Source organism: Oncorhynchus nerka, linkage group LG23 (assembly GCF_034236695.1).
Source record: "Oncorhynchus nerka isolate Pitt River linkage group LG23, Oner_Uvic_2.0, whole genome shotgun sequence".
Taxonomy (NCBI): Eukaryota; Metazoa; Chordata; class Actinopteri; order Salmoniformes; family Salmonidae; genus Oncorhynchus; species Oncorhynchus nerka.
In genome coordinates, this window is record NC_088418.1 from 23812248 (window position 1) to 23956426 (window position 144179).

At 42.4% G+C, this 144179-nt stretch overlaps 5 protein-coding genes and 2 pseudogenes across 13 annotated transcripts; 4 read left to right on the plus strand and 3 right to left on the minus strand.

Annotated features, from left to right (window-relative positions):
* Positions 1-14717: 14717 nt before the first annotated feature.
* Positions 14718-29873, plus strand: LOC115106528 (general transcription factor II-I repeat domain-containing protein 2B-like; annotated as a pseudogene).
* Positions 28567-31165, minus strand: LOC115106527 (gap junction delta-3 protein-like). The gene has a single exon (XM_029629355.2). The coding sequence runs from the start codon at positions 31163-31165 to the stop codon at positions 30263-30265; it is 903 nt and encodes a 300-aa protein (XP_029485215.1). The 3' UTR covers positions 28567-30262.
* A 7728-nt stretch (positions 31166-38893) lies between these two features.
* On the minus strand, positions 38894-63210 carry top2a (DNA topoisomerase II alpha). Its single transcript, XM_029629356.2, has 35 exons — positions 63018-63210; positions 62224-62370; positions 61902-61992; positions 61699-61762; positions 60292-60437; positions 60069-60166; positions 59722-59934; positions 59342-59515; positions 58924-59025; positions 58313-58450; positions 58045-58183; positions 57682-57839; positions 57098-57223; positions 56696-56806; positions 56255-56360; positions 55989-56098; positions 54723-54815; positions 54445-54559; positions 52753-52874; positions 52381-52529; positions 51866-52097; positions 51419-51553; positions 50926-51126; positions 50487-50682; positions 50113-50210; positions 49809-49946; positions 48775-48858; positions 47938-48117; positions 47615-47744; positions 44795-44953; positions 42472-42637; positions 42241-42296; positions 41998-42126; positions 39673-39902; positions 38894-39456 (listed from the first exon to the last, which is right to left on the minus strand). The coding sequence occupies exons 1-35, from the start codon at positions 63033-63035 to the stop codon at positions 39325-39327; spliced, it is 4686 nt and encodes a 1561-aa protein (XP_029485216.1). The 5' UTR covers positions 63036-63210; the 3' UTR covers positions 38894-39324.
* Positions 63211-64217: 1007 nt separating this feature from the next.
* lrrc3ca (leucine rich repeat containing 3Ca) lies at positions 64218-83210 on the plus strand. 3 transcript variants are annotated; one of them, XM_029629360.2, is made up of 2 exons: positions 64218-64330; positions 81857-83210. In XM_029629360.2, exon 2 carries the CDS (start codon positions 81940-81942, stop codon positions 82732-82734), a length of 795 nt encoding a protein of 264 aa, XP_029485220.1. In that variant the 5' UTR covers positions 64218-64330; positions 81857-81939; the 3' UTR covers positions 82735-83210. The 3 variants fall into 3 exon arrangements, with proteins under 3 accessions (XP_029485220.1, XP_029485219.1, XP_029485218.1); XM_029629359.1 differs by lacking the exon at positions 64218-64330 and adding an exon at positions 64577-64630; XM_029629358.2 differs by lacking the exon at positions 64218-64330 and adding an exon at positions 70652-70934.
* Positions 83211-100762: 17552 nt separating this feature from the next.
* On the plus strand, positions 100763-105088 carry csf3a (colony stimulating factor 3 (granulocyte) a). The gene is made up of 5 exons (XM_065007971.1): positions 100763-100837; positions 101366-101550; positions 101968-102078; positions 102310-102450; positions 102574-105088. The coding sequence occupies exons 1-5, from the start codon at positions 100822-100824 to the stop codon at positions 102766-102768; spliced, it is 648 nt and encodes a 215-aa protein (XP_064864043.1). The 5' UTR covers positions 100763-100821; the 3' UTR covers positions 102769-105088.
* Positions 100940-138001, minus strand: med24 (mediator complex subunit 24). Of its 7 annotated transcripts, XM_065007967.1 has the most exons (16): positions 133814-138001; positions 131487-131651; positions 130400-130511; positions 130108-130291; positions 129351-129861; positions 128680-128847; positions 128372-128443; positions 128000-128227; positions 126085-126229; positions 125739-125776; positions 125450-125573; positions 124982-125115; positions 113552-113724; positions 110404-110484; positions 110024-110172; positions 100940-101466 (listed from the first exon to the last, which is right to left on the minus strand). In XM_065007967.1, exons 1-5 carry the CDS (start codon positions 134004-134006, stop codon positions 129826-129828), a joined length of 690 nt encoding a protein of 229 aa, XP_064864039.1. In that variant the 5' UTR covers positions 134007-138001; the 3' UTR covers positions 100940-101466; positions 110024-110172; positions 110404-110484; positions 113552-113724; positions 124982-125115; positions 125450-125573; positions 125739-125776; positions 126085-126229; positions 128000-128227; positions 128372-128443; positions 128680-128847; positions 129351-129825. The 7 variants fall into 7 exon arrangements, with proteins under 7 accessions (XP_064864039.1, XP_064864038.1, XP_064864037.1 ...); XM_065007966.1 differs by lacking the exons at positions 100940-101466; positions 110024-110172; positions 110404-110484; positions 113552-113724 and adding an exon at positions 119955-120232 and having other exon boundaries at positions 120396-125115; XM_065007965.1 differs by lacking the exons at positions 100940-101466; positions 110024-110172; positions 110404-110484; positions 113552-113724 and having other exon boundaries at positions 119955-125115; positions 129351-129436; positions 129750-129861; positions 133814-138000.
* On the plus strand, positions 118015-122428 carry LOC135563992 (cyclin-dependent kinase 5 activator 1-like; annotated as a pseudogene).
* Positions 138002-144179: the final 6178 nt, after the last annotated feature.

A 144179-nucleotide genomic window follows, 5' to 3' on the forward strand; every position in this document is an offset into this window, starting at 1 on the left:
ACAAGCCTCTCTCATCTTTTTAAGTGGGAGAACTTACACAATTGGTGGCTGACTAAATACTTTTTTGCCCCACTGTATACTGGAAGTATTCAGAGCCCTTAACTTTTTCCGTTACAGCCTTATTCTAAAATTGATTCAATCGGGTTTTTTTCTCATCAATCTACACACAATACCACACAACGACAAAGCAAAAGCAGGCTGTAACATAACACAATGTTGAACAATTAGAGGGGTCTGAATACTTTCCAAATGCACAGTATATAAATATATATATTCAGACTCAGGCAGTGTGGGGTATTATATATATACCGTTTATAAATACTGCAACAAAAAAATGACCACACTGCCTGAGGCTCTGTTTCTCCTCCATTTCAACAACAAAATAAATATAGCAACAAAGGTGATGGGGAAAACAGTGGCACTGCTTCCCATGATGTGGATTTGATCTTTGACCCCTTTCCTGCAGTGGAATGACCAAAGCCTAATTAATAAACATTATTTCAAAAATCCTGCCGCTGTGATGTATATAAAGTGTAATATTGGGACGCAAGCTCAATAGGTAATACATTTCAACTCTATATCTGATATGGTATGGCGGCAGGTAGCCTCGTGGTTAGAGTGTAGGACTAGTAACCGAAAGGATGCGAGATTGAATCCCCGAGCCGACAAGGAAAAATCTGTCACTCTGTCCCTGAACAAGGCAGTTAACCCACTGTTCCTAGGCAGTCATTGAAAATAAGAATTTGTTCTTAAAACTGACTTGCCTAGTTAAATAAATGTACAGGTCTCTTGTTTTTTGTAAGCCTATAACCATGTGTGTGAGGTGTATACTTTTGTTTCCAAGTAGATTTGTTTACGACTACCAAGAAACGCTCTGTGTGACCCTGATTTAGCCCACTCCAGTGAAAAATTTAAAGTGCACCATCCTTAAAGTATATTGTATAACCTAGCACAGTATGCACAGTAAAGTACACATGCACACAAACTCACGCGCACACATGCACACACACCCTATCTCCTGGTGCAAAGGGGCAGGTTAGCGATGAGGGGTTCAGTTAGTGGCTTTTACATTTCCAATGAATGAATGACTTACAACTGTGGACGACTGCAGCTGTTTCTGATTTGAGGGAACAAAGAAGCGGGGGGGCAGCGATCTGAGCGATTGTTGCTCTGGACTGGGCTTCACTTGGTTAATGGGCCAAAATCTCTCAGGAATTACACAGATGTAGCTGAGTGTGTGTGTGTGTGATTGTGTATATATATAGGGGGCTGGGGAGCAACAGGATATGTCTATGTCTACAGGCATATAATCCAGCTGTAGAGAGAGAAAGCGAGGAGGGTAGAGGAGTTACTGCTTGCCAGAACTGAATGATAGTAGAGGTCAGCTCATTTGGGGATGAGAGGAGGAGAGGATGAGGGGAGTGCAGTGTTTCAGATTCCACAGATTTAATCCAGGGAGAGAGGGAGAAGATTAACTCCCAATGACATGCTTAGACGAACCCTCACTTATAAGGGGCTTTAAAGAACCACACAGTCACTAAGTGGAAGATCTGAAGTTGTACCCTATTACCTATATAGTGCACTACTTTTGACAAGGGCCCATAGTAGGCTCTGGGCAAAAGTAGTGTGTTCTGTAAATCAAATCAAATGTTATTGGTCACATGCACATGGTTAGCAGATGTTAATGCGGGTGTAGGGAAATGCTTGTGCTTCTAGTTGCGACAGTGCAGTGATATCTAACAAGTAATCTAACAAATTCCCCAACAACTACCTAATACACACAAATCTAAAGGGGTGAATGAGAATATGTACATACAGTGGGGAGAACAAGTATTTGATACACTGCCGATTATGCAGGTTTTCTTACTTACAAAGCATGTAGAGGTCTGTAATTTTTATCATAGGTACACTTCAACTGAGACGGAATCTAAAACAAAAATCCAGAAAATCACATTGTATGATTTTTAAGTAATTCATTTGCATTTTATTGCATGACATAAGTATTTGATACATCAGAAAAGCAGAACTTAATATTTGGTACAGAAACCTTTGTTTGCAATTACAGAGATCATACATTTCCTGTAGTTATTGACCAGGTTTGCACACACTGCAGCAGGGAGGCCCACTCCTCCATACAGACCTTCTCCAGATCCTTCAGGTTTCGGGGCTGTCGCTGGGCAATATGGACTTTCAGGTCTACAATTTTATCCCCGATGTCCTTAAACAGCTCTCTGGTCTTGGCCATTGTGGAGAGGTTGGAGTCTGTTTGATTGAGTGTGTGGACAGGTGTCTTTTATACAGGTAACGAGTTCAAACAGGTGCAGTTAATACAGGTAATGAGTGGAGAACAGGAGGGATTCTTAAAGAAAAACTAACAGGTCTGTGAGAGCCGGAATTCTTACTGGTTGGTAGGTGATCAAATACTTATGTCATGCAATAAAATGCAAATTAAATTACTTAAAAATGATACAATGTGATTTTCTGGATTTTTGTTTTAGATTCCGCCTCTCACAGTTGAAGTGTACCTCTGATAAAAATTACAGACCTCTACATGCTTTGTAAGTAGGAAAACCTGCAAAATTGGCAGTGTATCAAATACTTGTTCTCCCCACTGTATAAGTATATGGATGAGCGATGGCCGAGCGGCATAGGCAAGGTGCAATAGATGGTATACAATACAGTATTTTCATGTGATATGAGTAATGTAAGATATGTGAACATGATTAAAGTGGAATCATTTAAAGTGGCATTGTTTAAAGTGACTAGTGTTCTATTTATTAAAGTGGTCAGTGATTGGGTCTCAACGTAGGCAGCAGCCTCTCTGAGTTAGTGAATGCTGTTTAGCAGTCTGATGGCCTTGAAGATAGAAGCTGTTTTTCAGTCTCTCGGTCCCTCACCTTCTCCCTGTAGGCTGTCTCGTCATTGTTGGTAATCAAGCCCACCACTGGTGTGTTGTCTGTAAACTTGATCATTGAGTTGGAGGCGTGCATGGCCACGCAGTCATGGGTGAACAGGGAGTACAGGAGAAGGCTGAGCACACACCCTTGTGGGGCCCCAGCGTTGAGGATCAGCAAAGTGGAGATGTTGTTTCCTACCTTCACCACCTGTGGCGGCCTGTCTGAAAGTCCAGGACCCAATTGCACAGGACTGGGATGAGACCCAGGGCCTCCAGCTTGATGATGAGCTTGGAGGGTATGGAATAGGGTGCAAGAGCCCTGGTGAAAATCCCCACTATTTCAACGGATACACATCAAGGTAACCTTATTTGAAAGACCAGTGGACGTTCAAGAAGCAAAACACCTCCACTCCCCTCTAAGCAACATTTTGTTTCCTGCTGCTATTGGACACAGCCTAGCCGTCCCCCAGAGGCTCCTGCTGCAGCACTGCAGCCTTGTAAAACATAGCAGGTCAGAATCACATGATCAGGGTCTGGGACTTGGACACTGAAGCCGGGGCTGGGGTGGAACTGTGGTTTAGTATGGAGCAGATGAAGACTTGGGTGTCAGTGTACAGTAGAGCACAATATAGTACAGTACAGTTCAGTGCAGAGTAGTTATGTTGGGGTTACCTCTCTACAACTAACGAGGAATAAATATAGAAGAATGAATTAGTGAAAGAAAGCAAAGATGTAAAAGAGTTTGTCTGTCCATTCCCCCATACTGTACCTGTATCTCTCTCTCTCTCTCTCTCTCTCTCTCTCTCTCTCTCTCTCTCTCAAACAAAGACATTTCAAATGTCATATTATGTGCAAATAGTTAATAGTTAAATAAATAGTTAAATAAATAAACATAAATATGGGTTGTATTTACAATAGTCTCTCTTTTTCATACACACACACTCTTTCTCTATCACTCTTCTCAGATTGTTAAACCAAATCTATCTCACTCTCCCTCACTCCCCCTCTCACTCTCTATCTCTGTCTCCCCTCACCCTCAGATTGCTCGGTCCACTCTCTCTATCCTCTCTGGTTTTCGCTAAGCGTTCCAAGCAGTTCCCAGGAGGATGTCTTGGGCTTTCTAGGAGGCCTGTCAGACTAATAGATTTCATTTTTTCTACCCATCTGTGTGCAGCGCCCAAATGCCTCTCCATTTCTATGACTTTGAGTTTGAGTAGAGGGGCTGATGTTGCAGGAGGGGTAAAAGGGTCTATTGGACTCTGTCCTACTGTTATACAGAGAGAAATATTCTGTATTCATTTATCAAACCATGTGAGTGAATGAAATAATAATAATAATACAATGCCATTTAGCAGACGCTTTTATCCAAAGAGACTTAAATCATATTGGCTTAGGCCAATGCGTGTTCACGTGTATCCAGAAGTATGTGCTGTTGTTGAGTGCAGTACGGGTAAGGATTTCTGTACTGTATAATACAGTACATTCGGAAAGTATTCACACCCCTTGACTTTTTCCACATTTGGTTACATTACAGCCTTATTCTAAAGTTGATTAAATAAAGACAAATCCTCAACAATTTACACACAATGGCCCAGAATGACAAAGAAAAAACAGTTTTTTAGAAATTGTATCAAATGTATTGAAAATGAAAAAACAGAAATACCTTATTTACAAGTATATATATAAGTATTCAGACCCTTTGCTATGAGACTCAAAATTGAGCTCAGGTGTATCCTGTTTCCATGGATCATCCTTGAGATGTTTAGTACAACTTGATTGGAGTCCATCTGCGGTAAATTCAATTGATTAGACATGATTTGGAAAGGCACACACCTGTCTATATAACCTTTGGAAAGGCACACACCTGTCTATATAAGGTCCCACAGTTGACAGTGCATGTCAGAGCAAAAAGCAAGTCATGAGGTCAAAGGAATTGTCAGAAGAGCTCCGAGACAGGATTGTGTCGAGGCACAAATCTGGGGAAGGGTAACAAAACATTTCTGCAGCATTGAAGGTCCCCAAGAACACAGTGACCTCCATCATTCTTAAATGGAAGACGTTTGGAACCACCAAGACTCTTCCTAGTGTCTGGCTGCCCAGCCAAATTGAGCAAATAGAGGAGAAGGACCTTGATCAGGGAGGTGACAAAAAACCTGATGGTCACACTGACAGAGCTCTAGAGTTCCTCTGTGGAGATGGGAGAAACTTCCAGAAGGACAACCATCTCTGCAGCATTTCACCAATCAGGCCTTTATGGTTGATTAGTCAGATGGAAGCCACTCCTCAGTAAAAGACACATGACAGCTCTCTTAGAGTTAGCCAAAAAGCACCTTAAAACTCTCAGACCATGAGAAACAAGATTCTTTGGTCTGATGAAACCTAGATTGAACTCTTTGGCCTGAATGCCAAGCGTCACGTCTGGAGGAAACCTGGCACCATCCCTATGGTGAAGCATGGTAGGCGGCAGCATCATCCTGTGGGGAAGTCTTTCAGCAACAGGGACTGGGAGATTTGTCAGGATCGAGGCAAAGTACAGAGAGATCCCTGATGAAAACCTGCTCCAGAGTGCTCAGGACCTCAGACTGGGGTGAAGGTTTATCTTCCAACAGGACAATGACCCTAAGCACTCAGCCAAGAGAATGCAGGAGTGGCTACAGGACAAGTCTCTGAATGTCCTTGTGTGGCCCATTTAGAGCCCGGACTTCAACCTGATCAAACATCTCTGGAGAGCCCTGAAAATAGCTGTGCAGCAACGCTCCCCATCCAACCTGACAGAGCTTGAGAGGATCTGCAGAGAAGAATGGGAAACTCCCCAAATACAGGTGTGCCAAGCTTGTAGCGTCATATCTAAGAATACTTTTGAGGATTTACATGTAGTGGTGCTTGTGTGCAAAGTTGTTTCCGCAGGTCGTAAAAAAGCTACGTAATTATTGTCATGACAAGAGCTGAATTAAATGTAAAAGTCTTTGAAAATAAAACCGCTTGCGGTACTCTCACTGCTATGTTGACATTTCACAGATATTTTTACAGATTTTCTGAGGAATCTTTGAAAAATAAGAAGAATTTTGCATCAATATGAAAACTGTATAGTAAAATATGAAAATACTACACGTCATGTCTCAAAATCGATATATATCTTACCTCTATTGTTTTATGTCCTCCGGATGCGAGAAGAACGATGACGAGTTCAACGGGAGCCTGGCAGTTTTCCTTTCTGCTATTTTCCAGATTTTTTACCACTTTTTTTTGTCTGGCCTGCATTGATCTAGTCCCACTAAACTTGGTCGTCCTACAAGGGGAAAAACGGCAATAACCTTCGAACGCATTATGATAGAGACATGAGGTTTGGAACACTGGTTTTCTTAGGTAAGTATCTACAGGATTAACACATTTTCCCCATTGGTCATAATATGCATTTTCGATTGGACATCCTACCATATACAGTATAGAGCAATATATGGCTCTGTGACTGTGTAGGCCTATCTATGTGATTTTGTGCTTTTCTGCACACTGTCTGTACTGTCATATGGGTTACTCTAGCTGTAAGCTTGGCTGCCTGTGTAGGGACTATTCTACTGAGAAACTGCCAAAGACCTGATAGGGACTACCTACCTCCCCCACTACACCTCTTCCTCTTCCTCCTCGCCCCCAATGTCACATCACATCTCCCGGAACCCTGAGAAAAGGACAAGGGCAAGGGCGCACCACATGGCTCAGTGCGGCTCGCTAACCGGCAGGCAGGCACACAGACACTAAAGGTTACCTGCCTAGAGAGCGGGGCTAGAGGACAGACAGGTCACACACAGACGTGGAAACTTGAGCACAAACGTTCTGAAATTCAGAAATGCACTCCCTTGCTTGTCACATGCTTGCGTCGGCATATTACATGAACTCTCTGATCCTCATCCTCACACAGTGCATTGCAGACATACACACGCCCGGTCGCACGCACGGTCGCACACACGTACACCAAAAAAGTTTCTGAAAGGGCTCAATTGCGTCCAAGGAGTTGTTGGGTTTGACCTAAGAACAGGTAAGCCAATATCGCCACCTGCTGGTAGATGTCATGTCCAGAACTGGTCTCTAACATCATGTGAATAGTTAAAGAATAACGGTGTAGCGGTTTTCAGGAAGGAATTCAACAAATGTATTTGCAGTTTCATTTCACAAGTGATGTTTATTACCAAGGCTACATGTCAAATTATACACCCTATTGCCTCAATAGTTAAATAAAGGTTCATTACATTTTTTATACAACAAAAATAGTCCAGGGCTCTGGTCAAAAGCAGCACACTTTCTGGAGACTAACTTTCTGGAGTTAGTCATTTAGCAGACACTCTTATCCAGAGCGACTTCAAATTAGCACATTCATCTTAAGATAGCTAGGTGAGACAACCACACATCACATTCTGCAGGGCTGTTCCAATTCTTCCTGATTTACCCCAATTGGCCCACAGCTTACAAATAGTATTTTATACGTCCACTTAGGCGATCAAGTCATTACATTGGTTAATGGACAGCAGAGGGGCTCCTGGGAGGCTCAGGCTCTTTCTCAATTGATCTGTCTAAGGTTCCTCGCATGCTCTTTCCTCCTCGTCTGACTCTCAAAACACATGGGTGAAGAAGGTCCGAGGGGAGGGAGCTTGGATCTTCTCCTCCAATACGGTTGAGAAGGAGACAAGGAGACAGAATTGAGGAAAAGAAAAAAAGCATGAATTAAGGAATATGCCCACTGGACTGGAGAAGAATGCAGTCGAAAGCATGGACCTCTGTCCAAGGATTAAGGTCAAAGAGTAGTATTACATGCATACACAGCATTCTGTCAAACCCAATATGTTTGTTTGAAGAGGGGATAACAGCAAAGGGATATCGAAACACAAGTTAATACCATACATATGACAAGCACACGGGGAGACGGACAATGCAATATATGAGCAGCACAAATGAAAAATACCCCGTTCCAACATGAGCAGTAGCCCCCGTACAATAACAATGGCAGAGAACAGAACATCATATCAGTTTCCTGCATCCCACGAAGAGCTTTCGAAACCGTAATCTAGAGAAATGGAGGGCTTCAGAGGCACTGTCTTAAAGTTCAGTGATCCACACCATGTCTGCATGCAGCCCTCTCCTTTCCCAGAGGACAGAGAGAAAAACAGCACGGAGGGAGGGAGAGAGGGAATAAAGGACAGACACAGTACAGAGAAAGGGAGGAGAGAGACGAGGAAACAGAAAAATAACTGTTTAGAAGGGCCGAGCTCAAGGGAGAAAACAGAGCCTTCGTCTTTATATAGAAGCTTTTAAGCGAAGGTCAAGGGAGCAATGCTTCTACTTCTACGTGTGCTTCAGGGGACTTTCCATCTTATAACCCCACTGAACGATAGAATACACTTCTTATTTGGGAAGAATCAACCCACTGGGCACAGACGTCAATTCAACGTCTATTCCACGTTTTTTTAAATGTTGTATACAGTATATACAGTACGAGTCAAAAGTTGACACACCTACTCATTCTACATTATAGAATAATAGTGAAGACATCAAAACTATGAAATAACACATGGAAGAATGTAGTAACCAAAAATGTGTTAAACAAATAAACAAATATTTTATATTTGAGATTCTTCCAAGTAGCCATCCTTTGCCTTGATGACAGTTTTGCACACTATTGGCATTCTCTCAACCAGATTCATGAGTTGGTCACCTGGTATACAATAAGTTAATTTGTGGTATTTCTTTCCTTCTTAATGCATTTGAGCCAATCAGTTGTTGTTACAAGGTAGGGTTGATATACAGAACATAGCCCTATTTGGTAAAAGATCAAGTCCATATTATGGCAAGAACATCTCAAATAAGCAAAGAGAAACGACAGTCCATCATTACTTAAAGACATGAAGATCAGTCAATTCGGAAAATGTCAAGAACTTAGAAAGTTTCAAGTGCAGTCACAAAATCCATCAAGCGCTATGATGAAACTGGCTCTCATGAGGACCGCCAGGGGAAAGAAAGACCCAGAGTTCCCTATACTGCAGAGGATAAGTTCAATAGAGTTACCAGCCTCAGAAATCTGCAATTAATTGCACCTCAGATTGCAGCCCAAATAAATGCTTCACAAGTAACTGTTATTAACATGAGGGGAGACAGAGAGCTGGTTTCAAGCGCAGGGCGCTTGCAAAGGACCACAGGAGGAGGCAGGTAGCTGGGTCCAGGGGCAGGCAGAAGGTCATACACAGGGGGTCCAAAAGGGCAACAGCACAGGCAGGGAAAGGCTAGTAGCGTAATCCAGAAGATCAGGCAATAGGTAGATAACAGGAAATCCGATAGGCTAAAGTACTGGCAGGGAATCGGCAAAAGGCGTCATTTGTGAGGCAGGCAAAAACTATCAATCACGGGAAACCTAGTGCTCTGAAAGCCATGTGTCACAAAACAAACAATACTTCACAGTGATGGGGTGCAAAGAACTGAACTAAATAGTGTGGGATCTGGAGAGTGAGCTGTGTTCAGGGGATCTACGTGTTTGAGGGTGTGAGTTGGAAGCAGACGTTACAGTAACAGACACATCTCAACATCAACTGTTCAGTAGAGACTGCGTGAATCAGGCCTTCGTGGTCGAATTGCTGCAAAGATACCACTACTAAAGGACACCAATAATAAGAAGAGACTTGCTTGGGCCAAGAAACAAGAGCAATGGACATTAGACCGGTGGAAATCTATCCTTTGGTCTAATGAGTCCAAATTTTAGATTTTTGGTTTCAACCCATGTGTCTTCGTGAGACGCAGAGTAGGGGAACGGATGATCTCTGCATGTGTGGTTCCTACTGTGAAGCATGGAGGAGGAGGTGTGATGGTGCTTTTCTGGTGACACTGTCTGTGATTTATTTAGAATTCAAGGCACACTTAACCAGCATGGCTACCACAGCATTCTGCAGTGATATGCCATCCCATCTGGTTTGTGTTAAGTGGGACAATCATTGGTTTTTCAACAGGACAATGACCCAAAACACACCTCCAGGCTGTGTAGGGGCTATTTGACCAAAAAGGAGAGTGGATGGAGTGCTGCATCAGATGACCTGGCCTCCGCAATCACCCGACCTCAACTCAATTGAGATGGTTTGAGATGAGCTGAACCGCAGAGTGAAGGAAAAGCAGCACTCCAGGTGACTACCTCATGAAGCTGGTTGACAGAATGCTAAGAGTGTGCAAAGCTGTTATCAAGGCAAAGGGTGGCTACTTTGAGGAATCTCCAATGTAAAATATATTTTGATTTGTTTAACACTTTTTTTTGAGTTATTACATGATTCCATGTGTGCTATTTGATGGTTTTGATGTCTTCACTATTATTCTACAATGTAGAAAATAGTAAAAATAAAGAAAAACCCTTGAATGAGTAGGTGTGTCCAAACTTTTGACTGGCACTGTATGTTTTTGTTATTGTTTTTCTATCCCACGTTGGTTTCCGGCGTAATTGAACTGAAATGACGTGGAAAAAACATTGATTCAACCAGTGTGTGACCAGTGGGAAAGATTGTGTCATGCTGATGCGCTGTATATTCTACAGTAGTGAAATGTCAAATTCTGACAACCACTAAGGTCAAATAACATGTTATATGATTGTCAAACTGATGAGGAGGCCATTTCTTAAAGGGCACCGTCCGAAAAGTAAATTGTATAACCTACACCAGTATGCACAGAGGCAGAGTACTTCATATCGAAGTTTTCATCCTTTAATCTGAATGTCAAGAGAGCAATGCTTCTACAGTATTTCTATTTCTGCTTCGGGGGATCTGCCTTTTTATTCCCCACTCAGCTTTAAAATACACTGCTTATTAGGTAAGAATCAAGAACTGATAAGAATTATGTATGGCTACCAGTGGAGGCTGGTGAGGGGAGGACGGCTCATAATAATAGATGGAATGGCGTTAATAAAATGGTATCAAATATACGGAAAACCAGGTGTTTGATGGGTTTTTGATACCATTCCATTGATTCCATTCCAGCCATTACTATGAGCCCGTCCTCCCCATTTAAAGTGCCACCAGCCACCAATGATGGCCGCTCAACTTTTATGATCTATTCGACAGCACTGATCAAACACGCGTAGGGTTAAAGGTCAGAAGTCAAATCATTGACAGCCGCAAAGGTCAAATGACATGCTATATGATCGTCACCTTGGTCTGTTGTGAAGCAACCAAGCAGAGGAGGAAGAAATAAGAAAATAACAAGAATGCCTTGAGGGACGGGTACGGAGGTGAGCTGACTGACATCAATGGCTGGAATGGATTGAACGGAATGGTATCAAACTCATGGCTACCATTAGTTTGATGTGTTTGATCCAATACCAACTACCACAGACCACATGACATTAACATTTCCTGGATCTACACCTAATGGTGTGAAGTTGGTTGAACAGGCGATAGGGGGATGGAGGGATAGGAAGGTGGAGGTTAGGTCCTCCTGTCTCCAAGCAGAAGACAAGAGCATCAGAGGTGAGGAGCCAATGGGAAGTGGGTGTAGCGCGGGGAGAGGAGATGATGTGTGGGCGGTGGAGCTGGTATTTCTGCCCTGTCACATCGCGTTAGTGTGCTGCCGAGCACGACTGCTGAGCACACTGCTCTGGACAGGCTCTGCACACTGCACGCCGCACTAACACACACAGATATGTGCGCTCAAGGACGACACACATACACACACACACACACACACAGGGCTACAAATGAATATACAAGGACATATACATACGTATGAGTGCACAAGGTCGCAAAAGCACACACACACATGCACACACACACACATGGACACAGACATGCCTAGGTCCACATATGAGCGCACCAGGACACACGCACAAACACACTCACTATCAAATATCTGCGTAAAAAATCATTAACAGATAGGAGGGTTTCCATCAAACTGTCTTGTTGAGGATGAAAAGCTTTTTTTTGTGCGAAAAACACTTTTTTCGCATATGTTTCCATGTACCAAATAAAAAACTGAAGTTCAATGCATTTCCATCACATTTTCAACTTTACTGATGGTTTGGTGACAAAAACTGTTGTGATAAAAAGCTAACTTGGCCCATCTTGTCTTGGTGCATGCTCTCTAGACAACAGTTCGCTGACAAAGTGAAGAGGGTAGAATAAGAGCAAGATCATTTATATTTCATAATTGGCAGGCAAACACGATCATCATGTTCCCAGCATACAAATAACACCCTCAATATTAATTGGATATTTGCATCATGCTCATCACCATTCACTTAACCATGTGAAGTTCTGCATAAATTATTCCATCTGCCAAATAAACTCTTTATGCTTTTCCACATCCCACGTCGTGGTGGGAGGATAACACAACATATCATCGTGTGACTCCAACTTTACTTCGGTTATTATATCATTGTTTCCATCACAATTGTCTCGAAGTCTACAGTTAAAGTCGGAAGTTTACATAAACTTAGGTTGGAGTCATTAAAACGAGTTTTTCAACCACTCCACAAATTTCTGGTTAACAAACTATAGTTTTGGCAAGTCGGTTAGGACATCTACTTTGTGCATGACACAAGTAATTTGTCCATCAATTGTTTACAGACAGATTATTTCACTTATAATTCACTGTATCACAATTCCAGTGGGTCAGAAGTTTACATACACTAAGTTGACTGTGCTTTTAATCAGCTTGGAAAATTTCAGAAAATTATGTCATGGCTTTAGAAGCTAATAGTACGCAAGTATAAACACCATAGGACCATGCAGCAGTCATACCGCTCAGGAAGGAGACGCGTTCTGTCTCCTAGAGATGAACGTACTTTGGAGCGAAAAGTGCAAATCAATCCCAGAACAACAGCAAAGGACCTTTTGAAGATGCTGGAGGAAACACGTACAAAACTATCGATATCCACAGTAAGACAAGTCCTATATCGACATAACCTGAAAGGCCGCTCAGCAGGGAAGAAGCCACTGCTCCAAAACCGCCATAAAAAAGCCAGACTACAGTTTGCAACTGCACATGGGGACAAAGATCATACTTTTTGTAGAAATGTCCTCTGGTCTGATGAAACAAAAATAAAACTGCTTGGCCATAATCACCATCATTATGTTTGGAGGAAAAGGGGGAGGCTTGCAAGCCAAAGAACACCATCCCAACTGTGAAGCATGGGGGTGGCAGCATCATGTTGTGGGGGTGCTTTGCTGCAGGAGGGACTGGTGCACTTCACAAAATAGGTGGCATCATGAGGTAGGAAAATTATGTGGATATATTGAAGCAACATCTCAAGACATCAGTCAGGAAGTTAAAGCTTGGTCGCAAATGGGTCTTCCAAATGGACATTGACCCCAAGAATATATACAAAGTTGTGGCAAAATGGCTTAAGGACAACAAAGTCAAGGTATTAGAGTGGTCATCACTAAGCCCTGACCTCAAACCTATAGAACATTTATGGGCAGAACTGAAAAAACGTGTGCGAGCAAGGAGGCCTACAAACCTGACTCAGTTACACTAGCTCTGTCAAGAGGAATGGGCCAAAATTCATCCAACTTATTGTGGGAAGCTTGTGGAAGGCTACCCGAAACGTTTGACCCAAGTTAAACAATTTAAAGGCAATGCTATCAAATACTAATTGAGTGTATGTAAACCTCTGACCCACTGGAAATGTGATGAAAGAAATAAAAGCTGAAATAAATAATTCTCTCTACTATTATTCTGACATTTCACATTCTTAAAATAAAGTGACAGGGAATTTTTACTAGGACTAAATGTCATAAATTGTGAAAAACTGAGTTTAAATGTATTTGGCTAAGGTGTATGTAAACTTCCGACCTCAACTGTATTTCCCTAACAAAATCATATCCACCCATTTGCCATTTCCATCAGGCTTGTCTCTATTTTTCTTATGCGTTAGGTAATACTTTCCAAAAAATGGTTGGATTTAAACGTGATTTGAGAGAGAGAGAGAGAGAGAGAGAGAGAGAGAGAGAGAGAGTGTGGTACCACTTTTACACAGTAGCAGTCCTGAGGTTCTGATAAAAGAGGAAGGGAGAGAAGGAGAAAGGGAGGGAGAGGATACAGCAGAGTGACCCCTGTTCTCTAGCAACTCCATAGACTGAGGAGTACTGTCCAGTGAGCTGAACCGGACAGCGGCACCCGGGCTCTGTGGCTGGAGTCAGAGGCCAGAGGGGCTACCACAGTAGAATTAAAGGGGCTTTGGCTGTTCTAGCCATTGTATTTCTATGATAGGCACTAAGCTAGGTGTTACATGGGTTATAGTCATTAGACCAGGCCTAGGCAAAGACCGGCCCGGGGTCCGTATGCGGCCTTCGACCTGATTCAATACGGCCCGCGGAATCATGCTCAGATCACATAAAGAATTTGTGATAGTAAAGTTTTGAAAAACGTATTTGTTTTTTCAAATTAAAAGCCCAATGAATACTCACCTTTGTGTAATGATGTAACTCCCACCGCTTGTGGGACATTTATTTTGAAGACACGTATAAATAGTAACTGCGCAAGGACAAGCTGACACACGCCACAAATAGTAGCTAGCTAGAAATTGCGCAAAAAAATATTTTTCTAAGAAAAGGGAAGTAGAAAATGAATGTAGGGTGTTCCAGCAAGAGTGGACATCGAAATATTTCTTTATTGAGATATAAGGAAAAACTGTTTGCTTATTGTGCAAAGATAGCAACGATGTCTTGAAAGACAAAGCATGCAGAGAAATATAGGAATAATTGACTCTGCAGCAATACTTTGACCCGAGAAGAAAGAGCTGTTAGGAAATGTTTCTCTGCCAAGACGAACAGTGACACGGCGTGTTGAGGACTTCGCAGAGAATATGGAACAACAGTTGAAAGACAAGGTAAAGGATTTCACCTATTTCTTCTTGGCCCTGGATGAGAGCAGTGATGCAAGTGACATGGCGCAGTTATTGATATTCTTACGAAGCATAACCCCTGACTTTGAAATGACAGAGGGGCTTGCTTCAGTGCAGTCAATGAAGAGCACAGGGAAACATTTATTGGAGGTTAATAAGTGTGCGGCAAAGCTGGGACTGAGTTTTGAAAAGTTATCCAGTGTGACCACTGATGGGTGCCCAAACTTCACAGGAAAAAACATTAGCCTTTTGAAAAGGATACAAGACCAAGTAGCTGAGCTGAACCCAGACCAGAAAATTGCATTAATTGCATGAATAATTGCATTATTCATCAAGAGGTGCTCTGTAAATGTGTTCTGAAAATGAGCCATTTTGTGGATACAGTCACTAAAGTAATTAACTTCATAAGAGCAAAATCTTTAAACCACATGCAGTTTGTCTCACTGTTGGAAGAGACAGAGTCGGGTCATGCAGATCTCCCCTACCACACAAACGTGAGATGACTGAGTTTGGGGAAGGTGCTTAAAAGTGTGTGGGACCTGAAGTCTGATATTGCTGAGTTTTTGCAAATGGATGGAAAATATGTGGATTTCCCTCAACTGCAATATAAAGAATGGTTGGCTGATTTTGCCTTCACTGTGGACATCATGGCCCTCATGAATGAACTGAATTCCAAACTACAAGGGAAGGGCCTTTTTGCACATCAGATGTACAGCCTTGTCAAAGCCGTCAAGGGAAAATTACTCCTCCTGACCCGGCAAGTAGAAGCAGACAATCTCACCCACCTTCCAACACTACTAGTCTGTTCCCTATCAGATGACAACAATCTCACCCACCTTCCGACATTACTAGTCTGTTCCCTATCAGATGACAACAATCTCACCCACCTTCCGACATTACTAGTCTGTTCCCTATCAGATGACAACAATCTCACCCACCTTCTGACATTACTAGTCTGTTCCCTATCAGATGACAACAATCTCACCCACCTTCCGACATTACTAGTCTGTTCCTATCAGATGACAACAATCTCACCCACCTTCCGACATTACTAGTCTGTTCCCTATCAGATGACAACAATCTCACCCACCTTCCGACATTACTAGTCTGTTCCCTATCAGATGACAACAATCTCACCCACCTTCCGACATTACTAGTCTGTTCCCTATCAGATGACAACAATCTCACCCACCTTCCGACATTACTAGTCTGTTCCCTATCAGATGACAACAATCTCACCCACCTTCCGACATTACTAGTCTGTTCCCTATCAGATGACAACAATCTCACCCACCTTCCGACACTACTAGTCTGTTCCCTATCAGATGACAACAATCTCACCCACCTTCCGACACTACTAGTCTGTTCCCTATCAGATGACAACAATCTCACCCACCTTCCGACACTACTAGTCTGTTCCCTATCAGATGACCAGCGGGAGAAGTATACATCGCTGCTGTGTGCTTTGAACGGTGAGTTTTCTCATCGTTTTGAGGATTTCAAAGTGTTGTAAAATGACATGCTGTTGGTTTCTTCTCCTTTCACCTTTAATGTGGATAACTCTCCCACTGACCTGCAACTTGAGCTTATCGACCTTCAGTCTGATGCAGTGATTGGAGAACTATTCAAAACCATGCCACTAATGTGGTTCTATGCATCTCTCGATGAACAACAATTTCCAAAGATGAGGAGTCATGTTCAGAAGACGTTTGTACTGTTTGGGTCAACCTATGTATGTGAACTGACATTTTCAGTGATGAAATATAACAAGTCAAGGCACAGATCACCTCTTACTGGCTCTCACCTCTCAGCAATCCTGCGAATAGCGACGTCAGAAACTATACCTGACTTCACTGCTCTAGTCAATACCCATCAGAGACTTCACACCGGTTGGGTGGTTTAAATGTAATGTTGAGCTCTCTCTCTTGTGTTTTTGTGCATACCCATACCCGTTAACAAGAGTTCTGTCCGTGTACTTTTCCCTCCGTGTAGTTCATTGCATGTTTAATAATGAAAATACCTACCAAATGAGAACATGGATGTGGTTTATTTCTGTGCATGTTAAAAAAGTTAAATAAGTAGCATATCTGGATGTGACAGTAGATAGACAGTAGATATATCTGTCAACACAAGCATACACATGATGTATAATCCTGTAATATGATTCTGGCCCGCGATGGCAAAAATCTATTATAATATGGCCCTCCATGGAAAATAATTGCCCAGGCCTGCATTAGACCATTATATCTACCCTACACACACTATTTGGTACACTCACATGCATGTTAATAACCTCTACTGGATCAGTGGGACCCCCGGGGACGGTTTAGCTAACACAGGCTAATGCGATTAGCATGAGGTTGTAAGTAACAAGACAATTTCCCAGAACATAGACACATCTTATATTGGCAGAAAGCTTAAATTCTTGTTAATCTAACTGCACTGTCAAATTTACAGTAGCTATTACAGTGAAATAACTCCATGCTATTGTTTGAGGAGAGTGCACAGTTATGAACTTGAAAAGTTATTAATAAACCAATTAGGCACATTTGGGCAGTCTTGCTACCAAATTTTGAACCGAGATGCAATGGTTCATTGGATCAGTCTAAACTTTGCACATACGATGCTGCCATCTAGTGGCCAATATCTAAATTGCACATAGATTCCTAAGTCATATATTATCTTTTACCAGATCTAATGTTATATTCTCATACATTACATTCACATTTCCACAAACTTCAAAGTGTTTCCTTTCAAATGGTATCAAGTATATGCATATCCTTGCTTCAGGTCCTGAGCTACAGGCAGTTAGATTTGGGTATGTCATTTTAGACATCCTTAAGAGGTTCTTGTACAGTTACTGAAGTCACATTAAATGTTGTCTTTACTATGGATGAAGTGATATATGACATGCTATTTATCAAATCAATTCTCTGTAATTAATATTAGCTGATTAAACTAATCATGTAAATGTAATTAACTAGGAAGTTGGGGCACCACGGAAGAATGTTTATAGATTCCTTTTATAGCGCTGTTGTCTTCCGAATAAACTCTTAAAGACCTGGTAATCTTTTATATCAATAGCAATCACTTATTAATCGTCACCTTATTCAGTCTCATCTGAACGTCATAGAATTCTTGGTTATCCTCATGAACCCTGGCTAACAAGTTGAATCAGCAATACAAAATTTGGTTTATTTATTTACTAAATATTTAAATAATCACACAGAATTACATATACACAGGATGGATCATACGTTGATTACTAATTATGTCATAAAAGAAAACGTCCCTAGCGGAAGAAACCGATATGACGGCTGGTTAGACAAAGAAAGGTGGTTGGGTTTGAATTCAAATGTGGGAAGACTGACAAACAAAAGGATTGGGTCTCTATTTGATCTTATGAAGCTATGCTATCGGAAATAACGAATCTTATGCATTCTAAATAACCGCCCATTCGGAAAAGGAAAATGCAAGAAATATATTTACACTGAGCTGCGCTTCGACAGATTGGTCGAAGATGGAAGGCTGGGTCGCCCAGCAGAGAACTCCCTTGTCCTTTGAAGAATATTTCTGGGCGGATACGTTGTAGTCTGTCATCTTGTGATAGATCGGATACAGTGTCGTACCATCGTTGTGTGGTAGAACGGATACGTTGTAGTACTCTGTCGTTCTGAAGAGATTGTCCGTCCTTTCCAAGGCCATGTACGTTTACAGCTGCTGCTGCTAACTCAACGTCTAGGATGTATCACTTCTTTAGTGAATAGTGAGTTCAAAATCCGTAACAAGTTGCCATACTATAAGCTCATGTTATATTCTGGCTGGTATAGTCGAAATTCATCCTTCCAGCGTGGCGATCGTCACCTCCACGTTGAAATTCGCCCTTCTAAACGTATGGACATCAGTCCTCATGTCATCGGGAACACAATGTTAATTTCGTTAGGTTGTAGTCGTTCAACCATTCGCAACCAGAGCTCACACTGAGGTTGGCTTAGTTCGCCGTGAATTGAGTCATGGGGGCTCTTATAGAAATGTAGAAAAGGGGTTGGTTCATCATTTCCAACCAATGCCTATTCACGTGGGCGTGGCCACTGAGTATATTTTACTTATGAAAACAATTCTCATTTTAAAAACTAAAATCACATTTAATCTTTTCACAAATAGTTTCATATTTCAACATTTAAATTGCACAACAATTCCATGTGAATCTGATAACTTGAATGTATAGACTTCCAAGATATAGTTTGTCATCCTATCATCAGTAATAATGTCTCAGACGACAACTGATATGACAACTGGTTGGATTACATAAAGATTGTTCTTTTCCCCAACCTTTTGATGTTACCATACTCTCTCTATGTTAACAAGAGTCCTTCCAAGAGTCCATTCTGTAGAGTAGAGAGAGAAAAGGGGGAAATGTATTTATGGGGGTCATAACCCTCACCAACAGGGCAACTTCATGACCATGTGGAATAGTCAACCATGCACATCACTGAATAGTACATATTCACATCCTGCGTCTTTGTAGGCTAATATCAGTTCTGGGCAGAATATACAGGAAGAGGTGCCAAGATATCAGCTGGCTGGTTGTCAACCACGTGGAGCTGTCAGTGTACAGCAACAGTCCTGAACCCCAGCGTAGAGGGAGGCAGAGGGGGCTACAGGTGTTGACTGGGGGATCCCTAAGACGTCTGGCAAGGGAAGAAAATACCCTGGGAGAGGGGTAAATATGCTACCTCTCTTTCCTCTCCTCTCTCCTAATCTACAGAGACAATCACTCAAACAGCCAACCTAAATTCAACTTCAGACAGAAACACGTATAGGAGCCTCCAAGGATTCACAGAGAGAGAGAGAGAGAGAGAGTTGGAGGGAGAAAGGGGAGAGAGAGATGAGAGAGGGGGGAATAGTAGAGAGTGAAAAGAGAGGGGGAGGGAGAGGATGAGAGAGAGAGAGGGGGTGAGAGGGGAGAAAGAGATGGGCATGTAGGGGGAGGGAGAGGATGAGAGAGAGAGGGAGAAGATGAGAGGAGAGAAAGAGATGGGCGAGAGAGGGGGAATAGTAGAGAGTGAGAAGAGAGGGGGAGGGAGAGGGGAGAAAGAGATGGGCATGTGGGGGGAGGGAGAGGATGAGAGAGAGAGAGCGAGAGAGAGGAGGAGAGGGGGAGAAAGAGATGGGCAAGAGGGGAGGGAGAGGGGGGATGAGAGAGAGAGGGGGGGAGGGGTGAGAGAGGGGGGTAGGGAGAGGATGAGAGAGGGTGAGAGAGAGAGGGGTAGGGGAGAGGATGAGAGAGAGAGGGGTAGGGAGAGGATGAGAGAGAGAGAGAGTTGGAGGGAGAAAGGGGAGAGAGAGATGAGAGAGGGGGAATAGTAGAGAGTGAAAAGAGAGGGGGAGGGAGAGGATGAGAGAGAGAGAGGGGGTGAGAGGGAGAAAGAGATGGGCATGTAGGGGGAGGGAGAGGATGAGAGAGAGGGAGAAGATGAGAGGGGAGAAAGAGATGGGCGAGAGAGGGGGAAAGAGATGGGCATGTGGGGGGAGGGAGAGGATGAGAGAGAGAGAGCGAGAGAGAGGAGGAGAGGGGAGAAAGAGATGGGCAAGAGGGGAGGGAGAGGGGGATGAGAGAGAGAGGGGGGTAGGGAGAGGGTGAGAGAGAGGGGGTAGGGAGAGGATGAGAGAGGGGTGAGAGAGAGAGGGGTAGGGAGAGGATGAGAGAGAGAGGGGTAGGGAGAGGATGAGAGAGAGAGAGGGGGGAGGGAGAGGATGAGAGAGAGAGAGAGGGGGAGGGGAGAGAGAGAGGGGTAGGGAGAGGATGAGAGAGACAGCCAGCCAGTCGAGAGAGTGTTGAAAACTTTGGGCCGATAATCCTCTTTTTCTCTCTCTTTTCCTCTCTTCCAGTGAGGGAGCGGTTATGTAAAAGACATCTATAATTCTGTTCTATGAAACATCAAAGCCTTGCACCACCTCCTCACAATCTGAATATACTGTATGCTGTGTCCAGGGAAAAGATAGAGGGAGCTGAGAGGGTGGAGGTTTGAGCTAGAAATACTTCATGGGGAGATTTAGAAAGTTGGGAGATTTAAACTGTTTTACAACAATAATCATTTGAGGAATAATCACAAGGAACTGACAATGTAGGCCAACATGTTGGAATCGACAGGATCAAGGCATAATATTGATATATCCATGCACAGGATATTATGCATTATATAATTATAAGGGATTAATATAAGGATTAACATAAGGGTTTAGCATTTTTTTCTGTGGGTTACAAAAACGTACCTTGGGTAGAATGATTATTCGCTTAAGTATGTCACAACCACAAATTCCATTCCCTGTGTCTATGTAGCAAATCAAATCAAACTTTATGTAAAGTGCATTTTAAATCACAACTCACTTTACACTAAAACAATAAAATGAAAAAAGTAAAAGGGAGCAGTAAAAAGTATGAATAAAAAAACATAAACCAGGGCATCCCGAGTGGCGCAGCGGTCTAAGGGTCTGCATCGCAGTGCTAGAGGCGTCACTATCCCGGCCCTGACCGGGAGACCTATGAGGCGGCGCACAATTGTCCGTGTTAGTGGAGGGTTTGGCTGGCCCATCCCACTCTAGCGACTTGTGTGGCGGGCCGGTAGCATGCTGACACGGTCGCCAGTTGTACGGTGTTGTCTCCGAAGAAATTGGTGCTTCTGGGTTAAGCGGGAAGTTTGTCGAGAAGCAGTGTGGCTTCGCATGGCTCTTGACCTTCGCCTCTTCTGAGTCCGTATGGGAGTTGCGGCGATGGGACAAGACTGTAACTACTCGTTGAATGTCGTGAAATTGACGAGGTAAAAAGTAACAGAACAAAAAAAATGACATAAAACAGAGGATGCCGAAAACAACACTGATTAAAGGATATAAAGGTGAGGTTTTAAAAGTGATTTAAAAACTTCAATGGTGTCTGCCTCTCTTACCTGACAGGGCAATAACCTGACAGGGCAATAACTGTTCCATAACCGAAGAGCTTTGATAGAGAATGCTCCACCCCCTGCTTTGGTTCTGCATTTAAGTACAGTAAGTGGACCAGCTCCTTGGGAGCAGAGCTCCCTCACTGGGGTTGTGTGGAACGAACATGTCTGTCAGATATAACCAGGCAAGGCAAAGCAGAGGTTTTAAATATTAAGAGGAAGATGATAAAATCAGACCAATACCATACAGGCAGATGAAACTGGAGTGGTGTGCTTTCTAGTGTTGGTTAAAATGCGAGCTGCAGTGTTTTGTATAAGTTGTAGGCTTTTAATAGTGCAGTATGTGCAGCTCGAGAGGAGGGCATTGCAGTAGTCCAATCAAGATTAAATAAACGCATGGAACAATTTTTCGGCATCTGGCTGAGTGATGAAGTGAAAAAACTGGAAATGTTTAGGATATGCCTTTTATGTGGTTGTCAAAAGTTAGGCCGGGGTCAAAGGTAACACCAAGGTTTTTAACGTCCATGTTTGGTGTAATGAGACAACCATTAATGTTGAGAGTGAGCGCTGAAACTTTGTTTGTGAGTTTCTTGTGGCCAAGTAGTATCATCAGTTTAAAACCATCCAGTTACTACCATCTGTTATGCACGGCAGGCTGACTGTAAAGTATCGTCTGGTTTAAAATACAATTGGGTGTCATCAGCATAGCAGTGAAAGTGTATGTTGTGCTAGTGGATGACATTTTCTAAGGGGTAGCATGTATAAGGAAAATAAAAGGGGTCCAAGCACAGAACCTTGAGGAACGTCAAATAAATTATTGCCTAGCTGTCACGTTCTGACCTTTATTTCCTTTGTTTTGTCATTATTTAGTATGGTCAGGGCGTGAGTTGGGTGGGCAGTCTGTTTGTTTTGGCCTAGTATGGTTCTCAATCAGAGGCAGGTGTCATTAGTTGTCTCTGATTGAGAATCATACTTAGGTAGCCTGGGTTTCACTGTGTGTTTGTGGGTGATTGTTCCTGTCTCTGTGTTTTGCACCAGATAGGGCTGGTTTGGGTTTTCACGGTTCTTGTTTTTGTTAGTTTGTTCATGTGAAGTGATTTATTAAAACATGAATCAAAATAACCACGTTGCGCTTTGGTCCGCCTCTCCGTCAATGGAAGAAATCCCTTACACTAGCTGAACAAATTGTTAGCGCTCAGAGAGGTAGGATTTGAACCAGTTAAGAATCTGTCCTCGTAGTCCAACCAAGTCTTCCAACCTCCTAATAAGAATAGCAGTAGGTCATTCACTACCTTGACAAGCGCAGTCTCAGTGCTGTGAAATTGTCTAGAAGATGCTGTTTGAATTTTTTTTATTATGTAAGCTGCTGGATTATGGTCTTCTCTAGTATCTGATGCAGAAAAAGCTTTTGAAAAAGCTTCTACAATGATCCTAATGTATCTTTGGTCTGTTTTGAAACATATGAGTGTCGCCCAGCTTCCCCATTATCCCATGTGTATTTATGCCTGTGTTCTCTGTTTGTCTGTTGCCAGTTCAATTTGTTTTTGTGAAACCTACCAGCGTTTGTTCCCCTACTCTTGTCTGTCTTGCTCCTGTTTTCTAGTCCTTCCCGGTTTTGACCCTTCTGCCTGCCCTGACCCTGAGCCTGCCTGCCGTTCTTTACCTTGCCCCACCTCACTAGATTATACACCCCTGCCTGCCCTGACCCTGAGCCTGCCTGCCGTTCTTTACCTTGCCCCACCTCACTAGATTATACACCCCTGCCTGACCTGACCCTGAGACTGCCTTTCCGTTCTGGACCTTTTGCACCCTCTCTGGATTACTGACCTCTGCCTGCCTTTGACCTGTCGTTTGCCTGCCCCTGTACAAGAAATAAACTTTTGTTTCTTTGACACCGTCTGCATCTGGGTCATACCTTAAACCTGATAATGGGTTTGATTAAATATGATTAAAATATTATATGCCAATCCCTCAAGTAGAAGGCAAGGTGACCCCATCTCACCTCTGCTATTTTTATTGTCGATGGAGACCCTGGTCCAGGCAATTCGATAATCAAAAGAATTTACACCAATATATCTCAGTTCTTCAGATCACATTTACATTTGAGTCATTTCACTCTCATCCAGAGTGACTTACAGTAGAGAGTGCATACATTTTCATACTTTTTTCACACTGGTCCCCCAATGGGAATCGAATCCACAACCCTGGCGATGCAAGTGCTATGCTATACTGAACTGCACAGGACCACACGTCATCTCATTATTCACTGACAATATCTTACTTTATCTAGACAATGTATCTCATCTCTCCCAAACGCTTTGAAGATCATAGACAAATTCAGCTCTGTCTCAAGTTAGAAAACAAATCTAACCAAATCTGACCTACTGCCCCCCCAAGAACCTGACAGAGGACCCCACCTCTACTTATGGAATCCCAATCATTTCTCATTTTAAATATTTAAGAATAGATATATTTCCTTCTTTAGATAAAACCATTGCCAAAAACGTTTAAAATGTTTTTTTTTATTATCTCGGTTGAATTTCATGAGCCTTTCATAAAATCCACAGGTCATTTTCAAACTGTATATGGAGAGGTAAGATATCCCAGATGAAATGAACACATTTACAAAGAGGGATAGACTCTGGAGTGCTATCTGTTCCAAACTTCAAATTGTATTTCCAAGTACTAGCATTTCACCCAAATATAAATTGGTTGAGACATGACTCTTCCACTCCCTGGCTGAGAATAGAGATAACTATGATGGCTCCCATTGCACTGGAAGAAGTGGTGTTCATTGATCTACATATCTCTTAAACAATGTAAACCACGCTTTGGCCCTATTATTGCTCAAGCTATTTCTATTTGGCGCAAAATTGGTAAACTATGCAATCGGGGAACTAAATGGCATAGCCAGACTCCAATATTAAACAATAATGTCTTGCGATCATCGGGAAGACAGCCTTTCACATCACCCCAATGGTCCAAATGCGGTATCCGTAATCCATACCCTTGGCAATATCATGGATAGTAATGGCTTGAGGGCATTGCAAGATCTTAAATAAGCATTTATATTACCATGTGACTTTTTTTTCTCTTAATGATGATAGCCTCTTGAATATCTTCATTCAATCAGAGAAGATAACTGCTGGGAAAAAATTTGGGCTCTAAGATGGCAACCACCTCACTCTCTCCCATTTAACCAGTGGATACAGTTACTATTAGAAGATATAACATTACAATTATCGACAGCAAGAATTAATTTTATAACTATACCATTGGAGGCTAGTGGGAGGAGCTATAGGAGGATGAGTTCATTGTAATGGCTGAAATGGCATGAAAGGAGCGGAATCAAACGTGGTCTCCATATGTTTGATACCGTTCCATTCCAACCATTACAATGAGCCCGTCCTCCTATAGCTCCTCACACCAGCCTCCACTGATATATACATTGCCTTCAGAAAGTATTCATACCGTTTGACTTATTGCCACCTATAGGCCAATCAGTGCCATTCTTTTTGACTAAGTTACTCATGGCCTGTAGTTTCTGTGTGCCGAACTAGAAAAAAAGTTACCAGTCTATGCTTGAGCTATTTTATGCAAAGGATATAAATCCTAAAATAACAATAGGTTTCACAGCTTTTTTGTGAATACCTAATTAAACAATTGTATGAAACAACATTTTTGGATGCTATTCAGTCACACTGGTAACCAACTATGATATTGTTGCTTGGTGTGCTAGAACACTAGTTAAGAGCAGTTTTGTATAAAAATCTATGACAATCAAAACCTCTTAAGGAACGGCCCCTTTTTTAAAAATGTTGCCTAAAATGACATACCCAAATCTAACTGCCTGTAGCTCAGGCCCTGAAGCAAGGACCTGGTACCATTTTTGAAAGGAAACACTTGGAATTGTGTGGAAATGTGAAAAGAATGTAGGAGAATATCACACTTTAGATCTGGTAAAAGATAATACAACACAAAAAACAACCGTTTAAAAAAAAAGGCCCAGGTGCAATTTAGATATTGGCCACTAGATGACAGCAGTGTATGTGCAAAATTTTAGTCTGATCCAATGAAACATTGCATTTCTGTTCCAAATGTTGTATCAAGACTGCCCAAATGTGCCTAATTTGTTTATTAATAACTTTCATGTTCAAAACTGTGCACTCTCCTCAAACAATAACATGGTATTGTTTCACTGTAATTGCTACTGTAAATTGGACAGTGCAGTTAGATTAACAAGAATTTAAAGTATATATATATTTTTTAAACATATAAGCAGCCAGTGCTTACCTTGCCCATGTTTATTCTGGTGTTGTACATGTTTGCTAACTGTACTAATGGTTGCTGCTCCTGAACTGACTTGCTACCTGGTTAACCTTTTATTTTATACCTGACCAAACCTAAAGAATCCCTAGCCTCATTGTTCAAACCCCTGACCCAGCAACATGCCACAGAAGCCTACTGAAGCGACTGAGGTGACGTCCACATTTCCAGGGACTGGACCAGTCAGTTTTTAGAAAAGGCTGTTTCTGAATTGGCTGTTTCTCAAATTAAGTAACATGAAGCCTTTTTGAGAGTTTACAACAGCTAGTAACAGCCTTGACATTGGAAGTTCTCCATACATTGTGCAAAACTTTCTTAAGATTTGAAAGCCTATTTGAAAGATGCCTTTTATTAAATATTGATAATACATGGCTCAATGTTATATTGTAAGCTCATTTGATTTAAGACAAAAAACTAGAAGTCACACATATTGCCTTAAGAGTGAAAGTCTGGGGTTAACTTGTTTGGTTAAACTTAATCTTCATTTGCTCCACGTGTCATACTACTATGGCTGACCCTGTAACACAACACATTTCACTGCACCTGTCCTTTGTGTGACAATAAAACATTTATTTAATACATAATCAAAAGTGAGTTGTTACTTAACCTTTGCTTTTCATAATCATGATACTGGAGAAATTTAAGACATTTAAGAAATGTTATTTTATCTTTTGTTAATATTTCAAATACATCAACAATCCATTTAGTTAATTCCTCACAATTTTTTTTAGTTGGTAACACTTATTTTAAAGAACTCTTAATTAATAAAGGGGTTTCAAAAGTAAAGTAGTTACTATAAGTGGTTTACAACTGCAAAAGAAAGAGATTTAGCAGTACCTTATTGTAAAATGTGAACAGGAATTCATATTAGTATCTGTGTACAAATTATGGTAGCACTTTATTTACTCAACTATTTTTTTTAAAAATGTGTACAAATTAATAAAAAGTAAAAAGCTGAAATGTCTTGAGTCAATAGGTAGTAAGTTCAAGAATAAAAATGTGTTAAACAAGTCACATAATAAGTTGCATGGACTCTGTGTGCAATAATAGTGTTTAGCATGATTTTTAATGACTACCCCATCTCTGTACCCCACTCATGCAATGTTCTGTAAGGTCCCTCAGTCGAACAGTGAGTTTCAAACACAAATTCAACCACAAAGACCAGGGAGGTTTACCAATGCCCTGCAAAGATACAAAATATTGGTAGATGGGTAAAAATACAATTAAAATCAGACATTAAATATCCCTTTGAGTATGGTGAAGTTATTAATTACTCATTGGATGGTGTATCAATACACCCAGTCACTATAAAGAAAATAGGTGTCCTTCCTAACTCAGTTGCCGGAGAGGAAGGAAACCACTTAGGGATTTCACTATGAGGCCAAACAGAGTTTAATGGCTGTGATAGGAGAAAATGGAGGATGGATCAACAACATTGTAGTTACTTCACAGAACTAAACTAATTGACAGAGTGAAAATAAGGAAGCCTGTAAAGAATAACAAATATTCAAAAAAATTCATCCTGGTTTCAACAAGGCACTAAAGTAATACTGCAAAAAATATTTGTGTCCTGAATACAAAGTGTTATGTTTGAGGCAAATCCAATACAACACATTACTGAGTACCACTCTCCATATATGTCTTTTTTGTCTCAGTCTGCTTTCCATCGGACAGAGCAGGACAATAACCTAAAACACAAGGCCAAATCTGCACTGGAGTTGCTTACCAAGAAGACAGTGAATGTTCCTGAGTGGCCGAGTTACAGTTTTGACTTATCCCGAAAGACTGTAATTGCTGCCAAAGGTGCTTCTAGAAAGTATTGACTCAGGGGTATGAATACTTATGAAAATTATATATTTCTGTAGTTCATTTTCAATAAATTAGTAAAAATGTCTAAAAACATGTTTTCACTTTATCTTTATGGGGTATTGTGGTTAGATGGGTGAGAAAATAAATATATTTAATCCATTTGAATTCAGGCTGCAACACAACAAAATGTGCAATAAATCAAGGGGTATGAATATTTTTTGAAGGTCTCAAAACCCAGGCAGTTTGTGTCATGTTCAGTGTAACTGCCGTTGAGTATAATTCTGATATATCATGGCTGCGTTAGACAGACAGCCCAATTCTGATCTTTGTTTCACTAATTGGTATTTTGACCAATCAGATAAGCTCTGAAAAATATCTGGTGCAAAAAGATCTGATGTGGTTGGTCAAAAGACCAATTAGCGGAAAAAAATACAAGACTTGGGATGCCTGTCTAAACGCAGCCTATGAGAAACAAGGCCAGGCACACATAGTTATGACTCTGCTGACCCCCATTGTTCTCTGATACACACTGCAGTTAAAAGACACAAGCTGAGTCCACAGATACCACTTACTGGTCGGGTCTAGCTTCTCCACCCGATGAGAAAGGGAAATGAAAGGTGTTACCATCTTGCATTCAAGTAGATTGTTATTACAACTATGTAAAAGGTACATCTATGTTATTTTGAGAGTCCTACAAACTGTATATTTTTAAAATAAGACAAAGGTTCACAAGACTGATTCTAAAACATTTATTTCCATGTCACAAAAACGGCTTTGCATACCCCTGTGCATATTCGTGTGCACATGTTTCACTGCCAGTGAAAAGAAGATATTACTCAGTCTCACAACACCGATGGTATCAGACAGTGTGCAACATTCTTCATTCACTCTTAACGGGAAAACCTTGCATAGTACTATGTAGCAGGCTCTTTCCACCGGGTGCAAAGGTTCAGTCGAGCAGAGATTAAATTATGAAAATGACGTAATCATGGATCTCATGTAGGTCATATTTTGCACACTAGATTCATACACATCACACATACCAAGTTACAGTATATTCAATTCAAGTTATTTGATCTGTATTGCACTTCATTTTAACTCACTCTTGGTCTGCATCAAATGGATCAAGATGAATAAGACATTTGCTGTAAACGCCAACAGCAAAATACTTTGGTATAATCCAGCACATTTGAATGTCATTGGAAAATATCACTGTCCACACACAAGAACCCTGAAATACATTGGCTGGATGTAGGAAGGCCTTATTGGAAACCATGGAGCCACAGTTATGACTGTGCCTATACTGTATGCACTTCAGAGATTCTTTGTGTACATGCTCCAAATATCAGTCCCCCCCTGTTGTTCATGCATCCTCCTGAGTCTTGACCAATCAGTCTCGTTATGACTTGTTTACAGGTCTCGTCTCCAAGCAGTTCCTGTATGGAGTATTGACACAAATCTTTTCCGGCCACAATTTACATTAGAGAAAATAGTATTTCCTTTATGTTCATTTTAGGGAAATAACTTGTCTAAATACCAACAAAGAATAAACAAAAAAAGTACTCCAAATGCATGAAATTGCAAACCTGTTACATGTAACCTCATAACATTACATTACACATGACTTTCCTTTGTTTAAAGTAAGTAAGTAGCCTGGTCCAAGCCAGAATGGCCCATTGGGCAGGAGCCTATCTCCTGTATATGTAGCGTGAGCGTGATGCAATTTGATGTACACCCCGTGGACAGTAACTAGCCTTTCACGGTGCCTTCATTTGTGTAAATCCAATGAAAATACGTTTAAGTGTGGGCCAATTTCCTTTCCCCTCATTTCCCGTAATCGAAAAGGGAAAAAGTTGTTGTACCAACAATACCAACAATGCATTAACTAGCTGTCGTCATTGGCTTCAGCACTACCCTGGACAAGCTGCTGGAGAAGGCCTTCTTCATCCGCCTGTTCAGACGCAAAGAGGTGACCCTCCTGCAGCTCGCCAATGAGAAGTCGCTGCAGCAGAAGGGTATCACCGTCAAACAGAAGAGGTGAGTGAGGGCTAGAGACACAGCATGAGCTCTTTCGGTTGTAATTGAAATTGGAGAGATAATTTACTTCTAGAGAAATGATTGGGGATCCTAATAAATCAAATCAAAATGTACTCAAATCCACTGTCTAATTGAATATATGATTTTTTTTCAAATGAATCTAAATTACACCGTAACTGTCTTCAGTGTTTCCCCTAGGATTTGTTTCAGCAGTGGTGGCAAGGGTAGCGGGGGTGGATTTCTACTAGCGTTAGCGCAACGACAGGCTAGCCGTTTCAATAGACTTCCAGTCACTGAGTCAACGACTATCCATTTAAAAGTGTGTCTGGCATATATTAAAACCAAAAATTACATCATCATTTTTTGCAGCAGTGGCAACAATTTCCGCACCTGCTAAATGAATATAGGAGAAACACTGGTCTTGGTGCTCTGGTTGTTTCCCTGATATCCGACGCTCTTGTGTCCAATGCTAGACACCTTCCTGCTGGCGCTGCCCCTCACCGCCCCTTCCTTCATTCTGACGCTACTACTCCCACCCTCGGACATGGTCCTTCCCCTCCTTTTCTGCTCCTCCTCCTCCTCCATCTCCACCTCCTCCTGCTGCAGGTTCCGGAGCTTCTGACAGTCGCATACCCGCTCCTCTGGCTGCTCCCCGGTGGGACGGAACCACTTCAATGAAGCGTAGACGAGCTCTACGAAACTGGACAAGGCAGATACCACTCCCACGGCGAAGTAGAAACAGAGGAAGACTGTCTTCTCCATGGGGCGTGACACGAAGCAGTCCACCGTGTAGGGGCATGGGAAGCGGCTGCATGGGAACTGGGCCTCAACCTGGAAACCGTACAGCCACCACTGACCTACCAGAAATCCCACTTCTGTCACCAAACGGAAGGCCACGTTTATAACATAGAGCTGTCGGAGATGGCGCTCTTCTCTGGCGGCGTTGCTAACCAGCTGGCTGAACCTTGGCTGGCCTAACTGCATGGTCCTCTTGTTGTGGTGGTGCATGGCGTACATGAGGAAGATGAGGGACGGAGTGGAGATGAGGACTATGTGGAACACCCAAAAGCGGTACTGGGAGATGGGGAAGGCATCATCGTAACACACCTGCTTGCAGCCCGGCTGCAGTGTGTTACAGGCAAACTCCCCCTGCTCGTCTTCGAACAAGTCGCCGGCGACAGTGCCCAGGATGAGGATGCGGAAGACCAGCATGAGCAGCAGCCAGAAGCGGCCCAGCATAGGGGAGTGGACCTGGAGGGCATCGAAGAGGCCGCTGAGGAAGCTCCACTCACCCATGATGCGAGGACTTGGTCTGGGCTATTCCTCCTGGCTCTCTGGGGGTCTCTGGAGGTCTAGTGGAACTTGTATTCAGTCCATTTTCAGAAATGGTTATTCCTCATGAGTTACTGGCATGCAGGGTTGTCAAGTCAAAATGCCAAGTCTGCTCACAAGCCCTTCCTTAAGAAGTACTAAAATGGATGATAAAAATCTGAACAGGGTGATTTACAGATCAAAGGCTAATTCCATGGACGTGTGTCCTTCACATGACCTGAAACAAGACAGATCAAATATTTGATTGTGTAACATGCAGAAAAAAAATTAGAAAGATAGCTATTCCAATATATTCCCTCATCCACATTACATTTAATTAATTAACACAAGAAAATACCTGTATTAGATGAGAAGTTGCTTCAACTCCTTTTAAGCTTCCTTAGGAAATGAACCAATTCAGTGAAAACCGCTGCTCCTTCAATGACATTGAAGGACAGAGGTTTTGATTAGTTAAGAGGCACATAGGCAAAACAATATAGGTATATTATTGAATGTACTTAATATTACATACAAAACGACCCACACAAATAATTAACTTGCTCACATAGAGGTTAAACATACTGAGAGAACATACCAAACTTTTCAACCATATACATGGTAGATCGTCATAATAAGCCGTTTCCTGTACAAGCCTGGTAGAAGTACTCTTTAGCCTCTGGGCATACACACTCTGGGTGCCTAGTTTGTGGGCAGGTGCCTTCTTTGATTTGGTACTTCAGCCTGAGGCAGCCTTGAATCAATGGGTAGCAGTCAATGAGTCATCAAAATATTGTCAGTCAACAAAAAAAAACAAAGATCTGTAGAAAAACCTTTAAACATTAGGCATTATATCATCCATCTATTAAAGGTGCAAAGACAAAAAAAATGGAGCCAACCTGTGTTGGTTCCCTCAGTGTGCTTCTCCTAGCAAGCCGACTATTACCACAGTCTAACTCCACGTTAGACAGTGATAATGGTTGGCTTTTAGTAGTCGGCTTGCTGGGGCGTCAACGGGGAAGGAAATTCCTGTCACGTCCTATCTGGGATATCAAAGTACACAAACGTAATTACTGTTTACTCAAGAGTGCATACTCTTGATTGATGACGGCTTTTCCTAATGGCAGGAAGAGTCAGCACTTCCCAATCGGCCTGAGCAGTTCACAAGGGAGAACACAGGAACACCCCAGCATCAATACACTACCCACTGGGTAAAAACAGGTTGAATCCATGTTGTTACCATGTAATTTCAAACAAAAAAATATAATGTGATGAAGTTGATGGAAAATTGATTGGATTTGAAAAAATGTCACCAACATAAGGGAATTTCATATTTTCCCCCCAACTTTGAATCTAAATCCAATGACATGGTGAAATGTTTTGTTGAATTCACATTAGTTGACAACTCAATCAAATGTAAATCAAAACTAGACGTTGAACTGAAGTCTGCGCCCAGTGGGCACTGGTAGACCTACTGATAGAACAGCTGTGAGTGCTTTTGTATTGGGATTGGCTGGGCCGGCCAGTCCCTGACTTTGTTTTAATTTTCAAATAGCCTACACCCCTTTCCTGCAGTCAAATGAACAATTCATCCTCTAGTGGCCTCATGGGTGGAATGTTTGTCATCTTTTTCATAATTAATAAACATTATTTTTAAACCTGCTTAAAATCTGGTGTTTCTATGTCAAACGAACGGTTTTGTTATATTTCAGTTTTCTGTGATCTATATGAAATGTAATATTGGGATGCAAACTCAAAATTGAATACATTTAAACTCTATATCTGACATGGTACAGGTGTCTTCAGTTTTCAAGCCCATAACCATGTATGTGAAGTGAATACTTTGTTTTAAAGTAAATTTGACTACCAAGAAACACTGTGTGACCCTAATTTAGCCCACTGCAGAAAAAGGCTAGATTGAGTCATCCTTTGAACTTTAAATGTAGGCTACATGAGGTCAATACGTTTTTATGTCAGTATCGGATTAAACTGTGGGCTGAGGTAAATTGTTTAATTGCTACTTGCCCTGTTACAGTTTAGATGATTTAGTTACTTACATTAACCATGTTTGGAATCATAGCCTTCCATGTCGATGTGCAGGTTGGCATTTATTGCAATGCAGCTCTGCAGTGGTCACTAGCTGGCCTTGCCACATTCATAACATCTTATTTCAAACCCTAACTACACTGCTAACCTTATGCCTAACCTTAAATTATGACCGAAAAGCACATTTTTGGTTTCACCATAAAGAAAATTTTGACTATGCAAGCCGCAAAGTCAAAATTGCCTTTATGGTAAAAATGTCATGAGCTAGCTACTAGTTTAAAGCAATTAATAATCTAATTGTGACAAATAATTAATGCATGGACTACATTTATGAGAATATTTTGTTTACCTTATCAAGCTTGACGATACTCATTTATCAATCAAAAAAAGTGTTATGAGAGAGTGCACCACAAACATCTTTCCAGGGTGTTAGTGCATCCTCCTCCCAACACCACTGATAGGGAAAGGTTATCAATTTGCAAAAGTCAAGTCAGCTCATATTGTTGCTACCTTAGCTGTTATGCTAGCTGATGTGCTACTGAAGAGTGACACTAGCATATTGGTATTCAAAGACGGGAACATTGTTTGGGCAAATAATTAGTTAGGTAGCTAGCTTTCACATTAATTGTGCAAAAAATTCTAGCTAAGCGCTAGCCAGCTGAGGACTTCATCATTAAGAGACAGACTAATAGCTAGCTGAGCGCTAAGCCAGTCAGTGGCGCTGACAGATTGAAACTGGTATCAACAAAATGTTTTTCACTATATATCATAAAACATTGCATTGCTAACAAGGCATCAATTAGCTTACACAATTTTAGCGTTTATTAGGAAGTTTACTTGATAAGTTAGACACTCAACTGAGAACTTTGGTAGGTAGCTAGCGAGATAGCTTGGTTCCCATTTTCCAATAGATTTTTCTAAACCACCTAATTGGTTGTCACTTTCTAATTCCCTGGTTGGTCATCAGCGGTTAATGATCTTGGAACTGTTCACCAGAAGAAACGGCTTCTGGTAAACTGTTTGCCACTAGTGGCAAAAAATGTTATTGTCGCCAAAGGTTTGCAGCAGATTCACAACGAGTGGCAAACATGTCGCCAAAGGGTTGTGTTAGTAATTAGATATGTAGAAGGGTGAGCCGGTCAAGGATCGATTCAGACAAAGTGGTAAATTGTATGACAAGCGACAGTTTATTCAGAGTGAAGATATCTGGTACAGCGTAATTACGGCTCTTCCGTTAGCTCGAATAGAACAGCAGGCAAGAGACCGTTAACATTCAGTACACCCCTAATATACAGAAAAGAAAGTAGGTTGATTCTAGAAGATCGGATCTTTGGATTGGTTCAGGCTGGGTGTAGTCTGTAGTCTTCCGCCATTGGCTCAGTTGTCTGTCCGTCATCGTAGAATCCTCTTCGGGCACACAATGTTCGACTAGAGAGGAGATTATGTGTGTGCGCTAGTTTGGCAGTAAGTGTGTAATGCGGGAGCTATCCTGTAGGGGACCCCACAGGCTTTACTGTGAGTTGTAGCCGTGTATTAGCAGTAGGCTGGTCACCTGCATAAGAAATAGCATTCCTTTACAGTTGCAGCAGATTCACAACTAGTGGCAAACATTTCCAAACTTCTAGCAACATTTTGTGGCACACTATTTATCTTGCAGAAAATTTGCAGGAAGTTTGCCCGCAACAAATTCATTTTTGTATGGGCATAGCTGGATTCCTATCGAGCAGGCAGTGTGATTTTTTTGTGGACGTCAACAACTTTTTTTTGTCAGAGACAAAAAGCAGATCAATCGAACCCAGTAAAAGTTGCCGCCTGAATTTATCAAAAATGACTTTGATATTATGGGTTAGAGTGAGGTTGCAGTAGCCTAATGGTGTGTGTGTGTGTGTTAGTGCAGTGTTTGTATGTCAGGTCTGTAAACACATCTTGCTTTAACAATTTAAAATTTCCTTAACAGCACTGCAGGCTTTTGCAGCCTCACTCTACCCCTGATATCAAAGTAATTTTTGAAAGTGAAAAAAAACCCGACTTGGTATAATTATGATTATGGAAGATTGAATAAGTGTGCTTTAAACTGTTTGCTTTGAATGATTTGTAGCTATCGTCTCTATCTGTGCATGAGAGTTCATTCGATTCAGTTTCTCTACCAGAAAACACGCGATACCGTAAAGTGTTGTGTCTTCGAGCACGAGAATCCAGGCGCAAACTCAAGTGCAGATGGCTTGACTGCGTTTTGCGAGTGTCGGCTCACTTGACCGCAATAGAAAACTGGGCCGGTTTGACAGCACATCTCCCCTTGTCGACACGCTGTTTGAATGAGCAAAAAAACAAACATATTTGGACTATCAGTAACCACGTTTCCATGCGAGTAAAGTCATTACCTTCACAGGGTGTTGAACGTGCACGTTTCATGCTCCTTTCCAATAAATGTCGTGGGATTATTCAGGTGGCATTATGATCGATGCTCGTTTGACAAATAGGCCTACAAATATTCTCGCTCTTATCCATAATAATCAAATTATGTAGACTAGCTGTTGGCTAAAGCGCATGTAACAAGACCAGAGTAATGTCACATTTGCTGTTTAACGCAACAGTGTTAGTGACAAAACTGCCGGTAGAGTTGAACATGTAATGGAAAAAACATTAAACATTAGATCTTTATTAGGTACATTAAAATGTAGGTGAGCAGTTTTATTGTATGTGCACTACTTCATCACACACTGATTTTTATTCGCAACAATTCAGTTTGGTGGAAACACCACTGGCGGGAAAATGCCCATATTTTCTTTATGTGCCTTTTAACCTAAACAAAACTATAAACGCAACCATTTAAATTGTTTTACTGATTAACAGTTAATATCAGGAAATCAGTCAATTGAAATAAATTCATTAGGCCCTATCTGGATTTCACATGACTGGGCAGGGACGTGGGCCTGGGAGGACATATTTGGGAACCAGGCCCAGCCAATCAAAATGAGTTTTTTCCCAAGAAGGGGCTTTATTACAGACAGGAATACTAATCAGTTTCTTCAGCTGTGACTGGTCTCAAATGATCCTGCAAGTAAAGAAGCCGGATTTGGAGGTCCTGGGCAGGTGTGGTTACACTTGGTCTGCGGTTTTGGGGCCGGTTGGAGGTACTGCCAAAATCACTGCAGACGGTTCATGGTAGAGAAATGAACATTAAATTATCTGGCAACAGCTTTGGTGGATATTCCTGCAGTCAGCATGCCAATTGCAATTGTAGCATTGTGTTGTGACAAAAAAAGAGCATATTTGACTGCCCCCAACACAAGGTGCACCTGTGTAATGATCATGCTGTTTAATCAGCATGCCCCCAACACAAGGTGCACCTGTGTAATGATCATGCTGTTTAATCAGCTTCTTGATATGCCACATCTGACAGGTGGATGGATTATTTTGGCAAAGAAGAAATGCTCACTAACAGGGATGTAAACAAATTTGTGAGAAATACGTTTTTTGTGCACAATGGGACATTTCTGGGATCTTTTATTTCATCTCATGAAACCAACACTTTACATGTTGCATTTATATTTTCGTTCAGTGTAGAATATTCGCATGAAGATAAATTGCCGCTCTAGCTAGGTTTCCATCCCTTTGGCGAAAAGATTCTCATAGAATCTGCAGAGGACATAGCCTATGCGCATTTCCCCACCTGTGGTATGTTTTCACCAAATGGATTTGTGGATAAAAATCAGTGAGTTATGCACCAAATAAAAATCTAAAGTTTGATGTGCTTCCATAGCATTTTCACCCAAACCGGTCGTTTTGTCAACTGTTGCGTGAAATAGCAAATGTGCCTACTCTGGTCTTGGCACCTGCGCTCTAGCCAACAGCTCGCAGATACAGTGGTAGGCTATGAAGGTTGGCTAATTTACATGAGATTATGGATAAACGCAAAATATTTGTATTTGTCAAACGGTAGTCAAGCATCGATCATCATGTTACCAGAATGAGAGCCTCGATAGTTGTAGTGGGAGGACCACACGCACACTGCCATTGCATTACTCCAAATATACGTCGATATTATGGTTATTAAAATCACCGTCATTTCCCGAATACATTTCACCGAAACAAAAAGATCCCAACATGTCCTACAAACAAGTTTTGTAGTCCTAAAAACCGTAGGAGTTAGCTCTGATTTGTTTTCCTATTGGGAAAATTAGTGTTACTTCATGACCCTTTGCAGAACCCATTGGTGTCTGCATGAATGTCCCCCGACATCTTCATGCTTGTGTGACACTTTTTAATGTGGGTCAAAAGGGAAATACAAATATTATCGGAGTTTTCATTGCACGTGGTTAACAGAACTGCGGGACAACCGTGACCGACAGAAGACTGCCTACCGTTCGCCCCCAGTTAGTACAGGCGGGAAGCTGGAATGACACCGTGTGCTAACTAACTAGTTCGCGACACCGGAAAACAGACACTACCGGTGTGTACTAACAATAGCTATCTAGTCTTCTTGGGGTTTATCAGCGATTGTCATCCATCGTTATGGTGCATTACAGCCAGTACTGGAGCGCCCCTGCTTCCCACCCATGTAGTGGAATCAGTTTAAAAATGGACTAATACAGGTATAAAGAGGGGTTCCCGCAAATGCATATTTTGGATAAAGTAAAAGGTGAAATTGTGTGTAGAGCTTCCTAAAACTGATTAACTATAGACATACATTGTGTACAATTTGTAAGTCGCTCTGGATAAGAGCGTCTGCTAAATGACTTAAATGTAAATGTACAAAACATTAGGAAAATCTTCCTGAGAGTTGAACCGCATACCGCTGCTGTCCCAAGTCTCATGTACATCATTCTGCCTCTGAAGTGGGGCTGCTATAACATTAGGAAAACCTTCCTGATAGTTGAACCGCATACCGCTGCTGTCCCAAGTCTCATGTACATCATCCTGCCTCTGAAGTGGGGCTGCTATAACATTAGGAACACCTGTTCCTAATGTTTTAGTGTAAAGTATGAAATGGTTGATTAAGTCACATTATGAATTCACTATGATATATTTGTATGACTACAAAAGTATAACAATATATCATATGGGCTGAAATGTGCATTTTCAATCCATATGGTTGGGGGGGGGGCAACACATTTTTTAAAAATATTGCAGTTCTAGATTGATGAAAATATTCATAACAAATCAGAACAAACGGTATCAGGTAAAGATGATCCATGTTCCCTGATGCAAGTATGGTATGAGTTCATTTCACAGGGTATTGATACCCAATTCTAGTCAAACTAAAGTTCTTATAATACAGTATTCACCTGAAATGAGTTTGTAGAGAGGAGTTGTAGAACTGTTGAAATGCCCATCCCAATCAGGCCACCAAGCTCAACTTGATCAGGGGCCTGCTCGGGAGGATGGAACCTTACAGAACATCAGGATAGAAATGTATCATGCACAACATGTGTGTAAGAGACGAGGGAATCATGTCAGCTCTATTCTTTCCATTTCTGTCTGCAATGTTGAATATTCCAAATCACCGAATACACTTCTGCTCATTTGCGATAAGGAGCACATCTGTACTGAGATGTGTCAAAGCAAATAAATGGGAACGTTCAATTCCAAAGCTGTTAATTAAGCATTGCGTGATTTCAAATTTACATGGAACTCCTCCCAATTACTAACAAACACAACCACCACATGTTAACAAGCAACTACTTTATTTCCCAAAACAAATATAAAAAGGACATCCAATTAAATATTTACATGACAAGACAGAACATGAATAAAAAGATGAAAACCGAAGACTGAACATGTAAGTTAAAACTAGTGAAATTATTCAGCATAACATTTGTCAAAGTTTGCAAGATGCGTGAGAATAATCCTTCATAGGACATCGTTGTTTGTTATTAGCTTTTAAACAAGTCTTAGTTTTCTTCCAGGTATGATACAATTCTAATATAACCAGTCTTCTGTGCAAAAGCAATCAAGACTTCTAATGTTACAAAGCAAAGCCATAAATGGCCAAGCGGCAGTGAAGTATATAAAAACATTGATTCATTAAAAGGGACTTCAGTTGTAATATCCTTGATAACAGGAGACATTGACCATATAAGAGAACAGGATGCGCCAACCTAAAAGTCCTCATCAGAGTCAGAGTCAAAGATGTAAGCGACGGGTTTCTTGGCACGGACTGCTTTGTTCCTGGGAACCACAACCTCCTCATCTGATATATGGAAGCTATCATCATCCCACACTTTTGTTTTCTACAAGGAGATGCAGGAAGAAGAAAACATCCAAATTGAATTTATTTCAGAGTGAGGGATCTGACATGGTGGGAGGGTGCAAACCTGAATTCATGGTTAACAAGCTTAAATCGATATTTTCCAGCACCATGTCAATTGTAAAAAGTCTCAGGATATCATTGCATTATCAATAACTTGGCTCACATCAATGCTAGAACCGCCACGGTTTGGACTCACCTTGCTGGCGACGGTAGTCTTCTTGCCCTTGATGCGGGACATGAGGTCATCAGAGCTTCTGTCCGAGTCGTCACTGTCCAGGGCCTTGCGCTTGGCCGGCGCGGCCTTAGATGGGGCATTGGACGAGCCCTCCGAGTCGCTGGTGTCAAACGACGGGATCTTCTTGGTGGCGGTTTTGGAGGCTGGCGTGGGCTTGGACAGAGCATCCATGATGGACGGCTGCTTCGCATCTGGAGGGGATGATGGGGTTAGGAGTCTGTTCAGAATAATCCCTCAATATAACATCATCCAGGATATACAACATGTAAATATACAGTTAACTGCCAAAATAAAGGAAACACTTCAGTAAATGAGGGATACAAACTATATTGAAAGCAGGTGCTTCCACACAGGTGTGGTTCCCAAGTTAATTAACATTCAATCATTCTTACGTTCGATGTTCCCTCTTAATTATTTTGGGGCACTGAGCAAATTTTAGGTCCTACGAGCAGAAACTTGAATGTTGTGAGAATTTTGTGCAACTTCTGGTGCACATTTACAGTGAACATTGAAGCTGTACCCTTACAATTTAAGACAGTGGCCAATAGCCTATTCGAGCATAATGTAGTGCAAATCCAATAACATTCACATGGAAATGGCTTTAGATTACTATGATATAGCCTATATGTGGAGTTCAATGCAGGTCTACATTGCATGAGACTTAAAAATGTTTGTTCTTTTACATTATGAAGGGCTTGACATGAATGACCTTTTACTTGGTCTGTAACACCATAGGCCAAATTGGTGACTGTAAATTGCATCGTATGACAAACTACTATACAAAATACAATGAATTATTATTACCATACAGAGAATTAGACAATGTAGGCTACCCCTCTGTCTATTGGCTTATTTGCATATTCAAGCCTGTCTCAAAATACAAAACTGCTCCTTTAAGACTTAAACTTTTTACCGGACTGGCTTTTCAAAGACTACTTGAAAATGTAGCCTACACGTTTTGTGCTCTTGGAGGAAGCAGTAACTCCCAATTTCTGACCTATATACACTTATCTATAATTTGGCTAATAATTCACTAACTATCAAAGAATATTAACAAATGTGCACCTCCGAGCCGAAAAGCACATTCACTGACAAGCTGATTGAAAGACCGCTCATCGGCTACCCCTGCCAATAGAATTATACTCTGTCGAGCTCTGGCTCAGCATACAACAAAATCACAGACTCAATCCTGCAAAGTTCCATTTGTTGTATTGAAAAGGGGCCGATATAATTAAGCAATAAGGCCCGAGGGGGTGTGGTATATGGTCAACATAATACAGCTAAGGGCTATTCTTACGCGCAACGCGGAGTGCCTGGATACAGCCCTTAGCTGTTGTATATTGGCCATATAACACATACTCAGAGGTGCCTTATTGCTATATTTCAACAGGTTACAAACATAATTAGAGCAGTAAAAATAAATAAATGTCGTCATACTCGTGGTATACGGTCTGATATATCACAGCTTTCAGGGTTCCATCCACCCAGTTGATAATGTTGATTTAATCACAGGAAAAAAAAAAACATACTGCAAAGTAACGGGGCGAACTTAGTGAAGTAAAACTTCTTGCGCCTGCCTGGCATTTCTGCGTGGTTTCCTGGAGGTGGTGCACGGCCACACACGCACGCAGCTTAGAAGGAACATTGCTTACGTTCATGTATAAAAATTCCCACTCTTTTGTCTACCATGGCTAGAAGAGCTCTGACTTCAAAAGAGGGGTCTCAGAGAAACATAAGGGGGGGGTTTAAAAAGCATGGACTATCAAAGTAGGGCCCAGGCCAGATCTCAAAATACACGTTTTTAAATGAATATTACTAACAGCTTGTAAACTGCACAATTCTATCGCCGATGCTGAGAAGCAGGCTTTTAAAATGTTCCTTCTCAGGGCCCGAGACCCGGTATGGGGGGTGTCCCTAATAAAATTTGCTATCACAAAATGGGTCACCGGCCCTAAAAGTTTGAGAATCTCTGGTTTAAAGGTCGTGTCTGTTACAAGATCTCAACCAAATTGATCGATTATGGGAGTTTCTGGAGTAGCCGCCTGAGACAGCATTTCCCACCACCACCAAATGATGAACTTTGTCATGGAAGAATAGTGTCGCATCCAGCCACGGTGCATTAATGCTGTTCTGGCGGTCTTGATGACCCAACGCCCTATTAAGACAGATGGTGTTTCCTTTATTTTGACAGTTACCTGTACACGTTTTATTACTCATTGAAGCAGAAAGCTAATGTCACAACTACTGCAGTATTATCAGTACAGAGCTAGAGGTGTTCTATAGTACCTGCAGGCTTCTTCTTGGCGGTTGCTGTTTTCTTGGGAGCTGCTGGTTTCTTGGGAGCTGCCTTGGGTTTGGCTGCCTTGGGTTTGGCTGCAGGCATAGAGGCCATCGCATCATCGCTATCAGACTGAGCTGCAGAACATAGAAACAAGTTTGGATTACATTTTCAACTGTGCTAGTCCAATAATCACCTTAGTTGTCTGCCACAGTGTGCCATTGGGGTGGGAAGGTCTGGAATATACTTACAGCTGGATTTGCTTTTAGCTTCACTTACAGTCGCTGATTTGCTTTTCACCATCTTTCTATATGAAGAGATAGTTTGACTGGTGTCAGGATTCGCAATTAAATAAAAATGTGCAGAGTTTAGACTATTGCTTACATAGGCTTAACTCACTGCATTACCCCCAACAATTATCACCCGTGTCACCAGGCCTACAAAAAATTCCTGTTAAACTATACTGTTCATCATAGACTCACTTGGGCTTAGGGGCCTTGGGCGGTGGAGAGTCTGCCTCGCTTTTATCGATCGCAGCGTTGGCCTCGGGGAAAAAGCAGTCGTCATCAACGGGCGCTGCCTTCTCGGGGGAGCTCAGCCCACAGCCGAACTCATCCTCACTGCTGTACAGGTTGCAATTCACAGCAGCTTTGGGAAAAGACAACACTTGTTGCATTATCACTGCATGAACACTAATCACAAACCCAGCTTGTTGAAAAGTTGGTTAATACAGGTTTTTGATCAGAGGCACAAAGTGCGGCTAGCTGGCTACCTTTTCTTTTCTTACTAATCAGGCCACCCAGCAACTTAGCAAGCGACGAGACAAGACTAACTACCACAAAATTTGGGAGAAAAAGGGGAAAAAAAATAGACCTTAAATAAAGTTAGTGCAACACATGCTGTTAAAGGCAGGCATCCCTTTCTACTCCTGTAAAAAATAGCAACTGTTAGACAGCATGTTACTGTTAGGTTGTGCCAAAATAACAGCTTCCTGTATGGAAGTACGAGAGACATGGGAATGTCCTCAACATACAGTAAGTAATCAAGCTAAGTTCTGAGACAAGCCTAATCAGAAGTGAGTAGTACAGCTAATTACTCAGAGGAAGTGTCTGGAGTCTTCAAAGACCCCCAAATCATGAAACAGAACAAGCAGCCAGACATAACACTTGAGGCACCGGGACTGTCATATTGCCTGGTGGGCTTGATGAATTACACGCGAGCATGGGATGCCAATGAGCATATAAGTGACTGCTAGGTAACGCAATTGCCGATTTAGAACTGTTTGGGTGGTTTAGACTAGGGATGCGACAAATGGGAAACAAATTGTAATGTTTAAAACTGACATACGAAAAAGAAAAGAAATCCACAGAATTATGCTCGGGGTAGTCTGCCTAGCTTTCGTTCTACTAAAATGTCTTGGTAAGTCACGATATACAGTGGGGAGAACAAGTATTTGATAACCTGCAAAATCAGCAGTGTTTCCTACTTACAAAGCATGTAGAGGTCTGTCATTTTTATCGTAGGTACAATTCAACTGTAAGAGACGGAATCTAAAACACTATCCCAACCGTGAAGCATGGAGGTGGAAACATCATTCTTTGGGGATGCTTTTCTGCAAAGGGGACAGGACGACTGCACCATATTGAGGGGAGGATGGATGGGGCCATATATCGCGAGATCTTGGCCAACAACAACCAGCATTGAAGATGGGTCGTGGCTGGGTCTTCCAGCATGACAACGCCCCGAAACACACAGCCAGGGCAACTAAGGAGTGACACTGTAAGAAGCATCTCAAGGTCCTGGAGTGGCCTAGCCAGTCTCCAGACCTGAACCCAATAGAAAATCTTTGGAGGGAGCTGAAAGTCCGTATTGCCCAGCGACAGCCCTGAAACCTGAAGGATCTGGAGAAGGTCTGTATGGAGGAGTGGGCCAAAATCCCTGCTGCAGTGTGTGCAAACCTGGTAAGAACTACAGGAAACATATGATCTCTGTAATTGCAAACAAAGGTTTCTGTACCAAATATTAAGTTCTGCTTTTCTGATGTATCAAATACTTATGTCATGCAATAAAATGCAAATTAATAAAAAATCCTACAAATGTGATTTTCTGGATTTTTGTTTTAGATTCCATCTCTCACAGTTGAAGTGTACCTAAAAAATTACAGACCTCTACATGCTTTGTGAGTAGGAAAACCTGCAGTGTATCAAATACTTGTTCTCCCCACTGTATAACTTTAAAGTGCTTTTTACATTTTTTAAAGGAAAGAGGTGTGCGCAGGCAGGCTAGTATTGACAGTTCTGGTCACCTACCGATGGTGGTTAATACCGCTTCAGAAGGGGCATTGCTTTACAGACAAGTATAATGCCTCCAGAGAAAGTTGTGTCTGCAGTTAAAACGCCTACCCTAACAGACAAACATGCCGTAGCGCTTTCAATGGGCCACATACCATTATATGTGAAACGGGTAATCTATACATTCTACACCGGGTAAACTATGGTAATTTCATGAGACAAACCCCCCCACCCATTCAGCAACAAAGAGTAGCCCATGCTCGCAAGACTGGCCCGAAGATAGCCTACTGTATGCCCGCGACATCAGTCCCATAGCCTAAACAAGTCTATTCTAAATGCAATAGACCAAACACACTAGTGTCATTAATGAAGAGAGAGAGCAGGCAGGCCAGCGTGAGGGGCAGGTAGAACCGTGCGCATATGTTTTACTAATCTGCATCTCGCAATGTCTTATATGCCTCACAAATTCACCAAGTAGCAATTTTTGCCTCTTCCCCTCTGGGTAGTGTCTCACCTTTGGCCTTGCCTTTAGGTTTCTCCTTGGGCATCACTGGGTCAACATCCAGTGGAATGACCAACTCACTGTCTGAGCCAGAATCGTCAGACCACGGGTTCCTCTTGGCCGCCATGGGCTTGAACGACAGGGTTGTCTGTTTGCCCAATGCCTTTGATACTGCAGGGGAATAGGGGCTTTGGTTAGTCAGTGAATCACAGATTATGTATGTTACCAGAGGACATTCTTGAATTGTGGCGGCATTTGTTATTAAAATGTATGTGTGTATAACTTCCCATTCTAAAACCAACTAATATGGGATATACACTATTATGATAACATTGTGCCACCAGTAGGAGTAGTAACAGTGGTAACAATGACAAATTGAGGATTTTCTTAAGAGGCGACAGAAGCGCAAATCTAAGGTCATAAACCCTTACAAAAAAGAATTCACTAAAGTGCTATGACTAATATCCCAACGTTTCCTCTTCATTTAACACCAATGACACCATTTAGACACGAAATTATCAATGGAATCCTCAAATTTCTGACATACTAAAATGGTACGATAAGTGTATTTTATATGGTGACCCTCCCCTGATAAGTGTGCCAATGGAAGGAATGCTCAAAATCCTTGTATGTATATTTATACATCTTTGTAATGATCGATTTTCAAGGCAGTATCATCAATGACAAAACTTATGGACACAATATTTGTACAAAAAAAGTAGTATTTTAATATCCTTTGTTTTTATTGATAATATGGCAGGTGTCAAACCCTAGTGGCCACATTGTCTTTACAGAGGTCTGGAGGGCCGAACCTAAAATGTATTATTTCCTCTACGTCAATATTAGCTAAAGTAGTCCTCTATACTAGAGGTTGACCGAATGATTTTTCAACGCCGATACCGATTATTGGAGGACCAAAGAAAGCCGATACCGATTAAAATCGGCCGATTTTTAACATTTATTTGTAATAATGACTATTACAACAATACTGAATGAACACTTTATTTTAACTGAATATAATACATCAATACAATTTAGCCTCAAATAAAATATTGAAACGTGTTCAATTTGGTTTAAATAATGCAAAAACAAAGTGTTGGACAGTAAAAGTGCAATATGTGCCATGTAAAAAAATCTAAGTTCCTTGATCAGAACATGAGAACATATGAAAGCTGGTGGTTCCTTTTAAAATGAGTCTTCAATATTCCCAGGTAAGAAGTTTTAGGTTGTAGTTATTATATGAATTATAGGACTCTATACCATTTGTATTTCAAATACCTTTAACTATTGTATATTCTTATAGGCACTTTAGTATTGCCAGTGTAACGGTATATCTTCTGTCCCTCGAAGTATCATTACCCATCGCTCCACAAAAGCCACGGCCCTTGCAGAGCAAGGGGAACCACTACTCCAAGTCTCAGAGCGAGTGAGGTCACCGATTGAAATGCTATTAGAGCACCCTGTTAGCGCACCCTGCTAACTAGCTAGCCATTTCACATGGGTTACAACAGCCTAATCTCGGGATTTGATTGGCTTGAAGTCAAACAGCTCAATGCTTGAAGCATTGCAAAGAGCTGCTGGCAAAACGCATGAAAGTGCTGTTTGAATGAATGCGTACGAGCGTGCTGCTGCCGACCATCACTCAGACTGCTCTATCAAATCATAGACTTAATTATAACACACAGAAATACGAGCCTTAGGTCATTAATCTGGTCGAATCTGGAAACTATACTTTCAAAACCAAACGTTTATTCTTTGTGAAATCCGGAACCGTTCCGTATTTTATCTCACGGGTGGCATCCAGTCTAAATATTCCTGTTACATTGCACAACCTTCAATGTTATGTCATAATTACGTACATTTCTGGAAGATTAGTTTGCAACGAGCCAGGCGGCCCAAACGGTTGCATATACCCTGACTCTGCGTGGAATGAACGCAAGAGAAGTGACAATTTCACCTGGTTAATATTGCCTGCTAACCTGGATTTCTCTTAGCTAAATATTTTTAAACCTGCATTATACCTCTGTGTATTGATTTCAATGTTTATGGTTAGGTACAGTCGTGCAACAATTGTGCTTTTTTTCGCAAATACGCTTTTGTTAAATCATCCCCCATTTGGCGAAGTTGGCTTTCTTTGTTAGGAAGAAATAGTCTTCACACAGTTCGCAACGAGCCAGGGGGCCCAAACTGCTGCATATACCCTGACTCTGTTGCAAGAGAAGTGACAATTTCCCAAGTTAAAAGAAATTCATGTTAGCAGGCAATATTAACTAAATACGCAGGTTTAAAAATATATACTTGTGTATTGAATCCCAGAGGTAAAAAGCTGTCTTTCTGCCCCTGAACAAGGCAGTTAACCCACCGTTCCTAAGTCCATCATTGAAAATAAGAATGTGTTCTTAACTGACTTCGCCTAGTTAAAGAAAGGTGTAAAAATGTTTAAATCTTCCAAATCGGTGTCCAAAATGACAGATTTCCGATTGTTATGAAATCGGCCCTAATTAAATCGGCCATTCCGATTAATCGGTCGACCTCTACTCGATACACCACTTATCGAATTTGATGCACCCTGTCTAGCTTTCATTTCCATGACTGTTCGCAAGCTGGACAGAGTGAAGAGACTAAATGTAGGTTCATTGAAACAGTCTTACTGAAACCACCCGCGGGCCTGGTTGAACATGTATGTTCAACACCCCTGATCGATATAATAAATGTAAATACTTGTGTTAAACTTTCTAGCATACAAAATAAATCCCCAAAACATGTCACTACACCTCTACTGGAAGCGGCCAATGGGGGATGATTCTGGTCAAATCAAATCATTATCCTCACCTTTGTTCTTGGCTGGTGCTTTAAGTGTCTTGGTCAGTCGTGCTCCCAGGCTAATCTCCTCAGCAGCAGACGGCTCTCCGTTCTCTCCTCCATCCTCATCAAACTCCATCTTCATCACCACTTCCTCACCCTAAAAACAGACAAATATCAAAATTGAATTATATATATATATATATATATATATATATATAAAATAAATAAAAGTAATAGTCAATTACCATCTCCAACAAGTTTCTTTACCAGTGAACTACATAAAATCTAAAAAATGATTATTGTAGTCTAGTTACGGTTTAACACAAAAAGGTTCCAGAAGAGGCACCGACCTTTTTGCCTTTCTTGACAATGGCCTTCCTGGTGGCCTCAACCTTCATGGTGCTGGTAATGCGTGGGATGACGCGGCGTCCCTGAGGCGTGGGCATGGTCTCCAGCTTCACCTTGCCCTTGCCAGCCTTTCCCTTCACCACGGGAATGCTGGCGCTCTGCCGATCCTTCTCCTCCACACGCTGTGGAAGAAAACCCAGAGTCAAATATATTACGTGACAGTGATGATTACTTGACCCAGGTGTTAGGAAATAACAGAACGTTATAGAATTATACTTGTTCTTATGGAATGAATGACTATTCATGGGTTGCACGTTTCGTCACTATTGTTTTGAATGTTCCTTTTATGGCCGATTTAGGACTGAGCATTCTACTCAATGAGCGCTGATTATTTGTCTGAGGCTTGGAAACACGATGACAATTAGTAGGAAAAACTTCTGCTATCATTGTGATTTCGCCAGATTGACAAGATGGAATATAACTTTAGCTAGCAAGCAAAGATTCAGGGGACAGCACTGACTTCGCTAGCTAACGGCAACATTGACCTCTATAAAGTAAATTTGACGACAATGACGGAACATTTCTTTCCTACTAATTATTTGCCAACTTTAGCACGGCCCTCATATTTCCAAGCCATCTGTAATTTGCACCAATATGACTCCGGAGGTCCATAGAACATTCATAACGACGGCCACGATGAGACCAACTGACGGAGAAGCATCCGATGAATAGTGTCGTTAGGGAATGACAAAATGTTATAGAATGAGTGGCGCCGTTATAACAGAATGTTACAGGAAAGACAATGCTACAGAATGACGTGATTGGTCATGTCATATTACCTCCAGCTCCTCAGTGAAGGCAGCGAGGTCCTCCTTCCAGAGATCAGCTGGGGCCTTCATCTTCACTGTATTCAGTTCGGTCAGCTGCATGAGAGGAGCGAAGTTACGGCAAATTTAGTGCATCAGTGATGTTCTATCGATTCCCTGGGTGATTTCATGGTTCAGTTATTGGCGTTAAAGCAGGCAGAAATTCACACTGTGATAAAGTCGCTCACTACACTGGAAGTTAACAGGAACATGACTGTTAGACTGCGAAAAAGTCTATGATACATGTCAGATTTCATAACTCTGGAGGTTGTCTTCTTTCCAATGAGCTATTGATAATTGTTTTGCAGCATTCCCAACTCGAGAAATGTGCCATTTAAAGGAGGGCTTTAATCCAGGGTGCATTGCATGGTACCATTGCCAGAGATATTAAAGGAAGGAGATAGGAATCCAATGAATGAAGGAACGTATAACATCATGCTGAGTCACGTGGCTGCTAAACTAGTCGCCATGCGAGCCCCCTCAAAGTCAATGTATATGTTGAGAAATGTGCCTATTTTCCTAGAGTACGCAATGTCACGATTCCAAAGCTATACGATACTACAGATAGCAAGTTAATTATCTCACATCTATCAATATTGTTTTGAGCTAGCACCCAATAGCCTCCCCTTCACTCTGGAGAGAACTCATTGTCCCATAATGCACTGCGTGGCCCATTGACGTAGCATGGGCAACGTCTCCCCATCTCCTCAAAAGTATCTGCCGTTACGAGTGTCGAACTCCACTCGGAGGAACATCGATCTGCAGGTTGAACATGGTGAGATGCTAGACTCTTAAATTAATAGCTGTAAAATTGCCTAAACTGCACTAACTAGCTACTTTAGATACCAATATTGTCTTTGGTATTACTGTGTAGCCATGTTTGCTTGCTACCTAGCCAGCCCATAAAGAGCATTGCATTCTGGATTTTGTAGTTGACTTGAACTACAGACTCACGATGCTACAAACCCATTTATAAAACCAAAATGAAACATTAGTTCACAAATGACCTTGGCATCCCTCTGTTTGCACAGCTCCTCTTTCTTCTCCTTGGTGAGGTACCACATAGGCATGTTTAACAGGTAGTTGTAGTCTGGCCCAGTGGTGTCTTCCTCTTTGTCCTCATCATCCCCCGTTTCCTCCACAGTCTTCAATAGGGGAGACAAATAAAGTCAACTTACTTTCCTGGGTTAAAGCTACCATGTACGCTCATGATATCATAACTGTGGGTTGGATGTTGGATTATATGATAAAAGAAAAACAAGACAAACAAATTAGGAGTATGGTCAGATATTGGGGAATGAAATTAACTACCGTGTCCTTCTCCTGAGCCCCTTTCCAGGCCTTGACGGGGTCGGAGTCGTAGCCCATTTCCGTCAACATGAGGATCAGCTGTTTCTTTGGCTTGTTCTCTGGAGAAAGGGCGAGACAGACATACAATGGCTACCTTTAAAAAAAAGCAAGAAACAAAATGTCACCCAACCAGTGGCATGGGCTTTTCATGAAATTCACAGAAATAGTACAACAGCTAACATTGCATTGCCTATGCCAATCTGAGGGTGAATGAAAATACAAGAGCATTGTGTGTGTGGACTTGAACACAGAATCAACTGTTGGATGTTTGCAGATCTTACCCTATAGGTAAGCAAAAATAATTGTCAGGGGAAGGAGACAGCGCTGATACCTACCGATGATCAGGGTTCCCTCAATCTTCTCCAAGATGAACCGGGCCTGGTTGGTGAGCTTGGCACTCTCTGCCCCCAGCATGCCAGCCAGCCAGTCCTTTCTCAGAACGTAGTACTTCATCCTTAACTCAAAGAAATCCTTCAGCACATCTTGCACCAACTCATACTTCTTCAGGCTGCCCACATGGTCAAACAGCACCTGAGGGGCAAGGAGAGAGGTTATTCTGATAGATATAAAACATCACATTGAATGTTCTGCTTGTCTACGGTCTTGTTGCAGTACTATATTTCTGGGGAATGAGTAGTACCCTTCAGAGTTTCAATTTAAGACAAATTAAAACAATCATTACAAAATGGAGCCAGAAGTCAATAATTAATTATACGGTGGGACTAAACATTATTCGAGGGAGTAGTAGCATGTTTGGGGTAGGGTGATCATTACCATTGAGTTGCAAGTGAGGGACTGCTGCAGCTTGAAGACCTTGTGCAGGCCAGCCGCCTCGGCCTCCCTCAGCCTCTCCTCTGTCATTGTGACCACGAAGCGCACCGTGGTGTCCGTGTGGTACTCCCTGTAGTCGGTGATGAGGGCCTGGACCTTCTCTGTGCCGTTCAACATGGGCTCCAGCACGTTCTCCTTGTAGGTCTGAGGGAGAGGGGAAGACGTGGAGAATTTACCTGGGTTGTGTTCAGTAGGTGGACATGTTTATGAAACAGAGGTATAACCTGAACTTGTCAAATAAGAACAAGATTTACGTTTTCCGTTTGCAAAGGGCAAACAGATAACTAGATTCTAACCATTGTTCTTATGGATCCAAGGCACTACTATGCTACTGTATATTCATATAGCAGGACAGTGACTTGACAGAATTCTATCAAGTAAAGATAAACCACCCAACTGATCTACCCAAGACCAGGGTATAAAACTATGTACCAACCTGTGTCCATGTCTTGACGGGTAGCTCAGAGATCTCAATGGTGGTGCTGTCGATGATGGCCACCTCTCCACTGTTCATGTACTGATTCGTCATCAGTTGGTCAATGGTGCCTTTGAAACCCTTGTAGCCGGGGACCTGAACAGAACAAGTCATTTTGTTTCCGTTTAAATCCTTGAGAAGGAAAGGTTTGATTGGGAACTTGATTGTAACAAAACGTCAATAAACTATAACTGGATCTGAAACTATGGGCCAATCCCAAACCTGCAAAGGAACAGTCACTAAAACATATTTTATCTAGATTTCACATCCAAAAGAAATACTGAGTATGGATTAGGCCTTGATTGACTCGTCCTGTACACATTCTGAACGCATAAAGGGCATTCGATCTTAAACCCATCCCAACTCCTAGCTCCCATTTATATAGGCCTTTAATGAATCTCCCCTCACCAAAGGCAGCGGCTCCTCCCCGTTCAGCATGCGGTGGATGTTATTGACGATCTCGCGGACGTCGAAGTTGGGGATGCGGCTTGCCCAGCCCGTGCCGATGCCGTCGGCGCCGTTCACTAGCACGGTGGGGATAATGGGGATGTACCACTCAGGCTCCACACGTTGGTTGTCGTCATAGTTATACTTCAGCAGGTTGTCGTCCACCGCAGGGAAGAGTAGACGGGCCAGGGGGCTTTAGGGGGGAGAGAGTAGTCTTACGTCACTGACAAACACGGCAGCCTGGCGAACACAGTGGTCGAAACTGTGCTAATGTCAATCTCTGGAATTGAAGTGACCTCCTAAGCCCTTCGTCTATGTATCGTTAAGACCGCAGCGGCCGCTTAGGCAAGTCACATCGAATGGAGGCGATTCTAAAAGCTTCATGTCTATGTAGTCGTCGCCAAGAAACTTCACAGAACCAAGTACGCTGCATCATAACAGGGAGTGGCATATCCAGAGCACGTTGTGGCGCTGACCTGAGCATGGTGAAGATGTAACGGGGGCTGGCAGAGTCCTTGCCACCGTGCAGCCGTGTGCCAAACTGACCCTGAGGCTGCAGCAGGTTCAAGTTGTTGCTGCCCACAAAGTTCTGGGCCAAGCCAACGATGGTCATCATGAGAGAGCCCTGACAGAGAGATACAGAGGATGACAGTCCATTCTGAAAGAGGTTGAAGACAAACTAGTCTACATGTTGTAATAGTCTTTTACCATGGTATGTTAGAAAAATGGTCACTTATGAATACCCTTATGAGTACTACAATACCGATCCAACAATAAACAAAATAGAAACCAACAAATTGAGTCGAGGGATATTGAAAGTTGTCACTCCACAGTTCACTGGGTCTCACCTCTCCATGGTGATAGGCTGACATCTCGGCCACGGAACCAGCCAGCTGAGCCACCTTCACCTCCCGCTTGTCATTCCTCTTGAAGCAGCTGAACAGCACCTTCCTCTGGCCCGGCTTCAGACCTGGGAGACAACAGTATATCAGTTGATTGTGTGTATTTAGCTCTCCTAGTTGTCATGACAACGTTTTAGGACTTAATGCCAGTTGTAAACTCTCTCACGCCCTGCAATATTGAACAAAGGAATGTGCTGTGTGTAGAGAAACTCTTGCCAAAACTTCATAAAAAGACAGGGACAATATATTTCAACATCCGATGATGAGGGGTGGAATATGGCAAATTAATGTATATTTTGTGATGTCATTAAAAGTATCAGAAATACTGTAACTTAGCTGTAATGTTTCCACCCTATAGGATGTTCATACAATATGAAGAATGATGAAACGGTTTGAAAAGATAGAAATTTGAGTTCAGTCTAATGAGAATGGTTTTTCAGGTCTGTTGCACACTAAACCACACCCATAATGAGGTCAGAGTTCGTGCCTACTTGATGGAACTGCCCTCCACGGCCAGAAGGCTTAATAGGACTAGCTGAGAATTTAAATAGACCAGAGAACAGTCCACAGGTTGAAGTGGTTAAAACTACCAGAAAGACCAGAAAATGGTAAGACTGAAACTCAACTAGAGAAGGTGAAGACTAAAACATGCACCGTCTGCAGCTCTGCATGTGAAGGAGTCTAGGACAATTGACCAAGACACTAGGGAAGAACAGTATCCTTCCAACAAACATTCAAGACAAAGAAGCCCACAACTAAGGACATTGTGACCTTTGGTGGACACCCAGAGACTTGCATCGAACTACTTCTCGTAGACAGACCGAGTGGTTTCAGAGACAGAGAAAGACATCTAAGCGTAAATACAGGTTGCATTTCTAATCCAAATGAGCGGTTGTTAGGGTGCCAAATATTCATATTTACGGTGAGCATAGTTTCTAAATGCATGTACGATAAGTGCTCGCTCTCCCACTCTCCTGCTCTTTATCTTTCACCAGCCCTTTTCTGTTGGGTTAGTCCACTAGGGACTTTATCACATTGTTAGTAATCAATAACCTATACAGTGTGAGTGTGTGATTAGTTATTTATTTACTAAGGCAATTTGTGTATCGCTGATTCATCAATTAGGTTAGGGTTCGTGCAGATTTACGCAGTTACCACGGTGCGCTTCGTGGTCACAATGACAGAGAAGAGGCTGACGAGGTATTAATTAATAACTGACTTATTGATGTAAGAGATATTTATAATATCTTTAGAGTTGAAGTTGGGAGGTAGTAACTCGTTAAAGAACTATTCCTGTGGTGCCCAAAATTCCTAATGAGTTAATCGTTACTTTAATCGAGTAATAATTAAATATAGTAGGTAATTATTCAATAAATAACAGTAATGATAGTTCAAGTCTATATAGTTAATGTTTCAAGTGGTATAGATTTATATATTTCCTGGATGAACTAAGTAACTGTTTATAGCGAAGAACTTTGGCTGGTGCACTGTAAAACCAACAAACAGTTGCAACAAAAAAAGGTTGGTTTGCACAAAAAACATACAATTCTTTTAAATACATTTTTTGCAGCAGGCACTACCCTCTTTAACAGGTACTGTTTAAGGTCAACTTGAAATAACCCCCTTTCCACCACTGACCATCGACCAGGCAGGGGAGGGACCTCTCGTTGTCTGAGTTAGAGAACATCACAAGCTCCTTGTTGACAAAATCATTGTAGGACAGGGACTTTGTGGCTTGACCATACAGATACTCCTGGAACACAAAAAGACAGAAGGTGGTATGACTAGGCTCATAAAAATATAATTACTAGAATGAGCCACCCATCACGGAGCAGACTTGACTGGGAATATCTGTTCTACCAATTCCATTTCTATAGTTGGGCTGTCTAAAGGGTCAAAGGTCACCAGTGATTTACCTCAGGCAGGTTGTGCTCCCTGCGCTGGCGTCTGTTGACCATGAAGCTGGTCAGCCACTCTTTACGTTCCTCAATCTTTTTCTTGCTAAAGGCCTAGGGAGAAAAAAGGGGAAGACTCAATCACAGATGATGAAACTACCACTATAGGAATCATAAGCTAGGTTTCAAGCCAATTGGCGACAGATCGATGCCAGTCTGCTTGACTCATACGGCACGCCAAGTGACTCCATGCCTGTAGAAGCAAACCAATTTTGTGAATGGGGTGGTGTACATAAACTGGCCACGGAACATACATTTCTCTCTCCTGACTGCATGTGCTGCTGCAGGACCAGGGTTTCCCAAACTATGTCCTTTGTCCACCCAGGGAGGGGGCCCTATGGTTTTTGCCCTAGCACTACACACATCGGATACAAATAATCAAAGCTTGTTGATGAGTTGGTTATTTGAGTCAGCTGTGTAGTACCTGGGCAAAAAGAACATTTAAAAAAAAGTTAACCCAGCGAGGCACCCAGGACAGTTTGGGAAACCCTGGCCTAGACAACCAAATAGTTGTTTGCTACATCAACTTGCTTGTTTCAGCAAGGCGCAACAAAGTCATCACATTGTAGTCCACGTTACAACAGAAAGGGACTCAACGACACGAATGCCCGGCCGTCCGGTCTTCAGTCAGCCATTTGTTCCACAAAGAAAGATTATCCATAACCATTGGTTACAGCCCTACCTATTGGTTTCGGCGCATTTTATTTGTCATTTCTGCATGTTCTAGACAGCAGTTCAGTGATCAATTGGACAGGCAGGTTATATGCCCCCCCCCTCAATATTTACTGGAAATATGCATGAAGATAATTTTATTTCATATGCCCGTAAACTCTTGCTAAGTTGTACTACAACATGAACATATGATCACGTGACTCATTTACCTTGAAATAGTTTATTTTATGCATTTGCAGTTTCCGCTGGAATTGTCACATAATTCATTTTACATACACAAAAAGATTCTACCATGTTGTCGACCGAACAAATTGTCTTCCCACATTTATGTAATTGTACCGACAAGTCATGTTTCCGTCAAAACAACGTGAGGTAAACATGTTTTTATACGGCATGACTTCTCGCATAAAAAGGTGGTTATAGACGGCGAAAGATTCTCCAATCAAAATATAAAGATCTGCTGATTGAGAAAGATCTTGGTTTGGTCATGGGAGTCCATTTCTTTTCATTCAACCTTTATACAGGGATTCAAATTAGGGTGAATGGCCAACGTACCAGGGTAATTGCCTCGTCGTCGACAGGTCCAGCGTACTTGAAGGGAATGCGATGTCTCCGCATGTCAGAGAAGTACTCCTTTGCTTCCTTCGAAGTGCTAGTACCCAAACCTGGATAGATACAGGTGGTGATGTTAGAAGAACATCTAAATATATGGGGAGGGGGTTATGGTAAAAAATAAAATACACCTTAAGATTTGGGGCAGGTATGGGAAAAATACGAAGTGGCTGCTTACATGTTCAGCTTCACTACCACAGGGCACAAACCTTTGTAGTATTTTATTTTCCAAGATTTGATGTTGGGCTGTAAGTCCTTCCACTCGTTGAACTCTGGGATGCTGTAAAAGGACAGCTCCTGCTTCTTGTTAGTGGCCTGGAAGAATTCAAAAATTGACATTTGACTCTTTGCTATACTTGTTAATATTAACCGATCTCTATATTTGCAAAAACCTCAAAATGCTTGCTACTGTAAAACTATAATATAAATACAGTATGCATTTGTTAGTTATGAAATGTCACCAACAGATGGCACTGGCGTTGCATGTAAAGACTAGTTCAGGAAACTGTACAAGCAAGCTTCTACGTTGTCGACATGGCTGTATTTAATATAGCTGGATTAAAAATTGATGTTCACTATGGGGAGTTGCCCTGAAGTATCACAGTGCCCAAAACAGCAACCGTCAGTCTCAACTGGACTGTACCATGTACCTTGATGATGGGGGTGATGAACTCCTCCAGGAAGTTGTGGCGTAGCAGTGAGGGCCAGTTGTGGTGGATGAAGTTGATAAGCAACCCCTTGATGTGAGAGCCATCCAGGTCCTGTCAAACAACCACACAGGAGAGCATCAATGATCTGAGGAATGTTCTGTCAGTGAGACAACTGGTCTACTCTGACTAGGGCCATTAAGATAAATTATTATTTCCGTTCTAGGAGTAGAGCTGCTTTACTGGCTAAGTCACCATGAGAAAAGTATCTCAATCAATAGGACTTCATGACTAAATAAAGGTTACAGTTAAAAACAAAACATTCCAATGAGCTACACAAATATATTAGTTCACAGACAAAAAGCTCTAAATTCCACAGAGAAATTGCCAGTAGACAGTGCAGACCTGATCGGTCATGATCATGAGTTTGCCGTAACGCAAGGACTTGAGGGATTCTGGGTCGCTGTAGTTCTTCTTGTATTGCAGCCCCAGGATCTTGATGACGTTGTTGATCTCAGCATTATCCATGATCTGACACAGGATACACACAGGGATCAAACTATTAACAACTAGTTCAATAGTGGACGACCACAGCAGATGCCTAACATTCTAGAGGTTGAGGCCCTTTGTAAAACATATGGTGAGGATCGATTCACTCATTCATATATCTTTATGTACATATTCTTTATCCCTTTACACTTGTGTGTATAAGGTAGTAGTTTTGGAATTGTTAGGTTAGATTGATTACTCGTTGGTTATTACTGCATTGTCGGAACTAGAAGCACAAGCATTTCACTACACTCGAATTAACATCTGCTAACCATGTGTATGTGACAAATACATTTGATGTGATTCAACACAGAACAAAAAAAAATTCCCCATAGCGATAATAAAGTCATTATCAATTGCATTCCCAATTATGCCCAGCAGAGCCTTAGAGATATCTATCTAGTGATCAACTTCAAAAAAATATTTATGCCTGTTCTGACCTGCTTGTGAGTGGCTTCCCGCACGTTGAGCATTTTTCCCCTGAGAGGGAAGACTCCGTAGCGGTCTCTGCCCACCACGCCCAGACCAGACACGGCCAGAGTCTTGGCCGAGTCTCCCTCCGTCAGGATCAGAGTGCAGCCGTTGGAGTTCTTACCACCTGGTTGTAGAGAAACACAGCAACTTCACTATTTTTGAATCGTATGACATCATTACTAAGTGTAAAAGTTTACTAGATCAACAAGTTGATTGATTTGTTTTAAAACTGTAGATTATAAGTAACTAGAAGTGAACTAAGGCCTAACCTCTTAAGTGAAATCGTGACAGACTAGACTAAAATGCATATCATAACGAATGTGATTTACCTGCGTCGTTGGCGTCGTCCAGTTTGGGCACTCCCTTGATCTTGTTGTGCTTGACGGCAGAGCACTTCTTGTTGAGCTGCGTCTGGGCCTTGAACTTCACCCAGTTCATGATGCTCTCCACTATCCCACAGGAGTTGGCCTGGTTGACAGACAATAAGACATGTACAAAATGATTCAATCCAAACAAGAGTATGATATTTTGTATCAAGTGTCAATGGACTTTCTACGGAGAGAAGGAACAATGAACTTAAGGCTAGGCCTTGTTTACCTGTTTGATAAACTTGTCACTGAGGGGGCAGGTGGAACCGAAGCTCTTCTGCTGCAGGGTCATGTTCTCCTTGGTCTGGGAGTCAAAGGTAGGGTTCTCGATCAGGCAGTTGACAAAAATCCACATGTGGTTCTTCACCTGGGGAGAGGTGGACAAAGTACAATCTCATTAAAATAGTCATGTTATACAACTGTATTGTCCATGACATTTTCATCTTTGATCTGCAAATATGGCATCTCAGGGAGACTGGGTCACTTTGGTGGGGTACCTGGTCCTTTTTTTCTTAGCTTAGGTAGACCCTGGCAATAGTGGGTTCGATTCCCGGGACCACACATACACAATTATATTTTTAACTTAAATAAAGGTTAAGTAGGCAAGTCAGTTAAAATAAAATAATCTTATTTTACAATGACGCCCTACCCAGTCAAACCCTAACGACGCCGGGCCAATTGTGCGCCGCCCAATCACGACCGGTTGTAAGAGCCTGGAATCGAACCAGGGTCTGTAGTGGCGCCTTAGACCGCTACGCCACTCGAGAGCCCTAAAAATGTATTCACGCACGGCTAAGTCACTTTGGATTAAAAAAAACGTCTGCTAAATGTCAAATATACCTGGAAAGGCTTGACGACCACGCCAGCCTTGTTCTTCTTCTTGACAACTTCAATGATCTTGGAAGTCACCTGGTCTGCCACGTAGTCAGCATGTCTCCCACCCTGGGGCCAAAGAACAGGAACAGTCAGAAACCATGTATAGTAGTCCCACATATTTGTTATGCATACTATTTTAAGATTATGACTTGTGGAAAAGGAACCAAGATGGTGACATATTGAAGCCAAAAATAGAAAATGACTCCGGTAATAAAACCAAGTGGTTGGTAAGCCGTAACATTAAAATCCAAAACAATATTATCCAGTTAGAGTACATTCACGGTTGCATTCATCTTCCATACCGCAGCTCAATCCAAAACCCAACATTGTACACACACATCACAACAAAACCACATGCCCCTTAGACCACTGTCCTTTTTACCTTGGTGGTGGCGATGCTGTTGACAAAGCTGACTTGCTGGAAGCCCTTCTCGCTCATTGTGAGGCACACCTCCCAGCGCTCACTCACCACCTCATGGACCACAATGAGGGGTGAGCCCAACTCATCCACCTTGTCCTTCAGGTACAGGTCCACGTAGCTCCGGAAACTCGTCACCTGGAGGGACAGAGAGATGTTGGTAATAAAAAACCGACAAACATTGCAGTCCAACAGCATTTCAACCGTCAAAGGAATACATTTGGAGACGTCAGTATGGTCAGATTGTCCTTTAACAGATGTTATCCTATTGTTAAAGTCACTATGGCGCAGAGTAATAGTGTGGCAATCGCGCCTAGTTTACCACTAGGTTAGCCTGCACTTACGGGTAGCCTCTTGCCATTGAGGAACACGCGGACTCCCTTGGTGGCACCGGCGATATCGTAAGCCCGTCGGGTCATGATGGCCACCGTGTCCTTGTCCAGGTTCTGCATCTTGAACTTGGACAGGTCCGGCTGGAAGGTGATACACGTGAACTCGTCGCCGTCAAACGGCCTGATCTTGTGCTCCCCAGCCCGCCCCATGTTGTCGTACCACGTCTGCAGGGGCACAAAGAGAACAGGTAACAACAATTAGAATTAAGACTTTGGTAATAGGATACATCGTCACAAGCCTGAGCAGACTTCCAAGAAATTGATGTGTATTGTAAGGTGCCGTTGGTAGTTTGACCAACCTGCTTGAAGGTTTTCTTGGACTCCTTGCAGGCCGTCTCCACGGTGAACTTGTTGCTGAAGATGTTGCAAAGCTTGGCACCATAGCCGTTGCGTCCACCTAAAGATGGAGTACAATAACATGTTCTTAAAATATGCAAGACTCCTCTATTGGAATGAGAGTACACTTTTTCTTGGAGAGTAAATAACGAGTGACAATAACTGTCTGATTTCATTAAGTCTTACCGGTGACTTTCTTCTGGTCGTCGTCATAGTTACTGGAGGTGAGGAGCTGTCCGAAGATGAGAGCTGGCACATAGACCTTCTCCACCTTGTGCTCCACCACAGGGATGCCCTTCCCATTGTTCCACACACTGATGGAGTTGTTCTCACTGAAAAACACCAAGCACAAGCTCAGGTCACTTACAGTAAGGCCATACAAAGTTCATTAACTGTTTAACAAATGTCATGTTCTGAAAATTGAGACGAGCGAGCCAATAAAACACGTGACCCCTTGTAAAAGAAAATACTAAAGCAACCCTAGTACAAGACCTTACCAAGAGATTTTAGCCTTTTGGTATAATGGTTTTGGAATGACTAACACAAGGGACCTCAGTTTGAGCCCTGGTCAGGGTACCCCCCCATATTAACTACAATGGTGTCAGGAGTTGGATAGCACCATTGAAAGAGTAGAAGAGTTTTAGGCACAGTTAATTTCAGAGGCATAGTGCTGGCATTCTTTATAATTTATGTAACAATTGATGGGAAAAAAAACTAACAATTGGGGCAGTAGGTAGCCTAGTGGTTAGAGCGTTGGACTCGTAACCGAAAGGTGGCAAGATCGAATCCCAGACCTAACAAAGTAAAAATCTGTTGTTCTGCCCCTGAACAAGGCAGTTAACACACTGTTCCTAGGCTGTCATTGAAAATAAGAATTTGTTCTCAACTGACTTGCCTAGTTAAAAAAAATAAAAAGCACTAATGTAATCAAGCATATAACTGACTACTTCCATTCAGCTTGAATTCTACATTTAACCCCCCACTACCATACAAATTTGAGCTGAAGCAAGCACATTTTCTTCAGGAAATTGACCTTTTCTAGTTGTCATATTTAACTTACCTTAGTAGTGTTTACTTTGTGTGCTGACAAGAATCTATTGAGTTGCAATGTACCATAAATGTAATGCTCATATCAACCTGAAGTATCTATCTACAGAACAAGTTTTGCAGCCACATAATCCAAAAGGAAAACTACTGTTTGACAAATTATTTGGATTCACATGAATTGATTCACCGTGATTGAACCAAATCCTGACTACTGCCATCAGGGGAGAATGACTGCTCCCCTTTCATTAAAGCCACAGAAGTTGCTACATGCATTTTTAGCACAAGACAGGATTCCCCATTACAGTGAACAGAAAAATGAACATAAGTGGAAATAATTATATTTTTAAGTAGACAATCATGTGTACCAATAATTGTTTCTACTACACCAGATGCATGTCCTTCAACTGTTAAACAATTTTGTATAGCCCAATAGTGACATATACAGCATGGTATAATACACTTGAAAGTTTCCATTTCATAGGACAGCCGCCATCACTTCAGGATTCATATTAAACAGTGTCATGTTTAATATACGAGAATACTCACGCGTCAATGTTTACTTTAATGCAGGTCATGGTTTTATCTCTTTGCTTGTTATCGGCAGCATTCACTGTGGTTAGAAGGGAAATCGGAGAATAGGCACTTCACAATTTTGTAAGGGATTTTCATATGGTGAAGGTTTAACCGTACAATACACCATCCGTGAAATGAATACAGTAACATTACTCATTTAATAGGAGTTCACTCACCAAGGATCTCATCAAAGATCTTGTAGAGACCTGGTACAAAGGTCACATCTCGACAGTTCATTCCAACATCCTCATCAAACACCCACAATTGCTGGAGAGGAAAGTGAGTATGCGTTGGTGACAATTCTAACAATAAACAGGAAACAGCAACCATTGTTTGTGTTCTAAAGATAAGCATTGTCTGCTTATATTTTACTCTAATTTGACACCCCTGCCCCACAATCAAATGCGTGTATGACTCTAAACAAACAGGGCTCTGAGTTTTCAGGGAGAATATTGACAGTGTGGTACTTGTTTGATAAGGTAGCATGGCACTAGTTACCTGTGTGACAGTCTCCACAGAGCCAATGTAGGTGTCTGGACGTAGCAGAATGTGCTCCAGCTGAGTCTTTTTCTGGTATATCCTTTCCACCGACAGGCGGTTAGGGTCCTTCTTGGTCTTCTCTACCGCCTTGTTCTCAAACAAGCTCTGTGTGAAATAAAACAAATTTATAAGGGGGTAGGCACAACATAGCCAGGCTAGGGAGTGTTTCCCCTACATGCAAGGCCACAACTGCAAAATAAAACATGCTAAAAAGATTATCCTCCCACCCATCAGCTCTCCTTTAGTTGTTGGCTTAATTTAAGTAACATTAGGTCTTATGGAGAGATGACCACTCATCCAAATGGACGTTAGTATTCGATTACTCAGGCGAGTATTTGAGGGGGGGGGGGTTCCTCTAAAATGATCTGTGACATTGCTACATTGCCTACAAGGATATAAACATGGCAAATTGTCTAAAACAGTTTTATACTGTTTTTATGCGTGCGCCCCATAAAAAAAGCACCACCTGTAGCCTACACATTTTGCTTGTTGTTACTGTTCTTAATTGACTTGCCTAGTTAAAGAAAAGTTAAAAAGTTCACATTGTTGGTCAATAAAAGCAGCACCACAGTCGGAGGATCATAGTTACCTAGCTAACTACCACTTACCAGCTAGATAAAATGTAGTAAGTCATTAAAAAAAGCCACGAAAATTTAAAAATGGAAAGAAATGTATTTTGCATGAAAGTGTGTAACGTTACATCGTGTTTGTAGTCTATCGTATCGACAATATGAACGTGTTAGCCATCTTACCTTCAATGGTTCAGACATGCTTCTGCTGTATTCTGTTCCTGAAGCTTGATAACTTGAATTTTCTGAGCCTCTGACAAATTTATCTAGCTAGTTTTTAGATCCGTAAACGTTATTCACTTTCTGTCCCTAATATTTGCAACCTCTAACGGGCGCTTGTTTTTCCTTTGCTCGTAACGTTTGAAATGTTCAAACTTCGAACGTTCTCCCTCCCGCCAACAAGATGGACCTATCAGACAGGTTAAGATTTTTTCCCTCCGGCGTAAGCCAATGATATCTAACCAGAAGCATTATTATACCGCCCATTTCTAGAACAAAGAACGTTCAAATAATGGGGGGGGGGGATAAACTACACTGAATTTTTCGCCCAATCAGTGAGACTGGAGTATCATAATTTCCCTTTGATTCAGGATCAATACATTAGCTGTAGAAGTAAGGAAAGGTACTGGATCACTTGAAAGGGACTTTAGGCACTTGTTCTTCAGATAGTAAGGAGAGGGACATTATCTTTGCATGAGTGCAAATGACTAGAAATTGTATTCCAATGTTTAGTTAACATGTCATCATACTGTTGAAGCCTTCAAATAATCTTCAGAGAGTGAGTTTGTTTCCTAGTTTGTTTCCTACTGTGAGTGCTGCCTGACCAGGAGAGGGAGCCCTTTTTTTGGCCTTTGCCTTACAGGTTTGTCAAAAACGTTTGAATTATTTAAACCACGGCTCAAGGCCCCTCAGTACTAAATGGGTTTATCTCACTAGTAGGCGGTGGCCATGGCTTCATGTCCCTGTTGGTTTGTTTTCCTGCTAAGAATAAATATGTCAAACTCTTGGCAATGTTTTATTTCATATCAGAACTATAGTGTAGACTATACTGGATGATGCTGTGACCCATATAATACAGTACAGTATATATGGCTGGTTCTACATACACAACAGTGGAGGCTGCTGAGGGGAGGACGGCTCATAATAATGTCTGGCATGGAGTAAATGGAATGGCATGAAACAAATATATAGTTATTAGAACGGGTAAAGCCCCTTAGAACACAGTCTTACACTCAATATGGCTGACATGGTAACTGACATTGTCAGTGTAATTCTAGTTCTATGGCTTATTTCTATCACATTTGGAAAAAGACTCGGATTGCTCAATGCCACCATGGGGAATTCATTTCATATAACAACTCAAAGGAAACTAAGTATAACTATAAAAGCAGCACCACAGTCGGAGGATCCATGTGTAGCAAGTGAAGTGGGAGATTTCTAAAAAATTAAATAAAAAGCTCAATGGGATTAAATTGGCCACAATGCTCAACTAACAGGTAGGTAGCCTGTACATTGCACAGGGAGCGCAGCAAAAATATCTACTTTAGCTATAGCTGGTTACTAAAGCTAGTTAGCTAGCTTCTGAAAACGATTTGACTCAGCCAAGACAGGCACTAGATGTCATGATCGTTAAGTTATGGCTGCACGAAGTTTGTCTAACTAGCGCGAGTCGGTTTGGCTATCTCCCTCCATGCCATACGGTAGAGTAAACGCACTAGCCCTTCTATCGCCCCTCCCTTCTGATGAAACAAGCAGAGGGCACAAGCTCCCTGGAGTCGTTCGAGCAAATCTCACAAGTACACTGTTTTTGTTATTATTAAAACGTTATTCGAAATACTTTAGTTTCAAATGACCATCAGACTAGACGTAACACGGTAAACGTAAATCTGTGACAGTCTAATTAATATGATATATTACGTTTGGTATGGTTACGTAAGTCTTATGTACTTCTGAAAAGTAACATTCTGGACTGAATGGGAGGACTATGGTTGGCGTAATCACTGACTGGCCTATTTTTTAGTATAACTAGCTAACGTCCCTGTCGCTAAATCTCAGCCTCATTGTTCTATCCGTGTGTCTTACTGAGGCGACTAGTTAGCTACCTAGCTTACATTACTTTAAGGTCAATCATAGTTACCTAGCTAACTACCACTTACCAGCTAGATAAAATGTAGTAAGTCATTAAAAAAAGCCAAGAAAATTTAAAAATTTAAAGAAATGTATTTTGCATGAAAGTGTGTAACGTTACATCGTGTTTGTAGTCTATCGTATCGAGAATGTGAACGTGTTAGTTATCTTACCTTCAATGGTTCAGACATGCTTCTGCTGTATTCTGTTCCTGAAGCTTGATAACTTGAATTTTCTGAGCCTCTGACAAATTTTTCTAGCTAGTTTTTAGATCCGTAAACGTTATTCACTTTCTGTCCCTAATATTTGCAACCTTTAAAGGGCGCTTGTTTTTCCTTTGCTCGTAACGTTTGAAATGTTCAAACTTCGAACGTTCTCCCTCCCGCCAACAAGATGGACCTATCAGACAGGTTAAGATTTTTTCCCTCCGGCGTAAGCCAATGATATCTAACCAGAAGCATTATTATACCGCCCATTTCTAGAACAAAGAACGTTCAAATAATGGGGGGGGGGGGGGGGATAAACTACACTCTGAATTTTTCGCCCAATCAGTGAGACTGGAGTATCATAATTTCCCTTTGATTCAGGATCAATACATTAGCTGTAGAAGTAAAGAAAGGTACTGGATCACTTGACAGGGACTTTAGGCACTTGTGTTCTTCAGATAGTAAGGAGAGGGACATTATCTTTGCATGAGTGCAAATGACTAGAAATTGTATTCCAATGTTTAGTTAACATGTCATCATACTGTTGAAGCCTTCAAATAATCTTCAGAGAGTGAGTTTGTTTCCTAGTTTGTTTCCTACTGTGAGTGCTGCCTGACCAGGAGAGGGAGCCCTTTTTTTGGCCTTTGCCTTACAGGTTTGTCAAAAACGTTGGAATTATTTAACCCATGGCTCAAGGCCCCTCAGTACTAAATGGGTTTATCTCACTAGTAGGCGGTGGCCATGGCTTCATGTCCCTGTTGGTTTGTTTTCCTGCTAAGAATGAATATGTCAAACTCTTGGCAATGTTTTATTTCATATCAGAACTATAGTGTAGACTATACTGGATGATGCTGTGACCCATATAATACAGTACAGTATATATGGCTGGTTCTACATACACAACAGTGGAGGCTGCTGAGGGGAGGACGGCTCATAATAATGTCTGGCATGGAGTAAATGGAATGACATGAAACACATGGAACCATATGTTTGACGTATTTGATACCATTCCACCAATTCCCCTCCAGCCATTACCATGATCCTGTCCTCCTCAATTAAGGCCCCAACAACCTCCTGTGCTACACAAAATACTGTAGATTCACAGATATGACGCAGACTGCATACTCAAGAAAAACTCTTAAGATTCTAATTTGTTAATGGTCCTTAAGGATAACCTAGCAGCTGTAAATTAACTGCATGATTAATTATGCACCTTGGCTGGCCTGTCCGTGTAGAAAGTGGTGCAGTGAGACTTTGTATACTCAGTGGAAAAGTGTGTGATTGTTGTCAATCAGTACAACAGACTATCCACTTTCTGAATGAACCAATACTAGAGGGACAAACACCCACACAATCACAGACACACACACACACAAAAACATACATACATACATACATACATACATACATACATACATACATACATATACACAGTCTCTCACAGACACAGACCAGGGGGTAGACATCAGAGTACACAAGCACGCTAAGCATCTGGAAATAGAAACCCATTTGAAGTTGAAGAGGCACATTGGTAATGAAGTGAGATGGACACTCGCTGCCTGCCTCCCTTCCTGTTTATTTATTGATGGCGTGTTTTTGGGGCCTTGATGCAGTCTGACTGTTGTGGCAGCAGGGGAGACGGAAACAGGATTTGTCGCAGATCTGCGGATAGCTGTCTAACAGGGATCTCGAGTTGCTTGTTGCTTGATGTCCTCTGTCAGACAAGGATAGTGGGTTTTGGGATAGAGGTAGAGAAATGTTTATTTAAGCATCTGCTTGCAATGAACTCTCCAAACGCGTTTTACTGAGCAGTTGTGAAGCATGTCAGAAATGTCTATTAAAAATGTTCAGGGTGTGTAAAAATGTAATTCAGTTCACACGAGGGTCTTCATTTATTGACTCATGTAGATCGTAAAATAAAAAACATTTTTATTGAACCCTTATTTAACTAGGCAAGTCAGTTAAGAACAAATTCTTACTTACAATGACGGCCTACCACAGCCAAACCCGGACGATGCTGGGCCAATTGTGCACCGCCCTATGGGACTCCCAATCACGGCCGGATGGACACAACATTGTAAATAGATAAATATCCAATATCATATGCAACGGTAATACATCCTGAAATCTGACCTGACAACATTTTAAGTCCCATTCCTGTTTTGACCAAGTCACTCCCAGAAGAAGTATATTTGGAGAGGTATGCATGCAGTGACCTTTGAAGTGTATGCCCCTCCCTGCCTCCCTTTGTGAATATGCTTGACACAATGAAAGGGTGAGAAATATTAATCATAATGAAAGGGCATTAGGAAACAGGGCCAAGGAATGGCAAGGGCTACCATAATAATGTCACCTTTGAGGTACTGTGCACTAGCCTACAACCTCAGTCACTCTTTAGATAATAGCCCCATACTGAAACCAGCCCAGTAAATGTTAGTCCATTAGCTAGTGTTGTCGCACTAGTTAAAACATAACATGAGTGCTTTGACTGGATTTCAACAAGGCCACAATTTGGAAGTGAAAAATCAGACATTGTTTTGCATTGATTTTGACACATTCAGATTTTGTCCCTCCACTCCTGTTGACAGATTATGTCTGACTGAGGCTCGGAGGGAGATGAAGCTAAATTAGATAGTCTGGGAGTGGATGTGTGCGTGTGTCGTCATGTCTGTGTCAATCGAATCCCCATCTCCACATGCCCTTTACAAACTATCAGACACCAAGACTTGATTCACAAATCCATTTGGGTCTCCATCATTTTTACATCGCCTACAGGGTTGGGGTCAATTCGAATTAAAGGCAGTCAATTCAGGAAGTGATTTTAAGGTTCTACTTTGAGAAGTCATTGAAAATAAATGCTCTTGTTTCAGTTATTGAATTGTAATTTCCGTTTACTTTCTGAGCTGACTGCCTTCAAATAAATTGACCCCAACCCTGATTGCCAATGCTTCTCACGTCATATCTGCAGAAATGCGAATAACGTTTTCATAAGCTTGTCATATGGGCGCACTGAGAATTTTCCTTGTGATGAAGGAATCCTCCCGAGATATGATCAACTCTCTAGGAACAAGGTTGATCCATCCCATACAAATATATAGTTATTAGAACGGGTAAAGCCCCTTAGAACACAGTCTTACACTCAATATGGCTGACATGGTAACTGACATTGTCAGTGTAATTCTAGTTCTATGGCTTATTTCTATCACATTTGGAAAAAAACTCGGATTGCTCAATGCCACCATGGGGAATTCATTTCATATAACAACTCAAAGGAAACTAAGTATAACTATGTCCAATTTCCACAGTGAGGTGCATTGTTTAATTGCATTGTGGACTTTGATGCAAGCGTTCCTCACAGATATGCTGACCGGCAGTAACTCTGTTCCCCAAGGTGGTCGGGGGAATTATTTTTATATACTCTTGTCGCTTTTGATTTTTTTTTTTTAAATTTGCTGCCAGGGAAATAAATAAATAAGTTGGAAGTACTGTCATGCTCACAAAGACAAGCCACAGCTTTGATCTTGGAGTGAGCTGAGAGCAGTGAGGAGACAGAGCGCGAGGGTGAGAAAGAGACAAAGAGAGAGAGAGAGGGACAGGGGGAGTGAGAGAGAGAAAGATCGACAGAGAGAGAGAGACGGAGGGGAGGACCGCAGACCCTGGATCTCATTAATTACTCTCCTTTTGTTCTTGTGCCAGAGAGAGCGAAGCGTAGCCTCGCTAATCTTGGCACAACGTTCACATTCCATTGTTAATACAACATTACAGCAACTTCAGTATGCACCTCAGCTGAGTTCACACTTAGCAGCACTCCAGCACCACCATGTTGATGGGAGCAATCCAGGCAACTTATCCTCCTTAGAGGCCCAGCTGATTGAATCAAAGAGGGGAGAATTAACATTGATTCACTCGAAGGAGTTGGAGCACTTGGAGTGTAGTCTATCAGTATTGGGTATCACAGGAGGTTGGTGGCACCTTAATTGGGGAGGGCAGGCACGTGGTAATGGCTGGAGTGGAATACGTGGAAAGGTACAGTATCAATAACATCAAACACTTGGTTTCCAGGTGTTTGATGCCATTCCATTTGCTCCGTTCCAGACGTTATTATGAGCCGTCCTCCCCTCAGCGGCCTCCACTGTTAGGTACACTCTGTTAATGCAGAATGCATACATCCACCATTGCGGGCCGTTTTAAGTAATCTGTTGCTGCATGCAGAAGATGAAGGCAAGGCATTTGACTGTCTGAAAGTGCTGCTATCTCCTCCTCTCCCCTCTGCCTGCATCCCAAATGGCACCCTTTTCCCTATGTAGTGCACCATACAGGGAATAGGGTGCCATTTGGGACGCGTATCCTGTCGATGATAAGAAACTAGTCGCATTTTCTGCTGTTTCATCTTCATATGCTCATCCTCGTATGTAATCCGTACCTAATTGACAAGGAAAAGCGGCATAATCCACTCTCGCTGAGCACTGTAATCATGTGGCCAATACATACACAATAGCATCTTTAGTCTTCCCAGGTGATAAAACACAAATGAATTCCCATCAAGTCTATTCTTGAGCTATTTTGTAAAAGCAACAAACATTCATAACTCAGTCTCACACACACATCCTGTCATTGACATTGATTTGATGGTTTGAGGGGACATTGAGGGGGACTTACGTGGGGTGCTTTGATTGATTTAAATTCCATTAATACCCTTTTTGCTTGGCAGCCACTCTTGGGCCCCAGCCTGTGTCTGTTATCACAGTGTGGTTTTGATTGGATGGCTTCCTTATCGGTTGGCAACACACAGGAAGAGGCCCGGAGACAGCCAAAGATAGACAGCACTGGCAACACAGTACTGAAACAATAACCTGCAGATCAAACATGATTAGTCAAACCCCACTTTCTTAAAAGGGCAATCTGCAGTTCAAACGATAACAAAGTGGCGACCCCGCCAGTGTTTTGGTAAATAGCTCAGAGATGGGGCTGTAACCACTCAAATTCATAGATGGACCTATGGATGGAAGGACTGACCATCCATGAGATGAAATTTATCATTTGAACCATGTTTTGAAGCTTTACACTTTTTGTTTACATTGACTTTATTTACAAATATTGGAGAGAAACGAGCTTATATCTTGGGTTCTGATGGGGAATGACAGTTGAACTAAGCTCATGAGGCATTTATAAGTTATATTGAGAATCAATGGCTGTGTGAGTGTGTCTGTATGTGTGTGTGTTCTAACACAACTCAAATATATATTAAAATCTGTAAACTGTTTGTCAAAACACAAGCTCTTGGAAGACAAGAGTATAATACCAAACAAATGGTCTTTCATTATTATGTGCCCACTTAGGACAATGATTTCAGATGTCAGTAGCCAAACGTTGTCTTTTCAGTGTCTAAAATATATTCCGCTCCGTGGCTGCACTTGCACTATAATTATTTGTCATAATTGGCAGGATCACACTTGGATGAAACCCTCCATAGGCGTCGTACACTCGCGTGTTGTGTCCCTGCCAATTTTCCGATGGCTACAGCAATGTTAGTTTTCTGGTTGCGTGGAAACTAAAAAGCTGCATTGAGCAAGCACTCAATTCAAGGTGCATTGCGCGCCGTTGTTTTGGCGATATGCAACAGAGGACCCCATGGAAGCGACCGAATTCCAGTTTGGAGTGGAATGAATAATGATCTATTTTGAAGATTTAAAGTGGGCGTCTTGAAACTAAAGTGATTCGGTTGAGTGTCACACGCCATGCGAAGGAGGGGGAGAACGTTAAAGATGTGAGTAATGCTTATTCTGCATGTTATTCAAAATTCATGCATTTCATAGACATACATTTACATATACTGTTAAACACAGCATGCGGTGATATAGGCTACTATAAGGCTTTTATGATTGTGGAAATAACTGCAGCTCGTTTAATACATTCAGGCTCCAAAAATGCTTGTTGAAGAATGGGGCAAACAGTAGCTTATTACCTACCGTATTTAGCCTGACAAGATAGAAGACTAACTTCGAAAGGCTATCAATTCCCCAGGAGGCATTGGTCTAGCCTACACCCAGTAAGAGTTTATTATTGACACGCTTGTTGCTTACAATGAAAATAGTTACTATTACGCCAAAGAAAATGTGCAGGTAAAATATGTGTGTGTAAGCAACAATAGTAGATTAATAGCCTAAAAATAATATGTATTTATAAATGTATTGTATGTCAGAATACCATTCAAAGTGAACTGAACTTAAATAATACACTTGATTATTAATCCTTTAATTATTGCTTCAATTTTAGTTGATACCACAGGGGTCAAGTTCAAAATGGAAATTCATTCCTGCAGCTCTAAATTGCCATGTCGATTAATCAAAATGATGTTCTGCTTAAAGGGTCAATATTGCTAAATAGATTTTTTGACTTTTAAATGAAGGATATGTACCCATTTGGTTCTTGGGAAGAAAAAAAAAAGATATTTAAGCATGGTCAGGCCTTTGGATTCATAGGTCTGTCTATACATTTGAGAGTGGTTACATTTCTCCAGCCCATCCCTCCACTCTTTACTAAAACAGTGGCTGGGTGGCGCACTTTGTTATTGTTTGAACCCTAGATGGCCTCTAACGAAAACGTGTGTTCCTGTTTCTCTAACACATGGCTGGCTAGGCAAGCACCAGTACTATAATATATAATTCTGGGAATAAATGCATGATGGATTTCAATGGAAATCAGACAGGCAGGCAATAATAATCCCTAAACCGACTGAAATTTGTTCATAATTGGGGTGGATAGGGACAGAGTTGGGAGAGCATGGTAATATGGTTAGACTCATATGTAAGTGTCTGCATCTCAACATAACATTGAGATATTTCCCTCACAGCTGTATTTGTTCTTCTGTGCTTCCTCTCTCCTCACCTCCCTTTCTGTGTCTCATCCTCATGACCTACATAGGCCTAACTTGTCTATCATTGGTTGTCTGGCCAGAATGATAATTACAATGAACAATCACAACAAAATAATACATGAACAACTTTGACAATCCTTTGCTTTGAGGACATTGTAGTTCTATTCCTTCGGGATTATAATGGTTTTGCTGAGTTAGGTCCTAAATTTGCGTCATATCAAAATTATTGCTCTTGCGCACTTGGTGCCTGAGATGTAGCCTATTATTCTAACATTGACTGCAGTCAATTTATGAACTGCCAAAACTGACCTCTGGGCACTTGTCTTGAGCACAGTGTCAATTTAAACGCAGGAGAGGTCAATTATAGTTGGGTTGGTGATGTCTTTATAGCTTAATTAACCTGATTTTATTGATCAGTTGATTTAATGAGGTTGGTGTTGCACTCTTTCTCTCTTGTTGTCCCATAGCTTTATCCCTCACTCACTTTCGTCTCTCCATCACCACATCCTTCCCTCCATCACTCCTCCAGCCTCCGCTTTTCATTAACAGCTGTCCTTCTCAGCCCATGACATGCTAGTATCTCCCTCTTTCCTCTGATGCATCTCATTAATCTCTCTTCAGTGGGCCTTCCTCTGTGTTCTTCTCCATTGTCATGTTACCTATTTTCCTCAGATCTCTCCTTTTTTTCTCTCTCTCTCTCTCTCTCTCTCCTCATGTGTCCAGTTTCCTTGGTTCCCCACAGCTCCACCTCATCAGGGCAGCATGCATCATGGTGGGAAAATGACCGCTTTTCTTACACAGTAACACTTTAGGCATCCTTTTCATATCCTTGAGCATTTTGTCTTATCTGTAGTCAGGGCTGTTCCACTATATCCTCTTTGTTTGGCTTTAATAAAGAAATGGGGATAATCATCTGAGTGTGTCTTTTGAAAGAAGAAGGTCAGGGCTGATAGGGACGGTCTTGAACTTTCAACTGGTCTGGCCTATTGCAATGAGACTTGTTAGGATGCGTCATTTAGACGACTCCCCCGGTCATGTGGTACTTAGAGATCGATTTCATTTTTTAAATCTTGGTAAGTGGATCTTGCCATTTTAAAGAACCAGCCGAAGTCCGAGAGTTTAAGTTAAATTATTTTTTACAGGAGAGGATATAGCTGCTAGCACCACACCCTAAGGCTGTTTGGGTTGCCTTTGTTGCCTTTTTTTTTTAGCTTTAGCATGTAGCCTTACAGTGCTGTTGGGTGGCCAAAATACATGTCAAGTGAGTTTTTCCTTAAGAGGATTAGTAATGGGATAGCAAATGGTTGGTGTTCAGGTATTAATGAAGGGTGTTAGGGTAAAAGGACAGATTATTTTTTAGAGGCTTACATGCTAAATAAAAAGTGTAAATTACACGACTCATTAACAAGTTGTTAGCTCAGTGTTGTTTGCACTGACCCCGGTTCTGAGTGCGTAAACAGTTTATGGATTAGCCTACTGAACACAGTTCACATCAGTAGCTGATGGATTACCAGGACGTGTACTCAACTGTCAAGTGTCTTCACTGACATTTTCAACCTCTCCCTGACCGAGTCTGTAATGCCTACATGTTTCAAGCAGACCACCATAGTCCCTGTGCCCAAGTAAGCGAAGGTAACCTGCCTAAATGATTACCGCACCGTGGCACTCACGTCGGTAGCCATGAAGTGCTTTGAAAGGCTGGTCATGGCTCACACATCAACAGCATCCTCTCCCGGACACCCTAGACCCACTTCAATTCGTATACCGCCCCAACAGATCCACAGATGACGCAATCTCAATCACACTTCACACTGCCCTTTCTCACCTGGACAAAGGGAACACCTATGTGAGAATGCTGTTCATTGACTACAGCTTAGCGTTCAACACGATAGTGCCCACAAAGCTCATCACTAAGTTAAGGACTCTGGCAGAGGATTCTGGACTTACTGACGGGCCGCCCCCAGGTGGTAAGAGTTGGCAACAACACGTCTGCCATGCTGATCCTTAACACTGGGGCCCCACAGGGGTGTGTACTTAGTCCCCTCCTGTATTCCCTGTTCACCCACGACTGCGTGGCCAACACCCTCATTAAGTTTGCTGACGACACAACAGTGGTAGGCCTGATCACCGACAATGATGAGGCGGCCTATAGGGAGGAGGTCAGAGAACTGGCAGTGTGGTGCCAGGGCAACAACCTCTCCCTCAATGTGAGCAAGACAAAGGAGCTGATTGTGGACTACAGGAAAATGTGGGCCGAACAGGCCCCCATTAACATCAGCGAGGCTGTAGTGGAGCGGGTCGAGAGTTTCAAGTTCCTTGGTGTCCACATCACCAACAAACTATCATGGTCCAAACATACCAAGACAGTCCTGAAGACGTCACGACAAAACCTTTTCCCCCTCAGGAAACTGAAAAGATGGGCCAATTGTGCGTCGCCTCATGGGTCTCCCGGTCACGGCCGGCTGTGACACAACCTGGTATCAAACCAGGATCTGTAGTAACGCAGCTAGCACTGCGATGCAGTGCATTTGACCGCTGCGCCACTCGGCCCCTGAATGCTGAATTGAAGGCCCCTGAATGCCAAATTGATTGCATGTTCCTTGTTGAAACATGGCTGTCATCAGACTGTAGTGCCGCTCTTATTGAAGCCTCCCACCGGCCTACAGCTTTTCATACTCTATCAAAAAAGGGTGGGAGAACAGTCTCTATTTTTACTAATGCTCTCAGCTGTAAGGACATTTTGTTTGGTGACTTTGGGTCTTTTGAGCATCATGCTATTCTGTTTAAATGTCAGCCATCAGTGCTGGTCATAACCCTGCATAGGTCGTCAAAGCACCGCCCCACTTTCTTTACTGATTTATCTGAATTATTGTCGATTGTCCTTGAGAACTATGATAAAATCATTGTGTTGGGTGATTTTAATATTAATCTTGACCAAGAAACTGAATCCAAGGCCATTGAATTTATTAATATTTTATGCTCTATGGACTTTATCCAGCATGTTGCTAGGCCCGCCCTACTCTGGACCTGGTTATTTCCCACCTGGACAAAAGGAACACCTATGTGAGAATGCTGTTCATTGACTACAGCTCAGCGTTCAACACCATAGTACCCTCAAAGCTCATCACCAAGCTAAGGAACCTGGGACTAAACACCTCCCTCTGCAACTGGATCCTGGACTTCCTGATGGGCCGCCCCCAGGTGGTGAGGGTAGGTAGAAACACATCTGCCACGCTGACCCTCAATACTGGAGCTCCCCAGGGGTGCGTGCTCAGTCCCCTCCTGTACTCCCTGTTCACCCACGACTGCATGGCCAGGCACGACTCCAACACCATCATTAAGTTTGCTGAAGACACAACAGTGTAGGCCTGATCACCGACAATGACGAGACAGCCTATAGGGAGGAGGTCAGAGACCTGGCCGGGTGGTGCCAGAAGAACAACCTATCCCTCAACATAATCAAGACTAAGGAGATGATTGTGGACTACAGGAAAAGGAGCACCGAGCACGTCCCCATTCTCATCGACGGGGCTGTAGTGGAGCAGGTTGAGAGCTTCAAATTCCTTGGTGTCCACATCAACAACAAACAAGATAGGTCCAAACACACCAAGACAGTCGTGAAGAGGGCACGACAAAGCCTATTCCCCCTCAGGAAACTAAAAAGATTTGGCATGGGTCCTGAGATCCTCAAAAGGTTCAACAGATGCAACATCGAGAGCATCCTGACCCGTTGCATCACTGCCTGGTACGACAATTGCTCGGCCTCCGACCGCAAGGCACTTCAGAGGGTAGTGCGTATGGCCCAGTACATCACTGGGGCAAAGCTGCTTGCCATCCAGGACCTCTACACCAGGCGGTGTCAGAGGAAGGCCCTAAAAATTGTCAAAGACCCCAGCCACCCCAGTCATAGACTGTTCTCTCTACTACCGCATGGCAAACAGTACCGGAGTGCAAAGTGTACCACCCGGATCAAGATGCAGAGGGAGGTGTTTAGTCCCAGGGTCCTTAGCTTAGTGATGAGCTTTGAGGGCACTATGGTGTTAAACACTGAGCTGTAGTCAATGAATAGTATTCTCACATCGGTGTTAATTTTGTCCAGGTGAGAAAGGGCAGTGTGGAGTGCAATAGAGACTGCATCATCTGTGGATCTGTCAGGGCGGAATGCGAATTAGTGGGTCTAGGTCTAGGGTTTCAGGGATAATGGTGTTGATTTGAGCCATGACCAGCCTTTCAAAGCACTTCATGGCTCAAGAAGTGAGTGCTACGGGTCGGTAGTCATTTAGACAGGTTACCTTAGTGTTCTTGGGCACAGGGACTATGGTGGTCTGCTTGAAACATATTGGTATTACAAACTCAGTCAGGGACAGGTTGAAAATGTCAGTGAAGACACTTGCCAGTTAGTCAGCGCATGCTTGGAGTACACGTCCTGGTAATCCATCTGGCCCTGCTGCATTGTGAATGTTGACCTGTTTAAAGGTCTTACTCACATCAGCTATGGAGAGCGTGATCACACAGTCGTCCGGAACAGCTGATGATCTCATGCAAATTTCAGTGTTACTTACCTTGAAGCGAGCATAGAAGTAATTTAGCTAGACTGGTAGGCTCATGTCACTTGGCAGCTCGTGGCTTTGCTTCCCTTTGTAGTCTGTAATAGTTTGCAAGCCATGCCACGAGTGTATGAGCCAGTGTAGTACGACTCAATCTTAGCCCTGTATTGACACTTTGCCTGTTTGATGGTTAGTCGGCGGGAATAGCGGGATTTCTTATAAACTTCTGGGTTAGAGTCCCGCTCCTTGAAAGTGGCAGGTCTAGCCTTTAGCTCAGTGCGGATGTTACCTGTAATCCATGGCTTCTGGTTGGGGTATGTACTAGAGGTCGACCGATTAATCTGAATGGCCGATTAATTAAGGCCGATTTCAAGTTTTCATAACAAATCTGTATTTTTGGGCTCCGATTTTTAAAATTATTATTATTATTATTATTGTATACCTTTTATTTAACTAGGCAAGTCAGTTAAGAGCACATTCTTATTTTCAATGACGGCCTAGGAACGGTGTGTTAACTGCCTTGTTCAGGGGCAGAACGACAAGATTTCCACCTTGTCAGCTCAGGGGATTTAATCTTGCAACTGTACAGTTAACTAGTCCAACGCTCTAACCATTGCACTCCACGAGGAGCCTGCCTGTTACGCAAATGCAGTAGAAGCCAAGGTAAATTGCTAGCTAGCATTAAACTTATCTTATAAAAAACAATCCATCATAACCACTAGTTATAACTACTAATCCAGTTTAGCATGCAATATTAACCAAGTTAAATTGTGTCATTTCTCTTGTGTTCATTGCACGCAGAGTCAGGGTATATGCAACAGTTTGTGCTGCCTGGCTCATTGCGAACTAATTTGCCAGAATTTTACGTAATTATGACATAACATTGAAGGTTGTGCAATGTAACAAGAATATTTAGACTTATATTATTTAGACTTTAGACTTTATCTAACGGGATGCCACCCGTTAGATAAAATACCGAACGGTTCCGTATTTCACTGAAATAATAAACGTTTTGTTTTCGAAATTATAGTTTCCGGATTCGACCATATTAATGACCAAAGGCTCGTATTTCTGTGTGTTATTATGTTATAATTAAGTCTGATTTGATAGAGCAGTCTGACTGAGCAGCAGCAGGCCCGTAATCATTCATTCAAACAGCACTTTTGTGCGTTTTGCCAGCAGCTCTTCGCAAGCACACCGCTTTTTATGACTTCAAGCCTATCAGCCTAATGGCTGGTGTAACCAATGTGAAATGGCCAGCTAGTTATCTGGGTGTGCGCTAATACCGTTTCAAACGTCACTCGCTTTTAGATTTGGAGTAGTTATTCCTCTTGTGCTGCAAGGGCCGCGGCTTTTGTGGAGCGATGGGTAATGCCGCTTCGAGTGTGTCTGTTGTCGATGTGTTCCTGGTTCGAGCCCAGGTAGGGGCGAGGAGGGGGACGGAAGCTATATTGTTACACTGGCAATACTATAGTGCCTATAAGAACATCCAATAGTCAAAGGTCTATGAAATACAAATGGTATAGAGAGAAATAGTCCTATAAATACTATATTAACTACAACCTAAAACCTCTTACCTTGGAATATTGAAGTCTCATGTTAAAAGGAACCACCAACTTTCATATGTTCTCATCTTCTCAGCAAGGAACTTAAACGTTAGCTTTTTTACATGGCACATATTTTACATGGTACACATTTTACATGGGACACACAGTACATGGCACATATTGCATAATGGCACATATTACTTTCTTCTCCAACACTTTTTGTTTTGCATTATTTAAACCAAATTGAACATGTTTCATTATTTATTTGAGGCTAAATTGATTGTATTGATGTATTATATTAAGTTAAAATAAGTGTCCATTCAGTATAATTGTCATTATTACAAATAAATAAATAAAACAATTGGCCGATTAATCGGTATCGACTTTTTTGGTCCGCCAATAATCGGTATCGGCGTTGAAAAATCATAATCGGTCGACCTCTAGTATGTACGTAAAGTCACTGTGGGGACAACGTCATCGATGCACTTATTGATGAAGCCAATGACTGATGTGGTGTACTCCTCAATGCCATCGGAATAATCCCGGAACATATTCCAGTCTGTGCTAGTAAAACAGTCCTGTAGCTTAGCATCTGCTTCATCTGACCAATTTTTTTATTGACCGAGTTATTGGTGCTTCCTGCTTAAGTTTTTGCTTGTAAGCAGGATCAGGAGGATAGAATAATGGTCAGATTTGCCAAATGGAGGTCGAGGGTGAGCTTAGTACATGTCTCTGTGTTTGGAGTAAAGGTGGTCCATTGTTTTTTCTCCCTCTGGTTGCACATTTCACATGCTGAAAGACATTTGGTAAGACAGATTTAAGTCCCTGGTCACTAGGAGCACCGCATCTGGATGAGCATTTTCCTGTTTGCTTATGACCGTATACAGCTCATTGAGTGCGGTCTTAGTGCCAGCATCGGTTTGTGGTGGTAAATAGACAGCTACAAAGAATATAGATGAAAACTCTCTTAGTAAATAGTGTTGTCTACAGCTTATCATGAGATACTCTACCTCAGGCGAGCAAAACCTCGAGACTTCCTTTGACCCCTTGTCTTACCAGATGCTGCTGTTCTATCGAAAAAGCATAAAACCCGCCAGCTGTATGTTATTCATGTCGTCGTTCAGCTACGACTCTGTGAAACATAAGATATTACAGTTTTTAAATGTCCCTTTGGTAGGATATACATGCTCGCAGTTCGTCTATTTTATTATCAAATGATTGTACGTTGGCTAATAGGACCGATGGTAAAGAAAGATTACCCACTCGCCGTCGAATCCTTACAAGGCACCCAGACATGCGTCCCAGATATCTCTGTCTCTTTCTCCTGCGAATGACTGGGATGAGAGCCTTGTTGGGTGTTTGGAGTAAATCCTTTGCATCCATCTCATTAAAGAAACATTATCTTCTTCCAGTACGGGGTGAGTAATCACTGTCGTGATATCTAGAAGCTCTTTTTGGTCATAAGAGACGGTGGCAAAAACATTATGTACAAAATAAGTAACAAATAACGTGAAAAAACACACACAATAGCACAATTTGGTTAGGGGGCTGTAAAACAGCAGCCATCTCCTCCGGCGCCATTATCGTTAGATGTTACTTTAGCTAGTATGGTGACAACGATGTTAGTTGTGTGTAGTGTTTATTTTTGCCTGGTCACATACAGCTGATGTGTTGTGCATTGAAGTCCACAATCAAAGGGAAGAGGTGAGAGGAGGAGAGTGCATAGATGCGAGAAGGGATACAACGTGGTTGCTATGAAAGTGAACTGTGTTTACGCGTGATATTCATTCCACCGTTTATGTTGAAAAACGATTCTTAAAAGGACGCAAACGGAACAAAATGGGGATAAACATACCTGAATTTGTCCAATAGAAACTCTTGTTTGCAACTGTTGGACTAATGATTACACCGCATATCAGCAAGATGCTGGCAGGAGTGTGCAAGGCGGTATTGAATGTCACCGTCTGTCACCTCAAATTTGTGTCTCGACCTGTGTGCACCTACATTGTAAACTGTCATTCATTGGCTAGGCTGTAGCAACCTCATGATGGGTATACAAAAAAAAATGCTGTTACATTGAGCTGGGTGAATGGAATATGAATGACAGTCATCCAATATGCTTTAATAGAAAGAAGGCCATGCTCATAAAAAAAGAAAATCATCCTCCATCTTAAACGGCACTGACCGCCACTGATGTTATCCCTTGACAGCGTCATCAGAAAGCACAGCATTGATTTTCACTGCTATGCAGATGATACACGACTTTACATTTCTGTATCACCAGAGGATTTGAACTCCATGGATAAATGATTCGACTGTATTAGTGATTTAAATACTTGGATTGCTCACAAGACAAGGCCGAAAGTACTTATTGTTGGAGCCAAAGCACAGAGAGAGAATCTGGCTGCACATTTTAATTCATGCGCAATAAAGATAGTTGTTATTTTAGATTCTGAACTCAATTTCAAATCACACATTAGGAATGTGACCAAAATAGATTTTTACCAAATTGCCAAGGTGCAGCTGTTTCTCTCTGACTGATACAGTCAGACTCATCCATGTTTTTATTACAAGCCGGCTTGACTACTTTAATGCTCTCCTGTCTGGTCTTCCCAAGAAAGCCATCGGTCAACTGAAAAACAAACAAAATGCTGCAGCATGGGTACTGACCAAGACCAGACAGAGCACACACATTACACTGGTTTTAAGGTCTACACTGGCTGCCTGTTACTTTTAGAATCATTTTAAGGTTTTTCTATTGGTTTTTAAATCCATCCACGATTGTGCACCCCAATACATGTCAAACATGCTTTTAAGATATGGACCCAGTAGTTCCCTCAGGTCATCTGTCACTGGCCTTTAACTATCCCAAAGCCTAGGACCAAGAAGCATGGAGAGGTTATTATGCCCCCAGCCTCTGGAATAGCCTGCCAGAGAACCTGAGGGGAGCTGAAACTGTGGGCATATTTAAAAGAGATCTCTTCATTTTTAGCTTCGCTTTTCCTCAGAGTGCTTTTTAGTTGTTCAGTGTAGCATTCTTTTTGTTGTTGTCTTATTTTTGTTGTGTAGTAAATATTTCAGCTTTTATTTTCATTGTTTGTTTTTTTCCTGTAAAAGCACATTTTGTTGCACTCAATGTCTGAAATGTGCTTTATAAATAAAGCTTGATTCAATTTGATGCACTGAAAAAAACATTTTTTAAAAACTTTATTTGACCTTTATTTAACTAGGCAAGACGGTTAAGAACAAATTCTTATTTTCAATGATGGCCTTGGAACAGTGGGTTAACTGCCTTGTTCAGGGGCAGAACAACAGATTTTTACCTTGTCAGCTCGGGGGGATTCGATCTTGCAACCTTTCGGTTACTAGTCCAACGCTCTAACCACTAGGCTACCTGCCGAAATAAGCCAGCACTGCAGGGATGTCAATTATCAGTCCCACTGCCACCAAAGCACTTTTTGCGAGTGCACTTTTTTATCCTTATGTTTTCCTTAAAGCTGTAAGTATTAACATGGTTTAGTCAGCCAACTGTGCTGAACAAGACCGCAAGATCCCCTCCGCATCCTCACCACAGTTCCACTAGTTATCCTGCATCTGTGTTTGAAGTAACACATCTATTTATAATAAATGTTTTGCATGGTTGGTGACCAATTGTACCTCTCCTATCAGTGGGTTGTGTTGTCTCCCTCCACCAATCATGCTTCCTGTTTCTCCATAGGCTTGACAGCTATTGGGGAGGTTGACACTGGCTCCGCCCCTTCGCTCAGGTTGGTCTTCCCTGGAGCATGCCCATATCCCACCATGCACCTGCTGGCGAGCGGTTGGCTACTGCGCCATTCGGTGGTCATGTGTCTGCTGCTGCACAGCGTGGTGCTGATGACCTGCTTCCACCACGCCGCCACCAGCTGCTCCCAGGGCTGCTACTGCTCTGAGAGCGACGGCCGTGGAAAGACGGTGCGCTGCAGCAACCTGCGTCTCACGGAGATCCCCCAGGACCTACCCAATGACACCCGGCGCATCTACCTGGACTTCAACCTGCTCACCGAGGTCCCCAGCAATGCTTTCCAGGGTCTGCCCCTGCTCAGCGAGCTGGACCTCTCCAACAACGAGCTGGCCAAGCTGGAGCGAGGGGCCTTCAGGAGCCTGGGGCCCTCGCTCACCTTCCTGGACTTGTCTTCCAACAAATTGGTCAACTTTAACCCTGAGGCCTTTGAGGGGCTGTGGGCGCGCGCCAACCTGACCAATAACCCGTGGCACTGCGACTGCAGCCTGCAGATGTCCATGCCCCACATTGACCTGGAGCCCCTCTCGCTGACGGGCATTGTGTGTGAGACGTCGGATCCGCCCGACGTGGGGGCGGAGGGTGTGCCCTTCCTGCTGGCCCAGGACCTGGACCTGTGCGTGGTGATGAAGAAGACCACGGACGTGGCCATGCTGGTCACCATGTTCGGCTGGTTCACCATGGTCATCTCCTACCTGGTCTACTACGTCCGGCACAACACGGAGGACGCCCGCCGCCACCTGGAGTACCTCAAGTCTCTGCCCACCAAGCCGGGCCCGTCCGAGGCCTCTTCTACTGTCAGCACTATGGTATAGCCCAGGACCAGGAGAGCCCAGATGGGGGCTTAGGCTTGAGGGCTAAGTCTGCCAGAGGAGGTGGTTATTATAGGGCCGTAACCTGGCTGCACCCACACTTCAGGCCATTCAGTGCCAGCCAAGGAGAGTTCTGTCTGGCTTTTAGGTGGGTGCCACAGCGGCACTAGGATTTGTGTCCATATATGCAGGAAGCCCATCCAGACTTGGGCACCGTACATAACCCAGATTAATAATTGAACCAGGAGTGGCCCATTATCAAAATTGTGCCTGTGAAGGGTCCTTTGGCCATATAAAACAGCTAACAGAACAACAGGATAGCAACACACACTATGAACAACTCTGTCACTCCGTATCCTTCCATGTACAATTATTGTTTTCCATACAACATCCATATAGTATACGCAGTCCATAAACAGTGAAATGTAGTTCTTTACAATAAAACAATGTATTCCATGGGTTTCTTTTTGAAATTATCATTGGTGCAAATGGTCTTATTTTACCTCCAAGAAACTAAGCAAATGTATGTGCATATGTCAACTGGACCATCAGTTGAATCTGCCTATAATGTGTTCAGGCCATTGTACTAGAATGATACACATGAATCATTAATCAATGAAACGCTCCAACCGGTGAAAGGGCTCAGAGATCTGATTGATCCACACACCACTATAAAACAGTACACATACAAGCTGCATTGCTGTTATGCACTGTGTAGTAGAAGGGCTGTACAGGAAACCCGTCCTCGCTGTACTATAGCGACCTTTTGTTGTTCTCACCAAGACAACGAAACAGCCAGTACAGTATAGGAACATTCCTGCCTACACACCAGGGCACAATGATCCTTCACACAGAAACCATCCCAAGTGGGAGAAAATGTGTTCCTTTTAGTTCCCTTCTGTTTTAAAGTGCACATTAAGGTCCTGCTGTGGGGGTTTTACAGTGCGTTAATCACTCATGCTGGCACAACACAATGCTTCCAGAACTGTGGGCTGAGTCCACTGGGACTAAAATTGCCAATAAGAGCTAATACACACGTTCAGCAGTTTAATATTTGAAAGGGAAGGGCTTTTTAAAAATGTACTTGCTCTTGTCTGAGTTGTATTACTCAACAGAATTAACCTTGTGGTGGGTTCCAAGAAACGGAAAGAGATTATAAATTAGATTGTTTGGGATACTCCGATGTAGTTGTTCTTCGACAAGGGAAACACACTGAGTGACATATCGTTACCCAGGGGTGTAGGACATAGTCAGTCCAGTCCCTCAGTCTACCTGATAGCTGAAATTCAAACTTCACAATGCTGGCAGCACTGACTACCATTCAGAAACCAGCAAATGCTAATGATATTCTAATCTTGGGCTCTGTCCCAATACTCTCGAATATCTCCCTTTAGATACAACTGATAAGTACAAGAACGGGATAAATGTCAGATCCATTAAGAACAGTGGTGATCATGTGCACTGACTAGGATGAATTATGGGCCCTAGTTAGCCTATAATCTATTTATGGTCAATGTCCTGGTTAAGGTCACGTGATCAGGAAAACAGCCCAGACATATCACACATAAAAAGAGACAAGGAATAGGAAGCTATCTCTAGATTATAGGGGTGCCTCCTGTCCTCCTCTTCCCGCTAGTGTCTCTGAGGGAGCCTGGCATCATGGTGGGAGCCAGACTGTCTACCGAGGCCATTTCCCTGAGGCTTTCCAAACTGCATTGCAGGGGCTGCGACCTGCTGGTCCAGTTGCTGCTGTGGTTGATATGAACTGCCTAATTGGACAGACTCAGGCACAAGGAAATGCATGTCCATTTCCCCTCCTTGTAATTTTGTAGGAGAGGATCGAATATGAGAAGAGTGGATTTAAGTAGAGTGGAATTGAACATGACACAGAAAGCGGTAAACCAAGAGAGTAAACTCCTGTTTTAATATGCTCAGTGGAGGCTTCCTTATTAATTTTTGTTCCGAGGGCAGCTCTGCTTCCAGGGCGGAATGAATGTGATTGGTTGGATGAAAGCTCAACAGTCAGCACAGTAGGTGTGAAATAAACAGTAGATTTGCGGGTTGCCACACAAAACATTACTGGTTCAAATACTAACCCTTAACTTAACCAGTCACATTTCTTACCTAAACGTATTCCAACCCCTAAACCTAATCTTAACCAATCAGAATTTCTTGCCTAAACCTAGCCAAGCATTAAAACAAGATGGAATACGCAAACCTCCAATCTGCCTTAAATAACCTTATTACTATGCAGGTTACAAAGGACACAAAATACCTAATTGAATCTTTTATTAGAATAAGTAAAGGAAAACCTTATAAAATGTTGCATTTGTGTCTATTCGACATGAACTGGTGAGATTTAACACAGCACACGATGATGAATAATGAAATCGGCTGTTAGCGCAGCACACCCTGTAAATGGGTTTGTCAACAAGGGTATCCCTGCATCGAAAACACATGCCTCCAGAGTAGAACAAGCCAATAAACTATGTATGAGGGCCATAAAAAGTCTGGGAAGGAATCCTTCAACTTAGGTGACCCTGTTCTGGGGTTGAGGAGGACAAAATGGGACCACCTGGCCCTCTCCATGTTGACTGGGCAGGAGGTGCCCTTGAGCTGCCCAGCAGAGTGTATGATGCTCGTTGTGGCTTTACACTTCCTTAGTCCCTTAGGCAACACATCCGCTTTTAAGAGTCCTCTCTCTCCAGTAGCTTGTTCATCCATTTTGCTCTATATTTGACTTAGTTCAGAGGGCAAACTCAAAGACACTAAGACATAACTTTAATAAGGAAGAACCTTTATCATTCATTTGCTTTGATATGAGCACATAGATTCTCTGGTGCATCAGCATTCTATTCACAGCACTTCTCCTCCTGGCTGAGTTTGCTTTACAGGACAGTGTTATTGATCCTAACAGAGCTAATCTCAAGGAAACAGGCTCCCGTGACGAGCAGGAGGTTCAACAGCACTGAAATATAGATGGTAAGCCTCCCTTGCTGACATTTCCTAACACAGCTAGCTGGCCAGTCCCGCCCTTCCCAGTAACATACTTGTGTGTGTGTGTGTCACAGGAGGCTGCTGAGGGGAGGACGCCTCATAATAATGACTGGAATTGAGTGAATGGAGCAGTATTAAACACATGGAAAACATGTGTTTGATGTGTTCGATACCATTCAATAGTATTCTGTTCCAGCCATTACTTTGAGCCCGGCCTCCCCAATTGAGGTGCCACCGGCCGCCTGTGGTGTTTGTGTGGCGGGGGGCTTGATGGTAGAGTAAAAAACACAAATTAGTTCTGTGTTTGTGTGTGAGACAAATGTGTGTGTGTGTGAACCTGTGCATGGGTGTCTGTGTATCTGAATGTATTGTTTTGTGAGTATGTGGGGCAGCACACGTGTAATGTAACATCCCTGTTCCCTAGCACATGCAGTAGCTGTCGCTGTGGTTAATTTAAATTTCAGGCTCACCTTGCCCCGCCCGCTACCCCCAGACATGTTACACTGGTGTGAGTATTACAACTGCTGGGTAATGGGACACAAAGTGGGGGATAAGGTTACCCATCCAATCCCACAGAGCGCAGCCCAACATGGCATTGGGTTGCAGATTAAAATGTTTCCAGCCAGGGCCTGGATGGACAGACTGTTTCCTCTTCCCGGCCTAAAGTGAAGGCTATTGACGAGGAGTGAGTGAGGATGTCCCTGAGTACATATCAATAGTCTAGAGTTGCTTCCTTTCCCGGTCTGCTTTCCTTCACCTGTATGATGATTTGGAAGCCCATAAAAGCAATATGGTGGATGCCTAAAATAAACGTGCTTTCACCTGTCTAATTCTTTCAGTGTGAATGAAAGGATACCAGACGAGAAAGCTGTGTAAGACTATTGAGAGGCAAACTTTTCTCTTCCTTTTTCCCCACTCTGGCTCCCCTTCTATTGGTACACCACAGCTCCCCTGTCCCCGAATATGTGTAAGTGGATGGTAGAGTAAAAAGGCTTCCCCACTTTTGATCAAATCTCCAACCCCAGATCAACATGGTCATCACAGAAGGCTGCTGAGGGGACGATGGGCTCATAATAATGGCTGGAATGGAATGGTATCAAACATGTTTGAGTTCGATACCATTCCATTAGTTCCGTTCCAGCCATTACTATGAGTTGAATTGAATTAATTGCCCCCCCATCTATCTTCAGAGTTCGTTCTGTTAGGTGACCTAAACAGGGATATGCTTAACACCCGGCAGTCCTACAATCTAAGCTAGATGCCCTCAATCTCACACAAATGATCAAGGAACCAACCAGGTACAACCCTAAATCCGTAAACATGGGCACTCTCATAGATATTATCCTGACCAACTTGCCCTCCAAATACACCTCTGCTGTTTTCAGGATCACTGCCTCATTACCTGCATCCGCTATGGGTCCGCGGTCAAACGGCCACCCCTCATCACTATCAAACGCTCCCTAAAACACTTCAGCGAGCAAGCCTTTCTAATCGACCTGGCCCAGGTATCCTGGAAGAATATTGACCTCATCCCGTCAGTAGAGGATACCTGGTTCTTTAAAAGTAATTTCCGAGCCTCCCGGGTGGCACAGTGGTGAAGGGCGCTGTACTGCAGTGCCAGCTGTGGCATCAGAGACTCTGGGTTCGCGCCCAGGCTCTGTCGTAACCGGCCACGACCGGGAGGTCTGTGGGGCGACGCACATTTGGCCTAGCGTCGTCCAGGTTAGGGAGGGCTTGGCCGGTAGGGATGTCCTTGTCTCATCGCGCACCAGCGACTCCTGTGGCGGGCCGGGCGCAGTGCGCGCTAACCAAGGTTGCCAGGTGCATGGTGTTTCCTCCAACACATTGGTGCGGCTGGCTTCCGGGTTGGATGCACGCTGTGTTAAGAAGCAGTGCGGCTTGGTTGGGTTGTGTATCGGAGGACGCATGACTTTCAACCTTTGTCTCTCCCGAGCCCGTACGGGAGTTGTAGCGATGAGACAAGATAGTACTAAAACAATTGGATAACACGAAATTGGGGAGAAAAAGGGGTCAAATAAAAAATAAAAAGTAATTTCCTCACCATCTTAAATAACCATGCCCCTTTCAAAAAATGTAGAACTAATAACAGGCCCTCAACCAGCCTGTTGTGGCGGACTGCACTAGCATCGAATAGTCCCCTTGATATGCAACTTTTCAGGGAAGTCAGGAACCAATACATGCAGTCAGTTTGAAAAAGCTAGCCTTTGTTTTCCTAACAGAAATTTGCTCTAACTCCAAAAGTTTTGGGGCACTGTGAAGTCCATGGAGAATAAGAGCACCTCCTCCCAGCTGCCCACTGCACTGAGGCTAGGAAACACTGTCACCACCGATAATTTCACGATAATCGAGAACTTCCTCCTGGCTACCCCAACCCCGGCCAACAGCTCCGCACCCCCCGCAGCTACCTGCCCAAGCCTCCCCAGCTTCTCCTTCACCCAAATCCAGATAGCAGATGTTCTGAAAGAGCTGCAAAACCTGGACCTGTACAAATCAGCTGGGCTAGACAATCTGGTCCCTCTATTTCTAGAATTATCTGCCGCCATTGTTGCAACCCCTATTACCAGTCTGTTCAACCTCTCTTTCGTATTGTCCGAGATCCCTAAAGACTGGAAAGCTGCCGCGGTCATCCCCCTCTTCAAAGGGGGTGACACTCTAGACCCAAACTGTGAGACCTATATCCATCCTGCCCTGCCTTTCTAAAGTCTTCAAAAGCCAAATTAACGAACAGATCACTGACCACTTCGAATCCCACCGTACCTTCTCCGCTGTGCAATCCGGTTTCCGAGCCGGTTACGGGTGCCCCTCAGCCACGTTCAAGGTACTAAACGATATCATAACCGCCATCGATAAAAGACAGTACTGTGCAGCTGTATTCATCGACTGTGCCAAGGCTTTCAACTCTGTCAATCATCGTATTCTTATCGGCAGACTCAACAGTCTTGGTTTCTCAAATGACTGCCTCGCCTGGTTCACTAACTACTTTTCAGAAAGAGTTCAGTGTGTCAAATTGGAGGACATGTTGTCCGAACCTCTGGCAGTCTCTATGGGGGTGCCACAGCTTTCAATTCTCAGGCCAACTCTTTTCTCTGTATATACAGTGCCTTGCGGAAGTATTCGGCCCCCTGGAACTTTGCAACCTTTTGCCACATTTCAGGCTTCAAACATAAAGATATAAAACTGTATTTTTTTGTGAAGAATCAACAACCAGTGGGACACAATCATGAAGTGGAACGACATTTATTGGATATTTCAAACTTTTTTAACCTGTTGCGACGAGCCATCCCGGATCCGGGATCGTGAATACAGCCTCAAGCTCATTACCATAACGCAACGTTAACTATTCATGAAAATCTCAAATGAAATGAAATCAATATGGTAGCTCTCAAGCTTAGATTTTTGTTAACAACACTGTCCTCTCAGATTTTCAAAATATGCTTCTCAACCATAGCAAAACAAGCATTTGTGTAACAGTATTGATAGCTAGCATAGCATTTAGCGTAGCATTTAGCGTTAGCATTCAGCAGGCAACATTTTCACAAAAACCAGAAAAACATTCAAATAAAATAATTTACCTTTGAAGAACTTCAGATGTTTTCAATGAGGAGACTCTCAGTTAGATAGCAAATGTTCAGTTTTTACAAAAAGATTATTTGTTTAGGACAAATCGCTCCGTTTTCTGCGTCACGTTTAGCTACGAAAAAAAGCTGTATCCAGGATGTGTAAATCTATCCGCAAGCCATTAGCATAACGCAACGTTAACTATTCATGAAAATCGCAAATGAAATGAAATAAATCTATTTGCTCTCAAGCTTAGCCTTTTGTTAACAACACTGTCATCTCAGATTTTCAAAAATATGCTTCTCACCCATAGCTACACAAGCATTTGTGTAACAGTATTGATAGCCTAGCATAGGATTATGCCTGACATTCAGCAAGCAACATTTTCACAAAAACCAGAAAAACATTCAAATCAAATAATTTACCTTTGAAGAACTTCAGATGTTTTCAATGAGGAGACTCTCAGTTAGATAGCAAATGTTCAGTTTTTACAAAAAGATTACTTGTGTTGACAAATCGCTCTGTTTTCTCCATCACGTTTGGGTAAGAAAAATAACGAAAATTAAATCATTAAAACGTGAACTTTTTTCCAAATTAACTCCATAATATTGACAGAAACATGGCAAACCGATGTTTAGAATCAATCCTCAAGGTGTTTTTCACATATCTATCGACGATAAATCCATCGTGGCAGTTGACTTTCTCTTCTGAAGAAATGGAACGGCGCATGGACCTAAAGATTACACAATAATTTCGACACAGGACACCGGGCGGACCCCTGGTAAATGTAGTCTCTTATGGTCAATCTTCCAATGATATGCCTACAAATACGTCACAATGCTGCAGACACCTTGGAGAAACGACACAAAGGGCAGGCACATTCCTGGTGCATTCACAGCCATATAAGGAGACATTGGAACACAGCGCCTTCACAATCTGGGGCATTTCCTGTATGAAACTTCATCTTGGTTTCGCCTGTAGCATTAGTTCTGGGGCACTCACAGATAATATCTTTGCAGTTTTGGAAACGTCAGAGTTTTTTCTTTCCAAAGCTGTCAATTACATGCATAGTCGAGCATCTTTCCGTGACAAAATATCTTGTTTAAAACGGGAACGTTTTCTCAAAGAAGTTAACAAATCAAAAACGGAAAAATTGGGCGTGCAAAATTATTCAGCCCCTTTACTTTCAGTGCAGCAAACTCTCTCCAGAAGTTCAGTGAGGATCTCTGAATGATCCAATGTTGACCTAAATGACTAATGATGATAAATACAATCCACCTGTGTGTAATCAAGTCTCCGTATAAATGCACCTGCACTGTGATAGTCTCAGAGGTCCGGTAAAAGCGCAGAGAGCATCATGAAGAACAAGGAACACACCAGGCAGGTCCGAGATACTGTTGTGAAGAAGTTTAAAGCCGGATTTGGATACAAAAAGATTTCCCAAGCTTTAAACATCCCAAGGAGCACTGTGCAAGCGATAATATTGAAATGGAAGGAGTATCAGACCACTGCAAATCTACCAAGACCTGGCCGTCCCTCTAAACTTTCAGCTCATACAAGGAGAAGACTGATCAGAGATGCAGCCAAGAGGCCCATGATCACTCTGGATGAACTGCAGAGATCTACAGCTGAGGTGGGAGACTCTGTCCATAGGACAACAATCAGTCGTATATTGCACAAATCTGGCCTTTATGGAAGAGTGGCAAGAAGAAAGCCATTTCTTAAAGATATCCATAAAAAGTGTCGTTTAAAGTTTGCCACAAGCCACCTGGGAGACACACCAAACATGTGGAAGAAGGTGCTCTGGTCAGATGAAACCAAAATTGAACTTTTTGGCAACAATGCAAAACGTTATGTTTGGCGTAAAAGCAACACAGCTCATCACCCTGAACACAACATCCCCACTGTCAAACATGGTGGTGGCAGCATCATAGTTTGGGCCTGCTTTTCTTCAGCAGGGACAGGGAAGATGGTTAAAATTGATGGGAAGATGGATGGAGCCAAATACAGGACCATTCTGGAAGAAAACCTGATGGAGTCTGCAAAAGACCTGAGACTGGGACGGAGATTTGTCTTCCAACAAGACAATGATCCAAAACATAAAGCAAAATCTACAATGGAATGGTTCAAAAATAAACATCCAGGTGTTAGAATGGCCAAGTCAAAGTCCAGGCCTGAATCCAATCAAGAATCTGTGGAAAGAACTGAAAACTGCTGTTCACAAATGCTCTCCATCCAACCTCACTGAGCTCGAGCTGTTTTGCAAGGAGGAATGGGAAAAAATGTCAGTCTCTCGATGTGCAAAACTGATAGAGACATACCCCAAGCGACTTACAGCTGTAATCGCAGCAAAAGGTGGTGCTACAAAGTATTAACTTAAGGGGACTGAATAATTTTGCACGCCCAATTTTTCAGTTTTTGATTTGTTAAAATCAAATTCGTTCCACTTCATGATTGTGTCCCACTTGTTGTTGATTCTTCACAAAAAAATACAGTTTTATATCTTTATGTTTGAAGCCTGAAATGTGGCAAAAGGTCGCAAAGTTCAAGGGGGCCGAATACTTTCGCAAGGCACTGTATTAACGATGTCGCTCTTGCTGCAGGTGATTCCCTGATCCACCTCTACGCAGATGACACCATTCTGTATACATCTTGCCCTTCTTTGGACACTGTGTTAACTAACCTCCAAACGAGCTTCAATGCCATACAACACTCCTTCCGTGAACGAATCATCCAGCGATCATACACTGTTTACCAGGGGGCAGGGCTACCGACGTTAAGGCTAATCTGAAGATGGTGCTGGCTAAAGCTAAAACTGGCGAGTGTAGAGAGTATAGAAATATTGTTATCCACGTCAGCACCAACGATGTTAGGATGAAACAGTCAGAGATCACCAAGCGCAACATAGCTTCTGCGTGTAAATCAGCTAGAAAGATGTCGGCATCGAGTAATTGTCTCTGGCCCCCTCACAGTTAGGGGGAGTGATGAGCTCTACAGCAGAGTCTCACAACTCAATCGCTGGTTGAAAACTGTTTTCTGCCCCTCCCAAAAGATAGAATTTGTAGATAATTGGCCCTCTTTCTGGGACTCACCCACAAACAGGACCAAGCCTGACCTGCTGAGGAGTGACGGACTCCATCCTAGCTGGAGGGGTGCTCTCATCTTATCTACCAACATAGACAGGGCTCTAACTCCTCTAGCTCCACAATGAAATAGGGTGCAGGCCAGGCAGCAGGCTGTTAGCCAGCCTGCCAGCATAGTGGAGTCTGCCACTAGCACAGTCAGTGTAGTCAGCTCAGCTATCACCATTGAGACCGTGTCTGTGCCTCGACCTAGGTTGGGCAAAACTAAACATGGCGGTGTTCGCCTTAGTAATCTCACTAGGATAAAGACCACCTCCATTCCTGTCATTATTGAAAGAGATCATGATACCTCACATCTCAAAATAGGGCTACTTAATGTTAGATCCCTTACTTCAAAGGCAATTATAGTCAATGAACTAATCACTGATCATAATCTTGATGTGATTGGCCTGACTGAAACATGGCTTAAGCCTGATGAATTTACTGTGTTAAATGAGGCCTCACCTCCTGGCTACACTAGTGACCATATCCCCCGTGCATCCCGCAAAGGCGGAGGTGTTGCTAACATTTACGATAGCAAATTTCAATTTACAAAAAAAAAAATGACGTTTTCGTCTTTTGAGCTTCTAGTCATGAATTCTATGCAGTCTACTCAATCACTTTTTATAGCTACTGTTTACAGGCCTCCTGGGCCATATACAGCGTTCCTCACTGAGTTCCCTGAATTCCTATCGGACCTTGTAGTCATAGCAGATAATATTCTAATCTTTGGTGACTTTAATATTCACATGGAAAAGTCCACAGACCCACTCCAAAAGGCTTTCGGAGCCATCATCGACTCAGTGGGTTTTGTCCAACATGTCTCTGGACCCACTCACTGTCACAGTCATACGCTGGACCTAGTTTTGTCCCATGGAATAAATGTTGTGGATCTTAATGTTTTTCCTCATAATCCTGGACTATCGGACCACTATTTTATTATGTTTGCAATTGCAACAAATAATCTGCTCAGACCCCAACCAAGGAACATCAAAAGCCATGCTATAAATTCACAGACAACACAAAGATTCTTTGATGTCCTTCCAGATTCCCTCTGTCTACCCAAGGACGCCAGAGGACAAAAATCAGTTAACCACCTAACTGAGGAACTCAATTTAACCCTGCGCAATACCCTAGATGCAGTTGCACCCCTAAAAACTAAAAACATTTCTCATAAGAAACTAGCTCCCTGGTACACAGAAAATACCCGAGCTCTGAAGCAAGCTTCCAGAAAATTGGAACGGAAATGGCGCCACACCAAACTGGAAGTCTTCCGACTAGCTTGGAAAGACAGTACCGTGCAGTACCGAAGAGCCCTTACTGCTGCTCGATCATCCTATTTTTCGAACTTAATTGAGGAAAATAAGAACAATCCGAAATTCCTTTTTGATACTGTCGCAAAGCTAACTAAAAAGCAGCATTCCCCAAGAGAGGATGACTTTTACTTTAGCAGTGATAAATTCATGAACTTCTTTGAGGAAAAGATTATGATTATTAGAAAGCAAATGACGGACTCCTCTTTAAATCTGCGTATTCCTTCAAAGCTCAGTTGTCCTGAGTCTGCACAACTCTCCCAGGACCTAGGATCAAGAGAGACGCTCAAGTGTTTTAGTACTATATCTCTTGACACAATGATGAAAATAATCATGGCCTCTAAACCTTCAAGCTGCATACTGGACCCTATTCCAACTAAACTACTGAAAGAGCTGCTTCCTGTGCTTGGCCCTCCTATGTTGAACTTAATAAACGGCTCTCTATCCACCGGATGTGTACCAAACTCACTAAAAGTGGCAGTAATAAAGCCTCTCTTGAAAAAGCAAAACCTTGACCCAGAAAATATAAAAAACTATCGGCCTATATCGAATCTTCCATTCCTCTAAAATTGTTTAGAAAAGGCTGTTGCGCAGCAACTTACTGCCTTCCTGAAGACAAACAATGTATACGAAATGCTTCAGTCTGGTTTTAGACCCCATCATAGCACTGAGACGGCACTTGTGAAGGTGGTAAATTACATTTTAATGGCATCGGACCGAGGCTCTGCATCTGTCCTCATGCTCCTAGACCTTAGTGCTGCTTTTGATACCATCGATCACCACATTCTTTTGGAGAGATTGGAAACCCAAATTGGTCTACACGGACAAGTTCTGGCCTGGTTTAGATCTGTCGGGAAGATATCAGTTTGTCTCTGTGAATGGTTTGTCCTCTGACAAATCAACTGTAAATGTCGGTGTTCCTCAAGGTTCCGTTTTAGGACCACTATTGTTTTCACTATATATTTTACCTCTTGGGGATGTTATTCGAAAACATAATGTTAACTTTCACTGCTATGCGGATGACACACAGCTGTACATTTCACTGAAACATGGTGAAGCCCCAAAATTGCCCTTGCTAGAAGCATGTGTTTCAGACATAAGGAAGTGGATGGCTGCAAACTTTCTACTTTTAAACTCGGACAAAACAGAGATGCTTGTTCTAGGTCCCAAGAAACAAAGAGATCTTCTGTTGAATCTGACAATTAATCTTAATGGTTGTACAGTCGTCTCAAATAAAACTGTGAAGGACCTCGGTGTTACTCTGGACCCTGATCTCTCTTTTGAAGAACATATCAAGACCATTTCAAGGACAGCTTTTTTCCATCTACGTAACATTGCAAAAATCAGAAACTTTCTGTCCAAAAATGATGCAGAAAAATTAATCCATGCTTTTGTCACTTCTAGGTTAGACTACTGCAATGCTTTACTTTCCGGCTACATGGATAAAGCACTAATTAAACTTCAGTTGGTGCTAAATACGGCTACTAGAATCCTGACTAGAACCAAAAAATGTGATCATATTACTCCAGTGCTAGCCTCTCTACACTGGCTTCCTGTCAAAGCAAGGGCTGATTTCAAGGTTTTACTGCTAAACTACAAAGCATTACATGGGCTTGCTCCTACCTATCTCTCTGATTTGGTCCTGCCGTACATACCTACACGTACGCAATGGTCACAAGACGCAGGCCTCCTAATTGTCCCTAGAATTTCTAAGCAAACAGCTGGAGGCAGGGCTTTCTTCTATAGAGCTCCATTTTTATGGAACGGTCTGCCTACCCATGTCAGAGACGCAAACTCGGTCTCAACCTTTAAGTCTTTACTGAAGACTCATCTCTTCAGTGGGTCATATGATTGAGTGTAGTCTGGCCCAGGAGTGGGAAGGTGAACGGAAAGGCTCTGGAGCAACGAACCGCCCTTGCTGTCTCTGCCTGGCCGGTTCCCCTCTTTCCACTGGGATTCTCTGCCTCTAACCCTATTACAGGGGCTGAGTCACTGGCTTACTGGGGCTCTCTCATGCCGTCCCTGGAAGGGGTGCGTCACCTGAGTGGGTTGATTCACTGATGTGGTCATCTTGTCTGGGTTGGCGCCCCCCCTTGGGTTGTGCCATGGCGGAGATCTTTTTGGGCTATACTCAGCCTTGTCTCAGGATGGTAAGTTGGTGGTTGAAGATGTCCCTCTAGTGGTGTGGGGGCTGTGCTTTGGCAAAGTGGGTGGGGTTATATCCTTCCTGTTTGGCCCTGTCCGGGGGTGTCCTCGGATGGGGCCACAATGTCTCCTGACCCCTCCTGTCTCAGCCTCCAGTATTTATGCTGCAGTAGTTTATGTGTCGGGGGGCTAGGGTCAGTTTGTTATATCTGGAGTACTTCTCCTGTCCTATTCGGTGTCCTGTGTGAATCTAAGTGTGTGTTCTCTAATTCTCTCCTTCTCTCTTTCTTTCTCTCTCTCGGAGGACCTGAGCCCCAGGACTACCTGACATGATGACTCCTTGCTGTCCCCAGTCCACCTGGCCGTGCTGCTGCTCCAGTTTCAACTGACCTGAGCCCTAGGACCATGCCCCAGGACTACCTGACATGATGACTCCTTGCTGTCCCCAGTCCACCTGGCCGTGCTGCTGCTCCAGTTTCAACTGTTCTGCCTTATTATTATTCGACCATGCTGGTCATTTATGAACATTTTAACATCTTGGCCATGTTCTGTTATAATCTCCACCCAGCACAGCCAGAAGAGGACTGGCCACCCCACATATGCTCTCTCTAATTCTCTCTTTCTTTCTCTCTCTCGGAGGACCTGAGCCCTAGGACCATGCCCCAGGACTACCTGACATGATGACTCCTTGCTGTCCCCAGTCCACCTGACCGTGCTGCTACTCCAGTTTCAACTGTTCTGCCTTATTATTATACGACCATGCTGGTCATTTATGAACATTTGAACATCTTGGCCATGTTCTGTTATAATCTCCACCCGGCACAGCCAGAAGAGGACTGGCCACCCCACATAGCCTGGTTCCTCTCTATGTTTCTTCCTAGGTTTTGGCCTTTCTAGGGAGTTTTTCCTAGCCACCGTGCTTCTACACCTGCATTGCTTGCTGTTTGGGGTTTTAGGCTGGGTTTCTGTACAGCACTTTGAGATATCAGTTGATGTTTGAAGGGCTATATAAATAAATTAGATTAGATTTGATGACCTCCAACTGCTCTTAAACGCTAACTAAATGCATGCTTTTCAACCGATCGCTGCCCGCACCCGTCCGCCTGACTAGCATCACTACTCTGGACGGTTCTGACTTAGAATATGTGGACAACTACAAATACCTAGGTGTCTGGCTAGACTGTAAACTCTCCTTCCAGACTCATATTAAGCATCTCCAATCCAAAATTAAATCTAGAATCGGCTTCCTATTTCGCAACAAAGCCTCCTTCACTGACGCCGCCAAACATACCCTCGTAGAACTGACTATCTTACCAATCCTCAACTTCGGCGATGTCATTTACAAAATAGCTTCCAATACTCTACTCAGCAAACTACATGCAGTCTATCACAGTAACATCCGTTTCATCCCCAAAGCCAACACCTACTTTGGCCGCCTTTCCTTCCAGTTCTCTGCTGCCAATGACTGGAACGAATTGCAAAAATCGCTGAAGTTGGAGACTCATATCTCCCTCACTAACTTTAAACATCAGCTATCTGAGCAGCTTACCGATCGCTGCAGCTGTACACAGCCCATCTGTAAATAGCCCATCCAATCTACCTACCTCATCCCCATAGTTTTTATTTACTTTTTTGCACTTTTGCACATCATCATCTGCACATCTATCAGTCCAGTTTTAATTTTCTAAATTGTAATTACTACGCTACCATGGCCTATTTATTGCCTTACCCCCTCACGCCATTTGCACACACTGTATATAGACTTTTTTTTATTGTGTTATTGACTGTACGTTTGTTTATTCCATGTGTAACTGTGTTGTTTGTTTGTTTCGCATTGCTTTGCTTTATCTTGGCCAGGTCGCAGTTGTAAGTCTATCACTCCAGTTTTAATTAGCTAAATTGTAATTACTTTGCTACTATGACCAATTTATTTTGGTAAGTTTGAACAAGACTCTGGCAAGTGTATGCACAATGTACTGTACATACAGTACACAGTAGTCACTAGGTACATAAACAATCTAGAACATGTCTGTTAACAATTTCAATGGAGAGAGGGAAGGTAGGGATGAACCATTTCCTTTAGAACAAACCTATTCTGGGTCTGCTGAGAAAAGTATCTTGGCCCATGGTTAGTGCCTTGGCATGCAGTATTGTCTCCCATTTCTTGAAGTTGATGTCATTGTCTTGCTCAACACACACTTGCTCCGTTTCCACTCCAACCATTCGTTCTTGCGCAACTCCTCCATGACTCCTACTTGACCAACATCAGTGTCAGATGTAAAACATCTACATCATTCCAACTGGATTGCACGTCGTTGTAATTTCCAGCACAGAGTTGTGACTCGTCTATCTACTCAGGCTTTACAGTAAGACTTCAGTACAGCACACCCTAATTCTCGCAGGATATGTCACAGAGATAAATACAAAAGCATGTAGCTGTCAGAAATGAAAATGACCAAGTAAAATAAATATGAATCCCAACATTTGACTTTCTGACTATATACTGTTTGGACCAGTTATTCACATTCTTTGTGTCGCTATCAGGGAACATGGTTTAACCCTACTGGGAGACCAATGTTTCTATACACAGACCCTATGTCCTGGGGGCCATCTTGTACATCAAGCTGCTTCACCCTGCATACATTCAAGACAGCGGAGAAATGCCAATCTCTCCCGGCTGCACACTTGCTGTAGAGTTGTATCCACCAGATTACCCATGTACAGGCAGTAGGTCTATACCAAGTGTAACCGGTCCTTTTACATTTTATGGTATGTGTGACAAGTGACCTCGCCTGAGAACTAAAGACTCATGTTAGTTCTGGAGCTAATGCTCTAGGCTTTAGCTCAGCGAGCTAACACTGTCTTGAGTTGCGTGGAAACTTTGGGTTCAATACCCAGGTCAGTAACATTTACATTGAGCACGGCAGTGAATAATGGCCTCCTTTCATGTCTAGGTTTGGTTGAATGAAGATGGAGGCCGTGTGTATTTCAGGGGTCTGGTTTGGTGGAGCTCTCCATGCATGGCCAGATGTAACAATCCACATTGACTGATCACAGGCTCAGTTTTAGTGTCAAAGCATGAAGAGAAACCGGATCTGTTACAAGGAGAACTATACAAGACATGGTTGAGAAGAGCTGACAAAACACTGCAAGGTATTTAGTATAGAATTGGAATCCATAAGACAGCCTTTTGGTCAATTTGTACAAATAATGTTGAAAGGAATACATAAGTCAAAACAACAGTCAATAAAACACAAATACATAGTGATTTAGTCACATATAAGAGAAGAGCCGTGGCTGGATGTCAGTTTGAGATTTCCCCCTTAGAAGAAGCAAATTAAGACTAGGAAGCACACCTATAGGCTGAGAGGAACCTATTTGCTGGTGCTGATGAATGCCACTGTTGAGTAAATCAGAAACTGAGGCTTGGGTAACAAGAGGCCACAAGATGGCAGACTTGTATGAAACCCCACAGAGGCCAATTCCATTTTTATTTGACGTCACTCACTCCACTTGCTCACATCGGGGCAAATCCTAACTTCCATTTAAGAAGAATTTTCACTGATGGCAATCGAGACTAAGAGAACAGAAGTGAAACTAAGTGGAAGTTATTATTTGACCACAGTGACCACACTATCAAATCCAGAGTTTTAGGAAATGAGGATATTAATGAATCCACTGCACATGTGAGATGTGTTTTGTTTCATAAATGTGATGTAATTCCTGAAATGTAATGTTTTGTTATAGTGGATTACTAAAATGTAGTATTTTCAGACCTGTGATGAAAACTACTGTGGAACTCTCGGTGGTCCCCCCTCCAGTATACACTGAGTATACCAAACATTAGGAACAGCTTTTGCCCTCAGAACAGCCTCAATTCATCAGGGCATGGACTCCACAAGGTGTCTAAAGTGTTCCACAGGGATGCTGGCCTATGTTGACTCCAATGCTTCCCACAGTTGTGTCAAGTTAGCTGGATGTCCTTTGGGTGGTAGATCATTCGTGATACACACAGAAAACGGTTGAGTGTGAAAAAACCCAGCAGCGTGGCAGTTATTGACACAGACCGGTGACACAGACCTGGCACCTACTACGATACCTTGTTCAAAGGCACTTAAATATTTTGTCTTGCCCATTCACCCTCTGAAGGGCAAACATACACAATCCATGTCTCAAGGCTTAAAAATCCTTATTCAACCGGTCTCCCCCCCTTCATCTACACTGATGGAAGTGGATTTAACAAGTGACATCAATAAGGGATCAAAGTTTTCACCTGGTTAGTCTATGTCATGGAAAGAGCAGGTGTGCTTAATGTTTTGTATTCTCAGTGTATGTCAGGACAGTTCTGTTTCATTGGGCTTTCCAGATACGTATGTTTTCCTCTAATTAACATTGCCTGAGGATAGGCTCAGTTTTTGGAATGTAGGAATTCCAGATAGTTTTTTTTCTCTCCAGAATTTAATGACTTCAATATTGCTGGTCTACACAGCTTTTCCTAACCAAAATCAGAAAATGTATGTATATATGAACGTTAAGTTATTGTCATTTGTCATAATTTGCCAACCCAGGCTCCATTGTCACTTAACACAGCTGCCGAATTATAACACCATGCCAACACATTTTAAAGATGTTTTAGATGTTCAAGTTGTTTCAAGATTATTTTCATGTTCATATTACTATACATGTAGTATATATGTATTCAATTAAAATGTGTTTATAATACAGCCCATTCAATTGCAATATTTTTACACTTCCACCAGAAAAGATGACTGATTCAACTCGATACTGTACAGCTAGTATTGTGATAGAAAGGGAATTCCCATCAACTAGTATAAATATAGTGGGTAAAGGCTATGATGGTATCTAACAACTTGCGTTCACTGGTCGGTCAATTGTATCAGCAAATTCCTTGAAGTGCCATCAACCCTAAGGCAATGAACATTCTGATAGGTGAGTAGTACAAGTCCCTCCTTCACTGCTGGTAGACTGACTGACTTCACAACAACTGGATATGAGAAAGAATGCAACAAGTAAAGTAAAACGTGGAATATATTCTCGTAGACAATTTATTAGATGGACAGCTTTTAAACGACAAAAAATGTGTAAAATTAGGATGTTTCAACTTTTTAGTTAAGAAAAAAGTTATTTCAGAGAAAGAAGGATACTTCAGAGCAAGTCAAATAGTTGATGGAATCAAGGCTATCATTGAGTTATCACTGTAAAAGATAGTTTGAAGTTATAGCTATGGATTTATTTTTAAAGGTGCAGGTATTTTTTGACAGGGGCTCCTATTCCCCTGTTGCTATTTTTAACTAGGTTATACTCACGGGGATGTGTGTAATTTGCTAGGGCAAATGGGACAGATATTGCATATGCATATCAACCAATGATCACACAGTTTCATCACAACCCCGATTTCGACATTGCATTTAACCGGAGGTTCGGAAGCTATAACAGAGGCAACGTTGTTCTCTACAGTTTTCGCCATTCTCAGCAACATGGCCAGCTACGGTCAAAGCGCACCGATCTTGGAGTATTCTGGCGAGGCGGGTCAACTAGTCGACGATCCAGAATTCAACCTGTCCGTAGAAAACAGCAAGAGTTTGATCAAAAAGGTGTTGGATGCTATTCCTGAGACACACACATCGTGCATTCATTCTGAGGTAAGTGGATCGGCCTCGGCTAAGCCCACTAACGTTACTTCTGCCGGTGGCAGGCTTGTACCAGACACCACCGTTTGTGTATCTGTGGGGAGAGTGAGCTGTATAGGCCAAATCCAATCAGATGTATTATCATTCTCCATATTACAGGAAATGTACATTTAATAGAATACAGAAGCATTGAAGAAGCTGTTACCATTCTGGACGATGTTTTTATGTCTATGGTGGTCTGATCGTGCACAAAAAAATGTCAACTGTAGCCTATATAGGCCTACTATTACGCACAAAATGTATCCATTTTTGATAGGTGGAATCAGTTATTTTAGTTGGAAATTCCACTCAGTTTAGATAAGTACTTAATGGACGTCCAATGTTCTAATTCTAAACATTGGTTTTCTAATCCTGTCTTTTGGCTCTCAGACCCTGATTCTTAACTCGAGCAGCGAGAACAGGAAACTACAATACCTGGCGATCAACCTTGGCATCCCCTCTGCTCCCACACTCAAAGCCTTGACAGATAACTTTACTTTGGTGAGCGTCAGACTCTGCACTACAGCCTCTATGCCTAATTCACGTGAATATGAAGACCAGGTTCAGGATGAAATATGTTACTACCTGGAGCCTATAGTACTATAGTGACGGCCAGACCTGCCCAGGAACAACTCTAGGCCCGGATTAGAAACTATAAGAAATATGGCATCTGAAAATGATATCAGCCCTAGAAATAAGGCATTGCTTTGACATTTGAGGTCTCTCCATCAGGAGACCTGTCTGAGACGTATGTCAGAGGGACTACAGGTGCACCAGGACCTGCTAAGAGCTGTCGTACAACGCCTGGCCAACATAGAGAGAATCACTGCACTGCTGACTGATATCAGAGATCTCCGCGTCCAGATCAACAGGGTGAGGCTCCCTGTAAAACGACTTATACACCATGCACGCATACACAGTATTATAAAATCCCTTGGATTCAAATACTGTTCCGACATAAATGCTGATTGATTATAGAGTTCTTTTTATCTCCAGATGCTGAAAGCGGTCCAAGTGGCGGAGAGCCCGGTGGCGGTGCAGCCCACAGCCACAAGCCTGGCCTCTCGTCTCACTGGGGACTATGAGGTTCAGGTAGCCACACATCTGACTCTGGTGCAGCTCCAAAGCTTTGGCCAGGACATAGTCCGCAGTCTAAGGAACATAGCCCAAGCAAATGGGGAGAGCGATTGACCCCAAAACTGACTTGAAATTGCCATGTTTTTATGATGATCTATTTTATTTATTTATTTATTTATGACCTATTTATATTTAGTCTATTTATGATTAGATGTGTATTTATAAAATGCTTAAAATATCATTTAAATGCTTTTTTACATGTTCCAATTACAGTGCATTTGGAAAGTATTCAGAACCCTTGACTTTTTCCAGATTTTGTTACAGTACAGCCTTATTCTAAAATTGACTAAATTGTTCCCCCCCCCTCAAATCTACACATATAATACTCCATAATGACAGAGCAAAAACAGGTTTTTAGAATTTTTAGCAAATGTATATTTTGGGGCGCCAGGTAGCCTAGTGGTTAGAGCATTGGGCCAGTAACCGAAAGGTTGCTAGATCGAATCCCAGAGCTATAAAGGTAAAAATCTGTTGTTTTGCCCCTAAACAAGGCACTGTTCCTAGGCCATCATTGTGAATTAGAATTTGTTCTTAAATTTATTTAACTAGGCAAGTCAGTTAATTTTTTATATATATTACATTTACATAAGTATTCACACTTCACTCAGTATGTTGTTGAATCACTGTTGGCAGTGATTACAGCCTAGAGTCTTCTTGGGTATGACACTACAAGCTTGGCACATCTGTACTCCCAATCTTCTCTGCAGATCCTCTCAAGCTCTGTCAGGTTGGATGGGGAGCGTCACTGCACAGCTATTTTCAGGTCTCCAGAGATGTTCGATCATGTTCAAATCCGGGCTCTGGCTGGGCCACTCAAGGTCATTCAGAGACTTGTCCCGAAGCCACTCCTGTGTTGTCTTGGCTGTGTGCTTAGGGTTGTTGTCCTGTTGGAAGGTGAACCTTCTCCCCAGTCTGAGTTCCCGAGTGCTCTGGATCAGGTTTTTAAAATCAAGGACCTCTCTGTAATTTGCTCTGTTCATCTTTTCCGTGATCCTGACTAGTCTCCCGGTCCCTGCCGCTGAAAAACATCCCCACAGCATGATGCTGCCACCACCATGCTTCACCGTAGGGATAGTGCCAGGTTTCCTCCAGACGCGACGCTTGGCATTCAGGCCAAAGAGTTCAATCTTGGTTTCATTAGACCAGAGAATCTTGTTTCTCAGTCAGAACCTTTATGTGCCTTTTGGCAAACTACACGTGGGCTGTCATGTGCCTTTTACTGAGGAGTGGCTTCCGCCTGGCCACTCTACCATAAAGGCCTGATTGGTGGAGTGCTGCAGAGATGGTTGTCCTTCTGGAAGGTTCTCCCATCTGCACAGAGGAACTCTAGAGCTCTGTCAGAGTGCCCATCGGGTTCTTGGTCACCTCCCTGACCAAGGCCCTTCGCCCCCGATTGCTCAGTTTGGCCAGGTCTAGGAAGAGTCTTGGTGGTTCCAAACTTATTCCATTTAAGAACGATGGAGGCCATTGTGTTCTTGGGGACCTTCAATGCAGCAGACATTCACCTCAGGATTCACCTGAGCTCAATTTCGAGTCTCATAGCAAAGGGTTTTAATACTTATATACATTTTTTGACCTGCCAATCCGCGCTCCTTAACACCTGCCCGCTTATCCCGGGAAACCAGCCGCACCAATGTGTCGGAGGAAACACAGCTCATTTGACCACCGAAGTCAGCCTGCAGGCGCCCGGCCTGCCACAAGGAGTCGCTAGAGTGTGATAAGCCAAGTAAAGCCCCCCCGGCCAGAACCAATTGTGCAACGTCCTATGGGACTCCCGGTCACGGCCGGTTGTGACATAGCCTGGGATCAAACCTGGGTCTGTAGTGACACCTAAAGCACTGCGATGCAGTGCCTTAGATCGCTGTGCCACTCGGGAGGCCCTGTTTTTTTATTTTGTATAAAACCCGTTTTCGCTTTGTCATTATGGGGTATTGTTTGTATATAAATGTAATACATTTTAGAATAAAGCTGTAACATAACAACATGTGGAGAAAGTCAAGGGGTCTGAATACTTTCCAAATGCACTGCAAGCCTACTCAATTATTGGCCTGTATGCTTTGTGAGCAACCCTTGTAGTAAGCTTCATAAGCTGTTATCAACTTTTGTCCCAGGGTGTCATTGAGGAAGTTTTTTTTAGGGGTTATACATGAATCCACCATTTGTATTTCATAAGTTCTATGAAAATGTACTGTTTTTTACAGAGACAATTGCTTGCAAGTATCTGTATGTTATACTTCATTTTGGAGTTATTGGTACATTTTATTTTGTCAAATGCAATGCATTAGCGCTCACCAAATATACACTGAACAAAAATATAAACATGTTCGTCCCATGTTTCATGAGCTGAAATAAAAAAGAACCCAAAAATGTTCAATATGCACAAAAAGCTTCTTTCTCTAAATTGTTTAGTTTACATCCCTGTTAGTGAGCGTTTTTCCTTTACCAAGATAATCCATCCACCTGAGAGGTGTGGCATACCAAGAAGCTGATTAAACAGCATGATCATTACATACCTTGTGCTTGGGACAATACAAGACCACTTGGAAATGTGCAGTTTCATCACACAACACAATGCTACAGATGGCTCAAGTTGAGAGAACGTGCAATTGGCATGCCGTCCACCAGAGCTGTTTGCCAGAGAATTGTATGTTTATTTTTTGACCATAAGCCACCTCCAGTTAAGTTTTAGAGAATGTGGCAGTACATCCAACCGGCCTCACAGCCGCAGACCACGTGCGTGGCGTCGTGTGGGCGAGTGGTTTGATGTTAACGTTGGCTGTGTGTTTATGGTATGGGCAGGCATAAGTTATGGACAATGAACACAATTGCATTTTAGCAATGGCAATTTGAATGAACAGAGATATCGTGATGAGATCCTGAGACCCATTGTGCTATTCATCCGCTGCCATCACATCTTTCAGCATTATAATACACCATGTCGAAAGGATTTGTACACAATTCCTGGAAGCAGAAAATGTCTCAGTTCTTCCATGGCCTGCATACTCACCAGACATTTCACACATTGAGCATGTTTGGGATGCCCTGGATCGACATATGACAGCGTGTTCCAGTTCTTGCCAATATTCAGCAACTTCGCACAGCCATTGAAGAAGAGTGGGACAACATTCCACAGGCCACACTCAACAGCCTGTTCAAACTCTATGCAAAGGAGATGTCTCGCTGCATGAGGCAAATGGTGGTCCCACCAGATACGGACTGGTTTTCTGATCTACACCTTTTAAAAAATATATATTTCTTAAGGTATCTGTGACCAACAGATGCATATCTGTATTCCCAGTCATGTGAAATCCATAGATTAGGGCCTAATGAATTTATTTCAATTGACTGATTTCCTTTTATGAACTTGTTGCATGTTACGTTATATTTGTGTTAAGTATAATAATAAAAATGAGGTTTGCAATTGCCAAATATGATAGGACAAGGGTTGTCTAGTAAAAGCAGTTGTTCCTTAAAAGCCTTGTGTCTAGATGCTTGGTTGACCGTCTACAGAGGAAATGAAGGATTTATTAGACAGTGAGTAAGCATCTTCTGTGAACCCGAACGTAACATTTAGACTGTTACGTCTAATGACATCCCTTATTTCCCTCCCCCATCCAGGGACTTCATTTAGGAAGTTATGCAAGGCTAGATGACTGATAAGCACAAGCTCACTAAGAATCACCAGTGGGGTGTTCCTTCAAAGGCACGGGGAATATCACTCAGAGGGCATCACACCACCATGTGACAGTGAAGAGGTTGAACATGTGGGATTATGGTTATTGTGGTCATGTTCATTTGGCATCAAACGGAAGAAAATGGTCTGAAACAGGGATTAACTACCAATAACAAATGCTTATTTTCATTTTCAGTTGCAAAACATTCTGCTATGATGTGCCCTAAAGAATAAGGCCCTTTCTGTCTCAAAACCATGCCATGTGATCATCCGTCATGGGTAAGGCGTTTGTTTTGGTTATTCATGTCATATGACCTAGATTTTTTTCCTTACCCAGAAATGAGAATAAGACACAAAATCTGAGGATGGTGCTGGACCATCTGACTTAAAGCTTTATCAAACTGTCCCCTTTTTATAAGGTTAAAATCCAGGTCACGTGACATGATTAAACAAAACATATGAACCTAGTGATGGGATAGTGACATTCAGTAGCCATATGTTTGATAACGACAAAAACAAAGCAAGCAACGGGAGGAAGTCACTGTAAACAATGTTACAGGTAGGTAGCCTATTACTCTAGCAAGGAGCACTGAAGTTCAATTAACGCACATTACCATTCAAAAGTTGACACATCTAGTCATTCCAGGGTTCTTCTTTATTTTTACTATTTTCTACACCTGTGAAATAATAGTGAAGACAAACTATGAAATAACACATATGGAATCATGTCATGCCCAATAAAGTGTTAAACAAATCAAAATATATTTTATATTTGGCAAAGGGTGGCGACTTTGAAGAATCTAAAATATATTTACATTTGTTTAACACTTTTTTGGTTACTACATGATTCCATATATTATTTCATAGTTTTGATGTCTTCGCTATTATTCTATAATGTAGAAAATAGTCCAAATAAAGATAAACCCTTGAATGAGTAGTGTCCAAACTTTTGACTGGTACTGTATATACTTTGTATTTAAGTGAAAATATTTGAATTCTGAAAATTATCAGCATACTGAAAAACACCTATAAAATATCTTAATTTAGAAGGTATTTACATTTTCATGAGGCGTTATTATAAAGATGACAATATGTACACCTTTTATGAATAATGATTCCAAGATTGTGAAAACATTTAATTTGACAGTTTTGTATTACTGACCATAGAGACTATTGAAATGAGAAACTATAGAGACTATCAAAATGAAAGAAAAACTACATTTGAATGAATGATGAAGCAATCAGGATTACATAGCAGTTGTTAACCAACTTTGGAGTATCGTGAAACTGGCATTTCTATGCCAAAGTGATGAAACACCATCTAAGTGGAGTCCCAAGCTTTGAAGTGTGAATCCTAACTTCCACTTTGTCAGATCTTCTCTTAGTCTCACATTGACACTAATACATGACTAAGTAAAATGCTTATTTATTTGTGAAGCTGGTTTCGCCCCTGAGTGACAGGGGAAATAGAATCCATGGAGAAGGCAGAGGTGGGTGAGCTGAGCCCTGGGAACCATCAGGGTACCATAAGACTAAGCTGGCCTTTGCTGCTACGCTCCTCCCCAGGGGCAGAGTCAGGTCAGTGATGCCCACGACCGACCGACCGACAACACACGACACACTTCTTACGTGGCATTCTCCAGATTCGAACTATTTATATACAGTTGAAGTTGGAAGTTTACATGTCGTTTTTCAACCACTCCACAAATTTCTTGTTAACAAACTATAGTTTTGGCAAGTCGGTTAGGACATCTACTTTGTGCATGACATGACATTTTTCAAACAATTGTTTACAGACAGATTTCACTTATAATTTACTGTATCACAATTCCAGTGGGTCAGAAGTTTACATACACTAATCTGACTGTGCTTTTAAACAGAAAGAAAATTATGTAATGGCTTTAGAAGCTTCTGAAAGGCTAACTGACATAATTTGAGTCAATTGGAGGTGTGTCTGTGGATGTATTTCAAGGCCTACCATCAAACTCAGTGCCTCTTTGCTGACATCATGGGAAAATCAAAAGAAATCAGCCAAGATCTCAGAAAAAACAATTGTAGACATCCACAAGTTTGGTTCATCCTTGGGAGCAATTTCCAAACGCCTGAAGGTACCACGTTCATTTGTACAAACAATAGCACGCAAGTATAAACACCATGGGACCACACAGCAGTCATACCGCTCAGGAAGGAGACGTGTTCTGTCTCCTAGAGATGAACGTACTTTGGTGTGAAAAGTGCAAATCAATCCCAGAACAGCAGCAAAGGACCTTGTGAAGATGCTGAAGGAAACAGGTACAAAAGATTCTATATCCACAGGAAAATGAGTCCTATAGCGACATAACCTGAAAGGCTGTTCAGCAAGGAAGAAGGCACTGCTCCAAAAACCACCATAAAAAAAGCCAGACTACAGTTTGCAACTGCACATGGGGACAAAGATTGTACTTTTTGGAGAAATGTCCTCTGGTCTGGTGAAACAAAAATAAAACTGTTTGGCCATAATGACCATCGTTATATTTGGAGGATAAAGGGGGATGCTTGCAAGCCGAAGAACACCATCCCAACCGTGAAGCATGGGGGTGGCAGCATCACGTTGTGGGGGTGCTTTGCTGCAGGAGGGACTGGTGCACTTCACAAAATAGATGGTATCATGAGGACAAGAAAATGATGTGGATATATTGAAGTAACATCAGTCAGGAAATGAAAGTTTGGTCGCAAATGGGTCTTCCAGATGGACAATGACCCCAAGCATACTTCCAAAGTTGTGGCAAAATGGCCTAAGGACAACACAGTCAAGGTATTGGAGTGGCCATCACAAAGCCAACTCAATCCAAAAGAACATTTGTGGGAAGAACTGAAAGTGTGTGCGAGCAAGGAGGCCTACTAACCTGACTCAGTTACACTAGCTCTGTCAGGAGGAATGGGCCAAAATTCACCCAACTTATTGTGGGAAGCTTGTGGAAGGCTACCCGAAACGTTTGACACAAGTTAAACAATTTAAAGGCAATGCTACCAAATATGTAAACTTCTGACCCACTGGGCATGTGATGAAAGAAGTAAAAGCTGAAATAAATCATTCTCTCTACTATTATTCTGACATTTCACATTCTTGTGGTGATCCTAACTGACATAAAACAGGGAATTATTACTAGGATTAAATGTCAGGAATTGTGAAAAACCGAGTTTAAATTTATTTGGCTTAGGTTTATGTAAACTTCCAACTTCAACTGTAGCTCTTCAAATCATAAAATAATACAATTCAATAAAAGTATGAACAAAGAAACAAGAGGAATGAGAAGTAATTTTTAAAAAATCATACATTAAAAGCATCATTATAAAAGTGTGGATGCAAGAATGAGGTCAGCTAGAGACTTGGGGCCAGATGTACTAAGATTTTTTTTAAACATAGAAGGTAGAAATAGTAAAATTATCGTTATCAAAAGAAATGAAAAAAAAAAACTCATTGCAGGAATATGTCTCCCCAGAATGTGTCGAGTAAAAATCCCATGTCGAGGTCACATTTCTTACCTAAGTTGCGTAGAACTAACAATCAACTGTTATCACTACATAACTACTCTCCTTCCCCTAGACTACCACAGTTCATCTCCCCCACGGTCAACTCCCCTCTCTCCCACTCACCATGGTGAAAGGCATGAACTGCAAGATGCTCCCACAGCTGCCCTGTTCCAGGCACTCCACACACTCCTTCATGAAGCTCTGCACAAACTGGGTGTGTGGCCCCGCTGTCTTGGAGCCCAGGACAGATGAGATCAGCAGGAACAGGTTGGCTTTAGAGGGAGAAAGAGAGAGAGCAGAGTGGATCCGTCCTGGGCTCCACTAAATCACATTTTAGTCATTTAGCAGACGCTCTTATCCAGAGCGACTTAATCAAACATATAAGCTAGAATGAAATCGTTATGAGAAGCACTAAAACATTAAAGGCATGCCCTGGTAAGCCATACTGGTAAGCCACAATGCCTAAAGGTGCTAAAGCTTTGAGACTGGCGCATGGTTCTAACCTAGGACGTGGTTGAGAGGGTCCCTCATGTTGACCGTGTGGAGCTGGGAGGCCGATAGGGAGGTGGACATGGAGCGGTCACCTACAACACAACCACAAGAGACAGGGAAAATATTAAAGGTCATTATAGTGACAATCAACAGGAATGGAGAAAGAGGAAAAAGTGTCTTCATTAGCAAAGTCAAAAGAGTAGGGGGGTTATTGTGGTTCATAGGCAGCCAAGGTTAAAGAGCCCATATGGAAGTTGTGTCAGTGAGTACGGTTACATGCACACAATATTACGATTATTGTGACGTCAGATTAATATACTGAACAAAAATATAAATGCAACAATTTCAACGATGTTACTGAGTTATAGTTCCTATTAGGAAGTCAGTCAATTGAAATAAATTAATTAGGCCCTAATCTATGGATTTTACATGACTGGGAATACAGATACTGTTGGTAACAATAAAGGTAGGGTGTGGATAACAAAAAAAATAAAATCTGTATCTGGTGTGACCACCATTTGCCTCATGCAGCGCGTCACCTCCTTCGCATAGAGTTGATCAGGCTGTTGATAGTTGTCCCAATGGGTGGGCGATGTTGCTGGATATTGGCGGGAAGTGGAAAAAACGGTTGTACACGTCGATCCAGAGCATCCCAAACATGCTCAATGTGTGACATGTCTGGTGAGTATGCAGGCCATGGAAGAACTGGGACAATTTCAGCTTCCATGAATTGTGTACAGATGGGGCCGTGCATTACGCTGAAACGTGGTGATGGCGACGGATGAATGGCACAACACCACTGTGCATTCAAATTGCCATTGATAAAATCCAATTGTGTTCGTTTTCCGTAGCTTATGCCTGCTCATATACCATAATTCCGCCACCACCATGGGGTTCACAACAATATCAGAAAATCGCTCGCCCACACGACCCCATAAACGCGGTCTGCCATCTACCTGGTACAATTGAAACTGGGATTCATCCGTGAAGAGCACACTTCTCTAGCGTGCCAGTGGCCATCGAAGGTGAGCATTTGCACACTGACGCCAAACTGCAAACATGCACTTGTGGAACGGTCGTTAAGACACTAACAGCTTACAGACGGTAGGCAATTAAGGTCGCAGTTAGGAAAAATTCCTCTTCCCTTATGGATTTCAATTGAAGTACTGGTGTAAGAAATTAAAACATTTTTTATCATATGAGTGAGTCTATGAGGACACTTCCTCCTATTTCAAGTCCATAGCAGGGAAATAGAAGTTTCTAAATGACCTTGTTCCCTCCACTATACATACACATGTATAGTGTGTATGTAATATTTAAAGTGTGTGTTTTTCCAAAATGTTCTTCTACACCACCTTCTTGCACACTGGGTTTCTGCCGGACACTAATTAGTCCACTAAACCTCGTCATTCAACAGAAGTGTGCTATTGCTTTCCAGAGTAATGCAATATACTGTGTGATTTGACGCAGGGAAGTTTCGTTTCTATACAGAATGGCCACGATTGCTCAAATTTCAAGCTGTACTCCGTGATCACAGTTTTGCCCAAGGCAGGTTTAAATCATGTTAAGGCAAGTAAACTACACTTACCTAGTGGATCTTTTAGAATTCCCCATTTCACCCTGGTGATATGGGGGGAAAAGTAACCCTTTTTCTTATGAAAACATTTCTTATTGTTTGCCTGTCATTTGGTTTAGAGAGCTTGTGTCTACTTGCAGTTGATGGAGGTTCAGAACCCTACTCGGGTCTTAAAAACCTTCATGGAATCTGGGTGAATGCAGTCAACCCCGAAGGCACAGTAAAAAGTAAAACGCCATGTAAAAATTGTATTTTGAAACTTGGCTCTCCATATATATGGAATGTCTACACCCCCCTTTAAACTTATTTCAAAAATTTCGACCTTAAAATTACATCTATTAAATTACAGATTCATACAGATCTACACAACCGACTCCACATTTTCAAAGTGAAAGAAAGTTATAGAAAATTTTCCAAATTCAAAAAACAACAACAAAGAAACTTAAATATCATAATTACTCTCCATTAAGATTCTACCAACTTTGCACAACTCATAGAGAAACATATATTCATTATTTTTGTCAAAATTGTTCAAGCTGATTCAATTGGGAATCATTAATGGGCAGCAATATTCAAACATTTTCAAGCACATTTAAGTCAGGACTGAGACTGAACAACTCAGGAACACCTATTGGAAAGCCATTCTTGTGTGTTTTTGGCATACACATTTGAGTAAATGTCTTGCTGAAAAATAAAACTATCCCAGGGTTAGATATTCAAAAGACTGAGGCGGGGTTTCCTCTAACTTTTTACCTGGGCTTGGCTCCATTCATATTTATATTGATCCTGAAAAACTCCACAGTCCCGGTCGATGACAAGCATACCCATAACATGCAATCACAATACTTGAAAATAGAGAGGGTTTCACTCTGTGTTGTATTGGATTTGACCCAAACCTGTAGTTTTTAATTTAGGCCAAAATGTGAATTGATTTGCCGTGTTGTCTTGCAGTATTACTTAACAGCCTTGTTGCAAACAGAATGATTTGGAGTGGATTTTATAACACAGGCTTCTTTCTTTTCACCTTGTCATAAAGGCCAGTAATATGAGTTGAATGCAATGTTGTTGATCCCATTGTATTTTAAAGTATCGTGGCATCATGTTATGTTTTTATTTATTTATGATTATATATATATATATTTTTATCTTAACATGTTCTATAACTTTCTTTCATATAATTTCTATCTGCAACTTTACCCAACGTCTGCCTGCTGAACCGGTCCCTGATGTACTTTGTTTGACACCAGAGAGCAGCAGTCTCACCTAGACTAGAGAGGACCACCGGCTCGTCCTCATTGGAGCTGAGCAGACGCTCAGATGGGGAACCCTGCTGTACAGGGACCATGTTTAACTAGGGCCGGCTTCCCAGGCACAGATTAAGCCTAGCCCTGGACTAATGGGGAATCTCAATTGAAAGTGTTTTTTTGACCAGGACTAGGTTTAATCTGTGTTCTCGAAACTGTCCCCTACAGTCACCTATTAAGCAAGATAGCAAGCCCCTATGACTTAGCTAGCACATGGCACATTATCATAGCATTGTCATTGAGAATCCGAGAAAATAGACTCGGAGGACTCAGTCTTACTTGGCCAGGGCCTTGCTGGGCGGGTCTGCCAGGCTGTGCCAGTAGGCAGAGTCTGTGAGCAGGGTGTGGCCCAGCAGGGTGAAGGTGATCTGCTGGGTGTCCAGGCAGAAAATGCTGTAAAGCAGCTGCACCACCTGGTTGGACCACTCCTGGCGAGTCTCCTTCAGAAGCTCCTGAGACACATAGGAAGTAGGAATGAGAAATGGATTGATACATACCCTAAATGATATACAGTAAGAGTAAATACACACAGAAACAGACACACATTCAAATAATTTATTCAAAAAAAAAATACTTTAATGACTAAACGAAAAAAAGTCTATTTTTCAGGACCCTGTCTTTCAAAGATAATTCGTAAAAATCCAAATAACTTCACAGATCTTCATTGTAAAGGGTTTAAACACTGTTTCCCATGCTTTTTCAAATGAACCACAAACAATAAATGAACATGCACTTGTGGAACGGTCGTTAAGACACTAATTGCCTAACGTCTGTAAGCTGTTAAGGTCGCAGTTAGGAAAAATTAGGGCACTAAAGAGGCCTTTCTACTGACTCTGAAAAACACCAAAAGAAAAGATGCCCAGGGTCCCTGCTCATCTGCATGAAAGTGCCTCAGGCATGTTGCCTGAGGACTGCAGATGTGGCCAGGGCAATAAATTGCAATGTCCGTACTGTGAGACGCCTAAGACGGCGCTACAGGGAGACAAGAAGGACAGCTGATCATCCTCGCAGTGGCAGACCAGATGTAACAACACCTGCACAGGATCGGTACATCCGAACATCACATCTGCGGGACAGGTACAGAATGGCAACAACTGCCCGAGTTACACCAGGAACGCGCAATCCCTCCATCAGTGCTCAGACTGTCCGCAATAGGCTGAGAGAGGCTGGACTGAGGACTTGTAGGCTTGTAGTAAGGCAGGTCCTCACCAGACATCACCCGCAAAAACGTTGCCTATGGGAACAAACCCACCGTCGCCGGAACAGACAGGACTGGCTAAAAGTGCTCTTCACTGACGAGTCGCAGTTTTGTCTCACCAGGGGTGATGGCCGGATTTGTGTTTATCGTCGAAAGGAATGAGCGTTACACCGAGGCCTGTACTCTGGAGCGGGATTGATTTGGAGGTGGAGGGTCCGTCATGGTCTGGGGCGGTGTGTCACAGCATCATCGGACTGAGCTTGTTGTCATTGCAAGCAATCTCAATGCTGTGCATTACAGGTAAGACATCCTCCTCCCTCATGTGGTACCCTTCCTGCAGGCTCACCCTGACATGACCCTCCAGCATGACAATGCCACCAGCCATACTGCTCGTTCTGTGCGTGATTTCCTGCAAAACAAGAATGTCAGTGTACTGCCATGGTCAGCGAATAGCCCAGATCTCAATCCCATTGAGCACGTCTGGGACCTGTTGGATCGGAGGGTGAGGGCTAGGGCCTTGGCCATTCCCCCCAGAAATGTCTGGGAACTTGCAGGTGCATTGGTGGAAGAGTGGGGTGACATCATCTGGATGTCATAAGGTGAATGCACCAATTTGTAAGTCGCTCTGGATAAGAGCGTCTGCTAAATGACTTAAATGTAAAATGTAAATGTAATCTCACAGCAATAACTGGCAAATCTGGTGCAGTCCATGAGAAGATGCACTGCAGTACTTAATGCAGCTGGTGGCCACACCAGATACTGACTGTTACTTTTGACCCCCCCCCCTCCCCCCTTTGTTCAGGGACACATTATTCCATTTCTGTTAGTCACATGTCTATGGAACTTGTTCAGTTTTTGTCTCCGTTGTTGAATCTTGTTATGTTCATACAAATATTTACACATGTTAAGTTTGCAGAAAATAAACACAGTTGACAGTGAGAGGATGTTTCTTTTCTTGCAGAGTTAATTTTTTGGGAAAAGTGTAGGCCATTTAAAAACGCTTGGTCAAAATAAAAACATCTATATCCATGTGACTTGTTTTACATGCAAGGATAGACCATCCCAATACAAATGGTTTTTAAAATAAAAAAATAACAGCGCATTGAGCTGCTGGTGCTTCAGACAAGTGGCTTTGTTTACAATTAGGCTGCATCTTTTGGTGGTTTTATGCCTCGTTCACATGCTAGACTGGAACTCTGAAATGTCAGACTTGCTGACTTGTTGAATGTGTCACGTGTATAACTACAACCAGTTAGCAAGTTAAACATTTCAGAGTTTCCTAGTTACGACTAGCACATGAACGCGGCATATGTGCACACAATGCGATTGTGTTATCAAATGTTATTAGTCACATGTGCCGAATACAACAGGTGGTCAGTGAAACGCTTACTTACAAGCCCCTAACCAACAACACAGTTTAAAACAATACGATTAAGAATAAGAAATAAAAGTAACAAGTAATTAAAGAGCAGCAGTAAAATAACAAAATAACAATAACTAACAAATAACAATAGTGAGACTATACACAGGGGGGTATCGGTACAGAGTCAATGTGCGGGGACACCGGTTAGTTGAGGTAATATGTACATGTAGGTAGAGTTATTAAAGTGACTAGGCATAGATGATAACAACAGCGAGTAGCAGTGGTGTAAAAGGGGGGCAATGCAAATAGACTGGGTAGCCATTTTATTCAATTTTCAGGAGTTTAATGGCTTGGATGTAGAAACTGTTTAGAAGCCTCTTGGACCTAGACTTGGTGCTCCGGTACCACTTGCCGTGAAGTAGCAGAGAGAACAGTCTATAACTGTGGTGGCTGGAAACTTTGACAATTTTTAGGGCCTTCCTCTGACACAGCCTGGTGTAGAGGTCCTGGATGGCAGGAAGCTTGGCCCCAGTGATGGTAGTGCGTATGGCCCAGTACCTCTGTAGTGCCTTGCGGTCGGAGGCCAAGCAGTTGCCATGCCAGGCAGTGATGCAACCATGCTCTCGATGGTGCAGCTGTAGAACCTTTTGAGGATCTGAGGACCCATGCCAAATATTTTCAGTCTCCTGAGGGGGAATAGGTTTTGTCATGCTCTCTTCACAACTGTCTTGGTGTGCTTGGACCATGCAGTCATGAATGAACAGTGAGTACAGGAGGGGACTGAGCTCGCACTCCTGAGGAGCCCGTGTTGGGGATCAGCGTGGCGGATGTGTTGTTACCTACCCTTACCACCTGGTGGCGGCCCATCAGGAAGTCCCGGATCCAGTTGCAGAGGGAGGTGTTTAGTCCCAGGGTCCTTAACTTATTGATGAGCTTTGTGGGCACTATGGTGTTGAACGCTGAGCTGTAGTCAATGAATAGCATTTTCACATAGGTGTTCCTTTTGTCCAGATGCGAAAGGGCAGTGTGGAGTGTAATTGAGATTGCATCATCTGTGGATCTGTTAGAGCGGTATGGAAATTGGAGTGGGTCTAGGGTTTCTGGGATAATGGTGTTGATGTGAGCCATGACCAATCTTTCAAAGCACTTCATGGCTACAGACGTGAGTGCTATGGGTCGGTAGTCATTTAGGCAGGTTATCTTAGTGTTCTTGGGGACAGACTCAGACAGGGAGAGGTTGAAAATGTCAGTGAAGACACTTGCCAGTTGGTCAGCGTATGATTGCAGTACACGTCCTGGTAATCTATCTGGCCCTGCGGCTTAGTGAATGTTTAAAGGTCTTACATCGGCTGCAGAGAGCGTGATCACACAGTCTTCCGGAACAGTTGGTACTCTCATGCATGTTTCAGTGTTATTGTCCTCGAAGCGAGCATAGAAGTTGTTTAGCTCGTCTGGTAGGCTCATGTTACTGTGCAGCTCTCGGCTGTGCTTCCCTTTGTAGTCTGCAATGGTTTGCAAGCGCTGACACATCCGACGAGTGTCAGAGCCAGTGTAGTACAATTCGATCTTAATCCCAAACTCACGCTTTGCCTGCTTGATGGTTTGTAAGATTTTTTTATACGCTTCCGGGTTAGAGTCCCACTCCTTGATAGCGGCAGCTCTAGCCTATAGCTCAGTGCGGATGTTGCGTGTAATCCATGGCTTCTGGTTGGGGTATGTACGTAAAGTCAAGGTGGGACGACGTCATCGATGCACTTATTGATGAAGCCAATGACTGATGTGGTGTACTCCGGGAACATATTCCAGTCTGTGCTAGTAAAACAGTCCTGTAGCTTAGTATCTGCTTCATCTGACCACTTGTTTTATTGATCGAGCCACTGGTGCTTCCTGCTTTTGCTTGTAAGCAGGAATCAGGAGGATAGAATAATAAGAGTAAAGGTGGTCCATTGTTTTTCCCCCTCTGGTTGCACATTTAACATGCTGATAGAAATTTGGTAAGACGGATTTAAGCTCCCTGCATTAAAGTCCCCGGCTACTAGGAGCGCCTTTGTTTGCTTATGGCGGAATACAGCTCATTCAGTGATGTCTTAGTGCCAGTATCAGTCTGTGGTGGTATGTAGACAGCTATGAAAAATACAGATGAAATTCTATCTCGGTAGATAATGTGGTCTACAGCTTATCATGAGATACTCTACCTCAGGTGAGCAAAACCTTGAGACTTCCTTAGATATCGTGCACCAGCTGTTATTTAAAAAAATACATAGTCCGTCGCCCTTTGTCTTACCAGATGCCTCTGTTCTGTTCAGCCACGACTCCCTGAAGCATATGAGATTAGTTTTGAATGTCAGGTTGGTAGTTTAATCTTCCGCGTAGGTCATCAATTTTATTTTCCAAAGATTGCACATTTGCTAGCAGAATGGAAGGAAGTGGGGTTTATACAATCGCCTACAAATTTTCAGAAGGCAGCTCGCCCTCTGGCCCCTTTTTCTCTGCCTTCTCTTCACACAAATGGGGATCTGGGCCTGTTCCTGGGGAAGCAGTAAAAAACTCAAGTCGGGCTCGTCGGACTCGTTAAAGGAAAAAAAGGCATCTGCCAATCCATGGTGAGTAATCGCATTTCTGATGCACAGAAGTTATTTTCGGTCATAAGAGATGGTAGCAGCAACATTATGTAGAAAATAAGATAAACAACGCAAAGACAAAAAAAAACACAATTGGTTAGGTATACATCAAACGTCAGCCTTGTTCTCCAGCGCCATCTCGTATCAATAAAGTTTCTCATGTTGAGCTTTACATGAAAAGGGCAATTTATGTTTGTAGCGCATTTATCCCTCCAGTGAGGCTTGAGACATTAACCGTTTTCTATCCCCTGCCCCCATTTCAAATAGAGGGTTTAAACCATGTGCACCTAAAGCAGTTTCCACAGACATTCTGGGACATACAGTACCAGTCAAAAGTTGACACATCTACTCATTCAAGGTTCTCTTTATTTTTGACTATGTTTTACATTGTATAATAACAGCAAAGACATCAACACTATTAAATAGCACATATGGAATTATGTAGTAACCAGAAGTGTTAAAATCCCAAAATATTTTAGATTCTTCAAAGTAGCCACCCTTTGCCTTCATGACAGCTTTGCACACATTCTTGAACATTCTCCGGACTAGCTTCACCTGGAATGCTTTTCCAACAGTCTTTAAGGAGTTCCCACATATGTTGAGCACTTGTTGGTCACTTTTCCTTCTCTCTGCGGTCAAACTCATCCCAAACCAATTGGGTTGAGATCGGGTGATTGTGGAGGCCAGGTCATCTGATGCAGCACTCTATCACTCTCCTTCTTGGTCAAATATGCCTTACACAGTCTGGAGGTGTGTTGAGTCATTGTCCTGTTGAAAAATAAATGATAGTCCCACTAAGCGCAAGCCAGATGGGATGGAGTATCGCTGCAGAATGCTGTGGTAGCCATGCTGGTTAAGTGTGCCTTGAAGATTTCCACCAGTCTAATGTCCATTCCTGGTGTTTTTTAGCCCAAGCAAGTCTTCTTATTGGTGTACTTTAGTAATGGTTTCTTTGCAGCAATTCAACCACGAAGGCCTGATTTATGCAGTCTCCTCTGAACAGTTGATGTTGAGATGTGTGTTACTTGAACTCCATGAAGCATTTATTTGGGCTGCAATTTCTGAGGCTGGTAACTAATGAACTTATCCTCTGCAGCAGAGGTAACTCTGGGTCTTCCTTTCCTGTGATGGTTTCATCATAGTCAATTCATCATAGCGCTTGATGGTTTTTGCAACTGCACTTGAAACTTTTTGTTCCCGTTTTCCAGATTGACTGACCGTCATGTCTTAATAAGGAACAGACACTTAAAAATTTGCCTAAAATGACATACCCAAATCTAACTGCCTGTAGCTCAGGACCTGAAGCAAGAATATGCATATTCTTGATACCAATTGAAAGGAAACACTGAAGCTTGTGGAAATGTGAAATTAATGTAGGAAAATACATCACATTAGATCTGGTGTCACGAACCGGCTCAAAGTTCGTAACAAAAAAGGGAGACAACATGGACATATCGCTCTGGATAAGAGCGTCTGCTAAATGACTTAAATGTAAATGTAAATGAATAACAAAATATATTTATTAACTAAAGTAAACTAAATACAATTAACAATGACATGTGTGTCAGTAATCAGTAGTGTAAGTGAGTGGTTGCGTGCATAAATGATAATGAGGGGTGTTGAAAGGTGCCAACGCAAATTGCCAGAACCAAAATCTGTGTCTACATGGAGAGAGTCTCCTCAATGAATGGGGAAGTGGTGCATTTATCCTGGGACACACCCGGACCCAGGTGTGTCCCATGTTGCTGATGACCCTCCCAGCTCCGCCTACTTACATTCTATTAAGGAAAACAAGAGCAAAGAGAAATAATTTGTCAGACAGAGTGGGAGGGTATGAGGACCCCCCCCATAAAACCGGGGACCAACAAGGACCCCGGAACACCATACCAATCACAAACCAATTGACCCAGCTTGCTTCCCAAATTGACCCAGCCTGCGTACCAAATCCATGAGGGGTACGTGTTCACACTTCCACTTTCCCCAGCAAACCTCGTCCTCCCCAGACCTCAGCAACCTTTGCACACAAGAAGCAACCTTTAAGAGGAAAGAAGAAAACGAGACCAGAAGGGAACAGACAGGAGCAATAGAACAGGACGAAATACCAAACACAAAATAACAGTGGTCAGTCACATGGACATTCACCCTGTCCACAAGTCGCTGAAAAGTGTCAGGAGCATTACGCAGGCCAAAACTCAATCGAATAAGAGTACAGACCAGAGGGTGTAATAAAGGCAGATTTCACGTGTCCTACTCGTCAGTGGCACCTGCCAATAGCCCTTTAACAGGTCAAATTTGCTCACAAACTTAGCTGCTCTGACTTGATCAACGCAGTCCTCTATCCGAGGAAGAGGAAATGAATCTGGCTTAGTGACTGTTTGTCCCATCCAGTTTATTGACCAAGATACATGGAGAAGCCCAACTGGAGAAAGAAGGCTCTGCTATATCACTCTTCAGCATGTACCTGACCTTAGCATCCAGACAATGTAGTTTCTCTGAAGAAACTCTATAGAACCGCTGACGAATGGGGTCAGTATCTCCAACGTCAATAACGTGTTCTACTAAGTTTGTACGTGTATCAGAAAACAAACCTAGAAATCTCTGAATCAGACCGACCATCTCTTCCCGCCCATCAACAGGTAGTTGAGTGAGAAGACTGTCTTTTCAATCTACCCTGCAGTATGCAATCGTCGGGACCAGGAACATCTTCCTCCCCATGCACAGACCTAGCATGACAAGAACCCAGCGAAATAACGGTATCAGTCAAAAGAACAGGTTTTCCGTCCTTTGTAGACTCCCCCTGTTCAGCATCAAAGGAACGTGCTTAACAGGGTTTTAACAAATTTACATAGCACAGTTGGTGTACTTCAATCCATTCTGGAGTGGCAACTAGATAGTTTTGCTCAGTGCACTGACGCATTACCGTATATGGACCTTGAAACTTGGCTTGAAAAGGAGAACCAACAATTGGCAGCAGAGCAAGAACCTCGTCACCTGGACTAAAGACTGAAATGGAGAGACTGAAATGCAACACAATAGGCTTCCTAGCACTAGCAGCCACACAAGTCATTTACTTAGCCAAGACAGGAACAAATCAATTGTATTATATTTCTCACATTTACGAACACACATAAACCTAATGTCGATGCACAACGGCGTTGAATAAGTGGGAAAATGTAGTGGGGCACGACATGGCAGTTCAGTACAGCAACAACGCCAAATACAAGAACAGATGCAGCGCCGCTCGCTCAAGATCAAGTGGAAAAAGTGCTCCAAGAAGGTGCTGCCTAACTAGAACAACCAAAACAACACCTCAACAACGAGAACCTGGAGAAGCCACAGTCATGCACCAACCTGTCCACTCTCACCCAGGATCAGAGCACCCCAGACCTAGTAAAGGGCTCTGACAACACCTCCTCGCAGGTCAAGAAGGCTCCCACTTTGTGGCCCTGACACACCCAAGAGGGTGATGGTCCAGGCCTCCACTGGCGAGCCACTGTGTTGCCTGGGTTAGTTCCTGTGCAAGCACTGCTCCCGGCTCCAGAACCTGTCCCAATGACCCAGGACTGTGGCTGCAGAGTGTGGACCGCTTCCTGCTTGGGCATGGCTGGGGGAAACAGAGCACCCTTGCCCCGGCCAATGTGGTTTTTGTCTTAATGCTTTGTTGCAAGGTGGTCTCCTTGGAGGTGGCAACAGAGCACCAGCTGCAGGACGTTGTGATCACCTGCTTCTACCGGACTTGCTCCTGCAACGAGACTTCCTACCCACTGAGACCCTTCCTGGTGGAGACCGTCAGGGAGATCTCCTGGGACCGCTGCCTGTCCCTCCTCAACCTGATGAGTGGCAACATGCTCCAGATGAAAACGGACTACTACTACTACTTCTTCCAGCTGTTTGCCGACCTGAAGAACGAGAGGCAGCACGTCACCTGTGCAATGAGGTGACAAAACTCTAGATTACTCTTTACAAGGCCCTCCCTCGCCCTCCATTTGGCAAATCACTTCCAAGCAAAAACTCAAAAAGTACTGGTGACGCGCTCAATACGGAAGTGGTCCGATGAAGCGGATGCATAGATGCTACACTACAGGACTGTTTTGCTAGCACAGACTGGAATATGTTCCGGGATTCATTCGAAACATTAAGCAGTTAACCACAGTCACCAGCTTCATTAACTAGCGCATTGACAACATCTTCGTCCCAGTATCTGCATCACATCACACAGTTACCGTGCGTACATACCCCAACCAGAAGCCATCGATTACAGGCAACATCCATACAGAGCTAAAGCTTTGAACTGCTTTGATGAAACTGGCTCTCATGAGGACCGCCACAGGAAAAGAAGACCCAGAGTTACTTCTGCTGCAGAGGATAAGTTCATTAGAATTAACTGCACCTCAGATTGCAGCCCAAATAAATGCTTCATAGAGTTCAATGAACACATCTCAACATCAACTGTTCAGAGGATACTCTAGATTTTTTATTTAAGTAGGCAAGTCAGTTAAGAACAAATTATTATTTACAATGACCGCCTACCCTGGCCAAACCCTAACCCGGACGACGACGTGGCAATTGTGCGCCGCCCTATGGGATTCCCAATCACGGCCGGTTGTGACACAGCCTGGAATCGAACCAGGGTCTGTAGAGACACCTCTTGCACTGAGATGCAGTGCCTTAGACCGCTGCGCCACTCGGGAGACTGCGTGAATCTGGTCTTCGTTGTTGAATTGCTGCAAAGAAACCACTACTAAAGGACACCAATAAGAAGAAGAGACATGCATGTGCCAAGAAACACGAGCAATTGATATTAGTATAGTGGTAATCTGTCCTTTGGTCTGATGAGTCCAAATTTGAGATTTTTGGTTACAACCGCCGTGTCTTCGTGAGACGCAGAGTAGGTGAATGGATGATCTCCGCATGCTGTGTAAGGGCTATTTGAAAAAGAAGGAGAGATGGAGTGCTGCATCAGATGACCTGGCCTCCACAATCACCCGACCTCAACCCAATTGAGATGGTTTGGGATGAGTTGGTCCGCAGAGTGAAGGAAAAGCAGTGCTCAGCCTATGTGGGAACTCCTTCAAAACTGTTGGAAAAGCATTCCTCATGAAGCTGGTTCAGAGACTGGCAAGAGTGTGCAAAGCTGTCATCAAGGCAAAGGGTGGCTACTTTGAAGAATCTAAAATATGAATATATTTTGATTTGTTTTAACACTTTTTGGTTACTACATGATTCCGTGTGTGTTATTTCATAGTTTTGATGTCTTCACTATTATTCTACAATGTAGAAAATTGTCAAAATAAAGAAAAACCCTTGAATGAAAAAGTTGAGTGTTCTGAACTTTTAACAGGTACTGTACATTTTGAAGTATTCATATATATTTTATTTGAATAGACAAATATGTAGTTGAATATTGGAAAGTATTTAGAAATACATTTGGAAAGTATTGGCATGTATTTGAAAACACTCAAAAAGACTGACTCAAATGAACTTCTATGCATTTAACCATAGTATTTTCAAATACAATCAAATAGTAAGCTATTTATTTATAGGATATTATTCAAAAATACTTCCAATAGTAGTTGATTTGGGCCACATTATTTGAAAATAGTCAATCACACAGAAAATAAATATGAAATAATAATCAAATACACATGTATTGAACCCGGGTCTGGTGTGTGTACCGAGCATCCATCTGTGTGTGTGTGTGTGTGTGTGTGTGTGTGTGTGTGTGTGTGTGTGTACCCTTCGTTGTAGAACTGCAGTGTGTTCTCCTCATACAGCGGGGTCATGAGCTGACGTATCATGGTCTGGGGCTTCTCCCTCTCGTCCAGCCCCAGCATCCTCACATGGGCTACCAGCCAGGCCACAGCACAGATAGCCATGATGCACACCTTGCCCTTAATGTTGTCTGTTATCTTCTACACTGTGTGTGAACTCTGAACATGCTTCCAGGCCACTCATACGACAAATTACCTAACTTTATGAATGGTTTAAATGAGGAAGGGACTAAAAACAGCACACATGCAACCTCAAGTCATGATGCCAGCAGTCATATGCTATGACTCATTTTCCACTACGGCAAGAGCAAGTTCACTTTTGTGGTTCAACGGTTGACTGTCGACATGGTTTCGAGAGCAAAATAGACCATGACACACAATACTGGAATCACCTGCACGGCCTCCACATACAGCACACCATTCTCCCAGGCGTTCAACACCTCCAAGATGGCTGCAGGTGTGCTGAGGCAGATTTCGTGCCACTTCATTTGACTGACACACACAGCAGTACAAAACAATCAGTACAGCTTCAGGAAAACAATGAGTCATGCCAAGATTTCTAGGAGGGAAAAGAGAAGGTGCAGAAAGGACTCACTGGTTTAAATTACGCTCATAAATTAAAAATAGAATAAAAAAATGAACATGGGGAACAACATTTTAACCATTGCATGGGCTTGTTCCTTCCTCCTTTTTCACCCAGCAGCTGAGAAACACAAAGCCAGTCTGATTCTGACCCTAGAGTGAAATATCACTCACACTAGCTTCAGCTCAGTGGCATTGTTGAGGAGGGCCACCAGGCTCTCCACCTTGCCCGACTCCATCCTAAAGCAGGGGTGGTCTGGGTTCAGGGTCTTGCTCTCCTCCGAGGGGCTGAGGTCCGACAGGATCACCTTGAGGGGTCGCAACATGGATTCATATCATATAATAATAGGGAGTGGGGGACATAACATCCATTTATATGAGGACCAGGTTCTGACCGTGACACTTATGTTACATGAATCATACTACACATCATATAAATGTGGCAAAGCCGCTTGCAGCTGCGCCACTCAGACAGCACAGGCAGAAAGCTATTGGGTGGTTGGCCACCTAGTGGTGTTGTGCTGAAAGAGCAGGACAATGATGCAAACTCTTCAGGATAAGTGTAATTGTTATTTGGCATGGACAGGAGGGACCTGATCCTAGATCAGCTCTCCTGCTCTGTGACACTTTATGAATACTGACCTACATCCCTATGATAGATAGCATTAGTACTAGGTGTGAGACCAACTTCTGATCCGTAGGTCTGCAACCCGTGACACTGCATGAAGAAGGATATGTCGAACAGCAGGGCTCGCACCGAGGACGACTTGGCAGCAACGAGATAGAACACATAGTGCCCGATGTTAATATTAAATTGGTTTCAACAGCTCCCACACTCAGCATGTCTTCAACATTAATGTAAAATCTCATTCAAAAAGTCCCATACTCAGTAACACTGGAACTGTGAAACATTCTTAACTCATGTACTCACATCCTTCTCCACTGAAGTGCTTCAGAAACTCATTCAGCCTGAAGAGCAAAGACAGAGCATCAATAAATCATCTCCTGCAAACATTATGTTCCTCTTCCATCATTTGGACATTCCCATTTGGACTTTAAAGCCACAATCCGTAATTTGTTTTTCAACCAAAACGGCTGCCCCGCCACTTGGTTTGCTATTAAGCTGAGGAATGGGGCTGGAGTAACCAATACCAAATTACAGATTGCATCTTTAAGACTCTCCACAGTAACATCATTTGAGTCTGTCAATACAGTGGATTGAACTGTCCTAATGGACTTTAATATAATACATGTCAGTATGTTGATGTCTGTCTCACTTGATGAACATCCGGGCAAAGGATGTGAGTTTTCCCGTGGCTGCGATATGCAGCCAGGAGGGGGTCCAGGCTTTTTCCAGACAGCATGTGTCACGGCACAACCAGCAAGCCCCCTGGAGACTTGGGAGTGGTCTGCATTCACTGTCTAACACAACAGGGGAAGACAGATACAGTGATGACAGTGTGATATGACTTCATGACAAGGTGAACTAACGGTCTTATCATCAGTACTAATCCAGGGATATACAGTGCCTTGCGAAAGTATTCGGCCCCCTTGAACTTTGCGACCTTTTGCCACATTTCAGGCTTCAAACATAAAGATATAAAACTGTATTTTTTTGTGAAGAATCAACAACAAGTGGGACACAATCATGAAGTGGAACGACATTTATTGGATATTTCAAACTTTTTTAACAAATCAAAAACTGAAAAATTGGGCGTGCAAAATTATTCAGCCTCTTTACTTTCAGTGCAGCAAACTCTCTCCAGAAGTTCAGTGAGGATCTCTGAATGATCCAATGTTGACCTAAATTACTAATGATGATAAATACAATCCACCTGTGTGTAATCAAGTCTCCGTATAAATGCACCTGCACTGTGACAGTCTCAGAGGTCCGTTAAAAGCGCAGAGAGCATCATGAAGAACAAGGAACACACCAGGCAGGTCCGAGATACTGTTGTGAAGAAGTTTAAAGCTGGATTTGGATACAAAAAGATTTCCCAAGCTTTAAACATCCCAAGGAGCACTGTGCAAGCGATAATATTGAAATGGAAGGAGTATCAGACCACTGCAAATCTACCAAGACCTGGCCGTCCCTCTAAACTTTCAGCTCATACAAGGAGAAGACTGATCAGAGATGCAGCCAAGAGGCCCATGATCACTCTGGATGAACTGCAGAGGTCTACAGCTGAGGTGGAAGACTCTGTCCATAGGACAACAATCAGTCGTATATTGCACAAATCTGGCCTTTATGGAAGAGTGGCAAGAAGAAAGCCATTTCTTAAAGATATCCATAAAAAGTGTTGTTTAAAGTTTGCCACAAGCCACCTGGGAGACACACCAAACATGTGGAAGAAGGTGCTCTGGTCAGATGAAACCAAAATTGAACTTTTTGGCAACAATGCTAAACGTTATGTTTGGCGTAAAAGCAACACAGCTCATCACCCTGAACACACCATCCCCACTGTCAAACATGGTGGTGGCAGCATCATAGTTTGGGCCTGCTTTTCTTCAGCAGGGACAGGGAAGATGGTTAAAAGTGATGGGAAGATGGATGGAGCCAAATACAGGACCATTCTGGAAGAAAACCTGATGGAGTCTGCAAAAGACCTGAGTCTGGGACGGAGATTTGTCTTCCAACAAGACAATGATCCAAAACATAAAGCAAAATCTACAATGGAATGGTTCAAAAATAAACATATCCAGGTGTTAGAATGGCCAAGTCAAAGTCCAGACCGGAATCCAATCGAGAATCTGTGGAAAGAACTGAAAACTGCTGTTCACAAATGCTCTCCATCCAACCTCACTGAGGAGCTGTTTTGCAAGGAGGAATGGGAAAAAATGTCAGTCTCTCGATGTGCAAAACTGATAGAGACATACCCCAAGCGACTTACAGCTGTAATCGCAGCAAAAGGTGGCGCTACAAAGTATTAACTTAAGGGGGCTGAATAATTTTGCACGCCCAATTTTTCAGTTTTTGATTTGTTAAAAAAGGTTGAAATATCCAATAAATGTCGTTCCACTTCATGATTGTGTCCCACTTGTTGTTGATTCTTCACAAAAAAATACAGTTTTATATCTTTATGTTTGAAGCCTGAAATGTGGCAAAAGGTCGCAAAGTTCAAGGGGGCCGAATACTTTCGCAAGGCACTGTAGTAGCGGGTAAAAGTCCGCGTTGTGTTCATTAGAACGCACCGTAGCAACACATTTTCCAATGGACCTCCTGGTGAACATCATGACCCTGCTGACTTTAAGGCTAGGTAGGGTTGGCATGGGAAGAAGGAGGACCTTGAGGATGTTGGTGACGGTGGGCTCGGCTCACAGGATGAGGCCTGGGTTGGATGTTGGCATTTTCTGCAGTCTTCAGCCGTGGGGAGTACACCCTGTCCTCACCCCGAAGGTTACACGAGAGAGAAAAATACACTGACAGACAGACAGTGATAGGAATGTGTGAAAGGGGGAGACAGAATTAAAGATATTAGTGCCAAACTTGATGTATTTATACTGTATCATTATCTTCTAGTGATGTTACACATCTGAAGGTGCAGGATGGCTACCTGTACGTACCGTTTAGAAGTGAGGTTGGTGGTGTTGGGAGTCCGACAGGTAACCCAGTTTATTACACTCCTGCAGTCGCAGCTGTAAAAAACAGACATGGAGCAAAAAGCTCGTCAGATACTGTATAACCTGTCATTCGTGTTATAAACGCATGTATAAGGGATAATCAACAACGGGCTATGCATTCTAGGGAAAATAATGAACGACGTGGAAGGTGTGTTCCACAACATGCTAGCAGAGTGGAACTGACCTACAGAGTTGCATTATTTTCAAGAGAAAGCATAGAGCCCTGAGTTGAAGGGTGGTAGATAGCCTACCGGTTAAGAGCGTTGGGCCAGTAACTGAAAGGTCGCTAGGTAGAACCCCCGAGCCGGCAAGGTGGAAAAATCTGAAGTTCTGCCCTTGAGCAAGGCAGTTAACTGCCAACAACTGCTTCCCAGGCACCGATGACAAGGAGGTTGATTAAGGCAGCCCTTCACACCTCTCTGACTCAGAGGGGTTGGGTTAAATGCAGAAGACACATTTCGGTTGAATGCATTACCTTGAGCAACTGACTAGGTATCTCCTTTCCCTTGATTATCCCTTTTATACCATGGATATAAATAAACACATTTGCCACTAAAGATGTGTTAATTTACAGGTAGAAATGTGTTGAACATCCACTGAAGTAGCTAGCATGTTTACTAGATAGGTACATTAGTTGCTTTGGTAACCAACAAACAGACTTGCTATTTAGCTAACCAAACCATCAGTCCTAACTTGCTATTATGAAAATCGAATTCAACAATGTTTGAAATTCGACTTTTGCTTTCAAAAGCAGCTCACACTTGGAACATGTAAGAAATAACTATAACCATTGAATTCTACTGTGCTTTATAGGGAAATAATGCACGCTCTAGCATGCCCTTCAAGCCAATCAGAAACGAGAATTCAACAATGCCATGGCATAAAACATGATACCATGCTTCTTATGTTCTGGATCACTCACATGCATTGCTGGTCAGCCATGTCCAGCAGTGGTGTGAGCTTCAGAGGGTATTTAAAGGCAATGTTCACGTCGTCCATTAAGTCCTGCTGCAGATTGACAGAGACTAGACCAGCAGTATTCACTAGCCTACATTCATTTCATTCAGTGGTGATTGAGTAATATGACCAATGTATTTTTTACTGGTAAATAAACTTGAAACAGACATTATAACCATTGATTGTTATGATGTCAAGAGAATAACTCAGTCACTATATCTGTACTGTACATTCTCTCCCTGGGGATACTTCTTCAGTCTGAGGAGAACATGGGGGGATCTAGAGATGAGAGATGGTTCACGGGCTCCAAGGAAAATAAAACATTCACATCCTGTAACTATCCGGCCTTCATTGTGAGAAGTACCTCGAGGATGGTGAAGGCGGTCCACTTCAAGCTCTTCAGTGCCCTCTGGTGACTATGAGGCCAGTGAAACACGTCTTCAGATCTCCAACACAAAGCGTGGCGCAGGGATACGCTGCACAGGGGAACGCACCACAATGGGGGGGGGGGGGGGGGGTCAGTATTCCATTTCAATTCAGAAAGTAAACTGAATTACAATTTTACCTCAATTTAAAGTGAAACTCGCATATGCTTTGCATACGTTAACTCTAGACCAGGGGTTCTTAAACCTTTTCAGCTCAAGAACCCAAATTATAAATTCACTGTCCTCCCGTGATCCAAATTAAGTATAAATAGTGTGTGATTATAGATTTATTCTCACTACTCGAGATCCACCTCTCACATGGCCAGGGCCCACTTTGGGTCCCGACCAATATTTACGAAACCGTGCTCTAGACCAATCAAGGCTCAGGTTCATGGTTCCTTCCAGCATCATAAAGGCGTGGACCGAGGGGAACGATGAGTGATGCAGGGGGTCGGACTGTTCCAACACTATCGTAGGAATACTGAGGGGGAAGATAGGTCAGATGATTATTTTTAAAAAACAGCCATTGTGGCTTCAATTATTGTTTACAAAGGCAATGGCTTCTGCTCCAAAAGTGCTACATTCTCACCTCTTCACCAATGAAATACACACTTCCAGCTTGCCTCTCAGTGTCTGATTGGTTAGACTGTTGAGGCCCTCTGTCACTTTGAGAAAAGCTTGCTCCACATTGGTCCAGGAGGCTTTTAAAACATATCAGGGGAAAAGCAGAAAATCAGTATAAGACAAAGTAAGATTTATCCTACTAACTGAAAGAATACACATACAATGGACGGAGCCAAGCCCTCAGATATGATGTGGAGTTAAACATACTGTTGGATTCTGTATTTTACATTATAGCCATTAGCATATATATGATTTAAATATTATCTGATGTTGGTTGTGTGAGGTGTCTGCATTTGTGCACTGGAGCATCATTATGAGATTAAACAACTGCTTGCTACTTGCCTGTTTGTGTGTGACAAGAACTGAGTAACATGGTGTGACCTGCATGTTGCAAAAATGTAGATAACAGCCCAGCAGATGCTTTGTCCTTGTTTTTGTATGTAACAATATTGAGCACATGGTGTGACTTGCTGTATCTTACAAAGTGAGATGAGATGGAAAAATACTGAACAACACAATAACAGGAACTGAGCAACTGTTATAACTAGGGGGTGATACCACAACAGTAAGGATCTATACATCGACGGAGGGAGGACTCCAAGAAGCGCCAAGAGGCGGGGACCCGCCTGAGCGCCTGCGATAGGCTGGGCAAGTTTAAACCACGCCCAGCCTCTACTGTGATAGGCCAACAGACGGGTTGGAACTATGTCTATCACAGTATAAGAACAACTGTTTATGTACATCCTGTCAGTTCTCTGTTCTGCCCTGCGTGGCATTACAGTGAGCCCGTATATACGAAAGTTGCATTTGCCATTCATTACATAGCTAATAAAAAATACATAGTATAAAATCGGTGACTCATTGTTATATTTATCCTGATACCAGATTCGAATTTACGCAACTCTAACAATACCAATGAAATCCATTCAATCAAATGCTACAACAACAATATTAATATTTTACTGTCATTTCAGTTTGATCACAATAATACGCAGCCAAGCACAGGTAGTGATAGGAAAATCCCTTAGAAGATTCCGTAGCTGCTGACTGACCTTGGTTCTCCAGGCATGCGATGTGGACCAGGGCCCTGTTCTTGGTCCTGTTCACCAGGTCCCTTAGCCTCTCCTGGCAGGCCCTATGGCTGGCTTCAGTGCTGGCCGCTGGCCCCAGCTCCCCGAGCCTCTCGCAGTACCAGGCACAGCCTGTCAGCAACCACACTACCATGCAAATTGAGGTTTGGGATTATTCTGCAGATTATTTTTCAATATGAAAAGGTGACTTGACATCAGAAATGCACTCACTCTTTAGCCCTGAGAAAATTATTCGAGCAGCAGACTCATACCGAATAGTACTTTAACCATATTTAATAACAAATGGTGAATAGAAGGTATGTCATCTTTGTCAGGTTGCATCTATTTATACGCAGAGCCAGGATGAAACATTTTCCAGAGCTAACACCAATGCCCAATTTAAAGGAAGGACTAATGAAAGGATGCGCACCTGAGACGGTGGGAGCACATGTCCAGAATCTACAACAGGGACTTGACGCAGATCTCCCTGGAGAAATCATCAAACAGGGGCATTTGTCAGACAAGTTGTCAGCCGATGAAAGTATGCATGTCTAGTAGTGGTCAGTTGGTATTAGCCAGAGAGATATAAAAAGGTGGCCAAACTGATGGCTAAGAGTACACTTGAATAAGACACCATCTGAGGAAAGACATTTCCATTTGTAATTATTGTGCATAATAAATCAAGCACACTAGCCAATCTTGAACACTGCCTTTCCTACTATGTGCAGAATATGAAGATTAACCCTTTAATATCGCTACAACCAAAGAATACAGATCATATATGTCTATTTTGAAGCTATGTATAGGATAAACGATGGGTTTCAAAATGTCAACCATACCCGGGAACTGATGGCATACTTTAGGTAGGACAAGATGAGCGGGTTGGGAGAAGGGCCAATCATTGCCTGCTCCATAAGAGCCTCTGGAACATAGGGAAATAAAGAAATGACTTATTTCATACCCTGAAATCATATTAATTAACTGTTTACTTTCCACATCGCATACATTTACATGGATGATCAACACAAGTCAGCTGACCTGCCAGGTTGAGGTGGAAAGGGAGCCACATGGGACTAGGCTCCTTCCAAGCCTGGAGTATGGCTTGTTTCAAATTGACCACCTTCATACCGACAAGAGCTAAACACATTATCAAACACATGCAATACATGGAAATCAAGAGTTTTTAGCATATGAAAATGTCATAAGATGGATCAGCTCCATTATGTACATCTTGGTGAAACTGTAGCCACAAAGCTGTGCCTGGTGACACTGCTGGCTCACTGTGATGCTAGCCCATGCATGTAGCGTCGGATGCTCAATGAAGCTCGTAGTGCAGATCCAACGCATGCACATGAACCAGAAGTAGTCTGGCGGTAAACAGAAGAAGTGTTCAAAAGTTGTTTATTTTGGATAAGTTACACCTTGCACACACAAAGAACTAGCTTATTTGACCGCAACTAAGGGATTCTGCCGCAACTAAGGGATTCTGGTTCTGTATCCCAACAGAATCCCTTAGTTGCAAGATGAAGCGAACAGCAACCAACGTCTCCATCACACTTACAGCGTCATTGCGTTTTGGTACACCAGAAGTACATTCATTTCTAATGGAATGCTGCTTTTGCCTTGCAGCATTGTATTGAAGAGGCAGTTGCAGTGCGTTCTGTGTGGTGCATACGGTGGATTTATCGAACATATGCATTAAATTGTATGCGAAGAAGACGGCTTGACAGAAATGGTAGCAGAAGGTGAAATGCTCACTAACAGGGATGTAAACCAATTTGTGCACAACATATGAGAGAAAATATGAGAGAAATACGTTTTTTGTGCATATGGAACATTTCTGTGATAATTTATTTCAGCTCATGAAACATGGGACCAACACTTTACATCGTGCGCTTATATTTTTGTTCTGTTTGTAGCATTTTTGCACATTTATTTCCATATGCTTCCCTATTGGACCCACCGCTATGCCATTTCTCATCCTGGCTCTGCGTATAAAGAGACGGAATCTGACAAAGATGACATACCTTCTATTTACCATTTGTTATTAAATATGGTTAAAGCACTCATTTTCCAAGATAATCCATCCACCTGACAGGTGTGGCATATCAAGAAGTTGTTTCAACAGCAAAATAATTACACAGGTGCACTTTGTGCTGGGGACAAGAAAAGGCCACTCCAAAATGTGCAGTTGTCACACAACACAATGCCACAGATGTCTCAAGTTGAGGGAGCGTGCAATCGGCATGCTCACTGAAGGAATATCCACCACAGCTGTTGCCCGAGAATTTAAATGTTAAATTCTCTACCATAAGCCACTTCCAACTTCGTTTTAGAGAATGTGTCAGGACGTCCAACTGGTCTCGCAACCGCAGACCACGTGTAACCACGCCAGCCCTGGACCTCCACATTCGGCTTCTTCACCTGCTCACCTTCAATGGCTACTGGGGCGGAAAGCCTAGTGGTTAGAGCGTTGGGCCAGTAACCGAAAGGTCCATACATCCATACATCAGGACCCAATGAATTTATTTCAATTTACTGATTTCCTTATATGAATATAACAGAATAAAATTGTTGAAATTGTTGCATGTTGCGTTTACATTTTGTTCTTTCTATACAGTGTAATTACTCCTTTCTATACAGAAATAAATCAAATACTTCACCAGAAAACATGACTTAGCCGCAAAGGAATCGAGGATCATTAGCTTCTTTAAACAAATAGCTGTGGATTGTTTCAAATCACAAGCTTATAGGCCAATGCCTTTTTTGGAAGCCCGCAATTTGGGCACATTAATTTCTGTCAATGCATATATTAATTACAGTCATTTACCATTCTCGTTCTCAGAGTGGAAACGTTGTTTGCAGAGTTCCCAACCTGCTACACTTGGTTTTGGCTTATTTCATAACAATAATTTACTAGATGTGTCCATTTTTTCATTGTCTTTTGTTCGGAGTGCGCCATGTGAGCAATGAGCATGTGTCTGGTTTCTCTGTCCTGATGACGTTGAGGGAGCGTGGTGTAAAGTACTTAAGTAAAAATACTTTGAAGAACTACTTAAGTACGTTTTTTGAGTATCTGTACTTTACAATTTATATATATGACAACTTTTACTTTATCACATTTCTAAAGAAAATTAATGTACTTTTTACTCCATACATTTTCCCTGACACCCAAAAGTACTAGTTACATTTTCAATGCCTTGCAGCACAGGAAAATGGTCCAATTCACACACTTATCAAGAGAACATCCCTGGTCATGCCTGCCGCCTCTAATCTGGAGGACTCACTAAACACAAATGCTTTATTTGTAAATTATGTCTGAGTGTTGGAGTGTGCCCCTGGCTATCCATAAATAAATAAAAACAAGAGAATTGTGTTGTCTGGTTGGCTTAATATAAGGAATAAGAAACAATCTATACTCTTATTTGTACTTTTGATACTTAAGTATATTTTAGCAATTACATTTACTTTTGATAATTAAGTATATTTAAAAGCAAATACTTTTACTCAAGTAGTATTTTACTGGGCGACTTTCACGTTTACTTGTGTCATTTTCTATTAAGGTATCTTCGCTTTTACTCAAGTATGACAATTGAGTACTTTTTCCACCACTGCACAGAAATGTAGGAGAGTTTTTTTTTTTTTTACTCTTGGCACACAGATCCCTTTAGTGGGATAATTTGTCTACATCAGGCGAATTGCATAGCGCCAAATTAAAATGACTAAAAATATTTCATAATCATGAAATCACAAGTGCAATATACCAAAACACAACTTGTTGTTAATCCACCTGGCGTGTCAGATTTCAAAAAGGCTTTACGGTGAAAGCATGCGATTATGTGAGGACAGCTCTCAGCAGACAAAGCATCACAAACAGCTAGCAGGCAAAGTAGATTGCTTTTCTGACTTTCGTGACCAATCAAATTAATCGCTTACCTTTGATGATCTTCGTATATTTGCACTCACGAGACTCCCAGTTACACAATAAATGTTTGTTTTGTTCGAAAAAGATTCTCTTTATATCCAAAAACCTCCATTTGGTTGGCTCGTTTTGTTCAGAAATCCACAGGCTCATACGGTCACGACGGGCATACGAAAATTCCAAATAGTATCCGTAAAGTTCGTAGAAACATGTCAAACATTTTTTTATAATCAATCCTCAGGTTGTTTATACAATAAATAATCGATCATATTTCAACCGGACGGTAGCATTTTCAATAGAAGAGAGAAAGAAAAGGTCTCGCTCCAGGCGCGCGCGCATGCATAAATCTGAGGACATCTGGCTATCCACTGACACGATGTGATCATTCTCGCTCATTTTTCAGAATAAAAGCCTGAAACTATGTCTAAAGACTGTTCACACCTTGTGGAAGCCATAGGGAAAGGAATCTGGTTGATATCCCTTTAAATGGAGGATTGCAATGGAAGAGTAGTTTCAGAAAAACAGCACTTCCTGGATGGATTTTCCTCAGGTTTTCTCCTGCAATATCAGTTCTGTTATACTCACAGACAATTTTTTGACAGTTTTGGAAACTTTAGATTGTTTTCTATACTAATCTGCCAATTATTTGCATATTCTAGCTTCTGGGCCCGAGAAATAGGCAGTTTACTTTGGGCACGTTTTTCATCCAAACATCAAAATACTGCCCCCTAGCTTAAAAAGGTTTTAACATCCATTGCAAATGATAATATATTAAAACTATAGTTTCTCAAAGTAAGCTATTTGAAAAATCTTTCCATCAAACTCCCCCTCCATAATCACCAATCCTCAGTGTGAAAAAGCAATGCAGCATTGGCCTATAGGCTACGAGTTAACATATTTAGCCACCAACGGAACACAATGTGTCCATACGGTAGAGGCTGATGATCTCGCATTAGTTGACTTTTAACTTCTTGATTTGTATCATTTTAAGTCATATTTGTATGACTAACCACGTGACAATGACTTTGAGAAACGAAAACGTTATTAATGAAATGAAGGTGTTCCACGAAAATGCGTAAATTAAAATCAGAACGGGCAAGCAGAACTGTAGAAATTGTAGGATAAATTGTAGCCTAAGCTTAATCAAACTCGAAACTCACTGCGCCGCCTATGAAGTCTTTATAAAATAATTGCCTCCACGTTTCCATGGTCGGATTTTCCCTATAGGCTACTTTGAATAAAGGTAAAACATGCCTCATAAATAAAACATTCAGGTTTCAAACAATTAAGTATGTTTTCAAAATGCATACTGCCCCCCAGCTCTCATTGTAAAGTGGTGGGTGATGCGCTGTTAGCTTGTTGCCTGCACTGAAATGGTAAATAGGAGGCAATACTAGGTATTTTTAATCATGCACCAAAACGTTTTTTTTATCATGCGATTGCATTTAGAATTGTTGCGCAATGAATGAGGTTATAAAAGCGCACGTTTTACTCCAGCAGCAACCAGTTTAGGAGCTGCAGGAGAAATCGTGCTCAAAACAGGCTCTGTATGCTGTGCGCTGATAGTTGTGTTGGATAAAAATACACACAGCGCAATTTAATTCCACTACATTATGCAAATTAACCTATAGACCAATAAGCTGATGGTCAAATGTATTTCAATGCACTGGTATTTCCAGCAATAAATATAAAAAGCATTATTTTCCAATAGGATTTTTGGGGGAAGTTAACAGTAAGTTTTATCAGCTTTTCTAACCCTGGTGTGTGTGATGGTGGGAGTGCTGTGTAAATGTGTGCAGATGCTGAGAAGTTTGTGTCTTGTGTTAAGCAATGTGTGTGTTGTGTGGCGTGTGTGTGCGCGCATGCAGGTGGCAAGGGCACAAGGTTGGAGGTATTATTTGTCTCTATAGGCTTAATCAGTTGGGCTACTAAAAATACAACATACCTGTGATATATACAGCCAAAATGTTACTAATTGGTAAATAGTAACTCTGCTTTTTTGTTCACGAAAATACCAGTTATATCTATTCTGTTACCACCCCTGGTGTGTGTATTTTACTTTTATTTGAATAATCTCCGTGTTCTACATCAGCCCTGAAAATATAACAACATGACCACTGTATCTTGAGATATTGGACAAAGTGTTGAATTTTGAACACCTCCCTCTGCAACAAGATTCTGATCTTCCTGACAGGCCGCCCCCAGGCGGTGAGGGTAGGCAATAACACTTCCGCCACCCTGAACATCAACACAGGGGCCCCTCAGGATGTGTGCTTAGCCCCCCCCCCTGTACTCCCTGTTCCACGACTGTGTGGCCACGAACGACTCCAACACCATCATCAAGTTTGCGGATGACACGACAATGGTAGGACTGATCACCGACAACAATGAGACAGCCTATAAGAAGGAGGTCAGTGACCTGGCAGTGTGGTGCCAGGACAACAACCTTTCCCTCAATGTCAGCAAGACAAAGGAGCTGATCGTGGACTACAGGAAACGGAGAAACGAGCACGCCTCCATCCACATCGATGGGGCTGTACTGGAGCGGGACAAGACCTTCAAGTTCCTCGGTGACCACATCACTAAGAAATTAACATGGTCTACACACAGCCACACAATTGTGATGAGTGCACGACAGCACCTCTTCCCCCTCAGGAGGCTAAAAAAAGATTTTGCATGGGCCCTCAGATCCTCAAATAGTTCTACAGCTGCACCATTGAGTGCATTTTGACTGGCTGCGTCATTGCTTGGTACAGCAACTGTAAGACACCCAATTACAAGGTGCTACAGAGGGTGGTGAATACAGCCCAGCTCATCACTGGGGCTGAGCTCCTTGCCATCCAGAACCTTTATACAAGGCAGTGTCTGGGGAAGGCCTCAAAGACTCCAGCCACCCAAGCCATAGATTATTCTCTTTGCTACCGAACAGCAAGCGGTACCAGTGCACCAAGTCTGGTACCAACAGGAACCCTAAACAGCTTCTACCCCCAAGCCACAAGACTGCTAAATAGCTAATAAAATGGCTACCTGGACTACCTGCATTGACCCTTTTTAACTAACTCTTTTGCACTGACTATGCACACCCTGGACTCTACCCACACCCACTCTGCTGCTACTGCTTCACATATGCTGCTGCTGCTACAACTCAGTCTTCTCTATCCTGTTAGCTAGTCACTTTACCCCTACCTATATGTACATATCTACCTCAGTTACCTCGTACCCCTGCACATCGACTCGGTACTGGTACTCCCTGTATATAGGACATGTTGTTATTTTTACTCATTATTCACTGTGTATTTATTCCTTGTGTCACTATTTATATTTGTATTTTATCTTTAACTCTGCATTATTGGAAAAGGCCCGAAAGAAAGTAGTTCCCTGTTGGTCTACACCGGTGGTTAGGAAGCATGTAAGAAATACAATTTTATTTGGAATTTAAGATTCCAGACAGATGATTTGGTTTCTTATTGACATGGGAATCATTGACCTGTCCGCTAACTTTTCTGCCTTTTCTGATCACTTGAAAAGAAGATATCTCATAGTAAGTCCTAGCTCTTGATCGTGACTCAATTCCATTACATTACACTTAAGTCATTGGAGGAAAGCCTCTTTGTATGGGGGAGTTTTATAAAGTGCCCCACCTGATTTTTTAGGCACAATGACCTTATCTTTCATATCAGCGAGAAATAAACCGAAACGTTAAATTGATACACAATTTTATAGGGTTAAGGTTAGCGTTCTCACACTGCCATCTCACATCGCGTGTCAATTAGTGCTAATTAGCTATTTGAAATGCTCTGAACACCCGTGTGTAACGGAAGGCCGCCAGAAACGTGTGGTCGCTGAAAAATACTGTTGGCTGCAACTGGGATAAAGCTGGTTAAAACAGTGTACAAAGTATGTATTTTGCATTTGTGAAATTATTTTGATGTGATACGAAAGGCATCGCAAGTGAGAATCTATTCACTTTTTGGGATAAAGCTGGTTAAAACAGTGTACAAAGTATGTATTTTGCATTTGTGAAATTATTTTGATGTGATACGAAAGGCATCGCAAGTGAGAATCTATTCACTTTTTGATGGAGTATTTGGCTGTCAGAGTGTTTCCGAAAGGGACTAAGACCACCTTATCTTGACCTAAATAAGTCATATCCTCGTGAAAAAAGTGTTCGGTGTTCCTGAAAAGCTGCTCTATAACACGGGATACAATACGAGAACAAAAGTTTAATTTCCAAACTTACCACGCTACCAACGCAATGTCTCCTCAGAATCCTTAGTTGCGGTCGAAGCTAACAGATAACAGGTCGTTCACACACTACCGACATCTTTACTTTGGTGAGATGTCGCTTTTCACTATTTGGCGAGTAACAACAGTATATTGAAGCCATCACTAAACAAAATTCTGGAAAGGTCATGTTGAAGAACTTAGAAAAACTATAACGCCATGTAATTTACCAGAGCAATTATGCATCATGCACATAACGTTACTAGTATGAAACTACCATACCCAGAGTGCCTTTCTAGATAGGTTTTTGTTGTTCACCGTGTAGATTGTTTGCAGGAAAGTTGTTGACGTATTGCAATGTACATTTGAGACATATCTAGTAACAACGACTAGCTAGCAAGCTGTCTTCCACAGCAAAGTAAAACAGTAGCTTACTGTTTTAGCTTGCACCGAGAGCCTTGGCATACTCAATGTGAAGACTATGATACGTAGCTAGCTAGATAAATAACCAGTTAAATAAATACTTACATGAAACGTCGACAATGTATGAATTTAATAGATAAATGTAGCCTAATGTTGGATTTACAAGACAATGAACGCCATCTTTTGTTTAAACTACGAGAAAAACATCGTATACACTGATTGGTCAAGAGAGACAGTTTTGATGAAACAACAGGCCCATTGGTTACTTTCGTTCAAACCGCCAATTTTCGCCACTAGATGTCACGCCTCTCACACTTATGTTTGCGCTCCTTTGTCACAGTTTAGTTGGGAACTTGGAACGCGAACAAATCTTCAGAGGATAGGTTAGGTGTAGAATAACAATACAGCTGATATTGATACACAATTACTAATTTAATGGTTTAACATATGACACTGAAAATGCCACAATAGGTCTACTGCCCCCCCTCCCCTATCAGGGGGTGTTTTGAATATACCACCGTTAAATTAATGTTGGAAAATCTAAGAACAACAAGTGTTATCTGACATATTACATAATATAACTATACCACATTAGATTACCAAAGAGAATAAATGACTTGAGAAAGAAATTCTTATGTAATAGGGTCATTCATTTTTTGGGGTTCTCAGTAAGGTCCTTGTCTGTAGCAATGGGGACTTGTCACTGTGTGTCTCCAGTTTCACTTGTCTTTGTCAGCAGCAATGTCCTCTGTGTACCCGTCTCAGGCGCCATATTAGAGTTCTGCCAATGGCCCATCCTTAAGTGCCCTTAGTGACCATATAAACCATTGGAGTTGAAAGGTAGTGACGTGCATGCCATTAAATGCAGGACGCTGAAACTCCATTTGACTGACAATCTTGAGGGTTACTGGCTACTTTTAGCTTATATTAGCTTTTGCCATACTATACTATTTTATTCTCAACATGATACCATGTCATCATGATTATCACTAATGGGGTAATAACATCAGTCCTATCATGACTATGTTTTGAAAGTGGACCTCCCACACAAGTGAGGTGTCCTGTGAGGTCAGGTTTCCCTGGTTGTTGTTGTGCCTGGCTTAAAGGGGAATAGCCAGACAGGTTGGATGAGGTGCTGTCTCCCCGAACACCCCACGCCTCCAACCCAGCCTGTCTTTGTGTGGATGTTCTTTTCCCCAGAGCCCCCCTCTACAATGGCCCCCATTTCGCCTTACACAGGAGACTCTGTCTCGGCCGGAGAAGGGCCTGTGTCCAATTGGGACACAGTGATATCAGTAATAGAAAGATGCTACTCCAGCTGGCATGGATGGAGAGAAGGGAGGGGTGGATGGAGGACTAAAGAGATGAGAATCAAATCCCTGCTCTCTCCCAGTGAAAGGGCTATTAGAGCAGTTGATGACAGATGCCAGTTCCCTCCCAGACAGACCAAAGAGCTGCTGGTCTTTTCTCATGACTTCACCACACAGGGCACTATACTAGGCTAAGATAGAGCCAACTAAAGTTATTCTAGAAACCATTGATACAGAATTTCATTGTGATAAAGTTGGCCAATGCTTCTCATGTTAGAATATATTGATAATATTTTTCTACCTTGGTGCAAGGCCCCTGGATTCAGGGCTATGTTTACCACGTAGTAATGTTGGCTTTATAAAGGTTAGGCCTAATTGTGATGCAATTGTACATATGATAATATGATCAAACACTGTTCACAAGGTGGTGGATTTGCAGTGGAAGAATGTTCTATTAATGTATTTAAAAGCGGAGGTAGGCTGATTGAATAGCTAGAGACCTCCGAGCTAAAAGTCTCTATCACTCAGTGATAACATCTTGGTAACTAATAGCGAGTACTTTGAGCAATGAAAGCGGCCGGAGAGCCGTACAGCTTGACATGGTAGTGCTTTATATAGCCCCTTCAACACGACTGCCCATCGTTTTACTGTCACCAAGAGCCCCTGCCAGAGCCCCAGCCATTGGGAGTGTGATGTGGGGCTAATTAACCTATATGGCAGGCACACAGAGCATGGCTGACTGTACAGTAATGTACTACACACTCTGGCTCCCATAGTCAGTCAGTCTCCTCTCTTGAAAGGAATGTGTGTGTTGTTGGGTTGTTCCTTGTTTCATAGTATGTGAATGAAAGCCCCCAGCTGGCTGGGGTGTGTGTGGATATGCTAATTTGGTCCACAGAAGGGGCTGACATTCCCTTGGGGGTCATCCTCTTTCAATTTCTTTTCACAATTTCAGCAAAATAGTAGGATTTTTTTAGTGCGTTAATGGTCAAACCCTGATTACATATTTTCTGGGTGCCTCAAAAACAGGGGGGAAACATATAAAGGGGAGGGCCAGGCAGGTACACATTGGGGAGTAGGTCTCAGTGTATGGTTCCCCAGCTGCGGGCTAATTTTTCTTGGCCGGGGTGGTCACATGGCAGGCAGCAGCCTCCGTATGTTAATTACAGTTTTCCTCAAATGTTTACAAGCATTTTTTTGGAACAATTGTCAATTTTCAAAACAGAGTTCACAAGACACAGAACTCTGGGGCCTTGTGCAAAACAGTAAATGCATTTTCAAAATGTAGTTGCCTTCTCAAAACATAAATACAAGTAGATTCATCAAAAGAACACTACTGCCTGCAAAAAGATTAACGCAATGTTTATTGACTCAATTAGGGAGCAGGCAAAAGACAAAGGCAGGCAGAGGTCCGTAATCCAGGGTAGAGTCAATAAGGCACAAAACAGCAGGCAGACTCAGGACAGGCAGAGGTTCACAAACGGGTCAGAGTCGGGCAGATACAGAACGACAGGCAGGTTCGGGGTCAGGGCAGGCAGAATGGTCAGAACCGGGGAAACAGAACTTGAGCAAGCAAGAAGACAGACTGACAAGACAAACTGAGAACACAGCTATAAATACACTGGGGATAATGAGGAAGATGGGCGACACCTGGAGGGAGGTGGAGACAAGCTCAAAGACAGGTGAAACAGATCAGAGTGTGACAATTTCATGACACATTTCATGTTATTCTACAAATTTTGCCATGGGGCAGAGAAAATTTTTTCAGTTTTACAGCTGATTTCCTGCAATTCTACACACTTTGCTATGACTAATGCCATGTTAATGATATCTGAGTGTATGATATCTGAGTGTATCTGATATTGACTCAGAAATATAACACTCTTACTAGAACTTGTGAATTCAAAATAGACTTTAATACAAAGTAACAAAGACGAGCCCTTCCATGGAAATACTTTATTACAAATGTAACGGAGCCAAGCCCCTCCATGGAGAGGGGCTTGGGCTGCCTTTATAGGATTTTGTCTTTGCATAACGTATAGAGTCCCCTCCCTCTATATGAAAGTAGCTTCCCTCGACCTTTCTCCATCATCTTTCCATCTCAGTTCTTGCTACTTAACGCCCACATCTGACAGCTGTATAGGTTAAAATGGTAGCAGGGCCCTGGTCCTATATGTTCCATTCCTTTAATAGCTATTCTGTCTCAGCTTCTTCAAAGTGGACAGCCTAGATGCTGCTAATAATGGAAATATAATCATAGTCATGAGTTTAGCTCTCACAGGGCCCACTGGATGTCAGGGCCCTACATGCCTGAGTGACTGTCAGCGACTGACATAACAAGAGAAAAATTGCACCTTTTGCATTCTACTATAACAGTAAGTTTAGACCCTGACTGAGTTCCTGGGACCCTAAGCGACCCTATGACTCTGTGTGCATCCATTACATGGAACCCAAACCGGCTGTGCTCGTACGCCATCGTGCATACATTTATTTTGTCCCCCCACACCAAACGCGATCACGACACGCAGGTTAAAATATCAAAACGAACTACAATTACATTAATTTGGGGACAGGTCGAAAAAGCATTATTAAACCTTTATGGCAATTTAGCTAGCTAGCTTGCACTTGCTAGCTAAGTTGTCCTATTTAGCTAGCTTGCTGTGCTAGCTAATTTGTCCTAGGATATAAACATTGAGTTGTTATTTTACCTGAAATGCACAAGGTCCTCTACTCTGCCAATTAATCCACCCACAAAACGGTCAACCGAATCGTTTCTAGTCAACTCTCTTCCTTCCA

Bases quoted from the DNA above. Each gene is read 5' to 3' on its own strand.
- LOC115106527 (XM_029629355.2), bottom strand. From the start codon at position 31,165: ATGGGTGAGTGGAGCTTCCTCAGCGGCCTCTTCGATGCCCTCCAGGTC.
- top2a (XM_029629356.2), bottom strand. The intron at 61,763-61,901 runs GTGAGTGAACTC...TTCTAACCACAG, and splicing joins GATCTTTGATGAGATCCTTG to TGAATGCTGCCGATAACAAG. The intron at 59,516-59,721 runs GTAAGTGCAGGC...CTGTCCCTCCAG, and splicing joins TCAATGGCAAGAGGCTACCC to GTGACGAGTTTCCGGAGCTA.
- lrrc3ca (XM_029629360.2), top strand. From the start codon at position 81,940: ATGCACCTGCTGGCGAGCGGTTGGCTACTGCGCCATTCGGTGGTCATG.
- csf3a (XM_065007971.1), top strand. The intron at 101,551-101,967 runs GTAAGTGGATCG...TTTGGCTCTCAG, and splicing joins CATCGTGCATTCATTCTGAG to ACCCTGATTCTTAACTCGAG. The intron at 102,451-102,573 runs GTGAGGCTCCCT...TTTTATCTCCAG, and splicing joins TCCGCGTCCAGATCAACAGG to ATGCTGAAAGCGGTCCAAGT.
- med24 (XM_065007967.1), bottom strand. From the start codon at position 134,006: ATGTATGGACCTTTCGGTTACTGGCCCAACGCTCTAACCACTAGGCTT. The intron at 131,652-133,813 runs GTAGAGAATTTA...TTTGCATGGTAG, and splicing joins GAAGTTGGAAGTGGCTTATG to TGTGGTTGCTGACAGGCTGT. The intron at 129,862-130,107 runs GTGAGAATAAAT...TCCCCTGTGCAG, and splicing joins TGAGAGGTGGATCTCGAGTA to CGTATCCCTGCGCCACGCTT.